Source organism: Diceros bicornis, chromosome 5 (genome assembly GCF_020826845.1).
Source record: "Diceros bicornis minor isolate mBicDic1 chromosome 5, mDicBic1.mat.cur, whole genome shotgun sequence".
Classification (NCBI taxonomy): Eukaryota; Metazoa; Chordata; class Mammalia; order Perissodactyla; family Rhinocerotidae; genus Diceros; species Diceros bicornis.
Genome location: NC_080744.1, coordinates 71,347,901 through 71,492,079, shown reverse-complemented (window position 1 = coordinate 71,492,079; position 144,179 = coordinate 71,347,901). Strand labels below are relative to the sequence as shown.

At 46.0% G+C, this 144,179-nt stretch overlaps 1 protein-coding gene across 5 annotated transcripts in view; it reads left to right on the top strand.

Annotated features, from left to right (window-relative positions):
* Positions 1 to 138,285: 138,285 nt before the first annotated feature.
* The window catches only part of RASGRF1 (Ras protein specific guanine nucleotide releasing factor 1), a 110,615-nt gene continuing 104,721 nt past the window's right edge, over positions 138,286 to 144,179 (top strand). For all 5 annotated transcript variants that reach the window (XM_058542206.1, XM_058542202.1, XM_058542205.1 and 2 more), the window contains exon 1: positions 138,286 to 138,917. In XM_058542206.1, the coding sequence (XP_058398189.1) occupies positions 138,642 to 138,917 (276 nt within the window). In that variant the 5' untranslated portion in view covers positions 138,286 to 138,641. The remainder of the gene's footprint in view (positions 138,918 to 144,179) is intronic.

The window sequence follows — 144,179 nt, the reverse complement described above, 5'->3', positions numbered from 1 at the left end:
CACCCCCACCCCCACCCCCACTGCAGAGGCTGCAGCCTCATATCTTTTCACTCCCATCCTCCATAGTAACTCGCCCATATCGATCACCTTGGACTCGGAAGGGGAATGATAGCCAAATATTTATCTCCATGCCGTGTTTCTCTCCTAAGTTGCAGACGCTTATATCCCTCTGCCTAGGGGATGTCTCCACTTGGTGGTCCCAGGACCCAAACAACACTTCCAAAACCAAACCCAGCATCTTCCCCTGAAGCTACTTTCTTCCTTAAATCCCTGTCTTGGTGGTTGTCATTGCCACATACCCAGATCCCAAGTGAGTCACCTCCCACCATCACACATCCACTCTCAAACCACTGAGTCCTGTCCCCTTCTCCCACTAAACAGCCTCCTTCTCTCCGTCTCTATATAATGCACCTGCGTACTTACAGCAGCGCCCAGAATGGTCTTCCACTCTGATCTTGGCGTCTACAACCCACACCCTAATCAATTCTCCAAAACTCCCTCCACATGAACTTACCTGTGCAACATCTTTTCTGTCTCCCCAAGGCTATGAGATAGAATCCTCGGCCTGGCCCCCGGAGCCCTGTGACCTCTGCCCACCCCTCCAGCCTCACCTCCACAACCGTTCCTGCACAAGGGAGTATCCCCTATGCCTTGGATATTCTCATTCCTCCCAGGCCCCAAAAGGCACCAGGCTGTCTCTCACCTCTGTGTTTTCCACATTGTCCGCCCACTACCAGAGCCTCTTGAAGCCTGAGGTGCTCATTATGTTTAAAATATAAAGAAATCCCCACACAGGGTTTCAAAAATGGCAGTGTTTTTTAACGTTTGCAACTAACTCACTTTATCACAAAAATATTACAGTGCAATGTAATTGTGCTGGTCAGACGATAATGAAAGGGTTTATGGAATCTAATAATGCAGGCTGCCCTTCCAGCCTTGAGATCTAAGTAGAGTGCCCATCTCTCCAGGTCTGCCAGAACTGGAGGCTTTCCCAGGAAGGGGGACCGTCAGTGCTAAAATCAGGAAAGTCCTGGGTGAACCAGGACAACCTGGTCACTCTAAGTATGGAACAGCAGTTCCCAGGCATATGATGACTTCTTTCAGAACTGTCCGTGTACCTCTGTGGCTGTCTGCCTAACATGTGTAGATAAAAGACCATGTGAGGCACGTGGGGAGTGGGGATCTTGAGGTCTCCAGCCCTACTTCCTGTTGCTTGCCCTTCCTGTGCCAGCCCACTGGCTCTTCCTCCTCATCCTTCTGGGCTCAGCTCATCCCAGCACTGGTCTGCTGACTGCTCCTTCCCACGCTCCCTCAGCACCCTCTACATACCTCCTTTCTAGCAGAGGTCGTACTATATTGTGATTTTCTGCGTGCATGTCAGTTTCCTCCTTTAGGTGGTAAGCAACTCCAAGGCCGGGCTGACCCACGGAGGACACTCAGTGGTTGAGGAATGAATGAGGCTGTCTGCATGGCTCACCCCACAGTTCCATCTGAAATATTGGTGGGCCCAGACAATTAACAGGCTTCCTGGGCACCTCCTCTGGCCAAGCACCAGGAGTAGAGAAATGGCTTGAGCACAGTGCCGGTCCCAAGGAGCTTAGAACCACCTGAGAGGACAAGGCACATGTCTAAAGAGGGGACGAAGGAAGCTGGCAGTGTGGTTTCATGCCTGCTGTATGTTGAAACACCACCTAATTTCTATGGCACAAGGGATCAGAGAGGGTTCAAGTGCCCAGGGAGGGCTGCCTGAAATGTGTGTAGGTGGCACAGAAGGCACCTGTACCAGACATAAGTAGCAAGAAGGCAGATTTCTTATTGTCTAAAGAAACGTTTTGGAAGAAGCAGAATGCCAAGTCATGGGCGAGGCTGCTCCCTAAAGCAAGACATGAAAGCAAAGTTCAGACAGCCTCTTCTCTGGACGGAGGGCTGAGCAAGATGACCTCTACAGCTCCTTCCAGAGTCTATTATTTAACCCTTGGCATTGCCAGCCGGGAGGGTGCCACAGATGCAGAAATCGAGAGGGGTATTCTGGGCATTGTGATAGTACTTACCAAGCAGTTCAGAGCATGTGCTAGATGAGCCTGGAGAGGTGGGTGGAGCTTGAATCCTGGACCATCAGACGCCCCTGGATGTATTGGGTAAAACAACGAGGGGTTTTGGAGCAGGGCAGTGAGCAGCACAGTATCTCAGGCGGCAGGAACTATTGCAGAATGTGGATGTATGCCTGATGCCACCTCTGGTTCCTTCTCGCCTCTCCCACATTTCCCATGTTGAAATCTCAGGGCTTATCATTACCACAGAGATGAAAATCAATCCAGCCCCTTTTTCCCATGGGCCCCAGCAAAATGACAAAGGAGTCCTCAAAGACCCCGTCTACAGCTAGTAAAACTCAGCAGGGAAGAGCACCTTGAATCTGCAGCCACAGTCTGGCTTCCCAATACTTTTCTCTGAATTGGGCTTACCCAGTGCAAACTACAGGCATGTCCCAGCCGGGGCAGAGCCTACCATGTCAGCAGCAGGGCGGGAGGGGACCAGGAGGAAAACATATGCTCACATGCAGGAGGGCCAAAAGGAGGGGCTGATAGGCACAATCTTTTTGTGCCTATTTTCCACTCTCATGAGTTGTATCAGACTCTCCCCTCTGCCCCAGGGGACAAGAGTGAGTGGCAGGCCGGGAGAGGATGGCAGCCTTCAGGGAGCAAGGACACCATGCATCCTGTCTCTGGAGGTAGCAGGTGCTGGGTCCCATGTGGAGTCCCCAAGGGGGTCTTTATGGCGGCTCATGCTCCAGGCTCCAGCCTCGTTCTCCCTGTTGAGCTCCCTTCCTGCACATGTGCAGGATGCAGGAGGGAGGCCCTGGCCTATCTGTGCAGGGTCTCTATAGGAACTCAATTGTTGAGTAGAATTTAGTTATTGGATCCAAACAGAGCATTACACCTAACTCCTGCCTTGCCAGTGGCAGTCACAATCAAAGGCTGTGACTCGTCTCTCTCCTGAAAGCATAGAGGACACCAGAGTTCAACTTGTCAGGGGCCTTGATGAGAAAGGCATGGGGTCATAGTAAACAGAACAGGATTTCAATCTTAGACAACTACCACCTTTGAGATTCTGTAGAAGATGTCCCTCTCCAAGTTTTTGTTCCATCATCAGTATAAAGGGAATAATAGTAATAGGATCACAAGATGCTGTGGGGATTATTGACAATGTATAGACATGGCACATAGTAGGTGATCAAGAAATAACAGGTTCTTCCTCACGTGTGTAACATCCCATCACTCCAGGTAAACATCATCACCCCTAACCCTGGGCTGGACTTGACCCAAGTTCTCTGGCCAGGTTTCCACAGCTCCAGAGTAGATTATAGCATCCTGGCTGTGCTGCCAGGTCCTGGGATGCAATGATACTGTGGACGTAGTTCCTATGGCCACACAAGTCTACAGGATTGAGGCTGCTGCACTCCTTCTGTCCCCTTCCAAAATGGCTCTGGAATGGGGATGGGGTGCAATCTACAGATAGGATCCTCAGAACCCCACCTGAGGACCTAAGGGGAGACAGATGCAGACGGAACCAGGCAGGACCCTCCATGACTTCATCCTTTAAGTCTGTAACAAGGTAAGCAAGCACGTATGGTAGCAACAATGTTTGTGCACATCCCACGGATTCCAGTTCCAGCCCTGCCACCAACCACTGGGCATGACCTGAGCAAGTCCCTTCACCTCTTGGAGCTTTAATTTCCTCATCCACAAAAATGGGATAACATGACCTTCCTTGAAGGCAGGTTATATAATCACGGGTGTCAGCAGTTCTTTGTGATCTGCCAAGATCCACGCAACTGGAAGGGGTGGCAGTGATGGAAACTGTCGTCTGAGACATGTTTGTTGCTGCGGGAAACTGCAGGTGCTGGACCATTTTCTCATCTTTCCACAGGTTGCTGGAATCACAACTTATAATTAATGCACAGTGATATGGCTTGACCCAGTTTCCCAAACTGGAATGTTTAGACTACAACTGACAAAAAAATGTGAAGTTCTTATCTTCCTAGCAGAACTAGCTAGATAAACCTCCTTTCCCTGGGCTTCAAGCTTTCTTCAGAGCTAATGAGTAAATACCTTGAGCAAATATATATATTCACTTATTCAACAGATATTGATTGAGCACCTACTCTGCACCATTTATTATGCTTGATACTTTACCTGCTTTGTCTCATTTAATCCCACGTGAATTCTGTGAGGTGAGCACTGTCCTCTTGATGTACAAGTTAGGATACTAAGGCTCAGAGGGGTTAGGTTACTGGATCAAGGCCATACACCTAGCAAGTGGCAGAAGCACAATTAGACCCAAGCTTACTTGACCCCAAAGCACCTGCTCTTCTATGATACCACGTGGCTTCTCCAGGTCCCTTAGGAAGGGAGTTAAAGTTATGTTTGGTAGAAGGAGCTTGGAGGGATGGACCACAAATTATGGCTCTTATGTGCCCCAATGTCTCCATCAACTTTCCCCACCTTCCCTGGGACCCGGTTTCTCATCCTTCTCCTCCACTCCCGGCAGGTGGCCCCTGGAATGCACTTGCTGCCCCTCTCCTCCCGACCAGACTCATCAATTCTGTACCACTGGGCTGCTGCCTCATCCTTGACCTTGGTTCTAACTTGTTCCATTTCCACCATCCCTGGCCAGTCTCGCAGTGGACTGGCACTGGGCTCCCTCTTCTGAACTGAGCAGCCTTGTCTCCCCTGCAGCCTGGGCTGCTGGGCAGTAGTTGGGCAGCACAGGATGTGAAGTCAGACAGATTGACATGCTTCTGATTGCTCCCCATTTGACTTTGAGAAAGTACCTGGATTTCTCCATGCCTCGGTTTCCCTATCTGAAAGTTGAAGGTAACACCTGTCTCACAGTGTTGTTGTAGTACTAACAAGATAAGGTAACACACTTGTGGCATACAGTAGGCACTCAGCAAGTGCTTGCTCCTTCACCTCTCTAATCTTGAAGAAGTATGGCGAATGGTAAGTTCTGACTATGCCAATTTTTCCTCTATGGTTTCTTATTTTTAAATATTTCACTTTAATTTTGGTGAGTAGAATAAGGTGTGAATCTAATTCCTTCTTAAATTCAATCATCAGTATTCCCACATGGTTTATTAAATAACCTTTTCCTTCTATATTGCTCACTGAGGTTGGGCTCATCATACATTACAGGCTTTCATATAATTTGATCTAATTCCTGGCCCTCTTTGGCATGATTTATATACTTTTTTCTCTTTGTAGCTGCACTCCAGCTATTTTTATTACTACTGCTTTAAAATAGGTTTTTATACCAGGCACATAACTCTTCCCTACTCCTGCTCTCTCACTCCCACCAGAATTGTTTATTATTCTTTGCCATGTACTCCTTCAGCTATACTCTTTTGTCAAGTTCCAAGAGAAGTTTTGGAGCTTTAGATTAGGATTTGCTGGGCTACACAGAGGAGGTGAGGACTAGCTCTGACTTTCAGGAACTTGTGTCTAAATCCCATGAGCCTTGAAATCTTGAGTGCTCAGCAGCTCTCTCTCTCTCACACACACACACACAAACACACACACACACACACACACACACAGCCAACACTACTGCCTACTTGCCCCCCCAGCACTTCTCCACTGATAACATACAGGAAGAAGACGGTAAAGAATGACAACCATTTCGTGTCCAAATACAATCCCTTGCCAGGTGTGCCTCCTATAGATAGTCTTGGGGACTAAGCTGGAAACTTGTCCGGTGATGGGCAAGTTCAAGGGAACTCCTAAGAGCCTCAGAGTCTAGAACTGCTTTACCAGCATCCCATTACATTGGCCTCTAAACCATTTGACTAATTCGGTGGTTCTCAAAGTGGAGTCCCCGGACCAGCAGCAGCAGCCCCTGGGAACTTGTTAGAAATGCAAATTCTTGGGCCCTACCCCAGGTCTACAGAATCAGAAACTCTGGGTTTGGGGCCCAGCAATCTGTTTTATAACAAGCCTCCAGGTAATTCTGGTACATGCTTGAATTTGAGAGCCACTGGACCTCCGCTTATTTCAGAATTTCAGACACTCTGGTAGCCTGGTCAGCTGCGTAGAAGCAACTTGAAAGGGACAGCAGCTACAAAACCAGATACGCTGTAATTGGAGCACATGCAACCTAGACATTGATGGGAGGAGAATTAATATCTTCACAATATTACTCCTGCTTGCCAGGAAAATGCAATTCTCTATTCCGGTCTCCTTTAGTATTCAAAGGTATTATGGCTTTCTCTACCCGGTCACAAACATCCTGCATTGGGTTTATTTCATAGTAGTTACTATATTTTGTTATTGTGAATGGAATCTCTTTAGCTGTAGATTTTCCAACTGATCATGCCTGGTGTTCATCTAGTATCCAGAGCGTTCATCGGTAATCGGTCACTTTTCTAATCTCTTATTTCTATTTGTTTCTGACAGTTGATTTGTTTGTCTTTTTTAAGGTGTCTTTTGAATGCTAATACTGTCAACTTTTTTGGTCTAATATTTATTATTTGCATTTCTGCTTCAGGAGCCAGCTGGAGGAGTGGACCTTGACAAAGGATGATGGAGGGAAGGGCTTTTTGGGGGTGAGACTTGCCCTGGAACACACTTCCCACCTGCCCACCTACCTGACCTCAACTCTGCCTTCACGGTCACTTGGCAGGAGGTCATCTTTTGACCCCACAGTTCCCTGGGATGACCTGTCTCCTAGTGCTTTTCACCACACAATTAAAAGGTGCTTTGCTTTTAAGACTGTAAAAATTCACCTTTGTTTTAATCTAAGTTTTTAAATTTATTTGCAGGGAGTTATGCAGACTATTCTGTAATCATTCTTTTAATTTAGCTTTTATGGTTTTATTTTTATGGTTAACTCTTGGACACATATGGAATTTATTTGCACATGAAGAATAAGGTAAGAAATTCAATTTTTTTTCCTTCAAATAATTAACCAGTTTTCCCAACACAATTTATTAAATAACCCATGCTTGCAGATAGTGATGCCATTTTAATCAAATACCGAATTCTCATATGTACTTGAATTCATATTGGGACTCTCTATTCTTTTACATTGATCTCTTGGTCTATTTTTGCACTAAAATTATATTGTATTGAATATCTGTGGCTTTAAACAATGTTTTAATTCCTGGTAGTTTCATAGTCATATTCATTATTCTTCTTTTTCAGATATTTTTATGCTTCCAAAGATGTGTTTATTCTACCAGATAAAAGTTAGTTTTAATTTATCAAATTCTAAACAAAATTCTATTGGTAATTGGATTGGGAACACACAGAATTTAGAGATTAAATTCAGAAATTGAAACTACCTTACTGAATAGTCTTGCCAAAAAAAAAGAGAGATTTTTCACTTACTAAAATAATTTTTATGGCTTCTAATAGGAATTTTAAGTTTTTAGCATAGGGCCATAACATTTATTATTGCGTTCATCCCTAAGTATTTTTCTGTTTTTATTGTAAAGGACATCTTTTCTCCCATTAAATTCTCTACCGGTTGTAATTTGTAATATAGTAACTATTTGATTTTCTGCATAAATTTACAACAAATGCCTCTTCTTTTCCAAGTTTTTTATCTCTTATGTCTCTCTCACATGTGATAGTGGGAGTTCTTATTTCTGACTTTAATGGGAGTACTTCTGGATTTTACATTAAGTTGTGCTAGGTTTTGGGTGGAGAATTATAGTATTTTATTTTATTTTGTTGTTGTTGTTGAGGAAGATTCACTCTGAGCTAACATCTGTGCCAGTCTTCCTCTATCTTGCATGTGGGTTGCCACCACAGCATGGTTGATGAGTGATATAGGTCTGTTCCTGGGATCTGAACCTGCTTACCTGGGCTGCCACAGTGGAGCACGCCAAACTTAACAACTACACTACAGGGCTGGCCCGTATAATATTTTATAATGTTAGGGAAGTATCCATTAGTATCTATTTTATTAATTTTTCAAAAACTGAAATGAAGGTTGAATGATAGCAAATGCATCTTTAGCCTAAGATTTTCTAATATTGACCCATCCTTACACTCTTGGGATTTATTTCTCTTCGTATATCTTTCTTTTAATGTCTTCTGCATTCTCTTTGCTGATATTTTAAGATTTTTGCATTGGTTTTCGTAAATGAAATTGATCTGTAAAGGTTACTCTTTCTTTTTTGTTTCTCCTTTTTATATCAGGTTTTGGTAAAGTGTTGGGTAAGATTCTCCCGTCTCTGTAAAAGTTTAAGTTCCGCTGTAATTACCTGTTTCTGAAAGGTTTGAATGAAGTTACCTGTGAAATTTAGGGACTTAGTACTTTTAGAGAGAGTAGTTTTATTATAATTTTTTCAATTGATTTCTATACCTTAAAATCTTTAAAAAGTCATCAAAGCTCTCTATATTTTCCATACAGATGGAATTCACCTGTGAAACTGTCTGGCCTCGTTTTTGGGGGGTAGGGAGGGGCAAAGTGGTAGGTTTTAGATACCTTTCTCAATTTCTTCTGTGGTCTGGCTCTTCTTTATTAAATTTTGATGGTTTATATTATTTTAGGAAATTATGCATTTTATCCAAACTTTCTAATATTTAACCACAGAAGTTGTGCAAAGCATTGCATAATCATTCTGTAAATCTTAAGTCCTTCTCCTTTTCTCAATTCAAATTTTGTTTGAGTTTTCTCCATTAAGAAAAAAATAGACTAGGCAGTGATTTACCATGTTTTAATAATTTTTCAGAAAATTTTGAATTTGTGTTCTTGAATCTCTGTATCAATTTTTATGTTTTTCTGTCCTCTACTTAATTGCTTTCTGCTTTTCTCTTCATTAATGTCTTCCCTCTGCTTTCCTTGGGTTTGTTTTATTATATTTCTTCTAAATTCTTGAATTAATTGCTTAATTTTATTTCATTTCATTCTTTCTCATTTAGTAGTGTAAATATTTAAGTTAATAATTTTTTCTTCCAAACACTGCTTTTGCCACATTCTATAGTGTTTGATATGTAGTGTTTTTTATCATCATATTTTATTTTTATAGATATTCTAGAGCAGTGCTACTAATAAAAATATAACGTGACAACATCTGTCATTTCAAAGTGTATGGTATCCACATAAAAAAAGTAAAAAGAAGAGACAGATGAAATTAATTTTAATAATATATTGTATTTAATCTAATATATCTTAAATATTATCATTTAAACTGTAATTAATAAAAAATACATTGATGAGATATTTTACATTCTTTCTTCATGTTAAGTCTTGGAAATCCAGCGTGTTCACACTCACAGCAATCTCACTTCAGACGGGCCACATTCCAAGTGCCGCATGTGGCTAATGGCTGCCATATTGGGCAGCACAGCTTTAGAATTTCAGTTTGGGTTTCCTCTTTGACACAGAATTGTCTAAGGGAGAGACTAAATTGTAAGCAGAGTGAGACTTTTTATGTTTTGTCTTTAATTGATAGTTTGATTGCATTGGGATCAGGGAATATGATCTGTACTATTTCCATTTTTTTTGAAATTGGCTAATTTTTCTATAATATCATATTAATATTAACCATATTTTTAAAATGTGATTTTTAAATAAAAGTTCCATAGGTCCTTGAAAAAAAGATAAATTGTCTGTTTTTAGGATGTAGAGTTCATTCCATTATTCATAATATCCATATCTATTTTGTGGCAGGAGGTCTACCAAATCTACCAAACCTCCTCTTATTATTTTGTTTTTACTCATTTCCCCCTCCCTTTTTTTTTTGCAATTTTTAAAAATTTATGTTGATATTATTTTATTTAGTATTTAAGGATTTAGAAGAGCTATATATTCATTAGAAATTATAAATTTTATCATTATAAAGTTTCCCCTTTTGTCTTTCTCTTTTTGTCTTAAACTTTTATTGCTATTAATATACAACTTCTGCCTTATTTGCACTTTCCTGGTATTGATTTACCAGGTTTTTTTTAGATGAGTTTTTTGTAAACAGCATATAGCTAGGTTTTCACTGAACAGATATCTACTGTTCAAACAACCAGTTAAACCCAGAGAATATGGTCAGAGAAAAACAAAACAGTCCCTCCACTCCTAGTGAATACAATTTATCTGTGGAAAGAAGACAAGGGCTTCTACCTCTTAGCAGGGTCTCAACCTGAGCACTATTGACAATTGGGGCTGGATAATTCTTTGTCGTGGAAGCTGTCCTGTGCACTGCAGGATGTTTCGTGCTCTACCACAAAATGCCAGTAGCACCCCCACCCCTCACCCCTGGTTGTGACAACCAAGAATATCTCCAGACATTGCCAGACATTGTGTGCTGGAGGACAAAATCTCCCCCGTTTAGAATCACTGATCTAGAAGGGCTATTCCACACCTTTCTCCTGGGCTTACCACCCACCTAGCCCCATCTGTTCCCTCCAAATAGAGGTTTCAGAGTGAGCTGTGTGGCAGACATGCTGCTTCTCAGCAGTGAAGAAAGCCCTTGCTTTGAATTCTAGAAACTTCCATCTCTGATGACCCCTTTCAAATTTATGGTCAGAGGTTGCAATCTGTCATTTATTTGAACATTACCACTTTATTCTTCGCTGGTGTGTCTTCTTTTTCTGTTTCCTATTAAGTTTGTGGAGAAAGAGGTTATGTGTTCCTCTGTACGCCACCATCTTTCATGGCTGTCTCCTCTCTCAGTCCCCACTCTGAGTTCTTTTCATGACATGTCTGACAGAGAGATGTCAGGTTTCAGTAAAATTATAATTAAATCTATAGTCAGCTCTTATCAAATGGCATTAAACAGAGGAACCTGGAACAAGGAACGATGTTCTCTAAAGGGAGAAATATTTTTACATGAATATTTTGGTATTTGTTAACGTACTAGAGTTAATAGAGAGGTGTAGGAGGTGCTGAATAGACATCCAATTTGTAGTGATTATTTCCAAATTAAGATTAGCACAGAAACCTGTCTGGAGTAGGAGGCAAAGTCTGCTGTTCCAAAGAAGAGGTTTTAAAGGTGTAGGTGGGGAGAGTGAGAATAACTAAATGTAAATGTTCTTGTGACAGAAATGAGGAAAGAGCCCACAGGCCCCCTGACAGTCAGGGGCACTTGGAAGGAGGCTCAGCAATCAGCCCAGAGATGACCAGCAGGGGACAGTCCCTAATTCTGACCCTGCCAGCATCTCTTAAATGCATCTGGTAGCTTACAGTTTGCAAAGAGCTTTTGTATATTTAGTATTTTAAGTAACATGAATAAATACATTTGATAGCGTAATAAAGGGATTTATTATGGGATTCCTAAATAGATGGAGAGCCAGCCCTGGTGGTCCAGTGGTTAAAATTCAGGGCTCTCAGCGCCGCGACCCAAATTCATTTCTCAGTCAGGGAACTACACCACCTGTCTGTCATACTGTGGCAGCTGCATGTTGCTGTGATGCTGAAAGCTGTGCCACTGCTATTTCAAATACCAACAGGGTGACCCATGGTGGACAGATTTCAGCGGAGCTTCCAGACTCAGACAGACCAGGAAGAAAGACCTAGCCACCCACTTCCAAAAACATTGGCCATGAAAAACCTATGAATAGCAGCAGGGCATTGTCTGATGTAGCACTGGAAGGTGAGAGGATGGTGCAGAAAGACTGGGCAGGGTTCTGCTCTGCTGTACACAGGGTCACTAGGAGTTGAAATCAACTCGAGGGCATTAACAACAACAACAACAAATAGATGAAGGGATTTAAATAAGCTGTATAAGTTGCAATGAACTATTACTTCATTCCATAAATATTTGAGATCAGCTGTTGGGTTTCATATACTACCTATGATGTAAAGATAAGATTGTCCTACACTGTCTGCCATCAAGAGTTTCACCATCTACTGTGGAAGATGGGAGTAAAGTGCCAAGTACACAGCAATGTTATCAGTCCTATGGTAGAGATGTGACTGCTGTCCAAAGGAGGGGCACCTAATACTGTATGGAAGATGGGGAAGGTAGCGGGAGAGAGGTCAAGGAAGGCTTCTTGGAGGAATTAAAACAGAGATGAGTATGAATGCATGAGTAGAAGTTAGCCTAGTGGAGGTGGCAAAGGCACTCCTGGCAGAGGAGTCCACATGAGCAAAGAAACAGCATGGTAGGTGCTGAACAGGAAAAAAGCAGTTTGGTGTTATGGGAGCATCAAGTCTAGGGCACGCAGTGACCATAAAGGGCCTTGGGTGACTTCTTACAAGTCTTGGTATTTCATCAAGTTAGTGATGGGGACCCACTGACCAAACTGTCTCTGCTGAATCACTTTCTTCCCTTCACTTCTTTTTTTTGTGAGGAAGATCAGCCTGAGCTAACATCCATGCTAATCCTCCTCTTTTTGCTGAGGAAGACCGGCTCTGAGCTAACATCTATTGCCAATCCTCCTCCTTTTTTTCCCCAAAGCCCCAGTACATAGTTGTATGTCATAGTTGCACATCCTTCTAGTTGCTGTATGTGGGATGTGGCCTCAGCATGGCCGGAGAAGTGGTGTGTCGGTGCGCACCTGGGATCCGAACCCGGGCTGCCAATAGAGGAGCGCGCGCACTTACCCACTAAGCCACGGGGCTGGTCCCTTCCCTTCACTTCTGACGCTGGACACTCTCCTGGTTTTCCTCCTCAGTGGCTGCTCCAACATGGTCTCCTTGTCTGGATCTTTCTCTTCCACCCTCTAAATGTTAGCATGTCACACACAGTCAGTCTTTGGCCTGTTCCTCTTCTCTGTGTATACACACTCCCATGGCTTTCAGGACCATCTCTCTGCTGATAAACCCTATCAATAGCTTTACACCACCACCTCCCAGAACCAGATGCATATATTCAATTGCCTACTCTCCATCTCTACTTGGGTATCCGTATCAGAATTAATATTTGGTTGCATGTAACGAAGATCCAAAATAACAGTGACTTAAAAGGATAGAAACTCAGACATAAGCCATTTGTGGCCAGTATAGTAGCTCCACAGTCCTCTAGGACCCAGGCTTTACTAGATTTCTACTCCAACAAACTTAGAGTGTAGCCCTCATCCTCATGGCACAAGATGGAACCACATCCATAATAACAAAGTTCTAAGCACTAGGTTGAAGGAAGAGGTGATAAAGGAGCTATTGCAGGTCAAGTTCCCCAGGAGGCAGTCTTGGAGACAGATATTTGCATACAGGAAATGGGATGGGATATATACTTGAGGTCAACACCTGTGGGTGAGTGAAGGAAGTAGGACTGGGCAGAAGGAAAAGTCAAACTGCGATGGGTCAAAACAAGACCTCAGCCAATCCTATAGGAAGTTTATCTTTTTATCTCCACTTCTCCCAGTCACCAGATGTAGGCTGCACCAGGAAGGGGCACAACTTTGGGTGAGGTGGCTCTCTTTAGCCAGGGACAGTCACAGAGATGATGGACTCATCTGACAACTGTCAACATTCACCATTCCCTGTAGCTGGAAGAATAAGTGCTTTAGTCCTAAAGGTGGGAGAAATCTGGGTGGCAAGTGACAGAATACACTACAGTTCACCCTTTGTGGCATTCGGATCCACTTGCTTTGTATAAGTCCTGAGAGCAGCTCCTTCAGGATTCTTGTGGGCCTCTTTTCCAGAGGGAAATTTACAAAAAGAAGGTAATGGGGTGAACTATGGCTTTACCTTACAGCTTGTCTCAGGGTCACAACTGGTATTCATCTTCTCCTTCCTCTACTATCCATTTGAGATTCCTTTCACTTGTAGTGAGCACCTCTTCTGATCTAGGAGGTTTCCTTTTGTGGGTCACCTTACGATCTGAGCCCCTGGTCATTATGCCCTTCTCAGGCTGCAGCTGCAACACTTGACCATTTACCATCAAAATTGGACAGGGGAGTACTAAGAGATGCCCCGGTGGATTGCTTTGGTGCCAAACACATTCTTCTCTGCTCTCTTTGGATGACAGCAGCCCTGTTTTCACCTGATGATCAGAGTCAGTTACCACTGCCAGAATGGTGGCTTCTTTATTTCCCTATTAGCACAAAGAGCCCAAAGGGACCAGGCAGCAGCTGTAATTTGAAATTTAATGGAACTCTTGTCATAGCCCTTGGTGGAATCATTACCCCTACACAAAGGTCAAGACCTCTAAACCCGCAGAGTCCAAAGTTGTGAGAATAGGATGCAGACATACCCAAGTGGGTCACTGGGAGTAATGTTAGCAGGGCTACTCTTTCCTCCATCTCTTAGTTCCCAGAACCATATAATAGGAAACCATTGAAGTCTTTTGAGTAGAGAAATGGCAATTCCAAAGTGGCAATGTTGAGGAGAGGCCATAAAGGAAGTATTTGAAGCAGAAAGACCAGTGATGAGGCTGTTAGAATTGTCCAGGCAGGAAATTATGTGTGTCTAATAATGGAATATTATTAGAACCTGACATTTCCTTCAGCAGGAAAGCGAGCACTTGGCATCCAATTAGTGTCTCTGGGTACGTCAGGAGGCATACTGTAGGTTAGGAAAGACATTTGTTAAGCTTTCCCTGCCTTCATAGAGGCGAAACTATTACAGAACCATTCCAAAAATAACCCAGCCGAACTGGTGAGCTACAGCTTGGCTGTACATCAGCTTGATTGGCAAAGACACAGAAATATTGCCACTCCAAGGAGACAGCCAGGCAGATGGACTCTCTGTATCAGCCCCATACAGAGTGGGGCCAGGGCTTCTTCCCCCAGCCCTTGATCTCTGCTTACTCCTCTGTTCCGGAACATTTACCACCATCTGCCTGGAATTCAAGATATTTACATGAATGGTTGCCCCTGCTCTTGACTGCAATCTCATAGAACAAGAAGCTTTTCCTGCCCTTTTTTGTACCCCTACAGTACCTATCGCAGCCCCTGACTCAGAGAACTAGCTCAGTAACTGCCAAGTGGAATTGAAAAAAAACTTTGCAAGTGAGATCACTGAACTACTATCAATGATCAACGATAATAACAATAATAATAATGATAGGTAACATTTATTGGGTCCTCCTTTGGGCCAGGCACACTGCTAAGGGATTTACATAGATTATCTCATTTAATTCTTCCAAAAACACTATAAAGTAGATATTATTATCCTCATCCCCATTTTACGTAGAAAGAAAATTTGGCATAGAGAGCTTAGTAAGTTACCCCAAACCACCCTACTGCTAAGTGGTGGTCACATCCTTTCAAAAAAAGACACAGGTGGATGCCACACGCTATGGCCAGCAAATGTAGCACCAATCTTTGGTAAGATTCCAAAGCTATCTGCGAGATTAATGGCTATAGCCACTGTCAGGTGATTACTAGGAACTAGCACATGTTCATTAAAAATAAGCCATGCTAGGTTAACTTCATTTCTTTTCTAATTATACATTCCACAAATACATATTAAGTCTTTTGTATGTGCCAGACATTGTGTTCAGCACAGCTCTTAAATGTTGAACAAGACACAACTTCTGCCCTGAAGAGACTATGGAGTAGTGGAGGAGAGGGAGAAATAAAGGCATTGCTATACATTAAGCAGTGATGTAAGTAAGTGAGTGAGTAAGGAGTAGGTGCTATGAGGAAAACATGGGGCTCCCTGGCAGACAAGGGAGTAGGAGTTGCTAAATGAATAGTGAGTTATGATTGGGATTCAAGTTAGGGTTAGGATTGTTTGGGTTTGGGATCAAAGAAGAGATGAGTATTTCAAACCGAGCAGTTGTTGTGTTCAACAGCCCAGATGTGATAAAGTATATGTCTTCATGGGACTGAAAATAGTTTGGTTTGGCTAGAGCAATAGTTCTTAACTATGGGTGCACATTAGAATTACCTGGGAAGGCTTAACAAAATGCCATTGCCTAGGCCTCACAGCAACAACTGAATCAGAATCTCTGTCTAGAGCACACAGTGAAGGGGAGACAGTGGACAGCAAAAGATGAGGCCGTGGTGGGACAAGAGAGAGACCGTGAAGGTCCTTGAATGGCATACTAAGGAATCTAGACTTTGTCCTGGGACAAAGGAGAGTCAATGGTATAGAGCTGTGTCTGCAAAGTGGAATAGGAATTGGGGAGGACGTGGCTGGAGGTGAAGCCCAGCAAGAAGGCTGTAGTCTCTTTAGGTAAAAGATGAAGAGGCCCTAACCCAGAAGTAGTAACCATATGTATTGGGAGAAGTGAACAGTAGGAGAGATATTATAGAAACAGATTGAATAGAACATGGTGATTGATTGGATATGGGTGGTTAAGAAGAGATGAAAGAAAATAATGATGGCCATGTTTCTGATTTGATCAACTAAGGCAATGGAGGTACCATTTACTGAGAAGAGAAAGCCTGGGGAAGATGCTACTTTCTTGGGCAAGGGGTGAGTAGGTAGGTAATGGGTTTAGTTTGAGATGTCTTGTGGTATTTGAAAGGCCTATGGGACATCTAGGAGGTGTCCAGAGGCCTTTCTAGCAATACGGAAGAGGCAAGGAAGTGGAGGCAGCTTAGAAACAGCCCAGGGACAGTAGTGGGAAGGCAAACCACCAGGTTGTTGCAGTTGAACAAGGCTTTAGCAGGGTGGATATAGAGTAGAAGAACCAGTTTACCATGAATTCAGTCAGTATAAACCAGGTTATGCTGCTGTCACAAACAATCCCAACAGGGCTTAGGGCTTTAAGAACACCAATGATTATTAATTTTTGCTCATGTTACATGGCTACCCCAAGTCAGCAGAGCGATCACTCCTCATAGTCCTTAAGGAACCCAGGTTCCAGGTGACAGAGGAGCCACCATCTTGTACACTGCCTGTCATCCATATAGAGGGGAAAGAGAACTCTAGAGAGTCTTGCATTGGCAATTTACAGCTCCAGCCTGGAAATGGCACACGTCATTTCCATTCACAATTCATTGGCCAAAACTAATCACATAGTACCAATTAACCCCAGGGAAGCCAGGAAGTGCAGTCTCGAAAATGGTCATCCAAGAAATAGCTGGAGACACGCACTAATGACAACTGCACTATGGAAATGGGGTTTCCAAGGGCCCTAGGAGAAAGTTCTAGGAGGGAGGAAGGCAGTAGTTATTGATGCTGGACTCGGATGCAAGTTTATCTGATTCCAGACCCCATGCACTTACCCCAAATCTAGAAGGATACACACCAAAAGGTCCACAACAATTATCTCTGGGATGTAATATATAGGTTATTTTTATTTTCTTCTTTATACTTTTCTGTCTTTTCCAGTATTTCTACAATGAATCTGTATTTACTTTTATAATCAGAATATACATGTTATAGGGAAAATAATATCTGCATAATTATCTTCCCTTGACAGGGTGTTCCACTACCCACCAGCCCTCTTCAGGTGATATCTCTTCCTCCGTCCTTTTTTCAAAATCTATCCTCAGAAAAGTTCTGATCAGGTCCAAAAGAAGTCCCTACTGGTACTCAGGTTTTACCCTTTCTGAGATGTTAGCCTTATGTCAAAAGACTTACTAGATAGTAACATTTCAGGTGTACAGCACCACGCGGCTGAATGGAGAAGGGAACCACCCCAGCGTCCCTGAAAACACCCTGTGGCAATGGCCGTGTGTTCCAATTCCAGCCTCACGCCCCCAACCCTGCGGCCCAACCTCCAGCTGACTACTCCTCTGAGGATCTCACACATTCCTCTTACGTAGGCATTTATTTTCAAAGAATTGAAAGTGTCATTGCAGTTTCTCTGCCATCCCTCCTCCACAGCTGTTGCCCTCTTCCCACAAAGCTCCCAGCATCTCAGCACCAGCTAAAGTGCACCTGCCCCTAGAAATACAAAACCCGCCACCTCTGTTCGTGGACACAGCACTGTTGACTGGAGCCCCAGGATCGGAACAGGCTTGTTGCGCCTGCCTCACCCTGTGACTGGCCTCTGGGTTTCTTGACTTGCTCACGAGATGGATGGGTTTGCTCATACTGCCCGGGGCTTCAATGAGAAAGAGCCATAGCCCCACCCCCTGCTGCTGGTCATGTGACTTCACCATCCACTCCTTCTCTCACTTCCCTCAGGGGCTGAAAATGATGCTTCAGGGAGGCAGCAATAAAGTACAAACACAAATATAAGGAAGTCCTATGATTCAATAGCAAATAATAATAATAAGTCAACTAAAAAATGGGCAAAGGACTCAGACATTTTTTCAAGGAAGACATACAAATGGCCAACATGTATATGAAAAGGTGCCCAACATCGCTAAGTATCAGGGAAATGCAAATCAAAACCACAATGAGGTATCACCTTACATCCATCAAGATGGCTATTATCAAAAAAAGCAGAAAGTAACAAGTGTTGATGAGGATATGGGGAAAGTGAAACCCATGTGCTTTGTTGGTGGAAGTGTAAAATGGTGCAGCCGCTATGGTAAACAGTATGGAGCTTCCTCAGAAGAGATAGCTGCACTCCCATGTTCATTGTAGCATTATTCACAGTAGCCAAGAGGCAGAAACAACCTAGGTGTCCGTGAACAGATGAATGGATAAAGAAAATGTGGTACACACACACACGCACACACACACACACAATGGACTATTATTCAGCCTTTAAAAAGAAGAAGATCCTGTCGTATGCTACAACATGGATGAAACTTGTAGACATTATGCTGAGTGAAATAAGCAGAGCTTAGAAGAGCAAATACTGCAGGATTCCACTTATATGAGGTATCTGAAGTAGTCAAACTCATAGAAGCAGAGAGCAGAATGGGGTTGCCGGGGGCTGGGAAAAAGGAAATGAGAAGTGGCTGTTCAATGGGTATAGAGTCAGTCATGCAAGATGAAAGAGTTTTAAAGATCTTCCGTACATATAATAAGGGTATAGTTAACAATGCCGTACTCTACGCTTCAAAACTGGTTGAGTGTAGCTCTCATGTTATATGTCTTTTACCACAATTTTAAAAAATAATAAAAGTACAAATACGAAACTAATCCAGAATTGTCTGTGAGGATCGCTTGTTCTTAGCCACTTCACTTTTAGACCTAATTGACAAGCAATGGAGCAGGGTGGTGGGGTGCAGGGAGGAAGCACATAATCCAGAGCCCGTTCCACTCTGCTACCTCCCTCAAAATTTATCTTGGCTGGGGTGGCAGCTACGTGGGCATAGAGATGTGTAAGAATTTAGGTTCATTAAGCTGTGCACTTAATATTAGTGCACTTTAATACTTTAATGTATGCATAAATATTATACTTCAACAAAAACATAAATTAAAGGAAATTCACAGCCCAATGCTTGGAGAGCCTTGATTGACAAGCTGAGGAGTTTAGATAATCTCCTGTGATCAGTAGATGTCGCTGAATATTCTGAGCAGGAGAGGGTCCCAATGGGAGCTGTGCTTCTCTGGAAGCTTCGTCAAGTATTTGGCCTTATGTGCAGGCCATCAAGTACATGCCTTCGTTCTTCCACCACCCTGAGCCCCTTAAGGGTGGAATTCCCACCTGCTTCATCACAGCCCCTGCTTTAGTGCCTGGCGTGGTTGCCAGCACCTAGCTGGCTGACTAGTAAGGATGGGGGCCACTCCAGTGCAGGGGGGGGCACCCCAATCACTTATGGGAAATCAATAGGCAGGCTGGTGTTCAAGGCCAGCCTACTCAAGTCAACCGGCATCAATAGAGCACCTGCTGCAAGTGGAGTCATAAAATGGGGCCTGGAGAAGCTGCTGGGAGAACAAAAATGTTCCCAGATTTCCCTCTTCAAAAGGAAAAAAAGGCCAAGCCCTCTGTCTGGACGGCTTTCCTCAGAAGCTCTGAGAATAGTTTTCAATTTGGAGTCTCACCCAGAGAGACTCTTTGATACTATAGGACTTGCCTAAAGATGCAGCTTGCAGACTCCAGCTCGAGATGCTTCCAAGAGGAGCTTAATGAAGACACTACCTTAACGGTTAAAACAATCTCTCATTGCCATGGCAATCCTGCAGGTCATTAAAGAGAGGCACTCATGGCAGGCAGGGCCTACAGGCCCTGGGGGAGGGGGAAGGAGGGCAGACAGAAGACCCAGGGTGGCAGAGGTTGCCAAAGTGCCCCGTCCTCCTTCCAAGAAATGACTGGAAGTGACTGATACATGCAACAGCCTCGCATGAAATCATAAAACTCTCCAGGATCAGTAATGTTTGCAGAAGGGGTCAAGAAAAATACTCCTTCTGCAGGGCTGATTCGGGAGGCTCCCACATCTGGACACTGCAGAACATCTGGAACTGCAACCACAGAATAGAGAACAAGAAACTGGAAGATGCACTCTCTCGGGTAGGTACACCATCCCGGAGGGGGCTATGGCAGGAGGGAGAAAAGAAGTGGTAGAGAAGAGGAAGGGGTGAGGAAGGCTAGCCATCTCTGCCTGGAGTCCCCAGGTAAGTGCAGGGAAGTCAGAAGCCAGTCTAGCTCCCGGATCCCTAAGACTTTCCGGACCTCAAGACAGTCACCAGCCTCATGAGCAGAGACAAAGTGAGATTTTTCAACCCGGCTCAGAGGCAAAAGCTTTCCCAAGGTACTTCAGCATCATTCACAATTCCTTCCCAATTCAGGGCCTTTCCCATCACCATAACAACCCACATCCCGTAACAATCAGCAAGACTCTTTATCAGGAAGGATAAGCAAAGTGCGCCTGCAAAGGTAATTTGCCCCCAGTTTAGAAAGATTTGTCTTTTTGGGTCTCCTGGATGATCAGGAGAGCTGCTGAGCCTCCCAATCCTGATTAATCCATCTGATAATCAGAACCGATGGCTCCTGAACTTGACACAAGGGACTTTGCTAGAGCATAGATGCCCATCCAGCAAATACATCAATAGGTAAGGTGAACCCCAGCGTTCTGCAGCCCCTACATGGCACAAACGGGGAGGCTGCAGAATTCCTAGTCTAACTGCGGCCAATCACAAAAGAGGACTACAGAACGTTCTGCAATAACAGGTGCCATAGGATGTCATCGAGAAGGTGAGCTCAAACAGAATGGCAAAAGTACAGTCCCATGACATCGAAGGGCGGAGGAATGCAGGCCAAGCTGTTAGACAGGTTTGAAATAACCTTGAGCTGAGCACCCAGTACGGCTCACCCTGATTCTGTGCGGGCCCCTGCCCCTATGACGAGCTTCTGCAACAGGGCGGGGGCTAGGACCATGGACAGGGGCCTGGGGGTTGGATGGCCACACTTCACCAGAGGACATCAGCTCCTGGTGCCACAATGAGTCAGGCTTGGACATGGAGCATACGAAGAGAAAGAAGGGGCAAGTCCTCTAAGCCTGGTCCCAGCGGGCATCTGAGCAGCCCTAGGCAGAGTGTCTTGGGGGCGAGGGTACAGACAGGAGGGAAGCCAGGCCGTGGGCACAGTGGTGCAGCGGGTTCTGTAGGGAATGGAGAGACAAAGCAGCTGAAAGGGAGGGGACCAAGGTCTGGGGCAGGGTCCAGGGCCCAGCCAAGGGGGCTGTAGATGAGGGCAGGGAAACTGAGAGAAGGCCAGAGTTCAGGAGCCTCGAGGCTTTGGCTGCAGGTTTTCTGGAATCCCCCCGGCTCCACAACGTGTTGTCTAGATGGGAAACAGAGGCCCTGAGATCACACAGAGAGCCCCTGGCAGTGCTCGAACAGGCCCAAAGGCCAAGGCTTCAGATGGACAGACGCCTTCAGAACTTCCATGTGGTCCTCATGAGGGTCGGGATGGGCTGCCTTGCTATCTTGTAGGTAGCAGCAGAATTGTACCCCAGGCCTCTCGGGGCCCTGGGAGTGTTAAAATAGCAATAGATTGCCCTCCAAGGACAGAGGTCCTTACCCGCAGGGCTATATTTTGCTCGTGGGGCATAGGCGGATTTGAATCCTGGATGAAGGAGAGGTGAGGCCTCACCCCCTGACCATCCTCCTTCTCTGCCCTTCCCCATTAGAACGCAGCCCCTCCTCTTTTGAGCAAATTATCTTAACGCTAGTGTTTTAAAGGGGCCCAAATTATCAGCTTGACACCCACATGCCCATCCAGCCCTGTTTGTACACCCTGTTCCAGCTGCCCCTGTGCCAAGGGTGGGTGAACTGAGCCTCAGAGAGATGGGTGGAGTGGAAAAAGAGCACCGTGCCTGAACTGAGAAGGCCTGGAGCCTCCCTTCCTCCATTACAAATGACCCCTGAGGACCCAGGGCAGTGTCCCAGCATGATATGGTGCCTAGCCAGATTTTTCTTATTGCTCTGAAATGACCGCTAAAGTCCACAGCCAAGAACCAGAGGTGGCAACTTCCCCACTTTTGAAGTCCAGAGAACTACTGACATGGGGTCAGTCACCTGGCAGCAGGACCAGCTGAGGGATGCCAGTTTGGAGACCCAGCCTACAACCACCCCCCCAGCCCCTGGGACAGAGGGAGGACAGGAAGTGAGGAGAGGAGCTGTTCAGGAAATGCCCTATTTAAGAAGAGAGAGAATTCTGTGCTCCTCTTCCCTGTGGGAGTGGGAAATGGAGTGCTTCTCCTCCCCAAGGAAAGGGAGGGGGTCCCAAGAGAACACTTAAATTTGGGGAGGTGCTTTCAAAATGAGAAGACTAGATTTGGTTCCCTGGTTAGACACCTGCTTGGTCTCCAGACTCCCACCCGCCCTGTGTGAGCAGAGCTGGGAGGGACTCTCTGTATGCAGAGGGTGTAATGGGGGCCACAGGAAGACAGGAGGCCAGGGTCATCCCCTCTGACCACTAAGAGAGTGGAAAATGGATCCCACCTGGTTGTAGCTGGTGGCTTGGCAGTGCTGGCCAGGCAGAAGGACAACTGCTTTGTGGATGTGAAGAAAACCTCTGCCTTCCCCTCTTTCCTCGCACATTCACTTCAAGGGGCGGACCAGGATGACAAGAGCAGGGGCCAGTGAGAGCAGACCGTGCCCTGTCCCTCCCCCCAACCCAGCCCCCGGCCTCCATCCCAAACCCTTAGTGCTCCTCGTCTCACCTGCTCTGGGGGGAAAGAGGAGAAGAGCTTTAAATAGATGTGAGATCAGCATTTTAAAATGAACAGAGTTGAGTTCTTCCTAATTGCAAGCAACTGAACTTTCTGGATGTAGGCTGACCCATCACCAGGCTTGCTGCTACCCAGAGGAAGAGGCTTCACCACAACACAGCTGGGGCAGTTACCAGGAAAGCAGAACAAGTCATTTCGTGTTCATATCCTGATGAGTTGCAACTGTTTAATAAACTAGTTATGCTAATAAAAAACTGATTGGCTGGAAGCGTTCTAACACCTGGAGGCAGGAGGGTGAGGTGCACGCTCAGGGACCATAGATGTGACCAGGGATGTGCCTGCATGGCAGAGCCCAAAGAGGTCCTGCTGCTGAGGCCAGCTGGGCTCGCCCTGGGAAGGGACAGGAATGCCAAGCTGGGGCCTGGATTTGAGTTGGCAGTGAAGAGGGAGGAGGAGGGGCTGAGTGCCCGGATGTGGCATTCTGCTTGTGGAAGTTCATTCCACAGAAGTTGCTGACCACTTGCTATGTGCCCTAGTGATTGGGCCCCACTGTGCAGAACCTGTGGGGAAAGGTCTGGAGGTTGAAGGACATCACGCCTCATGGTGCCTTTGGTTCAGCACCAGTCTGTGGCCTGTGCCCTCCTCTGAACTCACATGGTCCCAAGGCTTCTCTCTTCCACAGCAGTGATCACATTGGGTGGTCACTGGCTACTCATGACACCATCTCTCTCCCCAGACGAAGAGTCTCAACGGCAGGGAGGGCTCTTATTCATTTCTGTCTCCCTAGCACCCAGCAAGGACCCCCACAGTAGGCACTCAGTGTTTCTTGAATGAATGGCTGGATGAGTAACAGAATGACTGACTGACTGGATGGATAGATGAACACAGGAACGAACCCACTGGAAAACAAGCATCATTTTTCCCGTATGGCGTTCCCACTATACAAAGGTGCCCAGGCTCCAGACTGAGGCCTCAGATAATAGGAGATGACTCTGCTATGAAATATCTGTGACCTTCGGTATGACTAACCTAATGACAGGCCTAACTAAAGCAAACTGTGCCTTCCAGAATGATCACAAAACAAAGCTTCAAGTGTCCACCCTCTAGCGTCCAATTGTAAGACTGCACCGCTGCTTGTTTTCTTTTGCAAACTCAACTCTTCTCAAGAACAGATAGGGCAGGGCTCTCTGAATTAGGGACACTCCAATTACAGTCATTCCACTTTTCTGCCCCTGGAGGGAAAGACCTTGACTTTGCACACCCTATATCCCCAGCAGGGAGCTTCTCGCCAGGACCCAAGTAAGTATCCAGCAAATGTTTGTTGAGTGCATGTTGTGGAGGGAATTTGTGCATTGAATGAAAGCAATGCTTCCCGACCAGTGTGCTGGGGCCTTTGCAAGATATTGGATAGGCAGGGCTGGGGGGCCGGAGTCCCAGAGCAGTGTCCCCAGGCTGTAAGCCCTGAGTGCTGCCAAGAGGCACCCTCCTACCTGAGCATCGACTGTGCAGACAGCTGCTGAGCATGCCCTGTCCTTCACAGACAAGGTGGGGCTGAATGGTGGGAGTGGGGAGCCATCCTGAATGTTTGCTCATTTGCGGCCAACGCACCCTTTTGTGGCATCCCTGGTCTCTGCAGGTGACTGCTCTAATAATGAGTACACTTAGGCAAAAATAGAACTTCACTGATAATGCTCAAAAATTCAAATAGAAAAGTTTGACTGGATTCAAAATCCATTCACATTAGCCAAAAAAATTTCAACATAAAGAAAAGAAAGGACTGTTCGATTCTTTAAAAATAATTATTTTTAATTTTTATCATTTACTCGATTGGGCAAATTTCTAGTCAGTGTATTGAGTTTAAAAATCTTGATCAGAAATTTCATGTAGTCCTTTCATGTATAAAACCTGATTATTAAAAAAAATATATGCAAACTCAAGTTTCTCATTAAGAAACTTAAATTAGGGGTGGGCCAGGTGGCTAGCAGTTAAATTCGCACTCCACTTCAGCGGCCCGGGGTTTGCAGGTTCAGATCCCAAGTGCAGACCAATGCACCGCTTGTCAAGCCACGCTGTGGCAGTGTCCCGTATAAAGTAGAGGAAGATGGGCACGGATGTTAGCCCAGGGCCAGTCTTCTTCAGCAAAAAGAGGAGGATTGGCAATGGATGTTAGCTCAGTGCTAATCTTCCTCACAAAAAAAAAAAGAAAAGAAAAAGAATCTTAAATTTTATTTATAAGTTTCATACGAATCCAATATTTAGTATTTTCTCTAACATTTTTGTCATTTTACTCATCTTAATTATATACTATAAAGAAAATACAATGAATTTTTTCACCTAGCCCCATAGAGGCCCCCAAATCCCCTCAGTTGACCCCCATGTGCAAGGCAAATGTTGTTTTCTATGTGTGCTAGGACACGAAAGAATGTTGGAAAGACGTGAATAGAGGGCTGCCTATTCCAACTGCGAAGTGCTAACATTCTTAAAATCCTTGTTAAAAGTATGAAATTCTGGCACAGGCTTGGATTTTAATAACTCAAAGCTCTTTTAACTGAAAAAATAATGTCAGAGGTCAGGCTCTAAAAAAGTTGTAAAACTTGGCTGTCAAAATTAGTACACAGCGGATTATATTTTCCAAGGATGACTCCAACGGCATCTTCCCTCCCACATGATCTTCTTACAATGCCGTAGGGCTTTGGCATTCCTCTCATAGTGAAATGGGGTCTGTATTTCCTCCTAAGTCTGGATTTGTGACTACAATGGAAGCCGTGTTGTGTGACTTCCAAAGCCAGGTGATAGAAAGTGATACATATTCTTCCTGGCATTTTTGATACACTGGTTTTTGGAACTCAGCCACCATGCTGTGAGGAAGCCCAAGCAGCCCCATGAGGAGGTCATGCGCAAGTGTTCCAGGTGAGCTCCCAGCCCTAACAGCACCAGCTTGCCTGCCACGTGAGTGAGACATCTCGAAAGTGGATCCTTCAGCCCCAGGCGGAGGCACCCCAGCCAACACTGCCTGGAATATAGACAAGCTACATCCACCTAGCCCTGCCTCAATGGCAGCTCTGTGAACAAAATAAATGATGGCTGTCATTGAAGCCACCCAATTTTACAATGATTAGTTACATAGAAATAGATATTTGGCACAATGAAGAAACAAAATAATCAGCTAAAACAGGTCAGAAGAGGATAAATTAGCAATACTTATAAAAAGGCTTTCAAAAATGTATGTGCCCTTAAATCCAACGATTCCAATTTGGGGAATTTAATGCTAATGAACAAATTAAAGATGTGCTCTAAGATTTCACTACAAAAATATTCTTCAAAACAGGAAAAAGCTGAAAACAACCTAAATGTTCAATAGAGAATTGGGTAACTCAATTACGGTATATATAATTCTGTTGGTTCCAAACCTGGTCATTAGAATCACCTGTGGCTCTTTCTAAAGAAAAACAAAAAGTGAATAGTCCCTCCCCTGGTTCCCTTATTGATGAATACTAAGGTTGTTTCCAGTTTGGGGCTGTCACAAAGAGTGACATAATCTGTTTCTTTAGACATCAATCCTAAGTTATTGTCACTTTTATCCTCATAAGATACGTTCCCAGAACTGAGTTGTCTGCATCAAGGGTAGGCACAATTTCAATTGCAATAGATAATCTTCCCCCCAAACCTATAGCAATTTACAGTCCTATCAATAATATATGACTTCCCATTTCTCCATGCCCTTGACCACCCTGGGTGCTACTGATTTCTTAAGTTTCATCAACGTCATGTACAAACATTGATATTTCATTTTATCTTAATTTGCACTTCCCTGATGACTACTGAACTTGAGCAAATGTCTACTTTCCATTTACATTTCCTTTCCTAGGAATTTCCTCTTTAAGTCCTTCATTTTTTTTCCCCTTCTGAGCTGTTCATCTTTTTCTTATCATTTTGTAGGTGTTTATTGGAGGTATTGCCGTTTGTGTACCACATAAGTTTTAGGTATTTTCTCTCAGGCCTGCACTGGCCATCATGGCAGTCACCAACCACTTGTGGCTATATAGATCTAAACTAATTTAAGTTAAATAAAATTTAAAATTCATTTCCTCAGTCACACTAGCTTCATTTCAAGTGCACAACCACTGCATATGGCTAATGGCTACCATATTGGACAGCCCAGGATGAACATTTCCATCACCACAGAAAGTTCTGCCGGACAGCACCGAGTCCGACTACCATTTGTCTTTCATCTTGGTTTATGTTGTCTTTGGCCATACCTAATTTGAAATTTTTATATAGTTAAATCTAACCATCTTTTCACTTCTAATAGTTTTACACATTTTTCGTTTTCATTTCTCTTCTAATAGTTTTAGACTTTCTTCAACCCATAAAGAATTTACTTTTGCATATGGTGAGGTTGTACATCTAGTTTTATTTTCCTCCAGATGTGTAGCAATACAATTTGTTAAATAATCCATTCTCTTACGTATGTAAGAGTTTGTTTGTCAATGTTAGGTTGCACGATGTCCGTGTAATCAAACTGTGTTCTTTGTTTTCCTTTATGAATTGTGTTTTGCCCTTATCCTTAGGCAGTTCTACCCCACAATTGGACAGGCGAACACTCAACTGCATTTTCCTTTAGGCCTCTAGTGCCAATGCTCCCTCCCCCATTAAAGATGGGGAAACTGAGTTCTCAGAATGGTAAGTAAGCAGCTTAAGGTGATAAGAGCAAAGATAAAGGGACAAGGCTGTGGCAGTGAAATGCATTCTGAGTGCAGCCAACTTGCAGCTGGAGGATGTCACAGTGTCCACAGTTCCACGGCCGTTTCCTGCACATCTGCTACACAGTGCTTCCACCACCGGTTCCTGGGCTTGGCTGCAGGGACACAAAGATGACTTAGACCTGAAGCCCAGTTCCCTCACCACCTTCTGTCCTCACAGGCTCCAAAACCTCCTCCCTGGCTGATGTCCAGGCATTCTCAGTGACCACCCTCTGGGCTCAGTCTCTGCCAAATGCAGCCAACCCAGGTGCAAAATTGTGCTTGGCACCAGGAAACTGCACATCTGAGTCAGAGGAATGATCCAGTGAAAAGGCCTCCCTCAGAGGGATGACTGGCTACATAATTTGTGGGGCCTAGTGAAAAATGAAAATTTTTTGACAAGGGGCCCCTTGTCAAAAATTAATAATTTCAAGTAGGCAACAGCAGAGAGTTTAACCAAGCACGGGGCCCTTTGAAGCATGGGGTTGTAGGGGAGGAAGAAATTTTCCTCTACTCTTGTAGATTCTTCTTGCTGGTCTAAGAATTATATTGACATGAGACAGAATAACAGGAGGAAATCAAACAAAGTTTAACAACATGTACACATGGGAGAAACCCAGGAAAACTGAGCAACTCACCAAAATGGCCAAAGCCACCACCTTAAATACCACCTTCAGCTAAAGACAAAGGAGGATGTGGGGGGTAGTGGTTTGGGACTTCAAACGGGAGGAAGGCAATTCACATAGAGATGGAAAAGCAGGTGTTTGGTAAACAAATGTTTGCCATGCCATGCAAAGACAAGGAGACATGGAGAGGACTTTGATCAAATGGGCCTTGCTGGGTTCCTCTCTGTCTATCCCACCTAGTTCATATTATACTATAGTTATCTGTAGTGATAGCTCCTTCCTGGGACAGACCGTCCATCTTAAATTCTTTCAGGCAGTTACAGGGAAAGGTGAAAGTTTCTTCCTGAGTCTTTCGTTCTTAAAAATAATCGAACCAAAGAGACACATTTTAAGGTGGCAAATTCTGCTCCCCTATAGGGCCATGAAGCCAGCTCTGCTCCTAGGGGTTACAGGCCCAGGGGACTGGGCTGTGCCCCACACACCCCACCCCTACCCCATGCAAGCTCCCTCCTCACTCAAACTGAGGTGCCCTTCTCCTCACGGCACCAGAGCCCGGAGCCCTGACTGCAGGGTTCGGTGGTGCCCCATCCTCCACTGCTCCCAAAGCCCCAGACTGTGCCCATAAATTAGGGGCTCAGCTTTAATTCTCCTAATTTAGAAACTTCAGCTCTGCAGAGACTCCAGTGCCCAAACTCCTCTTCACCCCAGCACATCTGAATCACAGTTAAGGGTGTGACTCGTGGCTATGAACACGCCTCTTAGACCACTGCAAACAAGCAGGAAGCCAGCTCAGGGCCGCAGGAAGGACAGGTCCCTTGCTCTGGCATCAGACAGACCTGGGTTCAAATTCAGCTCCACCACGCACCATCTACATCATTGAGTCTCGGTTAGGGATGCTACAATCTGCTTCCGGAGCTGCCATGAGGATTAAATGAAGTAAGAACCAGTGCCTGGCACATAGCAAGAGATATCTGAGTATTTGTTTATTGATTAGATAAAATAAAGAACGTTATAAGAGCGCGTGGGATTTGGAATGGGAGGAGTTGGGTTGGCGGTTTTGCTCCATGTTTTTCGCCAAGGGGCTTTGAGAAGTTCTGGGGCTTACCTGAGCTTCAGTCTCCTGGCCCACTTCATGGAGGTAATGGTCAAAGCCTTTGGGTTTTTGTAAGAATCAAACATGCCTCTGGTGCTAAAGTGCTGATAAGCAAGATGTAAACGTTGGCTGTTGTCACTGTGATTATTTTTCTGGTCATCAGGATCCCTGGCCTTATGGGGCCCTGGAAAGAGTACAGGATCCGTTCAGTGACATTAACTGTCAACCTACTCCGTGGCCAGCATTGTACTGAAAGCTAAGTATCTGGAGGTAGGGTGGAGCCCCTGCCCTCCAGAAGCTCACTGTCTCCTATTTGAAAGACAAACAAACACCTGATTTATACTGGAGAGAGATAAGTGTAGCAGCAGATGTAGCACACAGCCCAGAGATGGGCACGGTCACCGGGGGCAGGGAAGGCTTCCTAGCGTGGGCATATTAACTAGGGGCCCGGCTGGACCTCTCACCAGCTGTGTGGTCTGGGCCGGGGACAGAGACCTCTGTGAGCTTTCGTTTCCTCATCTGTAAAGTGGTTACAGATTGAATAAAGCAAAATATGTGCAAGGAGTCTATGAATGAAAAAGTAACAGATGTTGCTTCCTACTGCATTCTCTCCTAACCATGAATATCAAAGATTACGGAAATGGGAGGGGGTCCTTCACCCAAATTCACATCAAGCAAGTTCACCTAGAGGTTGCCTGGGGTGAGGGGTGGGAGGCAGGAGGGGCCTCAGATGTGAGCCGTTTTGATCTCCATCCAGGATGGAGGGAATTTCCTGAAGCTGGCTTTGAGGTCCCCCGTTCCTCTTATGAAACACTGGACTCTTCCTGCATCCATAAAGATGAAGACATTCTTTTGCAGGGATTTAATTTCAGGGCTGCGTGCCTGGCCTGAGAAAGCCCAGGCTTCCTCCTCCTTTTGAATCTAACCCGGGCAACTTTGTGCGCTCCAGACAGGCCTGCATTCCCCTTAATGCCCTTGGAATTGCTTACTTACACCAAAATCCGCTGCCTCAGGGGTTTCCAGCCAAAAGTAAGCCTTCTTTTCATGGGCAATCAGGCAGTAGCTTGGAGCAGATAGGGGAAGGGGGGGCTCTGCATGCCCCACTGGGTCTCTGTAGACAGTGGATCATAGAGGCCTCCCCTCTCCCTGACCCCAGGCAATGAACCCTGGGGGAGGCACCCCAGCCTGGGGAGGAGGCATGCAGGGACAGAAAGGGCATCTACATTTCCACTATGCAAATGGGGAAACTGAGGCTGGGCACAGCACCGGATCTGCTTGTGTCAACATGTGGGTTTAAACCAGATCTGAATCACCACCCGGAGCCCTCACTAGCTTATGCTGAGGTCACCTTTGATACTTGCCAGGGGACATGTATTGTGCTGTCGCTGATTGAGAGTCTGGGTGTAGAGGTGAATGGGACACATTCACAAAAGGGCCTCTGCGCCTCTTCTTGGGGAGGTGATTCACAAACTTGAATCTCTAAAGGCTGCGTTTGGTCGAGGGTGGGGGCCGTAGGGGTTGACCCTGCGTCTGTGCATGTCAGGTCTGCGGGGGCTTTTATTCAGCAAACATTTATTATGAGCCCCCCATGTGCCAGGTGTCAGGCCAGGTGCTTGGGACTCAGGTGAATAGAGTCGACAGAGGCCACGGTGCCTGCCAATCCTTGCAGCGAGAGTGGTAGATGGAGCCTAGGCTGTGGATCTGGAAAAGGTCGCCTCGGTCCTGACCCTCCCACTTACCAGTCGTGTGTCATTGGGCAGGTGACCTGCTCCGGCAGATCACGGTGTCCTCATCGGCAAACTGTGTGTGACCTTAAAACCTGCCTCTCACGCCTGTTTGCGGGGGATCAACTGATGTTTTGTAAGTGAAAAGGTCCATCCCCTTTTTGGGCCTGTCACTACATCTATAAACTGAGGTCCAACTCTACCTTATTCCCGACGTCCGCTCTGGGGAGTACAGTGCAATGGTTAGGCACATTGCCTTCAGGGCCTGACAGTCTTGGGTTCAAATTCTGACTTTGCCACCTACTGTGTGACCTGGGGCATGTTGCTTACCCTCTCTGGACCCCAGGATTCCCAACCATAAACTGGACATGATAATAGTGTTACCTAGCTCAGACTGTGGGTGTGATAATTAAATGATGTCATTCAAAAATAAATTAAAAAGTAATTAAAATTTAGAAGTAAAAGGGCTTTGCACAGAGATGTTCTCAGTAAGCCTTAAATAAATGTGAGCTATACTTTTAATCATTAATATTCTTATATTAATAATATATTATATAATAAAATAATAATCCAAGGGATAATACAAGGTATTTTTCTATCTTTCCACATACATGTCTTTGGACCGATCCAAAAAAAAAAACAATTGGAAACACACTCACACTGCACAAAGACAGAGTTAGGAGGAACTGGGAGACGCAAACAAAACCTTTGGAGGATCAACTTCAAAGATACATGCTCTGATGCTCTGTTTTATTGTCGTTCTGAGCCCAACAGTGCCTCGCCAGGTGACCACCAGGTACTTCCAGCATCATATGCCACACGGGAGGACAGGGAGCAATCAGCACCCTTTTTGCACGGCCCCTTTACTGTCCCGCAAGCCCCTAACTGGCCTCTTTCTGTCCAAAGGAGGCAGCTGGGTCTCTGAGCTGTGACACTCTGCTCCTCCTAGCCGCCTCTGGCTGTCCAACCCCTGGCCCTCCTGAGCCGCTCGCCACACTCTTGCCCTCGGAGCAGAGACGGCCAGGGGTTGAGTTGCCTTCCATAACTGCAGCCTGGTGAAGACACGAGGGTCCTCAGCCACCTCTCAGAGCAGGAAGCGCTCTGAGGGAACATTCACTCACCCATTGCCCCCAGGTTCCTGTTTACTTAAAAAGAAACTAAGGCGTAAAAAGTTAAAGACTTATTTAGAGTCACAACAGGAATTGAGGACCCAGCCAGGGCTAGAAACCGTGCTCTTGGACTCCCAGACTTGTCAGGGGACGTTGCAGCTGTGCACTGAAGTCACTTGGGCACAGCTGCAACGCCCCACCAGGGACCAATTAAACTAGAATCTCTAGGGGTGGGACTCAGGCATCAATATCCGGTAGCCAAGGCTGTACACCAATGCATTAGAGCAAGGAGACACCCCGCCTCGAGCATGAAAGGCCTTAGTTCACATTCTTTTTGCACTGTTCACAGCCTAACTCACGCCCAAGCCATATGCCAGAGATTCCGATGTAATTGGCTGCGCATCAGGATCATTCAAAACTCCCAGATGATTCCAACATGCAGCTAAGATTGAGAGCCACTGTTTTAATGTAGCTTCTTAATTTAACTTTAAAACTCTGTTTACTCTTTACGGAAAATCATAATACTTAATTGTAGCAAAAAAAAAAAGTACCTGTTCAGTAGAGATGCAGTCTATTGTGAATCATCTGTATTCACATTCCAGGAAGTAGAAGCATTTGCAGTTATGGGAATATTAATCTGTGGTTTTATCTTTACACATCGGTGTAGTTAGACTTACTTCTGAGTCGCTCAACTACTGCCATTTGCCAATTCAACAGAAATTTATTGAGTTTGCTTTAGTATAAGCAATTATGAGTTTAAAGGATCATTCTGAATCAACAGCATAATAAATAACTGTCTTTAATATAACAGAAAAAATATAAGTTTAGTTAGTGCCACGAAATGTTCTGTCTTAACGTATAGTACCTATAAACTCAGTTTAGTGAGTATCTGTCATTCGCTGAGGAAAATGTCTGGGGTAGGACTTGCACTCAAATCAAACAGAAATTCCGGGTTTTTTTTTTTAAAGTAAGATTGCCTAAAATTCCAAAGCCTTTTAGCTTCTTTATTCACCTCCCAACTATTATAAGGAAGCCTCAGCAGTAAGCCCCCCAGCCACCCAACCGCTGTTTTCATGGGGAGACCCTAAGCCCAGTCGCAGAAAGCACCTTTTGAATAGGCAAAGTGAAGACCCCACTGAGCACAAAACCAAAAGCTGCCCCAGCATCCTCCGGTAGGGAGCACAGACCAGGGCCCCCGCTGCCTGCGGGGTCCTCCTCAAATCCCCTGCTGTCTTGGGCATCAGAGCAGGAGCACCAAGTTTTCCCAACACACAGGTGACCCTTGGGGTTTCCAGAGGCTGTGTCAATCACCTACCCTTATCAGTTCTCCGTCCAACACTTAGAGTCACAAAGCTGGCTGGAAAAGTGATAAGGGGATGTGAGTGGCTGGCGAAGAAGCTTTAGATGAAGCTTTGCAGGACAAGATGAAAACTGACATTTGATTTCCTGGCCACGACGTCCTCTTGACCTTCTCTCCAACTCCTCCCCTCACCCCCAAAGCTTCTCTGTGCCCTTCTTCTTTGCACCAGCCTCTCCCTGAGTCTCTCCTTTTGACATTTGGTGAGGCATTTCTGTTTCCGCAGACAGAAATTGAGACATGCAGCATTGGGTAGCTATGGAAAGTAGTGGATTCTTTGCATTTTTTAAAAAATCAATTAAAAATTTAAATTAATTTAAATTTTAAAATTAATAAATAAACCAAAGTTAGCAAAGTCTTTACCCAACAGCTCCTGGAGGTCTGAGGCAGGGGGCCTGGCACGTTCTGCTCCTCCCGGGCTCTGCTTCTAAGCCCACACCCACATGCCATTCATAAAGTCCCTACTTTGAGTCTCCTCCTCCAACCAGGATTGGTCCTCCAGAGGTGCTGGCTCCAGGCCAGGCCCCATCAGCTGCAAATATGCTTGAGCTGGACGAGTCCACTGTGCTGTGTGGCCTTGACGGGATTAGGCTGGGTGGAGTTTGAGTCTAACGGTAAGTGAGTTCTCATGCATCCAAGCTTACTGCCCCATCATGTCAGATTCTTCCCTCTTGACTCTTGACTTTCCACAGTGATCCATGCACAGAGTCTTTGAGAACCAAAACTATTGACACGGCTTCAATTGTGGAGACCTAAACATGATTCTCTAGATAAGGATGAAACCAAAGAATAATCACTCAGAGTTTAGGAATAGGATTTCTATACAGCACTGCATTGTGTGAAGAACATGAACTTTGGATCCCACCTGCCTGCCACTCACTTCCTGGTTGTGTGACCTTGAGCAAATTACTGAACATCTCTGAGCCTTGGTACCTGATCTATAAAACAGAGATAGTACCAACTCCTCCCAGGATTGCTGTGAGAATTAAATGAGAAAAGGGATGGAAAGTGCTTCTGTTATATCTAGATTCAAATTCCACATCAGTTACTTCCTGGTTACACAGCCTTCAGCAGGTCTCTTAAACTCTAAATTTTAGATTCTTCTTCTGCAAAATGGGGATTATAATAGCTACCTCAAAAGGTTGTTCTAAGGGTTAAAACATATACGATATAAAAAATATACGATATAAGGTAAAAGCATGGCCTTTGTGGTTAATTGGCCTGGATTTAAATCCTACTTTGTCATTTACCGGCTCGATGTAAGCCACTCTATGTCTCAGAGCCTCACTTTCCACATCTGCAGAATGGCTGTGACAATCCTACCTCACAGGGTTGTGGTAAAAGTTAAGTGAGGTAAGCTATCAAAGGCCCAGAGCACACAGAATTCAACGGATGTGTAGCTGATATCATTAACAAGATAATACAGGCACAGACAGTGACCTTGACAGAGGAGATGCCCACCAGGTGGCAGCTATTTCAGCTAAGGTTCCAAAAGGTACATTGCTTGGGCCACTTGGATGGTTTCCCAGGGTGGGGCCAGTGAAGTCCTCCATCTGATCCTATAGAGAAGGCACCAGTTACCCACAGGACTTTGGAAACTTTATTCTGGACAAGAGATTATACAGCTCCAGCCCTCTGACTCATGAAGGTGAAGTATCAAGGGTCCAGGGCTCAGAAAAACAAATGGAATCAGGGACTCTGGCCAGTGGAATAATCAAGCCAGTCCCAGGACTCAAGGAGGTGAGCACTTTGAATGTCAAGGAGTCCAGATGTCTGGGAGGAAGGAAGACCCTGACTTGACATGGTGTGAGCTCACTCTGGGGTTCCTAAGGTCAGCCTCTTGGGGAAGCTGGGACTGTACAGAGACAACACATTTGTTCCCTTTTCGTCCAACCCTATTGGGTCCACACGGGAAATGCGAGCCCAGGGTGAAACTCAGCCAAAATCCCAAGGATACAGCTCTGTTGTCTTTGACCCTAGATCAGAACATGCTTAGGATGCAGATCAGAAAGCAGGTGTTTTCAGAGAGGAGATAAGAGTCCTGAGCAGTGGGAGGAGGGGGAAAGTGGTAACTGACCAACCACTGGACCTGCAGGGCCCAGTCAGCACTTCTCAAGGACCCATGTTGTGAGAGGAGAAAATGCAATGATTCATTTGTTTTTCCATGAAAGCAATTGTCCTATTTCAGGGCTCTTACAATCCTTGTCTTCACAACATAGGCCTCAGTGTCTGTAAACACTAACAGGAGCTTGGAAACTAGAAAGGTACTCTGGAACGTTCAAATCTGGAGAGTGCCTAAATATAGGACTCCTTACTCTCCTCCACGCCCTGTCCAAAAGCTAATGCTTTGGCGGGAGAAGGAGTTAAATTTCAAAGATCCCTCTCCTCTCATCGTGCTTCCCTAGTCCAAATGATGTTCACATTTGGGTGTTTAAATAAGATAGATTGCTTAAAAAGTGTATTTCTTGTAACCTTTCCATTGAATTCATTTGCATGGGGCTTTTTCATTATAATTCAATTCATCCAACAGGCGTTGACAAGACCATTTATTGCCAGGGACTGTTCTAGACGTTGGGGATAGAGGGATGACTTCAGTCTCTGCGATCAAGGAAATGAGAAGCTTGTGGTTGATACTGACCCACGTGTGGAAGGGGGCCATTCACTCTGCTTTGGGGAGACTAGAGAAGATGACATTTGACCTCTGCCTAGAAGCAGAGAAGAGGGAAGGGATTGAAAGGAGAGGGAGCAGCTTATGCAAAGGTATGAAGGTGTGAGGCAGGGGCCTGGTTGGGGAACAGCGAACAGCCCAGTGTGAGGTGACGGTGTGAAATGATGCTGGAGATACAAGGTCTGGGCCAATCGCAAGACCTTGGACGTCAGGTTAATTAGTTGGCGTCCTACCTGGCAGGCAACGGGAAGCTCTGGGGTCTGAGGAAGGTCACATCTGATTCAATGTACCCAGGAGCAAAAGGTTTGGAAAGAGACCAGCAGTAGAGGAGCCAACTGGGCAGCCGCTGTTCAGCGCAGGTGAGAGGTGGTAAGAGTTTGCATGCCGTGGCAGTGGGGATGGCGTCCTTTTCTTTAATTTAACTTTAAACTTAACACGTTCTTTAAATAACTAAATAATGCAAGTAATGGTACTTATATTTGGGTAACATCTGCAGGCCAGATGCGGGGCTCAGTTCATCTTTCTACATTATTCCATTTAATCCTTTCAACAACACTGAGCAGTGTGTATTTGGGGTGGGCTCACCCCTTCCTGGGGGCAGCAGGGTCATGGAGAGCAATCAAGGTTACAGAACGTCAACTCATAAAACTCTCCAGGGAACAAGCTCTATCATTCTCCATTCTGAGGTTCCTTCCGGACAGCACGGCCACCAAGTGGATAGGGGAGACAATCACATGGCAACCCTTGGTTTATTGACACTGGTCACAGCTATGCCAGGCATATGCCATGCCCAGGACACCCACGGGCTACAAGCTCAGAACAGCCTTTTGATTTCGCACTCAAGCCTTTCCCCATTGATCTTGACCCCCACACTCCAAAACTCACTCCAATCCATCTTCCCTGGCTATTGTCATTAAGACAAGGTACTGCTACACCCCAGTTAAGACTTACTTCGTTGGTATATGGCTTTTGTTACTAAAATGCATCAACACGAAGAGGGGGCCGCCTAGCCAGGAAGTCTGGAGGGGCTGCCTGCACAGTTTCATCTTAACTGGACCCTCTGCCCCATGTGGTCAAACACAGGTTGTCCCTTTGGCTCACTCACTCCATGGCCCAAGAACTGAAACACTCTCCAGCCTCCCTCTCTTCCTGCTGTTGTGTCTTCATAGCTTTTTACAGAAACATGTTCTAAAAGCACTAATGTGCATATCATTGAAGCTCCTAATACATATCCTCTAAAACATACTTTCACGTATTTGACTTGAGTTTTCCCACTTCCAACACAATAAATCTTCATAGGGACCAAATCTAGTCAAAGTATCACCATCTTCTTTTTATAGAATAGAAAACAGATTCAGGGAAGTTAAGCAACTTGTCCAAGGCTGCAGAGCTCGTCAGAATTGGATCCTAGACATTTCTGTCTCCATTTCTCCCACATCACCTTCCCTTTCTAAGTGCACAAACAAGTGAGTGGGCATAACCTTCAACACCTCTCACGAAAACTCCAAGTCATGCATGCCTTTTAAACCAATTTACTGTTCATTAGCCCAGAAACCAAGGGACAATCATGGTCAAGGAGGCAGATTTAAAGGTGAAGCAAAATAATTGCTGAGATGTAGAACCACGCCCTGCCCATCTTTCAGGGGAACCCTGTCCAAACAGGTCCACTGAGGATCCCACTGGTGCTTTCTGTGACTCCTTTGGCCTTGATTGACTCTCATGGGTTACAAAATCCCCACCCTTCCAGTTCTCCGGCCGGGCGGTCTGTCACATTAGCTTTGCATCTCACATAATCCTTTCCTGCTGACTGACTGGTTCCACCACAGCCTGTCTGCCCGCGTGTTAGTAAGTCCCTTATGGGCAGCACTGATGGCAACCCTCAACCAGCCAGCCCCCTTCCCCCAAAGCTGGCACAGATGTACCTGCCCCATGGTTGGGGGATAAAACAGCCTGTGGAAGAGACTGAATCAGGACAGGTAGACAGAAGGAAGAAGACCAAGTGCCAAGACCCTTTCCAGAGCATGTTGCCCTACCCGGCTGTGTTCAGGGGCTACGACCTCTGCCTCCTCCCTGGTCTCCATCCGGTTGGGCTCACTTCGCCCAGTTTAATGAGCTCAGGAATGTGCTCAGTTGAGACACCCAGTGTTTGCTTTGGCCCCTTTGAGCAGAAACGTGCCCCAGGCTCTGCTCATCTGCTTGCAGGATTGCTCAATTCAGTCCTCAGAGAACATTCAGTGACAACAGGCAAGATACACCCAGAACGGGGCTCAGCACCTGCATTTAATATATTATAAGGCATAATAAACATCTACCAGGCCTGGCCTGCAGAGATGCTGCAGACCCTGGACTGGAAGCCAGGCAAGGCACATTTCTTTGAAGTCGGCCTGCCTTAGAGCTGGAGGTGAGAGGTCAAGAACCTGCTACTTTCCTCTCAATAATTCTTGGTTCTGAGGGTCATGGACAGCATCTGCCTCTTTCTGAAGCCCCCACACCAGTCTGATCGCTTGTCCAGGAAGCACTATCTGAGCACCAGCTGTGTGCTGGGCTCTGAGCTGGGGCCCTGGGACACAGAGCTGACCTGGAGCTCCCAGGCAGTGGGGGAAGTGGGCTCACTAAGCAAACAGTCACCACTAAATGTGACATGAGAGATAAATAGGAGCACGGAAATGGGGCCGTAAGTCCCAACCAAACTTGGGATCTTGTTATGACTTTGTCCTAACTCAGGTCTTAAGTATATAAGAAAAGACAGGAAAAAAATTTTTTTTTGATATTGGAATGGTCTCAGAAAACCTGGGTTGTAAGCATAAAGTGGAACAAAAGCTCAGAGCCAGGGCAGTAAACTGTGTCCAGATGGAAGCGAGTGGACAGAGCATTTGAGCTGGATCTCGGAGAGTGGGCAGAAGCAGCTGGAGAGGTGGACGGCACAGATTGGGGAGGGTCTTGAAGGCCAAGCAAAGGAGAGCAGCCCCTCACCTGGAAGACATGAGGAGCTGTGGGAAGAGGCGAAATAGCGTCTCACACAGCTATCTGTCCTTTGTTTATTCTCTGGCTCCCCCACTGGAACGTAAACTGTGAGAGGACAGGAAATTTGTCTGCTTTGTCCATCGCTGCTTCTAAAGTGCCTAGAACAGAGACTGGCAGATAGTCGATGCTCAATAAATATTTGGTGAATGAATGAATACACAGGGAAATGATTTCTTGGGAGAAGGACTGTTTAGGAATTTAAGTTTTTGTTAATACTGGTACTGGTGCCAATACCCTTAAGAAAAAAAAAAAAACTCAAAATCAAGTTTCCCATCCTTTTCTTCCATCACATGCTCTCACTTTCCCCACATGACCCAGTCATCCTGGAGAAACCTGACTCTACCCTCTGCCTCTGATAACTCCCTACCCTGGGGATTTCCATTCTTGGAGCATCCTTTACCCAACCCACTCTGCAGACCTGGATCACCTGCTCCTTAATGGAAACTGGACAGAACCAGTCCAGAAAGGCAGCCTGTCCCACCAGAGAAGATAGCTCCAATTCAATGGATGGAGGCAGTTACTGGAGGTTAAAGACCGGGGTTCAAGTCCCAGATCTGTGCCTTGCTCTCCAGAAGAAAGAAAGAAAACCAAAGGTAGAGGCTGCTTCTCAGAAACCTCCGTGCACAATATGCCACCTCACTGCCAGCATACCCGATGCTCTCACCAAGCTTCCACACACCTGTTTCTAAACTGGGGCTTCTGAGTCATGAGTAACTCTCAGAGACATATTCTGGAAGGACCCCACCCCTACCCTGCCTTGTTCTGGAAGCTTCAGTGGGTCCCATTGCCCCCACAACCCAATCCTGTTCCCTCTGCCCAACGTTCGGGGCTCTATACACTCTGGCCCCTCCTACCTTTTCCACCATGTGGTCCATGATATTCTTGCATGAAGCCTATATCTCAGCCACATTAGACCAGCCAATGAAATGCAAACGTGCCCTCAATGTTCCCTTTCCATACCTTCATCCATTGTGGTTCTCTTCACTCCGGTTACCTATTCTATCCAAATTCAAAGCCCAGCTCAGTTGCCTCTGAGATACCTGCCTGGATCCTGACGGTCAGAGGAGTGACCTGCTCTGTTCTGCCCCAGCAGTGCATTTGTGTGTCTCTCCTGGTCTTGATTTCCCCACCCACTGTAGCTATTTTTCACTCTGTCTTCTCTTGAGGGACAGAGGCTGTCCCACTCTTCAAGTACCCTGAATGCTGAGTGTTCTGTCTGCTGTAGTGGGTGCTCACAAATACTTATCAAAGTGGGTGGTATTGACTCCTCTTCATTGCATCTCTAAGATTTCTTTCTCTGAAACAATAGTGCGGACAGAATGAGAAAAAGGTAAATTTATGAACCCTTGGCTAATTCTCACTGGCTGGGAGCAAGTCAGTGGGAAAACCATCAGGCCATCTTCATTTACACAATGCTCTTGGGTATCTAAGTTCCGTGCACGTCCTTATTTCCACACTTGAACTTCTTCCTCACAGAGTCTTAGTCACTGTTCTCTCCACAAACTCCTCCCACACTCCATAAGTTCATCCAACATCATGTGACTGCAACATAGTCAGACCTGCACATATCATTCCCATGTCTCCAGCATCTTGCCGAAAGAGACATTTCCTTCTAATTCAATATAATCTCTGTCTACCAGACAAAAGGAACATCAAAATACTCCAAAACTTGCATAAGTACACATAGAACCTCTCACAAGATATATTTCTTATGCACTCTAATACAATGAACAACCAAGAAAATCAGAAACACGTTCCGTGCAGCGCTAGCAGTGTCAGACGTTGCCAATGCCCCCACCTGTATCCTCTTGGCTTCACCTTTCCTATACATGCCTGCTGCTGCAAACATCTGCAGTGCTCCACCCAAGGGATTTTTCTTGCATTGTGCAGGGGGCAAGCTGGACGTGCTGAAGAGTTAACACCCCTGGGGAAAAACACCCAAGCTATCTCACCCTCCAGTGGACATCTCTGAGATATGTACTCCCTGAGGTCTCCAGAAAGACTGAGCCCCAGTTGCCCACAGTAGTAGCCTGCTCACACATTCTGTGTTGGTCTCCTTCTCTTCCCTGGCTCACTTCCCCACTCAGCCTCCTAAATGAACCACTTGTACTCAAGTCCTTGTGCAAGGGTGTGCTTCTGGAAGATCCCAGCGTAAGACAATGTCCATGCCATTTTAAGCCCCTTTGCCAAGAACATAGTATGTGCTTCTCCTCCATGCCCAAGCCCTCATTTCTATCTGGAACCAGCAGGAGGTAAGGAAATCTAAAACAAAGAGATCTTGGAGTGAGACCATCAGGGATGGCTGTCAAACATCATCAAATTTTAGAGCTGTGATGTCTGTAAAGGTTGGCCAAGTCCAGCTCCATATTTCTCAAGTGGGGCGTCTAAAGACATCAAAAGAGAAGCAATTTGCCCAAAGTCATCTACCAGGTTAATGACAGAGCTGGAACTAAGACTCTAGTCTCTTGACTGTCAAGTTCAGGCCTGGATCCTCTATGCCAAGTTGCTGTGAAAAGGTTTAACCAAGTGGCAAGTCCCTCCTAAGGTCACTGGCTAAGTTCACAGCCAAAGAAAAACAAGTTTTAACATTCCAACTTTCTCCCTTGAACCTTGCAAAAACTTAAGAGAGAAATACCTAGCTCTTTCAAAGCCCATGGCAAAGAGAAGTCAATTCCGGAAGCAGTTATCTACACAATTTAGGCCCAGGGGAGGTTTGCTCTAACGATACCCATTCAAGTAATAGCCACATCTCCACACCTCTTCTTGGTCTTGGTCAAGACCCAGGACTTATTAGCAGAGAGCAGAGATTCTCAACCTCCAGTTGAGCAGTCCAGTCCTTAGAAAGGGAAAGACGTAGCTCAAGAAAAATCTTCTTCAAATGCCTAAATATTTTCCGTAATATACTACACAAAATAGTGTGGCTGCTAGGACCTTGAGAAGATAGAATGAGAAAGCCTGGGAAAGGACATGGGCTTACGTTTCTTTTTTGTGTGTGTGTGAGGAAGATCAGCCCTGAGCCAACATCCATGCTAATCCTCCTCTTTTTGCTGAGGAAGACCAGCTCTGAGCCAACATCCACTGCCAACCCTCCTCCTTTTTTTCCCCAAAGCCCCAGTAGATAGTTGTATGTCATAGTTGCACATCCTTCTGGTTGCTGTATGTGGGACGTGGCCTCAGCATGGCCAGAGAAGCAGTGCGTCGGTGCGCGCCCGGGATCCAAACCCAGGCCGCCAGTAGCGGAGCACGCGCACTCAACCACTAAGCCACGGGGACGGCCCCTGGGCTTACATTTCTAAAAGGCTGAGAAACGGTACTCAGAGTGAGTGTGGCCTGTAACTCAGGCAATTCTGTGCATAACCAGGTCCCCTTCTCTCCTCTCTTCTTTGCCCTGGCCCCAACTGGTGAGGACACATCAGAATTTCACAAAAGGATAACCTTCCCCTGCAGAACCCAGGAGCTGTTTTTAGAGCTGTGAACCTATCCACATCTCAGCAAAGGCATTTTGATTATGCATCGTGAAGGTGAAAAATAAGCAAGCAAAAATAACATTCAGTCCAGGCCCCAAAATACCCACACAGCCCATGTACACACACAACCAAGGTGTGCAAAATGTGATTCAGCCTGGGACTCTCCTCAGCATGCCTTCAAATATATTAAAAAACAATATATTTTATTAAAGTAATATATTTTTGTTTTTCTTGCTGCCTTCTCAGGATGTCTTCAAATATATTAAAGACAATATATTTTATTTTTTTATTATAATATTTCTATAAAAAATATTTTTTTTAATAAAAACTGAAGAGTGGATTAAAATATCCCTACCCTTTGATCCTGCAATCTCTGTTCTTGGCACCCCCTCCCAGGGAAGTAGCAGAAAATAGAAAGGGAAGACTATGCACAAAGATGTTCCCTTCAGCATTATGTATAATGGCCACAAAACTGGGATAACCGAAATGGCCACTAGGAAAAATTCAGTTAAATAAACTGTGGGGCATCCATTCTATACGAAGTTGTATTATTAATCCAATTATTGGATAGTGTCATAGTTTTAAAACATATCCACAAAATCTTCAACTCTCACCCCATCAAGAGGTAGAGTCCTTGGCCCCTCCCCTTGAATCTAGGTGGGCCTTTGTGGCCGCCTCAAGGAATAAAACGAGATGGAAGTGATGCTGTGTGACTTCCCAGGCTGGGTTAGAAAGGGCCATGCAGCTTCTGCTGGTCTCTCTTGGGACACTCGCTCTATGACCCTTGAGCTGCCATATAAGGAGGCAGCCGCCATGATGCCCCAAAGTGAGAGCACAGCGCTGAGGAGCCCCGGCTGTTCTGGCCCCAGCTGTGAGTCTTCCCAGCCCAGGCGCCGACCTATGAGCGAAGGAAACTCAAGAAGACCTCGGCCCCAACCACCTGAGAGGCCCTGAGTGAGAACTGCTTGGCTGAATGCAGTCACTGCCTCACTGAGCAAAATAAAGTATTGTGATTGGTTTAAGACATGGTTTGGGAATGGGTTGTTACACCGCCATGAATAACTGAAACAGAAACAGCGAAGCAAAGAGGTTTCAACTTTTACTCGAGGTCCCGTAACTACTAAGAGGGGAAGCCTGAGCTGGAATCTGAACTTAGGTCTTCAGGATGGGGACTGGGACGAGAGTGTAGTCTCCTCTGCTACAACACAACATAGTTCACATAATTGGTAGACAGAGGAAAGCTGCCAATCTATTACAGAACTCTCATTGGCTCCTACCCATTTTTCCCAGCATATTAATATTTGGGGCCAGCAAGTACGCAAAGCACAGAAACACGGCTGAACGCTGCAAGCCGCAGGGGAGGTAGGACCATGTGTGATGCCTGGTGTGCCCCTCTTTTCCTCTGGGCTCCATTTGCCACGTGTGCTCCTTTGGAAATGTTTACTGCCCGGGTCTCCTGGTATTCGTGTGTCTTGCCCTTGTCTCCTTACCTCAGCCACCTCAACCCCTCCCTACATTGAGTCAGAAATGCCTGTTCTGTGGTGACTGACTCCATAGACAGTCTACCCTCTCCACTGTCCCACAGTCCCCACTCATCTCCCTTTCCTGCCCAGCCCACGCAGACATTTCAGTTTGCAACCCTTGGCTTAAGATACCAAGAAGTTCTTCAGTACGGAAATGCATCCATCTCTACTTAACCCAGCAGGTCCTTCACTGGTTTACCCGCAGAACTAACTTTTCTCCCAGCCCCCCTCCTATTGAATGCCGACAGTAGGCGGTAGGCATTATTGTTCCTTGGGAGGCACAATTTAGGAAAAGCTGGACTATGTGACGGCTTCCTGTCTTCTGATTCTACTTGTCAGCACTGGTTATTAACAGACTTTAGCCATGGTGAGCTTACTTGCTCCTAGAGACGCCTCAAGACATTTGCAGAACCTCTGCCCTCTCTCTGCCAGCTCTGACTCAGCTGCTTTTACAACATAGGGGTTAACGACCTCTGTGAGTGCACTGCCTCTCTTCCATGAGCAGTTAGTGCCTTGTGCTCTGCAGTTTATGATGTGTGCTTCCCTCCTAATGGTCAGAGCACCACTGTCTACTCAATTCATTCTGCAAGTAGCTCCGAGTTGCCCTTTTAAAGTTCGTATATAACAAGGATGGATACTGGACTAGTGTGTTCCATGTAATTTAATTGTCTGTGGAGATCAAAGAGCAAGACCACACTTGGAGAAGGTATGGAATTAATGGTCCTTCATCCTGGAAAGTGCCCATCCTGAAACAGGAAAAAAGAACTCTGGGTTGAATTATGACCTCAAAAAAAGATACGTCCAAGTCCTAACCCTCGGTACCTGTGAATGTGACCTTATTTGGAAACGAGGTCTTTGCAGATGTGACTAAGTTAAGGATCTTGAGATGAATCATCCTAGATTTAGGGTAGGCCCTATATCCAATGACTGGTGTCCTTAGAAGAGCAAGGAGAGGGAGGTTTGACATTCACATGGGAAAAGAGAACACAGGGAGATAGGCCACATGAAGACAGGCAGAGATTAGAGTATTGCATCACAAGCCCATGGGATGCCGAGGATTTCCAGCAGCTCCCAGAAGCTAGGAGAGAAGCAAGGACTGTAGTCTCCCTCAGAATCTCCAGAAGACACCAATCCTGCTGACTCCTTGATATCAAACTTCTGGCCTCTAGAGCTGTGAGAATAAATTGCTGTTTTAAGCCGCCTGGTTGGTGGGCATCTGTTACAGCAGCCAAGCGAGACTAATGCAGACTCCAAAGGCGGGTCTGGGAGGAGGTAAAATTGCCTCATCTCGGGGGCCACATGGCCATGGAGAATGGGGTAGGGAGGTGAGGGGGCCCCTGCAGAGTGCCTGCAGGATGGGGGCCAGGCTGGGAGATCCCTTGAAAAGGACCTTAAAGATAGACATCTTTGTAAGCTACCCTCTGAGCTGTGCTTCTCATTCACTCTCTCTCAACTCTCAATAAAGCTTTACTAAAGATTAGGGCCCAGGGTCTGCTATGCAGTAGAAAATTGAGGGAAGGGCCTGAGGAGCAAACGGGAAACAGAGTCCCTCTCCCCTGAGACCAAGGTGGTAGGAGCAGGAGAATTGCTGGAATGGCTGAGCCCCATCGGATTGGGCCCACCCAAGGGCCATGGGCATCAGAGGCAGCAAAGAGCAGAGGAAACAGAGGGGCCGTGGTGCAAGGCCTTGACCAAGGCTGCCATCTGAACAAATGTGAGACTGCACCCTGAGCACCCTCAGAGATAGGGCTGCAGGACTCCTGAAGGGGAGCTGTTTCTAACATCAAAGGCAGTGCAGCTTTCTCCTATTTTAATTTGAGTAGTTAAGAGGAATGTGACCTTATTCTGCGATCACAGGCTGGTGAGGCCCGAGATATTCGTGATGGGTGAATATGCCTGCAAAGTTTCCCCAAATAGCCAAGAAATTAGCACCCCCCAAAATAGCTGCATGAGAGCAAGAGAGGAGCACAGCCTCATTCTGCGGCAGCCTCTGCCTCCTTTTCCTCCTCCTCTGTTTCTCCCTCCATCCCTCCCTTTCTCCCCAGTCTGCCACCTTCCTCCTCTTTCTTTCCTCCCTCCGTTCCTCTCTTTTGTCCTTTCTGTTCCCCTCTGTCCCTTCCTCCTACCTTCCATACCCTTTCCTCTCCTCTTTCCCTCCTCATCCTTCCACAGGCCCCAAGCCCATGGCTTGCATTTCCCAATGGCCCTGAGGCAGCAAGCTCTCTGCAGGATTCCCTTCCAGGGTCCCGTCTCACTTCTCTGCGGGCATGTGGCTACTTCTGCTAGCTGGCCGAGCAGCATGGCTAGTGCTGCCCATCAGAAAAGCCTCAGAGGGCATATACTGTGAGGAGGGAGGTACTCTAGAAGGAAAGCTCCTCTTATTTAAAAAAAAAATGTGATGGGGCTGGCCCCGTGGCCTAGTGGTTAAGTCCAGTGTGCCCCACTTCAGTGGCCCGGGTTCATAGGTTCTGATCCCGGGCACAGACCTACACCACTTGTCAGCCATGCTGTCACAGCATCCTACATACAAAAAATAGAGGAAGATCAGCACAGATATTAGCTCAGGGCTAATCTTCCTCAAGCGAAAAATGAGGAAGATTGGAAACAGATGTTAGCTTAGGGTGAACCTTCCTCACCAAAAAAAAAAAAAAAAGAAAATATGATGAATATGATGGAAAAAATATCCTATACACATTCCATATAAATATGAATATATATACACATATATTTACATGTACATATATGTATATTTGAAAATAAACTTAATGAGAAATATAAGCTCTATAAGACAAAAATTCTAACGTTCATTGAGAAACCAAAACAACTTCAATAATTAGAAATATAAAGATAAAAGTTAATATTGTAAAGATGTCCAATCCCAATGAAAATCATCACATAATTTTATAACATTTGTTTTCTTTCTTTAAAAATTTTCTGGAACAATAAATGCATGGCAAAAACCAAGACAATTCTGAAATAGAAAAGCATTGAGAAGGAATTGGCTCTACAAAATATTAATATCCCCTGCAAAGCTGTGATACTTAAAACAGTGCACTACAGGTGCAAGAAATGACAAATGAATGGAAAGTTCTGAAATGGCTTACAGTACATGTAAATGACCAGAGTAAAAATACCTATTTTCTGTTAAATTTTGCTGGGACTTGTGGAAGCTATAAAATTACGAAAATGGCACGTAGCTCTCTGCCTCTAAGTGATGGAGACTTGAACTTGACCACTGTTTTAGAGCTGCCTGCTTATTTCCTTCAGGTAAAACTTCCTGAAGTGACCCTTCAACAAAGCAAGAACTAAGTCAGTGCCCGGGGGCAGGGGGATAATACAACCGCTGACCCCTCCTTCAGCTTCCTGGCTCCTGGACAGGGCCATGTGACCAGCTCTGGCCAATGGGCTGTGGGAGGAAGTGATGTATGCTACTTCCAGCCCAAAACATAGAAGAGCCTGGTGTGACCTTCCAACTGTCTTTCCCTGCCGTAGCAACCAAGGAAACCAACAGTTTAAGATGATGCCCCTCACAAAATAGCTCCACAAAATAGCCCTCCATTAGCTCACCCCCTGTGTGGGTCAGGGTCTCCCACTAACCCTTACTGGACGTGCAGTGTGATTGAAAAACCAACCTTTGCTGTGCTAAACCACTGAGATACTGGGATTAATTAGTTACTGTAGGATAACGCAGCCTCTCCTCACTAACAAAACCAGTCATCTTGAAGTCAGCATTTCAAAGCGGTGGTTCTCAACTCAGGCCGCACATTAGAATCACCCAGGAGCTTTGAAAAAATGCCAGTTCCCAGGCCACCTCCCGAGAGCTTCTGACTTGATTGCTCCAGGGTGAGGCTCGGGAAACGAGTTCCCCACATGAGTGTACTGTGCAGCCCCAGTTGAAACCCACTGCTTTCAGTTAGGAAGTGAAGTATTCTGTAAGATAAGGTCACATGAGGTTCATGGTGGGGTGAGCATCTGCTCTGCGGACTGTTGTCTCCATGAGCCTGTTTCTACTACGGATTTACACTGCCCTGAGCTTGTGTACAGTTGCTGATTCTTTTTTTTTTTTTTCTTTTTTTTTCAGGAAGATCAGCCCTGAGCTAACATCCATGCCAATCCTCATCTTTTTGCTGAGGAAGACCAGCCCTGAGCAACATCTATTGCCAATCCTCCTCCTTTTTTTTTTTTTTCCTTTATCTCCCCAGTAGATAGTTATGTTATAGTTGCACATCCTGCTAGTTGCCGTTTATGTGGGACACCGCCTCAGCATGGCCAGACAAGCGGTGCGTCAGTGTGCGCCCGGGATCCGAACCCGGGCCTCCAGTAGCAGAGCGCACGCACTTAACCACTAAGCCACCGGGCGGACCCCGCAGTTGCTGATTCTTGAGAAGCTATATGTGTGCTTCGGAAGATTTGGTGACCGGCGTTCTGAGGCTGAGATCCAGGGGCAGACACCGTCTTTGCCCTGTGTTAGAGGCACCTCTATAAACAGGCTAGTAGGGCCTGATATGGGGAAACTCATCCCGGAATGTTCCGCCAGTGTTCTGCACAGAAAGCTATTCAGAACCAAGACCCTCTTGGCTTTTGGAAGCATACTGCTCCTGCAATGCTGTGCTCTGACATCATTTCCCTTTTGAGGCCAGGAGAGAAGCCGCAGCTGTGGGTGGGGTATCCAATGCAGGAGTGAGCACTTCTGCTGTCATCAGCCTGGGACCAGGTCTCAGGCCTGGAGCCTGGACTCCAGGGGGTGCAGACGGGCCCACGATGCTCCCACTGAGGTGAGCAGAAGCAGGCCCTACCGCATGGGGCAGGCTAAGAGACGGGCAGGGAGTTCATCTTACGAAATTACGACTTTCTGTAGTGTAACTTTACCCCAAATCTTTTGTAAAGTCTCACCAGAATGTACAGACCGGTTTCTGTACCACTTTGGGAAGTTAGGGGGCCTTGGCACACTTGTGACAAATTAATAAATATGTTCCCTCTCCTGCTTCCCACCCCAGCAGCTGAGAAGCAGCTGTGGCCTGAGAGAGATCAGTGGACACAGAGGCCATGGAGAGGGACAGAGGCCAGCAGGAAACAGCAGAAGCTAAGGCCGAAGCTGAACCGATACACCTGCCTGTGAACATCCAGAAAGGAACAAAATTGGGAAGCAACTTCTAAAGGAGGGCTGAAGCCTGCAAATCTGGCAGATGAGAGCTCCAAGCCATGGTCATTTGGAGCACTGCTATAAATAGGACTCCTTGTGTTTTCCCATCAATATGATGCAGGCCGCATCTGACCAGAAAGGACCAGAGTTAAGGTCTGGGAAGCTGTGGGGCTGGCCCCAGGACAGACAGCTGATGGTCAAAATCAGAATGTCAAAGTGGCCTGTGGAGCCCCAACCCTCAAGGGGCTCTCACCCAGGGTGGGCTGAGTTCCTGGGCAGCGATGATGCCCATTTGACAGTGGAAGCACATGGAAATGGTGGGGTCAGAAAGGGGTAGTGAGGAGCACGTGGCTCTGGGTAGGACCGTGTGGAATGAAGTGGAAACCTGGCCAGAAGCTGGCAGACGAGGGCTAAGAGAAAGGGGGCAAGGAGCCATGTCCAGCCAATTTCAGGGAAGATTCTATTCCCAGAGAGCAAACCAGGAGACAAAGGTAGGCCCATCCTTGTAGCCACAGACAAAATGCAGAGCTAGGGGCAAAGGCTCCACCCAGCTCTGTGTACCAAAGCGCCCTGGGCTGCTCCTCACCACAGCAGAGCAGCAACCAGACACTGGGCGTGGAAACTAACCCCAGTCAACATCCCACCTTCTGATGCCCTGATGTGCTTCTCACAGTTGTTAGGATTCTCTACATGACTCCTCGCCCAGCGGATACTACAGAGGAGGCATTCCATACGTATTCATTGGGTCTGGGAGAGCCACAGGGTGTAAATGGTAGCGTTGGACCCGGAAGTGACTTTCCGCTCTCCTAAGTGCTGCCTTTACCTCTGGAGACTCACTGTCCACAGCCCTGCAGCCTGTGTTCACTATAGTGAGTCCCCTTCCTGGGCCAGTGGCAGACGCCACTAAACAATCCCGTAGCCCTTCCCACCAAGCCTCCTTATCACCATGGTCTAGGCAGCCACCGCCTGCTGGTCAGCACGGGTTACGGCCACGTGACATGCACTTTTATTCCAAGAGACTGGTGGTGCCAACTAGATGCACGGGAGATGGCCAACTATGGCCCTCAGGCCCGTTAGTGCAGGTATCAGCGAGGGCTGCTTTCACACTGCAAAGGTGGAGTTCACAGTTGTAAAAAACAGTATGGCCCACAGAGCCTAAAATACCTACTATCGGGCCCTTTGCAGAAAAAGTTTGTCGACCTCAGTGAGAGGCAAAGCACACTCAAATTTGTTTTTTCTCCCAGAACAGTAAAATTACCATTAAACTTCTAAATAGAGTACATGTCCCTATTCACAGAAAGAAATGTAAATAGCCAGAGAGTTGCTATTTGAAATAAAAAATCAGACAATGGAAATACGGTGGGACTCAAATGTGGACTAACTTCGGGGGTACTGTACCTAGTACTTACTTGACTCAACCTGGGTTTGAAAACCAGCTTTAACTCTCTTCCTAGAGCCAGGGCCTTCCCAGCTGTGTTTCTCTGGTCTCCGGTCTTCAAGGCTACAGGGAGTGGATGCTCGCCCTCCACCAGACTAGAGCTTGAGGATGCCAGGACAGGGGTCGCTAAGAGCCCTTCCAGCCTGGGCTCTCTATGACGCCACTCCTCACATCCCCCTCCCTGGGCTCAGGGTGGGAAAGGTGGAGAAAGATCCCACAACTTCACCTTCTTCTCCAACTGCGTGAGAACGCATGACACTCTCCTCCAGTTAGGATGCGGTTACCAGCGTCACTCAGTCACCAGTCTCCTTGGCTCCTGGCTCCTCCAGGTCATCCCTCTGTCCTAATGAAGAGCTAATTAACATCAACAGCATTGATTTAACTCACCGCTGCTTCCTACAGTCATGACTCGTTCTCAGCAGCAGCTTCAAAGCTGCCTCCCAGAACACATTGTTTATGAAGCACTGACGGAAGCCTCCCATGTTCTTAACCAGTGATCTCCTCAAACTTCTGAAAAGAAAATCACCAGCTTTGTAAGTCAACCACACAGGCACCCCCTCTCGCCACCTTCAAGGGGGAACTCAAGTGCATTTGGTAGATATTAGTCCTCACCTGTGTGATCAAGAGACTGGGTTAGGAGTCAGGGTCCCATCTTCCCTCCTGGTTCACAAATGTATGTGTTGCCAAGAACCGTTAGGAGACCATGGCTGGCTCTCATCATCTCATCAGAGAAGTAGCTCAGAGCCTCACAGTAAGAAGGGGATGTCATGCCTTGAAGGAGGAGACCCCCTCTCCAGCCCCGTGGCATGAGGAGTCTGGAAAAGAAGGTCCACATGGATTTGTTTGAATTCCTCATCATGCCCCTGATCATCGTGTGGGAACAGTTGGAGCCAGATCTCAAACGACTCCAAAGCAAGACCACGACATGTGGGCTTTGTCTCTGCAGGTTCCTGGGGTTGAGTGGTGAGTTAACCATGCTCTTAATTTCTGTAAATTGATCTTGAATATCTATGAATGGCCACTAGCTGTTCCCAAGTAAACCCTGGTTCACCCAAAAACATCTGGAGACCTTAGATAGGCCCAAACTATGTGCTTAACAGTCAAGGTGGACACAAATTTCGTGGGGGTGCCACTTTCAAACATAGCTAGCCAATCCTAAGCTTGCTCACATAGCCTGGCCCCTCCTTCCCAAGGAAACCACAGTAAAGGCACTTGCCCACGGTTCCCCTCTCTCCCTCTGCCTTGTGACTGACCCTGTGCTTCCCGTGAAGCCCTACTTGGCGTGCTGTGTTCTCCCCAGGGAACTGTGAGTATAATAAAACAGTAAACCTCCTTTTGGTTTCTCTCTCTTGATCTGCAGCTGGCCTCACCATACCTCACCCAAAGGCACATGGGTAGAATAAATGGAGACCAAGATTCTAAAATTGTGACAGCTAAAGGGTCATTCATGGAGGGAGATGACTGAAGAAAGTGAATTGGAAGCCAAGAGAAAATTCTAAGGAAGAAAAGGGTCTTACTGAAAAGAGATCATTACAGACTCAATTTCTTCCCTTTATTTAACAGGCTTAATAGTTTAGTTGGGAATTTGCTGGAGATAGGTTTCATCTAGATTTCAGGGAAGCACATAATATGATAGCCTATGAACACATTGGAGCGATGTATGATTATACTTCCAGGTGGACTGGAAACCAATCCAATAACTCTAACCAAAGACTACTGATGACAGACAACTGTCACCTGGAAGGAAGTCAGAGCCACTAACTAGACTTCATCCGTGACTTGGATGGAGATGTAGAAGGCAGGCTTATCTAATTTGCAAATGCCATGAAGTTGGGCACAGTAGTGAACACGTTGGGCGATAAAGTCAGGATCCCTGAGATTCTTATCTGGATAGGAGCAAAGTATTGTGGTTAAGTGCATAGGCTCTGAATTGAGTCTACCTGGGATCAAATCCCAGCTCCACCACTAACTAGCTAGTTATCTTTGGCAAATCGCATGGGTCAAATGAGTATCTCCCTCATTAAATCAATGGGTGAGAGAGGGGAAGCAGGGGGCAGGGACAGGTAGTATCTGACCTGGTCGTGGTGTCTGTTGAAGTGATGGAAAGTGGATAAGGAGGCCCTATTCTAGACAGGACTGTAGGGCGTCCACGTGACTCTGGGTCCCTCAGGCCTCATCTACAAAGGAAAGCATGACGTCTGAAAGTTTGACAGTTTCCCAAATGTCCAGGAAACCCCCCGGTGCAGAAGGCTGGCTGAGAAGAGTGAGCCGGGTGAGTGGTGGCAGCTGTCACTGCCCATGGGCTCAGGGCACAGGTAGGGCAGAGGTCGGGTATGGGCCGAGGCCTGCTCTCAGGCAGGTGTGGCCTGTTGCATTGCGCAGGGAGGGGCAGTCTGAAGGCCCTGGAGGGAGACAGAAGAGGTGTGGACTTCTGCATGGGTGGACTCCCACACCCAGCAATGGAGCAGAGCAGGGTGTGGTCTGGGAGTATTCGGGTCAGATCCTCGGTCATCACCCCAGGAAATGAGAAATCCGCATAGCAGAGTCAGCGGGCAATTTTAGGCTAATGGGTTGGCAAGAAGGCCAGCCTGGGAGCTGGGGCCAGTGCTTAAATCTCACTGCTCAGCAGCATCTTCAGCATTCTCAGCAGAGCTGACATGCTACCAGCCCAGGTCTAAGTGAGGCCTGAGCCACCTTTGAGAACCTCCCCTCCCATCAGTCCTAAAAGCCCAGCATGTACTGGCTGCAAGATGTGTTTAAGATCCCAGCCCAGCCATCTACTAGTTTTATGATTTGGGGCAAGTAACTTAACATTTCTGAGACTCAAAGTCTGCAACTATGTAACTTCCCAGGGCCATTGTGAGGATCAGATGAATTATACAGTCATGCATCACTTAACAATGGGGATACGTTCTGAGAAATGTCATTAGGCGATTTGGCCGTTGTGCAAACATCATAGAGTATATTTACACAAACCTAGATGGTATAGCCCACTACACCCCTAGGCTATATGGTACCAATCTTATGGGACCACCGTCGCATATGCAATCTGTCGTTGACCGAAACATCATCATGCAGCGCGTAACTGTAGTAAAATACTTAGCACAGTACCTGCCACAGAGCAGAGAGTCCGAGGTTAATGCCTGCCTCTTCCTCCTCCATCCCTCACTTGACACTTTGCAGGAGCCAGAGCGGGGCACTTAGTGGGGAGCAGTTCTGAAAGCAATTGGCGCCTTGGAGGTGAGGGGAGTACGGTAAAGCCTGGGGCAAGAGCCCATCACCACGGCCTAGAAGGGGCTGGACCTCAGGGCCTAGTGTCCTCCAGTTCTGCCAGTTGTCAATCCCCATCTCTGAAGCTGCCCAGGGACCATGGCAGTCCCATCGGGGGCGGGAAGGCCCAGACAGCGCCCCTAGCTGGTGGAGGTTTGCAGAGCTCTGGAGCTCAGCTACCAACCTCGGGCCACTGGGGACTCGGCCGCATTTCCTTGGTCACTGGCACTTATGGGGGACTTTTGCTTTTCATTTTTCTTTGGCTTCCTTAGTATTTCTCTACATCACTAGTAAACTGGACACCTTTGCCAAATGTGAACCATCTGAGTTGTTTGAATGTGTGCACAGTCTAAACAGGAAGCTCCTCGTATTCCTGAGCCCTGGGTGTCCTTGGAGTTCGTCTAGACCAGGGGCTCCTAAGAGATATCTTTAAGACAGCAATTAAAGTTGTAGACCCTCACCGCAGCAAACTGCTTATCCACACAAAATTTTCTTAAAATTTCAGGGATTTCACAAAAGTCCCCCCTACACACAGAGATCCGTAGATCCCACATTAAGAACGGTGAGTTTATCCTATCCCCTCAGGCTGCAGATGGGGGAGCTGAGATCCAGAGAGGGTGAGGGACTTAGCCAAGATGACACGGGGGTTAGTGGCAGAGCTGGGGGGATATTTCTCACCACGCCTCTTACTACCTATATCCAGAGAGGCATCACCCTGGCCAGAAGGTGGGGTCACCTGCATAGAGCCTTGCCTTTGCCTACATCTGGGTATAGCTGGGCTTCTCTCCAGCTGCCAGAATCCTTTCTCACCACTAGGTGGCGCTTGCACCGTGTGTTAGACTGGAGTTACAGACGGAAACACTGGAAAAATTAGGGGTAATCCAACTACCTACCTCTCCTGATTACAGATGGGGAAACAGGTCAAGAGAAAGCAAAGGACTCCCTGAGTTATCCTGAGCAATGATCTTCCTCCTCTATGATCTTCAGTCTTCCTCTTCTAATCCCAGATAAGGCGTTTAGGCTAGAATCAGTTTCCACAATGGAAAGTTGGGTTTCATGGAAGTTCCTTGGGGAACAGGACTGCGTGACACAGCTGTCATCAGACCTCCAGACTAAGTGAGCAGGGCATGGGCCTCTGAGCCCCTCACCTTGTGCTGCCACCAGACCTGCCCCATTTTACCTCCTTTACATGATGGGCTTCTACGTAATATTTCATTTGAACAAAGGGTTCTGTGGCTAAAAACAGCTTGAAAACCCCCGGACTAGGTGGACTCTGAGGGCGCCCATGGCCCAGGAATTCCACAACTCCACTCCAAGAATCTGTGTGGCTTCAAACACTTAGAAGTTTCCAAACTGGCAAAGGATGTGACCCTCTCCCACCTGGAGAAGCTCTGGGGAGGCGCCCAGCCAGCAGGAGCAGAGCTGGGATTCAAACCCTGGCAGGCCTCCTGACTTCAGGTTAGCGCTCCGTCAACAGCATCAGCAACTCACGTTAATTAATTGAGCACCAACTAATGCACCAGGCATTGTCACCACGCTTGCTCAGTGTAGTCACATCTGTTGCTTAATCTGCTTCTCCCAACATTCAACACTGTGCAAGGATTATCTCTCCATTTTACAGATAAGAAAACTAAGGCTTCAACTATGTGTTTAAGAGAGAAAAATGAGCCAGATATTCTCAGAGATGAAATTATTTTGGGCTCCGAGGCTCTCTAGAAGTAAAAGGCAGAACGGCAAGTACTCCCAAAGCACCCACCCCAGGCTTATCCCTATGGTCCAGTAATTGCCCCTGCCCCTTGGGGACATCTCTCCTGCCCTCCACACATGCTCAGTTCTTCCCCCTCTCCCTCCCACTGTGGCCTCCTGCCCATCTCCAGCCCTGCTCTTCTTAACATCAGTCAACCTCCCACAGACATGGACCCCAGAAGCCTGATGCCTGGATTGAGCAGAAAGCTGCCTGAGCCCCAAACCCCTCCCCAACTCACACGCCTGCAAGTCCACCGCTAAGAGTGTCAATTTTGGGCCTGAAGACTTTTCCCATGGTAAAACCAAAATCCCCAGGAAAGCACAAATTTTCACCTAAAGTCAGACATTTGAAACCCAGAGTGAATGAGTATCCAGTCTTTTCCAGGGAGCCAGAAGAGAAGAGATAAATTCTATGAAAGTTCCTGGAAAGACAGAGGGATCACTGCTGAAGGGGGAAGTGTGCACGGTGCAGATGCTCTGAGCACCAAGGACTAGCGCCTTTACTCACAGGCTCTCTCACCCCCAAACTCTCACATTTCTAAGTGCCTGTTCAGGGCCAGGCCCTGTGCTGGGTGTGGCTAGAGAGACCCGTAGGATGCAGCTCTTCCCTTGGGGAAAGCAGAAACACATCAGTGCAACACCATGGGAGGGGCAGGAATAGAGGTGCCTCCGAGGTCCTGCAGGAACCCAGAGCGGAGGGCACTTTCCTCTACTGGGGTGTCAGGGAAGGCTCTTGGAAGAGGCAAGATTGGCCTAGAATCAGGATGGATAAGCTCGGACAGTCCCAGTTTTCATGAGACCTGAAGCTCATATGGTTGTGTGCGTGTGTGTGTGTGTGTGTGTGTGTGTGTGTGTGTGTGTGTGTTTTCTTGGCAGGGGGACGTGGGAAGCCTCTTTAACTAGAAGAATACAAAACCAAAACTGAGTACAAAATCTAATATTGATTTAGAATAAGAAAAGAAATCACAGCAAATTACAGTTTTTTAAAGATGGGAAATATTAGCAAATTCACAAAAATCGGAAAAAGCACATGATGTTTTTATTAACAGAATGCCTGACTTACCTCTAAAATACTTTTCTCCTGTATTTTTGTCTGCATAATCTTTGATAGCCTCTGCATATGACAATAAAATGCTCATATCAATTTTTTTTTTGTAAAGATAAGTCAGTCTTTCCTCCAGCACGGTGGATTAGAAAAAAAATTTTTTGTTTTGATAGTGTCACAAATTATTATTTATAAAGTCAAATAAGTTTTTAGGATTGTTACCAATTTGGGAAAACCTCTATCAAGGATCTTTCATACATGAACTGTGAAATTTCAAGTTTTCTTTTGCCAGAATTTATCTTAAATTCTCTTTGAATTGATAGGCCCCATTAACCATTTTGTTACTGATATATTTGTGGTGGCAGCATATTGTAGGTTTCAGGTTATCTTTGTCAATGTCAGTGTTGATATGATTGCTCCTCTTCATTGACTGGATAATCAAACCATCCAAGAACCAATTCATTACCTGCATTGAAAATTTCTCTCTTCTTCTTAATGAATTATATAATGCATTCCTCAATGCCAGAATAATTTCTGTCAATTTTGTTGCTCATCTTTAAAGCTTTTGTTCCCTATTCCATTTATTTTTATTTGAATATTCTCTCAGCTCCTGAATTAATAAATTGAAAGATGTCAAAAGAAAGACACCTCCATATATGTCCAAATTGGGAGTCTGTGATTTTTCTTTTTCAATTTAAGAAAAGAGTCTTTTTTCCTCTCATTTTTTTTTTTTTTTGGATTTTCTGTTTGTTTATTGCAGTAACATTGTTTTATATCATTGTATAAATTTCAGATGTACATCATTATACTTCTCTTTCTGCATGGATTACATCATGTTCTCATGTTCACCACCCAAATACTAATTACAATCCATCACCACACACATGTGCCGAATTATCCCTTTTGCCCTCCTCCCCCCCTTCCCCTCTGGTAACCACCAATCCAATCTCTGTCTCTATGTGTTTGTTTGTTTGTTGTTGTTATTATCTACTACTTAATAAGTGAGATCACACGGTATTTGACCTTCTCCCTCTGACTTATTTCACTTTGCATAATACCCTCAGTGTCTATCCATGTTGTCACAAATCACTGGATTTCATCATTTCTTATGGCTGAGTAGTATTCCATTGTGTATATATACCACATCTTCTTTATCCATTTGTCCCTTGATGGGCACTTAGGTTGCTTCCAAGTCTTGGCTATTGCGAATAACGCTGCAATGAACACAGGGGTGTATGTATCTTTATGCACTGGTGTTTTCACGATCTTTGGATAAATACCCAGCAGTGGAATAGCTGGATCGTATGGTAGTTCTATCCTTGATTTTTTGAGGAATCTCTATACCGCCTTCCATAGTGGCTGCACCAGTTTGCACTCCCACCAGCAGTGTATGAGAGTTCCCTCCTCTCCACATCCTCTCCAACACTCGTTCTTTCCTGTCTTGTCAATTATAGCCATTCTGACGGGCATGAGTTGATATCTCATTGTAGTTTTGATTTGCATTTCCCTGATAGTTAATGATGTTGAACATCTTTTCATGTGTCTGTTGACCATCTGTATATCTTCTTTGGAGAAATGTCTGTTCAGGACTTTTGCCCATTTTTTAATTGGGTTGTTAGTTTTTTTGTTGTTGAGAGGCATGAGTCCTTTATATATTTTGGTGATTAACCCCTTATCAGATGTATGGTTAGCAAATATCTTCTCCCAATTGTTAGGTTATCTTTTCATTTTGTTGACGGTTTCCTTTGCTGTGCAGACGCTTTTTAGTTTGGTGTAGTCCCATTTGTTTATTTTTTCTATTGTTTCTCTTGCCGGGTCAGACATGGTGCTTGAAAATATGTTGCTGAGACAGATGTCAAAGAGCGTACTGCTGGGGCCAGCCCAGTGGCGCAAACTGTTAAGTGTGCGCGCTCCACTGCGGCGGCCCGGGGTTCGCCGGTTCGGATCCTGGGTGCACACCAACGCACTGCTTGTCAGGCCATGCTGTGGCGGTGTCCCATATAAAGTGGAGGAAGATGGGCACAGATGTTGGCCCAGGGCCAGTCTTCCTCAGGAAAAAAGAGGAGCATTGGCAGATGTTAGCACAGGGCTGATCTCCTCACAAAAAAAAAAAAAAAAAAAAAAGCGTACTGCCTATGTTTTCCTCTAGAAGTTTCACGGTTTCAGGTCTTACATTCAAGTCTTTTAATCCATTTTGAGTTAATTTTTGTGTATGGTGTAAGGTAAGGGTCTACTTTCATTTTTTTGCATATGGCTATCCAGTTTTCCCAACACCATTTGTTGAAGAGACTTTCTTTTCTCCATTGTATGTTCTCGGCTCCTTTGTCGAAGATTAGCTGTCCATAGATGTGTGGGTTTATTTCTGGGCTTTCGATTCTATTCCATTGATCTGTGTGTCTGTTTTTGTGCCAGTACCGTGCTGTTTTGGTTACTATAGCTTTGTAATATATTTTGAAATCAGGGAGTGTGATACCTCCAGCTTTGTTCTTTTTTCTCAGGATTCCTTTAGCTATTCGGGGTCTTTTGTTTTTCCATATAAATTTTAGGATTCTTTGTTCTATTTCTGTGAAAAATGGTGTTGGAACTTTGATAGGGATTGCATTGAATCTGTAGATTGCTTTAGGAAGTATGGACATCTTAGCTATGTTAATTCTTCCAATCCAAGCGCACGGAATATCTTTCCATTTCTTTGTGTCTTCTTCAATTTCTTTCAGCAATATTTTATAGTTTTCAGTGTACATATCTTTCACCTCTTTGGTTAAGTTTATTCGTAGGTATTTTATTCTTCTTGTTTCAATTGTAAATGGGATTATATTCTTTTTGTTTTGTTTTTTGTGAGGAAGATCGGCCCTGAGCTAACATCTGCCAATCCTCCTCTTTTTTTTTGCTGAGGAAGACTGGCCCTGGGCTAACATCCATGCCCATATTCCTCTACTTTATATGGGACACCGCCACAGCACGGCTTGACAAGCAGTGTGTCGGTGCGTGCCCGGGATCCCAACCGGCGAACCCCGGGCCGCCACAGCAGAGCTCGCACACTTAACCACTTGCGCCACCAGGCCAGCCCCAAGGGATTATATTCTTAATTTCTCTTTCTGCTACTTCGTTGTTAGTGTATAGAAATGCAACTGATTTTTGTATGTTGATTTTGTATCCTGCAACTTTACCATATTCGTTTATTAATTCTAAAAGTTTTTTGGTGGATTCCTTAAGGGTTTTCTACTGTGCTTTTCATTTGTTTTACAGAATCATTCCAAAATGTCTTTCCAAGCTCCAATTAAAATGGTGTATCTGAGCTTTACTAACTTTTTTTTTTTTTTTTTTTTTTTTTTTTTTTTTTTTTGTGAGGAGATCAGCCCTGAGCTAACATCCGCCAATCCTCCTCTTTTTTTGCTGAGGAAGATGGCCCTGGGCTAACATCCGTGCCTATCTTCCTCCACTTTATATGGGACGCCGCCACAGCATGGCTTACCAAGCAGTACTTCGGTGCGCGCCCGGGATCCGAACCAGCGAACCCCGGGCCGCCGCAGCGGAGCGCGCGCACTTAACCGCTTGCGCCACCGGGCCGGCCCCAGCTTTACTAACTTTTTAAATAAACTTTTGCATCTTGTATCAGTGTTTGAGTTTTTCTTCCAACTCTTAAAAAATATGTCTAGAGTTTTTTAAACACCCCCAGCCCACATTGCAAGGCGTGGACCATGCATGTTGGGGTTCTAGCCAAGGAAAACTTGAGTTGGGGGTACAGTTAGTTTGTGCTAGTGAGGTTCACTGTCAATTTGATGCAGAGTTAAGTCATCACAAGCTGTCTCGGCATAGGAAGGGCTTCCAGGAATATTCCCACTGCCCCCTGCACCAGCCCACTCAATGTCATGACCCCAAAGTGCAGGGCCAGAGATTGTATCACCATAGGAATGTGTCGGGTGGCTCCTCCAATGCCATGGACATGAGAGTAGAAAGAGCCAGTGGGCTTAGCCAAGTGCAGTCAAAATATCTTTGCAAATTTTTAAAAAATTCAACGTCATATGAACACATTGCTAGGGCCCCTTGCTGGGCCTTGACAGGGGCTGTGCACTGAGGGACCCAAAGGCTGAAGTTTTTTAGCTTCCTGTAAATCCACCTCTGAGGATGAGAAGGAATAAGTCAGACAGAGAGGAAAGAGAATTCCAGGCAAATGTAACAGCATGAGCAAAGACATAGTAGACAACCATTCAAAAATATGTAACCAGTAACAAGCCCAGTGCATCTAAGGAGACTGGAGTCTGGTGAGACAGGCCCAGCCCAGATGACAAGAGGCCTGTGTTCCCACCTGAGGAGGTTAGACCACGGCTGGGTCAAGGGGCCAGCGCAGGGACCCATGTTATAGACACTTCCCTTCCATTCCTGAGGGGTTTTTTTCCCTGTCTTTTCTTTCCTTTGTAACTACAGACATTTTTTTTTTAAGTTCTGGTCAAACATCCAAGGAGGGAAGGATGAAGGACTTGAAGTTCATTACTGCTCTTTGATAGAATTTTCAGAGTGTGCAAGTCCACCACCATCCTGAGTGGTTTCAGCTCTCCCGCTCTGTGGGCACTGTATGCTCCCCCACTTGGGCAGTTTTGTTCTCCAGGGCGATGCCTCAGCAAACAGGAGGCAGAGAACGTGTGTGCGGCACAGAGCCACACCATGTGGCCCAGGGTGGGTGCTTTACGGTTCACCAGACGCTTTCGCCACCTTTGGCTCATTTTGATTCAGACCGCACATCCCAGTGAGGCAGCCGGGCAGTTACTACTATTCCTATTTTACTGTTGAGGGAACCGAGGCCCGTGGGGGCTCTGATGACTCACTGTAAGCAGGTTAACAAGACCCAGCTGTCCTGACTCATCCTCCAGCTCCAGCGCCGTCTAGACCGTCCCATCAGTTGCCATAGGACACCCTGCCTTGGGAGTCAGTCAGAGGTGGCCTGAACCACCGGCCCTTGGAGGGCCGCCATTGACCTCGGGGCTTGGAGCCGCCGTCCTTCCCACCCACTCCCACTCCCCACCAGTGTTCTCAACCTTCAGGCTTCAGAACATTGTGCAAGATCAGTCTACAAAAATATCCTGACCTCCAATTCCCTGCTAAACCCGAGAGAACCTCACCCACTAGAAATCACTGGAGTCACACAGTGAGTAAGTCAGCGGCATTAAAGAAATTGAGTGGTGATAAAATACTTCAAATCATTCCCATTCAGACCACTCGGCCCATGTACTCAAGATTATCTGAGGCTCGAGGACAGCGCAGCATAATTCATCTCTAGAGAGATGCTCTTGGACGTCTCCCAGCTTGAGAGCCACTACTTTCCAGAGTGCTGGGCTGGACAAAGAGCAGGGGACAGGGCTGGTATTTCCTTGGGAAAGTGCACATCTAAAGCTCTGTAAGCTGTGAACTCTGATGTGCATGGCCTCACACAAGCTCAGCTGTCCAGGGACCTCATCCTCGAGGCTCTACCTCTTCCCCACGGGAAGATATAGGAAGAGTGATATTGACGACTAATTTCCTGATAATTGACAATTAATTTCCTGGGGTGAGGGGATCACCATTTGGTGCTCAGCCAGGAGGGGTGTCTCCAGCTCCAGTGTCTGGGGTGGGGAATTGATTGGGTCAGACCACAGGGCAGGTGGGGTCAAAGATGGCCTTGAATGAGGCCGTCTGGTCTGGGGCCCCTGTGTGGAGTCCCAGCTCCCCTGATGCTTAACCTATCTGAATCAAGAAAGCATGGAATTCACCCCAAGTTGAGGGCTTCTCACACTGTACTGTGCACACAAATCCCCTGGGATCTTGTTAGGCAGATTTTGATACAGTAGATCTGGGGCAGCCTGAGGTGCTGCATTTCTAACCGGCTCCCAGAGGATGCTGACACTGTCCTGGTCCGAAGACCACAGCCTGGGTCTCGAGCCCTGATATCACTCCTTGCCCTCATTCGGGTTTCCTTCTGAGGCCAAGCAGGCAAGGGAGAGGAGCAGGACAGTCAGATGATATGTGCAGCTGAGGCATCGATGTCAGTAACAAATGGGGCCACTTCTCTTCAGACAGCATCCCAACCCAGAAGTCAAAAATGGCCCGTGGTCCCCTTAAATAGTTTGATCTTTACAGCATCCCCTGTAGGCATTTAATCAGCAATTGTTTTCCTGCTTCCTTGGCTCACCTGGTACCCACACTGTCAGAACTATGTAACTGAAGCCTCCTGAAAATGGCCCCAATCATCCTGCAGGAGACGCTGGCCCACCAGCGTCATCACTTTGGAGGGAGCAAGTACAGTGGTCAAAAAACAGCTTCTGATACCAGGCTCCCTGAGGTTTATCCAGATTTCGCCTCTTGCAAGCAGTGAAGTCGTAGGGAAACTCTCTGAGCCTCAGTTTCTTCATCAGTAAATGGGGGTGATGATAGTGTTGTAGCAAAGAGTAAATGAGATATATATGAAGTGCGAGCAAATAAGTACCCAACGCGTTAATTATCATAAACAATATTATAATTTATTATTAGAATCAGAAGCTCTACCAAAACTCAATCTGCCACAAAACTGTCCTCCAGCTACTAGAAGCTGCTTTGAACCCCAAGGCTCACTGCACCCCTATATCCCCCTCTCCTCCCCTCTAGGAGTTTACCAATTGGCAAGTGATAGAAGACAATCTGAGAGAGACACTGAGTCCTCCAACTTCCAATCTTCCTTGGCCGCCCAAACAATAAACTTCAGGAAGCTTGACAAGCAAGTTTGGCATTAAATATTTGTGTCAGTGTAGATACATTAAGCTTTTAAACATAGGGGACTGTATTCGTTCCCTAGGGCTGCCATAACAAAGTACCACGAACCGGGTGGCTTAAAACAACAGGAACTTATTCTCTCACAGTTCTGGAGCCCAGAAGTCTGAAATCAAGTTGTCAGCAAGGCCATGCTCCCTCCGAAGGCTCTAGGGAAGGATCCTTCCTGTCCTCTTGCAGCTTCTGGTGGCGCCAGGCATCCCATGGCTTGTAGGCAGCATCATTCCAGTCTCTGCCTCTGCCTTCACGTGGACTTCTTTCCTATGTGTCTCTCTGCCTTCTTATTTAGAGTCCATCCTTAATCTAGGATGATTTCACCTCAAGATCTTTAACTAATAACATCTGCAAAAACTCTATTTCCAAATCAGGTCATGTTCTGAGGTTCTGGCTGGACATGAATTTTGGGAGGACACTATTCAACCCCCTACAAGGACAGTCTTCAAAGTTGACGGCATTGTTCTCCCACTCCATCACCAAAAATGTCCCAAGCTCAGCCTTCAGCCACCTTACGGTGTACACCCTCTGTGCATGCATGTGGGGTGGGTGGCATAGAGGGGCATTTGGGAGTGAAAAGCATGCCTCCCTGCCCATCCTTCCTTCCCATGGCCAAAGGGCCACATCCAGAAGAGGATGGCCTGGACCGTGAGGAGTCTGGAAGACATCTCTTACAAACAATTCAAGGGACTGAGACATCTAGCCTTGAGGGGTAAAGTCTGAGGTGTTGGGAAGCAAAGATATGTAATTAATGTCTGCAAATGCGTGAAGATGCAGGATGGATTGGGACATTATGGATGCTACAGAAGCAGGGGCTGTAGGGAGACAGCACTTGTCTCCATACAAAGAACTTTCCAAAGATGTGGCGTCCTCCTTGTCTGCCTGTCCCTGGAGTGTGACTGCTCCCTAAGGCTCTACCCTCAGCCCTGATTCTCAGCACCCTCCACAGGGGTCTGGGGCAGCCACTGGGTGGTCTGGATACAGAGGTGGGTTTCATCAGCAGGAGCTGTGGCTGGAGACTCCCAATTGCTTGTCTCCACCCTACTCCTCTTTCCTGAGCTCCAGATCTGACAGTCACTGTCTACTGGAGAGCTCCACCAACTACTCTCCCAAGAATTGAAAGTTCAGTTCATTCAACTCTTTCTCCATTTTCTTGACTGTGCCATCTAGAGTAGCCTTCCTCCTCTATCCAGAGAGCGGGATTTCTCAACCTTGGCACTGTTAATATTTCAGGCTAGATAACTCTTCATTGTGGAGGTCTGTCCTATGAATTGTGGGATGTTTACCAGCCTCTGCTTCATCCCTGGCCTCTACCCATGAGATGTCAGTGGCACCCCACAGTCTCCCAGTCATGATCATCACAAATGTCTCTAGATATGGCCAATGTCCCCGGGGGGGCAAAATCATCCTGGTTGAGAACCACTGCCTTAGAGGCACCTCCAGGCAACTGACCCAACATGAAACTTACCCACCTAAACTTACCCTCCTTCCTCACCCGCTATCCAATGGTCTTGCCTGCTTTATACTGCAGATTTTTCTCACCCTTCTCAAATGGAGCCCAACCTCTCCAGCTCCAGTGTTGGGGCTCTAGTTCAGTGTTTCCTCTTTCACCTGGACTATCAAAACAGTCCCCTAATTATTCCCTCCAAGGTTAGTTAGTCTTTCTAGTATCAGATTCATTGAATCCATTTTCTATACTGCCCCTAAAACTTCTTTCTCAAGCAAATACCTGGCCATGTTGCTCTCCTGCTTATCCTTAAGGGGCTTCTCATTCCAACCAGATAAAGTACATCAATCCTGTCCACTAGAACTTTCTGAGATGATGGGAACGCTGAATGCTCTGTGTCTGTGCTGTCCATTATGGCAGCCACTAACCACATGTGGTCACTGAACATTTGACATGTGGCCAGTGGGACTGAGGAACTGAATTTTTAATTTTACTTAAGGTTGATTTATTGGACAGTGCAAAACTATATACTTAATATGGCTTACATTTCCTTGCATGATCTTTCACATCGTCAGATGTCAATCTGGTATTAGAATCAACCGGGAAGCTTTTAAAAATCCCATTATGCGGCCAGTCAGAATCTCTAGGGTGGGACCCCGGCCTTGGCATTTTTAAAGCTCCTCAGATGATTCCACACACGTGCAAGGTTGGGAACTGCTGCTGTAGACGCTGCTTACCTCCTCGGCCCTCACCTCCAGGCTCCCCAACATAGCTCCTGTCAACTCCAAACAACTCAGCCGTGCGCCATCATTTGCATTCTCCCAAGAATTCCACGCCATTTCATGCCTCTGTGCCCTTATTCACATTCTGTTCTCTCTGCCCAGGATGCTCTCAGCCACCCCATATGAGATGACACCCAAATTTGGGGGTGAGAGGCCTGGATGGTGGTATCATTAAGCAATTTATGGGATGAGGGAAAAGAGCAGGTTTAGATGGGGAGTGTTCCTGGACTGGGAAGGACTGAGTCCTCCAGAAGAGCCAGGTGGGAGCGCTGAGCCTTTGTCCCCCCAGACAGTATGGGACACCTTATGTAGCCACCACTCAAGTCAGAACATGCTGAGGAGCAGTTCATGCTGGGGTGACTGGGCTTAACCAGATGTGCCGCCTGCATTGGTTAGTTTTCCAGATAATTTCTCAAAGTTTTGCTTCACTCGGTCACAAAACTCTAAACCCCAGTCTCCTCATCTGTAAAATAGGGATAATCATATCATCTACTTCTATAGGTTTTTAAATGAATTAACACATATAAAGCACTTAGAATAGCACCCAGCACATGATAAGCACTCAATAAATGTTACTATTATTAATAATAATTTTATTATGGACAGACCTTAGACCTTATGAACGTTTCATAGTAGAGTGTTGTTACAGGTAACTTATATTGAATGTGCAATGTCCGATAGGCTGTGCATGCTTAGCACTTTATATCTATTATCTCATTTAATCCTCACAACAACCTTTGATATGGGTACTATTATTATCATCCCCATTTTACAGATGAGGGCATTGAGGCTCAGAGTGGTTGGTGACTATCCCCAAGGTCACACAGCCAACAGGTGATGGTGCCAGAACTGAACTGTTTCCAAAGCCCTTCTCCCTCTCACGTACATCACCTTGTTGACTTTTCAAAAACTCTGTGAGTTGGGATTTGCTCTCCCCATTGTATAGATGGAGAAACAGGCTCAGAGAAGTACAATGAATTGCCCAAGATGAGACAGCAAGAGAGAGGTATGTAGAATGGGGCTCAGAATTAAGGCCGACTCCAAAGCTGGTGTTTTTCTCCTCAAAGTGGGGTCTCAGACCCGCGAGCCCTTACGTCTTCGCAAAGCTAGTGCAAGTTGTTTACGAAGACATGGAGCCTTTTGGAGCGCAACCTACCAAAGGAAATCAGATTTCTGCCTTTGCCATCCAACCGTTGTTGCTATGGTCTCTGCATGCTCTTAGCAATTAATTACCACAATTAATTCCCACTATTACCCGGCTCATTGGATTTCTTCTTTTAATCTATTGCTGGCCCTGGGGCCAGGCTGTAGTTTACAGAAGGGACAGCTGACCCACTGCAAAGGTGCGTCCCAGCACGGTACCTGCCAGGCCAGCACAGCATCAGAGGACAAGGCCGGCCACTGGGACAGCTCGGTGAGTTTAATCTCCCAGCAGCCATGCCCGGGGTGGACTTAATGAAGATTCGCCAGAGAGAGCCAGCTACTGGCCACTTCAAAACATTTGAAGTCTCCCACAGTGTGGGAGAGCCCCGGACAGGGGTCAGGAGACCTCGGTCCAGTCTCCGCTGCTGACGATACTGTGTCCTCACCCCTGACTCCCTGTGGACTTGAGCTCCTGTCCATGCCCCTGCCCGAGGACAGGCCAGGCACGGCCACCAGGCTGTGTGTCTCTGTGTGGGCTCAGCAGCTCCTCTTGGCGGCTGCAGACCCCAGGAGGAGATGCGGCCTCCATGCCACCCCCACTTCCTGCCAACCTCCTGCTGTGTCCGGGTGAGCTGGTGTGACAGGGCGCTGGCAGGGCCGGCAGTTTGAAGTGCGTTCCTGACTCCAGAGCTGGGCCTGTCTGGTGGCTCCCAAATCCTGACGAGCTAAAGGCAGGAGCATGAAGGAACAAAGCTGTGCTGCCTAAGGCTGGCCTGGAGAGAAGGGAGGAAACCCAAAGCCAAAGACAGCTGCTGGGAGAGGGGCTGGCCGCTGCTTGTGACCGGGGCTCTGAGGTCACTCTGACTCACGTCTGAGTAGCCAGGAGCCCAGCAGGGAGACAGTGGAGAGTGGAGAGAGCGGGCTGAGTGGTCCCTTGTGCCGGGTTGGCTCAGAAATCTGGAGCACACAGGCTGCCTCCTCTAGGAGCTGGGGAGAGAGAGGCGGGGGCTGCCCCCTTGACTTTTCCCTGACACAATGGCCCTCCTCACAAGGAAAGAAGGATCAGCAAGGATGGGCCCAGAGAGAAACACTTCAAAACACCGTGGACGTGGGCACCTTGCATGGAGATGGTCAGCTCAGCTCTGGTACCCAGAGAGAGAAAGAGACCCACCCAAGGTCACCCAGCAGGTAAATGACAGAGTTAGGGTCCGATCCCGTGATACGTGGTCCCCCTCCCTGTAATAACATGGGATGGAGAATGCCGCTCTTACTCTCACACAGGCAGCTGCGTTTATAAGTGCCCACCTTTACCCTGCCTGCCTGCACAGAACCTTGTTCTATCACAGTGCTCGTCACTTGTCTTCTGATCGTCATTATTAATATTCGCTACTTGAGGCACCCGACATACTGGATCTCATGTAATGGAGTCCTCTTTCAATTCTGTGAGGTAGTTTGAATCCCTCTTTTACAGATAAGGAAACTGAGGCTCAGAGAGGTAAAGTAATTTACTCAAGGTCACATAGCTAATTAGTAGCAGAACCGGGATTCAAATTCTTCGCTGACACTCCACGGAAGCAAGTGAGCCAGTCCACACACCTTCCCCGATCAATCAAAGCCCGTGACTGTCTGTCCTTCGCTGCTCCTTTCCTGGCAGTGCAGACAAGCAGAATGCAGGCTTTCGAGCTCTACTTTTAAAAATTGCTAACCTCAGTGTTAAAGGGCAAATGCCCTGATGCCGGCCCAGGGGACTCCGAACATCCGGGGCGGGGAGAGGCCGGGGATGAATCAACACCAGCTAGACCTCCCTCAGGTCCAAGGTGAGATAGACCCCTGGAAAAGAAAGCACTACCTCCCACCAGAATATTCTCTGGAGTGGGGATGGGGGTGGCCAGCCCCTGGGTCTGCATTTCCCAGCATTTTTCCCCAAAGGGGCTACATAGATGGCAGGTACTTAAGGCTCCGCAAAGCCTGCGTTCAGCCTGGCCTTGGCAAGGAAACAGGTGTGCAGAAGGCCCTGACGTGAGACAGCAAAAGAAATGCCCCCTCGTAGAACTGAAACAGGCATGAACTAGATCATGTGTGCAAAGGACCCGGGACAGGCTGCACCTTCTCATTCGTGAACTGAGAAGAATAATGAGAATATTCACCTCCAGGGGGAGTTTGAAGATTAACCTGATCCAAACAGTCAAGACACATGACAGCGCTCCTCCTTCTGAAAAGTGCTGCCAAAATTTGTCTTCTTAAATTTTGAACATTTGTTTCCAATTCCAAAGCAACCTATCTTTATTATTTTTTTTAATTTTTAAACATTAAATACACAGAGGAAAACTGACTCAAACGGAAATTAAACATCTTTGCTAATCGCACCATTTCCTTTGGTCTCTAAAGAAGGGAGTGCCTCAGCCCACCCCCGTCACCGCCCAGAGGAGTCGACTGTTAAGCTTCTGGTGGAATCCTTCCAGACCTTCATCTCCATTTAAATAAACACATGTTGACATGTGCAGTCGATCAATAATGGTCAAAGGCATCCTAAGTATGTTCTTTATGTTAGAATAATGAAAATAAGCATGTTAAATAAGAAAAAATTATGAAGTTTTAAAATACAAATACAGAGACAGAGCACCCTCTCAGTCGCCTGACTGCACAGCTGCCCCCCGCCCTGCACCCCAGGGCAGTGGGCAGCCAGGGCTGCAGGGAGTGGCTGTGACTGTCTGCCCACTGACCCAGGCAGGCTGGGGAAGGCAGGAAATGTCAGGGACACGTCAGGGGATGTGGCTCATCGATGTGTCTTCAGCACTTGCCTCTGGGGAGCTCCAAGGAGTGATCTGAATCGGGCTGACAGGTCCAGGAGTTGCCGGCTCTGGCCACATCTTATGGACAGTCGACCCCGCCCACAGCCAGCTGGAGAACACACCCAGATCTACACAGGATGGTATCTTTGATGACAGTCACAATAAATACCAATTGCTAAGAACCAAGTCAACACCAGGCATGTTTTGGCAATATCTCATTTAATCCCCACAACACCCCTGTAAGATACCTATTATTGACCCCATTTAGAGACAGGAAAACTGAGGCTCCGAGGAGTGACGGCAACAGCCTAAGATCACATGAGTAGGGAGAAAGCCCACATTCTAATTGCACTCCCTGTGGTCAGAAGCGCAGTGTGTCGTCTTTTCACATCATTCTTTTCTCCCTACTTGACCGATGAGAAAACTGAGGCCCAGAGAGCTCAAAATCCACACCCACCCATTCTGAAAAGCCCCATTCCTCCCCGCTGAATCCCAGCATGGGGGTGGCGCTGGGGAAATTCAGAGAAGGGCAGGTTACATAACATCCCTCGTTCTCCGCCAAAAGCTGCAAACACCCACTTTCCCCATTCACGAATCTGGGCAGTGAGTGGTGGGAGTCAGGGAAGGATATTTTGAAAAAATCGTCTTCAGTCAGGGAATTTCACAGTATAATTATATAGTGAGGACACCAAATTAGCAGAAAGAGGGGACCGCCAGCTGCAGCAGCACACACCACTGCCTACTTCGCCACGTTCGCAGCCAGCTCACAGCCTCCCCGGTGGGCCGGGAGCTCTCCCTCTAGATCCTAAATACACAGGGCTCTTCCACTCATAGACACTGCCGGAAGAGTCCTCAGAGGCCACTGACCCCAACCCCCACACCTCACAGTGAGGGAAACTGAGGCCAGAGGAGAAGTGCCATGCTTGAAGTCATGCAATGATAGGCTCAGGACTAAGGGCGGGTCCCCCAGCTCCAGCCCCGTGCCTGCAGATCCACCCAGCCTCTCCAAAGTCAAGAGACAGAAATAGACCATGCTTGGGTTTCTAGAGTCCCAAATAAATGCATGTACAGCTCTTTGCATTGTTACCATGGTTATAGATAACAAGGGCTGTGGCAGAGCGCAGCAAATTAGTTAATGACGAGAGAGAAACTTCCAGCAGTGGCATGTTCTGCATGAACAAATCCTTTCCTAATTCGGTGGCAAGCCAGACCCCAGTGGCATGGCAAGTGTCGGTAGCAGGCAAGAGAGTAATTATGGTCGAGGTGAGAGCAGGCATAGCATGTCACTCACAGCCTGTCCCCACCTCTCCCCACTCTCTCTGTCACCCAAACAGGATATGAAAAATGGAAAGCTCACATGATCTATTTCAGCCTGGCTTCCCAGGCCAGCAGGGAAGGTGGTGGCCGTGTTCTCTCTGAGACCCACAGGGTGGCGGCAGCTAGCCCTTGGCAGAATGGGTGGTCAGCTCTAAGAGATCTGAGTAAGAATTGGATGAGGCTAAAGACTTAAGCTTCCCATGAGGCCTTGGTTGATCACTCGGGGAATTTCCTCTGTGTCCTCAAGTTCCTGTGTCATCTGGTTCCTGTCCTTCCTGTGGTAGTTGTTTGCAAAACTGGCTGCAATTATTCTCCTCCCTGTATCCAGGCCTCTTTGCAATGTGACTTTGCAGCTCTTCCCAACAAGAGGAGTTCATTTTCCCTCCCCTTGAATCTGTACTGTCCTCTTCACTGGTTTTGACCAAAAGATTGTGTTGCTGGGCCATGAGTACTGAAGTCCTTTGTCTCTGACCCAAGAGTCTCATGTCTTCTGCCAGCATCCACGAAACAGTAACAGGCTAACTTATTAGCATGTAAATAGAGTGAAATCAAATCCCAGCTCTAACACAAGCCAGGCATGCTTTTGCCTTAGAACCACTGCAGTCTCTGTTCCCTCAGCAATCCACATGGCTTACTCTCTAACTTCCCTCAAATTTGCACTACCCCTGGTCCTCTGAGAAGCAGATGCCAAGACGGGATTAATCATGCAGGGCTTTTATTAGGAGAAATGTCTTTGTGAAAGGAAATAGAGTCTGAGCTGGAGAAGGCAGAGTTGCAGCTGGATGGCAACGCAAATTTGACCCCAAGGGAAGGAGAGAAGAGAGAAGGCAGAGTGGAAGCGCCCTAGAGTTCTGTGCAGTTTGAGGAGGTTTTGGCAAAATCCCTAAGCTAATGTTTGCTGACAAGGGGGTCCAAGCCTCCCAGGAAAGGTTAGTCATTGGCAGGAAGCAGTTTGTGAGAGATATAACCTTCACACAAAAGCAGCAACGGTTTTCAAAGCGTAGTAACTCTGACCCTCCATCAATATACTCCCTGTAGTAGGAAATCTGCAAGATGCGTTCTCACGACCACATAAAACCTCTGCTCAAATGCCCCTTTCCATCAGGCCTTCCCTGCACACTCCACATAAAAGAGAAGTCTCCCTCCAGAATCATCATTCTCCCCTGCTCTATGCTTTGTTGATTGTGCTTTTCACCCACTGATTATACAATTACTTGCTTACTTGTTAATTTTCCCATCTTTCGCCACTAAAAGGTAAGGTTCACGGCAACAGGAATTTTTGTCTGTTTTGCTCACTGCTCTGTCCCCAGGACATTTAAGAGTGCCTGGCACTCAAAAAAATTGTTGAATGAATGAATTAACAGACAAATGAATGAATAAATGTTTCCTGATAGGTACTGAAGGGCCACTTTTAAATTGTGTAAGCCCCATGTTATGGACTGAATGTATCCCCTCAAAATTCATTGAAGCCCCAAATACGATGGTATTCGGAGATGCGGCAACTGGGAGGTAATTAAGGTTAGATGAGGTCATGAGGGTGAGACCCTCGTGATGGGAATAGAGCAGTCATAAGAAGAGACACCAGAGAGCTTGCTCACTCTTTCTGTCTCCACACAGAGGAAAGGCCATGTGAGCACACAGAGAAGGCAGCCCTCCACAAGCCAGGAAGAGAGTCCTCACTAGAAAATGAATCTGCCAGCACCTTGATCTTCCAGCCTCCAGAACTGTGAGAAATAAATGTTTATTGTTTAAGACATCCGGTCTACAGTATTCTGCTAGGGCAGCCAAGATGTTGGACCCAAGTCCAACATTAGGTCATGTGGTGGAGCGTCAGGAAATTTTTCAGGCTTCTCTGAATAATGCTCCGGAATAAACATATCTTATTCTCCACAACTCCTTGTGTCAACAGGAAGTGGGATTGCCTTTCTGGTGGCTGCTGCTAGTTGACAAGCAGACAGGAAATTGCATGTTTGTGGCTGGTGTTGGCAGGTAGATATGAAGGAGACAAGGGGGATGATATTCTTTGGTCAAACCTCTAAAATCCCATCCACTTAAATTTCCTCTCAGAAAATTCCTGTCTCATCCTGGACACTCTCACAGCACAGTGCCCCAGAAGACATGATGATGGAGGAAGGCAGGCTGGCCCTGTGGTCTAGTCAGCTCCTGAGCTCTGGGGCAGTTTTCCTTACCTTGTTGCTATGGCAATAGAATCCAGCTGCAGGTGCCCACCTGTCACCAACACCAGGGCCAGACTCCCATTGCATCTGAACACGCTTGCCACAGTGGGGAAGGAGGAAGCACACATGAGAGGCCTTGTGCAGCCTCAGGACATTCCAGGTGGCAGTTAGGAAGCAAGTCCGGGCTGCACATCTGTTGACTTTCCCTGCCAGATGCTCTGGGCCCTGGGTGTGTGCACAAAACCCCAAGGCTGCCCTCTTCTGGTGGCAGGGACAGCTGTGAATGCAAGAAGTACCATGACTCCTCTACTGGCGAGCACTGGTGGGTTCAAAATTCAAGCAAGACACTTCCTGTAGATTCTCCTTCATCCCACCGTAGTCACCATCACCCCTGCTTTCACCAGAAAGTCATGACCTGCCTTAGACCTGAGGCCCGTCTCCCAGACCTGTTACTTGTTCCCATGTTCACCTCAAAACTAAGGGTGGGAGTCAGGGCTCTGTCCTGCTCCCCTGTCTGCATGCAACCCCCTCCCCCCATGACCCACTCTGCCCCCAGCACTGATGGCAGCTCCAAGGAGACAAAGGGTATGCCAGGATGCGTCATCCCAGATTGCCAGGCATGGGCTCCAGGCTCTGTTGTCACTCTCACCGCCGAGGCCCTGGATGGGCTCTTTTCTCCTCCTCCCTCCCCGCAGGGAGAGCTATCCAGCTCCCCTCACCCCCACCACTGCCACAGTCCTGGGCCAGGCACTTTCTCCTCTCCATTTGGACTATTACAGTAGCTTCCTAAACCATGCCTCTGCTGCCCTTTTTCCCTACCTGCTGGGTCCTGAAGTGGCTTGGGCTCAAGGTCTCCCAACATCTCTCATGAACATGACTCTTCCAACTCCTGGCCCAACCTCTCTCCAACAAGGCTCACAGCTGGTTCCTTAGAGCAGACCAAGGGTGGGGGTGGTGGGAGGGAGAAAGAGGAGACTCACTATGACGTGCCCCCATTCTCCTCCTTTCCCCATCTCTGCCACCACTGCTTGTACTCCAAACCTTCCGTCCTCCTCAAGGCCAAATAACAAGGCCCACACATATTAACACCAACAAAAATCCTTAGAGAATAAGGTGTCCCCAGTGCCAGGTGTATCCCCGTGGCAGCTATGCTCCAGCCAGGGCACCTGTCATGTCAGTAGACATAGCCATAGTATTTTTAGCACTAAGACTGCTTATGGCTACAAGTAATAGAACACAACCCAGAACATTCTACACATTTATTATCTCATGTAAGAAGACCACAGGTAGGGCAATCCCAGGTATAATTATTTCACCATTTCAACATTATTATGGACCCAGGTTCGTTCCCTTTTTCTTTTCTGCCATCAACAGCTCAGGGTGGCTCAACTCCCCTCCTGGTCTCTCAACACCTGCCACAGTTCCAGGCATCACACACAGACCAATAACGAGCAGCAGCAGAACATGACTTCTTCTCTCTTGCCTTTTCAGAGTAAGACAGTCTTTCCCAGAATTCCCCTGGCAGTCTTCCTGTCACATCTTTTGGCCAGAATTGTGACTCATGCCCATTCCTAGGCCAATCACTGACAAAGGGCATGGAATTACCATGGTTGGCTTAAACTAATAAGGAGTCACACCCCGGGGCTAGAGCAGGGCCCTGTCCACCTGCTACTGCACTGAACTGGGGTCTGTAAGCAGGGAAGAAGGGGGTGGCTGCTGGGGAGGCAATTGCCCTGTCTGCCTCAGTATTCCAGGTGTGGCCGGTCCCCTTCCAAGGACAGGCCAGGGCCCGCATCTGGGAGCAGGAGACTGGGGGAAGAAAAGGACCAGTGGCAAGCTGACAATGAGGACATGGTTGCAATGGTTGAATCAAGAAATGATGAACACAGAACGATGGCAGTGGTGGTGACAGTAGAAAAGAGAGGACAGATGCAAGAGAAATTTTAGCATTAGAACTAGCGAGTCCTGGCAACTCCTTGGATGTGGAGGATGTGGGAAAAGGAGGTGAAAGATGACTTGGAGTTTCTCAGCCAGGGTGCTTTTGAGGATGGTGGAGCCATTGGTGTTGATCGGGCTGGACATATTTATTCCGGATAACTGAGAAGGACAATGTGCATGCATACAGGACTTGACAGTTTTCAAGGCCTTTTCGTGCCCGTCAGTCTCATCTGTTCCTCACAGCAACCCAGCAAAGCAGGCTAGGTGGGACAGGGAATGGCATTCCCATTTTACAGATGAAGATGCTGGCACTTGTTGGCCTCATGGGCCTCTGGTTCTCAGGGTGACAGAGCCTGGAAATGGAACAAAATCTGGGCTCCTGAACTAGGGAGTCAGGGTGATCTGGGCTGGGATCTCCTTGAGTGCTGCCTTCAGCCTTTGCCCAGACTGCACCTGCCTCCACTTTCTGGCTTCAAAAGTTGAAATTACTCCTGTCTCTGTGGTTCATACCAGAGATCCTTTTATTGGTCAATTTCAAAGAAACTGACTTCCTTTTGCCATATTTACCTGATAGTTTTGAAGCATAACAATAGGAAATTTCTATTATCATCTTAGAGTGGGGAAGGATTTTCTAAATATGACAAACTTCTACTCCGTAGAAGTAAACATTGCAAAAACCACCATAAACAAAATCAAAATGCAATCTAGGAAAAATACAGTATTTGCAATTCATAATGCAAAGGGCGAATTATCCTAATAGATAAAGAGTTCTACAAATCAATCTGAAAAAACAAAGACCAACAAACAAATAAGAAAGTGGGCAAAGAATATGAACAAACATTTTTCAGAATAGAAAATACAAATGTTTCTTGAACCCATGAAAATATGCTCAACCTCAAATTAAACACACTGATAAACCATGATTCACCAGATGGTTTGTCAAGAAACGAAAAGATTCATACTGTCTTGGTGAGGGTAAGAGAAACAGGGACTCATATATTATTGGCAGAAGAATGAACTGTTATGAATTCTCTGGAAGGGAGGCAATATCTATCACTATTATAAAGATATATGGCCTTTTGCCCTGAAATTTCACTTCTAGAAATTTCTCCTGCAGAAATAGTTATACTTGTGACAAACTACAAATGTACAAAGTCACGTTACAATATTGTTTGTAAGAACAAAATATTGAACACTACCTAGAAGTCCATCAATTGGAGACTGATTAATAAATGACGATACATCCATCTGAAAAAAGAAAGAACTTTGTATTGATGCAGAATTGTATCCAAAATGTATTAACTGAAGAACAAGGTGCAAAACAATATATACAGTAGAATGCCATTAATGCAAAATACAAATGTTTATGTAGTGTTATTTGCACATGGATGTGTAGAACTTCCCTGGAAGGATAAACCAGAAACTGGTAACAGGTTGTCCCTATGAAGGGAAACTGAGTAACTGAGAACAGGGAAGCAAGAGAAGACTTTTGACTATAAAGTCTTTCACAGTTTTAAAACTGAATACCTTATGAATTTATTATCTATTAATAAATTGGATATAAAACAAAATTGGAATGAAAAGGTGCACTGAAAGGATGAAAACTTTAATTAGCATAGACTGGTTTAAGAGTGTTGGGGGGGCCGGCCCCGTGGCATAGCGGTTAACTGTGCATGCTCCACTGCTGGTGGCCCGCGTTCTGATCCCAGGCGTGCACTGATGCACCTCTTGTCAGGCCATGCTGTGGCAGTGTCCCATATAAAGTGGAAGAAGATGGGCACAAATATTAGCCTAGGGCCAGTCTTCCTCAGCAAAAAGAGGAGGATTGGCATGGATGTTAGCTCAGGGCTGATCTTCCTCACAAAAACAAAAAAGAGTGTTGGGAATGGATATTGCATTAGTTTTCTATGCTGTATAACAAATGGTCACAAACTTAGCAGTTAAAAACAACACACTGTATCATCTCACAATTTTCATGGTCAGGAGTCCAGGCATGGCTTAGCTGGGTCTTTTGCTCAGGGTCTCACAAGGCTGCAGTCAAAGTGTGGGCTGGGCTGCATTCTCATCTGGAGGCTTGGCTGGGGAAGAATCCAATTCCAAGTTCATTCAAGTGGTTGGCAGAATTCATTTCCTTGCACCTGTATGACTGAGGGCCCTGGCTCTTGGCTGGCTGCTCATGGGAGGACACTCTTAGATTCTAGAGGAGACAGGTTTAATAACCAATCGTGGAAAAAAGCATCACAGAATGAGGAGCTAAACCTCAAGGCAAAGAGGATCACATCCCTCCCCTGGATGGGCCCCTGGGCCCCAGGATGGTGTTCAAACTCCCCAGTGTGATTCCAGGGCCTTCACTCTCAAAGGGCCCTGCATCATTATCTGGACTCATGTCCTGCCACACTCCTTCTCCATGTCTACACTCCAGTCAGTCGAACAACTCTCACTGCTCCCCAGAAAGACCCTTTTGGGCCCCCACCTTGAGAGATGATGGGTCCCCTCCCAGGTGCCCTTTCTTCTCCACTTTCCTTCACATGTTCTTATTCATCTTCTAAGCCTCAGTTCAGTTGTCAGCTCTTCTGTAACACCTCTACCACCCACCTAGGCATTAGTCCCTCCCTCCTCTCCGTGTCTCTCAGCACCCAAAACCACGTAAATAGCTTCCATCATTTACTGAGCACCTAATATTGTGCCAAGCACTGCACTAGGCCGTGTGCATGCATCAGCTCTAGCTTTCATTAAAATCCTTCCTAGAAAACGTTATTATCCATTTCTTTCAAAAGAGAAATAGAGACTTAGAGACACTGCCTAGACAGCTGAGGACAGATCCAGGATACAAATCCAGAACTCTTCTCTTCCAGAACTCTTCTGTAAGCTGCAATCTCATTATATGGAAATTCCTCCCCATCTAGGCCAGTGCTTCTTAAACTCTTCTAGACTTTGGCCCCCAGTAAGCAACACCTTTTATATTACAATCGAGTACTCACCTACACATACAAAAGTTTCAGAAAACAACATCTACCCTTTCTACTTTCAGTACCCACTGATCTTTTCTATTTTATTTCATTTTCTTAAATGCTGATCATGATTCACCAAATTGACTTCATGATCCACTAATGGGTGACAATTCCCAGTTTTAAAGCACTTCTTGAATTGGTAGCTCCTGCATGCATGGGCCTAGCACAGAGCCTAGCGCACAGTAGGTGCTCAATAAATCCCCAGCCTGACTTCCACTGAGTCAGTGCTCTGCCCTGGCCTTGGGAAATAACTGATCCCCTGAAGCCAGTAGGACTCTGGGGCCAACAGCCACAATGGTGAATCCAATCCTCCTGTGTTAAACTCAGAGAGCAGCAGAAGTTTCCAGATGAAAAGTTGGGAAGTGATCCTGCCCCAGAGAACACTGTCAGTCAGTAGGTCCAAGGCAGCAGCACTGTGCTAGGCTCTCTGGTCCCACAGCCAGGGTCAGGGACCTGCGATGGTGGTCTCACAGCCATGGCCTGGGGACAGAGAGGGAGTGGACAGGGACAAGGGGCATAGACACGTCACTGTCAGCGTTCTGTGCCACCCCCGTAGGCGGTGGCATTCGCCAGCCAGACAGTGACAGGCAGGTGAGTTTCATCAGCCCTGAATTTCACCTCTGACTACACAGACTGAGCTCACTAAGAAGTTGGGTTTTAAATTTAGCACCAAACTCTAGGAAACTGGTGCATTGCCTGGACCCCCACCCGCCCATGGCACAGTGGGCTGTGAGGTTGCTGCTCCATTTCTCCCACTCCACCTGGACTGTCCTCATGCCCAGGAGGCCCACTGCTGACTCAACCAGGGCCACCATGCTGGCAGGAATGGTGCCTTAAAGACCCTCCTCTGAAAGGCTGCTGTTCCGCTGGGAGAGGTAGAGGGGGGCAGGTGAAACCCTCCAAGGAGTTTAGTTTCCAAGGCCTGATAGGTGCCCCCATTGGCCCCATCACTGCCCAGACTCTGCTGCCCCACTGATGCCCCCACCCCAGGCCTAGTGAGCCTAGTCCTGACTGGCCCTATGTGGGGAGTCTTGGGCCCCCACCCCACTCCATCTTGGTACACTTGGGCTGAGGGGAGGTCCTGGGGCTGGGCAGTGATGATTCCTCCCCCATCATCCAGCCCTAAAAGCTTTTCCTCCAAGGGTGAGCACTGCGTGTCTGCACAGCTCATGAATCACAGATTATAAGTGGCCTCCCTTAATCCTCACAAAAACCCTGGGAGGTGAGTACTATGATGAACCTATTCTGCATATTGGAAAACTGAGGCTTGCAGAGGTTAACTAACCTGACTGACGTTACACAGCTGGATCAGCACAATACCAACCCCGGTTCTTAAAGGCTCCCCTCTGTGCCACATGCCTCTCTGCTTAGAGACCTCCCCCAAACCCAGCCACTGGATCTGGAGCCAGATCTTTGCCCAGCTGCTGCTGCCCCTGACCTCCCACAGCCTGTGTGATAGAGCCCGGGTTAGGAGGAGGCTCTAGAGTCAGACTGTCAGAGTAAGAGTCTGCCAGAGACGCTTGCTAGCTGTGTGGACCTGGGCATGTTAATTAGCCTCTCTGAGGCTCAGTTTCCCCATCTGTAAAAGAGGAGTGTCTTTGTAATGTGTCAACTTGGCTAGGCTGAACTACATCTCCCAGAATTCTCTTCCCTGTGCATTTCTGGTTAGGGTGGGCCACAGGAGACATTCTAGTGAGAGCTTTGGAGAGTGAAAATACAGCTGGCAGCCATTTTGTAGCTCACACAGGTTGTCGCCCATCTGCGGGCTCCCCTCTTCGGTGTGGGGCCTGCAGCTGTTCCACCTCCCTCTGGACCCCCCTTCAGCCTCTTTGAGTTCTAGGCCAGGTCTATGTGTCCAGCTCGAGAAGAGTGTGCCAGCGTCTCCTTTAGGACACCCATACCATCAAGGCCGGAAGCAGAAAGAATTGACATAGCTTTCAGTCTGTCCTCATGGCTTCCAGCTAGAGTGACCACCTCTTCCTAGCTTACCTGAGACCTTCCCAATTTTAAAAGTGAAAGTCTTGCATTTTGGGAACCCCCTCAGTCCCGGGAAAACAGGATACTTGGTCACCTTGTTCCAGTTGGTGCTTATGGGTTCCAGATGCTTCTTGCTCTCCTCTACTTTCCATCCAGCTCCATTCCCAACTGCCTGCTCTGTGGAGTTCAAGGCCTAGCCTCAGATGCAAATCAACAGCCTTACAGAGACTACTTAATTAGCCCCCACATTGTGAAGGTCAAACCCCTGTAACATGATAGATAGATAGATAGATAGATAGATAGATAGATAGATAGATACATGGTTAGATAGACAGACAGATGGATAGATAGATAGATAGGTAGGTAGACAGACAGATAGATGGATAGGTAGATATAGATACATAGATAGATAGATAGATAGATACATGGATAGATAGACAGACGGATGGATAGATAGATAGATGGATAGATAGATAGATAGATAGATAGATGGTTGATAGATAGACAGATGAATGGCGGATAGAAGATTAAAGGGATAAGTAGGTGGATGGGTGGATGGGTGGATAAATGAGTGGATGCGTGGGTAGATGGATAGATAAATAGATAGATAGATGTCAATAGACCCCGGGTGGTAACAGTGTTTCCCTCATATCTGTGAGCATTAAATGAGATATGCATATGCACAGTGCCTGGCACAGAGGAAGCAGTCAATACATATTAAATATTATTGTTGCTACTTAACAAGGGTCACGAATTGCCCATGTGCAAACTGGTGGTGGCAATAGCTACTCCTCTGATCCTCAGAACCACAAATTGTAAGCAAAATGAATCTAGGGTGAGAGCGGTTATCTTTGGTGGGGGTGTTGATTGGGAGGGAGGAGGAGGGAGCCTGCTGGGGTCCTGGCCGTGTTCTACGTCTTGATGCATGCTGTGGTCACACGGGTGTATACATTTGTGAAGTTTCATTGGGCTGTAGACATAAGATGTGTGCACTTTACTGCAGTATGTTATAATCTGATAAAACATTAAAAATTTTTTAATGTGATAGGAGAACCAGAAAAGCTATCTAATGCCCCTCTGCCATCAGTTTGGTGTATGACCTCACGTAACTTCTCTGGACCACAGTTACCATGTCCATAAAATGGGTAAGCCTCGCCAGAGGTCAGGGAACTGGTCCATCTGACCCCCTCGTCCCCAAATTTTATAGATCTTTGTATCAAAATAAACAAGAAAAAGGAGGCAGCTACAGAGAAGGCGTGTTAAGAATTGAGGAATGATCCAGTCTGAAGGATTGATGCTCCCTTTATGGGGTGCCTCGTGCTTGCATTTCCACGCTGTGCTTTGGACAAGGACAATCGTGGGCTTGTGTCAACAAGAAATACATACGAAATACATACGAAAGCACTTCAGAAAGGCTGTGATGCTGGAGATGAATAGAAGCCATTAGAACAGCAAGGAAAGGTGTGCCCACAACCTGGGAGAAGGAGGACGAGAAAGCCTGTGATTTGTGGACCTACTACGTGCAGGCTGAGCACCAAGCGCTTCATGTGCACCACCTCATTCTACCCAACAATGGAGTAATGCGCCATCACTAAAAATGACATACATATATGAACTTGGAGAGAGAGTGTATTTTTTATTCGTTTGCATTTTAAACTATTTCACTATATACAGCAAAAACATACTATAGAAATTAAAAAATAAAAAATGCATGATTGTCAAAGAAGCTATTTTTCTCACTGAGGGAAGGGGCACCTATGCTCTCAATCCAAGAATCAGTTGAGCATAATGCTAAACAGTCCTAAATTAGTGCCAAGTTAGGCAGTCAGTGCACCTGCTGTGTCACGCAGGGACTGTGATTGTCCCTATTGCCACGTGTTTGATTTCAACTTTGATGAACAGAAAACAGGCTTGGTTGGAGGCAGAGAGACTAGTCGGGAGGCTACTGCACTAGGAAAAAGTACAAGCGCTATGAGACCCTGTTGCCATGGCAACAGCACTGCAAAGCTATTTTGTTGTTAACCCCTGAGAGAAAAGGCAGGACCAAAATTAGCGTGAAGTTATAGTACAATTTGGACTGCAGGCATTTAACCTCTTTGGCCCCCACTCCTATGAGTGTACTCAGCATGTTGCCGGCTAGCTGTCGCTATACTCTCTCTCCTCTAGTGAGAAACCACGTCTGAACTAGAGAGAGTGCAGGATATGGGGATGATCCCTTGAACAGCGCTTTCAAACCATAGTGTAAGAATACCCCCGGACTGTGTTAAAATGCAGAGTCTAGGGGCGGGCCAGATGGCATAGTGGTTAAGTGCACGACCTCGCTTCGGCGGCCCAGGGTTCGAGGGTTCAGATCCCGGGGGAGCACCAACACACTGCTTGTCAAGCCATGCTGTGGCAGAGTCCCATATAAAGTAGAGGAGGATGGGCATAGATGTTAGCCCAGGACCAGTCTTCCTCGGCAAAAAGAAGAGGATTGGCATCAAATGTTAGCTCAGGGCTGATCTTCCTCACAAAAAAAAAAAAGAGCAGAGTCTACTCAAATGCAGGTCTTGAGTGAGGTCCAAGATGCTTCATTTCTAACAAGATCCCAGGTGATATTGATGCTGCTGGTCCACGGACCACACCTTGAGTAGCAAAACCCTAGTTTAGACCGTTAAACCTTTATGAAGGAGAGAAACAGAATGTGCATGTCTTGTTCTCTGCTGTCTCCTCCAGGCCTAGCATGGTACCTGATCCAGAGATACGGAGGAGGAGGGGGAGGAGGCTCAATACATGCTATATGAATGAATGAACAAACGGATGGATATTGGATTCATTCACATGTTTTACTGGTCATCTTAATGGAAAAGTAATACATAGCCATGGTAAAAATTAAAACACCATGAAAAAGCAAGGCTTCTTCTCATCTGAGATTTTGGTCACCTGCTAATAAGGTTTTACTTATATTATTTTATCCTTCCAGAAAATATTGTTAACATATATCTTTTTTCCTGGCATAAATAGGAGCATACTATGGGCATTGCCCAAGGTCTTGTGGTTTTTTCCTTTTAATATATATATTGGAGATTGTTCCATATCTGCACATGCAGAGCTATACCATTCCTTTACACAGCTGTATAGTATTCTATACAAAATATATTTAATCATTCCTCCTTTGCTGCACATTTCTGACTTCACAGGTTTTTTGCTATTTGAAACCAGGCTACAATAAACACCCTTGTCTATATGTTTGTGCATGTGAAGGCTACCTGTTGGATAAATTCCTAGATGTGAAATAACTGAGTCTAAGGGTGTGTATTTTTTTATGATGCTAGATAGTGTAATTGCCCACCAAAAGACTTGCACCAATTTTACACCCTCGCTAACATTTTATAAGAATGTCTATTTCCCTACACTTTTAAATACTATCCATTTTTTTAACCGTATCAATCTGAAAAATGAGAAAGAGTCCTTGTTTTCATTTGATTTCATTAAAAATGAATGAGATTGTGCATCTTTTCACATGTTTCTATGGCCATTACATTAACTAGTAAAGTGTTATTTTATTCAGGAAAGTTATCAATTTTTGTACATTGATTTGGGAACCAGCAGCCTCACTGAATTTTCGTACTGTTTCTAGCAGCTTTTTCAGTTGATTCCTTGGGTTTTCCAGTTACATAATCATAGCATTTAGAAATAATAATTTTGTCTCTTCCTTTACAATTTTTATGCCCTTATTTCTTTTCTTATTGGTTAGTATTCCAGAAAAACTGTCAGATAACAATGCTGCGTGTGGGTGTCCCTATCTTATTCCTGACTTTAATCCTGTAAATACTTTTCCATCACTAAGAATAACACTGACTTTTGGCCTGAGATATATTTTTGTTTTATTAAGGAAATGTCTGTATTGTTAAGAGTTTCCTCAATTCCTATTTTATTAAAACTTTTTAAATTCAAGAATGATAATATATGAAATATAAGAAAACATTACCTAATACTGAACCATCTTTAACTTGTGGAATGAGCCCCATTTGGTTATAGTTCTGTCTTTCTTTTAATGTGCTATTAAAGGAAATGTCTTTCTTCTAATAGTTTTCATTTGCTATTATTTTATTAGGATTTTGTACTGATCTTCATAAGTGAAGTTCATCTCTATTATTCTTTTTTATACTTTGTCGGATTTGAAATCCCTGTCATTCTGGTTTAAAGCAAAATGTGTAACGCTTCTTTTGTAGTCCTCTAATACATTTTAAGGAGTTTGGGGATTCTCTTTTCCTTCAAGTTTTATAGAACTCAAACTTTGCTTGAAAAAGACTTATAAATTCATAAATGCCCAGCAATGGGGAATGATTAAATATCTTTGGAATAGAATGCTTTGAGGCTGTTTAACTGTGTGAGCTGGGCAAACTAGGGAAGGAGCGGGTAGCTCTTTGGCAAGTTTCTCACTTCGTTCCAAGACATTCCATCAGGCTGCTTTAGGTTTTCTACCTATAATACAATCAATTTTGGAAATTTACATTTTCCTAGAAAGTAATCCAATTTTTTTAATATTTATTTGCATAAAGATAAGTAAAGCATTTTCTTAAAACTTTTTTAATTTCCTCTGTATCAATGATTATTTTTCCTTTCTCATTTCAAATTTTGCATACTTGTGCTTTCTCCCTTCTTGTCTTGTGTAGGTTAGCTAGTGATTTACCTATGTGTATATTTTTATTTTAGTTTACCTAGCTCTTAGATTTATGTTCTAGTGTCCTATTTTCTGAGCCTGTCATTTCTGTTTTCATTTTATAAATCTTTCCGTTTATTTTCCTTATGTTTGCTTTCTATTATTTTTCTAATTCCTTGGGTTGTAATAATTAATTAATTTTCACCCCGTCATATTTAGTAATGTAAGGCTCTGAAAACAGCTTTAGCTCTACCCTCCAGATCTGTGCTGTCCAATACAGTACCTACCAGCTATTTAAATTTAAATTTTTAATTAAAATGAGATAAAACTAAAAATTCAGTTCCCTAGTGCATTAGGCACATTTTAATGATTCAATAGCCATATGTGGCTAGTGGCTACAGTATTGAACATCCCAGATGTAGAATATTTCCTTCTATTAGACACCGATGCCATTGATAGTTGTACTAGTTCAAACCCCTCCCGTTACAAGTGACAAACCCAGTTCAAGCTCATTGAAAGCCCTAAAGGGAGAACATTAGTTCAGTGCCTGCAAAGCCGTGCAGGACAGCCAGCTTCAGCACTGCTGGCTTTAGTGCTTCATCTCTCACCATCTTTGATGCTCTTTGTCTCGGCTTCCTCAAATCATATCATCAAGATTCTTTTGCCCTTTCTCTCTCCCGGTTCTCCTTCTTTCTATTTGGCTTTTCTCTGCTCAGCTTAGCAATGTAGCACAGCAGTTAAAACCCCAAGCTACAAAGTCAGACTTCCTAAGTATGAATCCTTGTTCCACCGTGAGTGTAAGTGATTTATTACTTAACTTCTCTACGTCTTAATTTCCTCGTTTGGAAAATAGGGATATAATAAAACCTATCTCATAGGCTTGTTGCATAGATTAAGTGAGATAAAGAACATACAGCAGTTAGAACAGTGCCTGGCACATCGTGAGTGCTCAACAAATACCAGCTGTTGTGTTAGTGAGGCAGGTTCCCTCCATGGGGCAGGCTACTGGGCCACTGGCAGCTGCAGGCTTCCATCATCCAAGCCTAGTAGAAAAGAGACAGTCTTCTCCATTAGCTGAAAAACCTCAGCTAGGATTCTGATAGCCCAAATTGGGTCAAATGCTCACCTTTAAAACAATCACTGTGGTCCAGGGCATGGTTACTCTTGACTGTACAGGCCTGGGTCCTGTGCCCCAAATTTGTGGCCAAAATAATATTGGTCACCAGGACTAACAACCCATCAAAACAACAGAGTATGAAGCAGAGATAGTTTTCCAAAGAAAAAGTGGACTACTTTTATCAGAGGAAGGACATGGAAAACTGTGCTGAATAGTCAGAAGCTAAAGCAGACAGAGTCTACTACCTTCCACCCCTTGAATACCCAACACGTGCACACGTACCTGCACATACAAACACACCTTTTACCATGCATATAATTTTTTTAAATGCCCACCTAACACAACGCAACTATCCTACATACATCAAATATATATATAAACTCCTGTGCATTTCTCTCAATCAGATCTGGATGTGGCTCCTAATGGTCATGCAGCCAAGACTAAATGATACATTTAACCACCCCCAAACACAGTCAGTATACAACGGCAGAGGGATAATGGTATAAACACACACTCACACACACACACACACACAGCCCTGTTGAGAAAATGGAAAAGGGGAAAACAGTAAGCAGAGTCTCTGATCAACAGTGTAAGCAACATCCTGCTACACAAAGATTACAAAGATCCACTATCTGGCCAGGGGGTGAATTTCTTGGTTTGTCACTATGAATGCCCCAAATTTAGTACACTGAGAAAATCTCCCTTGACCATTGTTCTCCATGACCATGTATTACAGGGGCTTGGGGAAGATTCCCTTCTGAAAAATACACTGCCCTAGAAGCCTATTTCCTGTTGGTATAACTGAGGAGTCCTGGTGGTTTCCTTTGGTTTGAGCAATCACAGACCCACTTTGCCCACAGTTTAGGTGTATTAGATCACACAAACGCCTTTAAAATTCTGATCTTCTGCCAGAAAAAATTGTTTTCTGGTGTCTCTTTTGAGCTGGAATTCCCATAATAGAAATCCTGCCAAGTTATGGTCTTTGAATCTGAACCCCTCTGTTGTCATTTCTGTCACTTAAAAATGCTCCTTCTAGAAAATTTGGACTGAACTGACTTTTGCTAAATAGACATTTGGTGCATTCTCATATTGAATTTGAATTTCTCCTGAAATTTTTAAAGAACAACTTGATTTAAGTACACTTGAAAATAACACAATGAAAGCACTTTCTAAGATATCCAAACTTTAGTTCCTTCATAATCACATGCAAGCAGAACAACCCACTCACTCTCCAGAAGTTCAATGAAGAATAAAGATCTACTTTTTGTACAATATAAGGTGACTGAGAGGCAACAATCATAATTATATTGTCAGCCATTTCTGCCTTCAGAGTCAAAGTTAGCTAGCACTCTGTTTGAAAACCAAATAAAATGTCAATGTATTAAACTACGGGGTGCTGTGTCTAAAACCAGGGTTGAAATTTCATTGATGTCTTTAAGAGACCAGTTTCCCCCATCCTTAATCATATATGGTTGTCTGTATAGAACAAATAAATAAATTCGTAAGTACATAAATTAACCATATGGCTGACAGGGTTCCTGGCACAAGCAACAGAGACTGTGTCTAGCTGCATAAGCAGCAAAGGAGTTTATTAAAGGATGGTACATCGCTCTCTGAATGGTTGAGAAAGCTGAGACTAAGACTCCTAGATCGATGACCAAAGCCAACCACAGAACTGCCCTGTTGATGAACCCTCCTTCACTGCTGCCACCTCCACTGTCCCACCAGTGACACTCCACCTTGCAGTCACTCCACCCCTAAAAGTCAGATGTCTCAGCAGCACCTGCATCAGCAAAATGGGTTCCACCCAGAGCCTTTTCCTCGCCTTTCTCTCTTTCAAATTAAAGCCTCAAGTAGAAGAGTCTGATTAGTAGAGATGAGGTCATGTGCCTGCGTATTAGATGCCAAACAAGCTAGGGAAATAAGTTTCCAAGGTTCTCCCTTAGGGAAGAAGATGGGACTTCTAAGGCTGGAAATTCTCTGAACATAGCAACAGGGCTCAAAAGATAGTAAGCATCTATAAAGTGTGGTCAACGCCCACTACAATCATCAAACTACATTTTTCAGCCAAGAAATCCACATCTGGACATTTAAATTGGATAACTGCTAATATTCCATATCTTTAGGAGTTATAGAGATCAATTTCCAGAAGCCTACAGACTATCTCATGGATAAATGCCCTTGGGACCAAGAAATCTCTCTCTACCTTTTTCCTCAAATTTTATTCAATTGGCTCTAAATAACCGTTGTTGAATGAACTTCATGATGAACAAGTTTGTCTTAGGATTCTCTGCTCTGTACAAGATGATAACAAGACATCTCTTCCAGGCAGAGAATGTGAGACTTTTCTTGGCATTCTGGGCCTCCTTGTTACGTCTGGTACACCAGGTTGGTTATTCTCATCGTGATTGGTCACCTGACTTAGGATCTGCCCTTTTGGTTAGATGGGTCTCTTAGAGGTTGCTTTCTTTGTGCCTTCTTCCCCCTTCTGAATACCAGGAGCTGCAGTTAAATCTCAGTTTCGATTCTTGTGCTTGATTTGATGAACTGAGTTTTCTTTAGCATCTGGACTGATCTTCCAATGCATTCACCACGATGGTGGCAGATGACAGATCAAGACTTTTTCAGGAGTCTCTCCTTGGTAGTCATGGTCACCACTGAAGCTGCTGTAAGAGGGAACTTTGTCTTCTATGCCATTCCAGCCCTGACTACCGGCACCCTCCACAGCCCTCCACTGAAAGTGCATTAAGTTGTGGTTGATAATAGGGAACATTTGTCAATCCTCCTACAGAGATAGAATTCAATATGAAAGAATGATGTTATTTGAAAAAGAGTGGGTCTTCATTTGCATACCATGATCCCTGAAGGCTCTTCTGGAGCATTCTGATCCAAATTTCATATGTAGGTTGAAAGAGAACAGACCAGATTCTGATCCTATCTCCCCCTACTTCAATATCACAAACACAAGAGAAGGATGAAGTCAATTTGATCACGTATATGGGTGGCCTGGACCACAAAAATCTGTTTATTTTTGTATGTTCTTAAATTAATTTTAAAACACACAGTTAATAAAAGCAGCAACTCTCGCCTTTTCCTCTTCCCACCTCCATATTTTTAGCTGGTCAGGCATTTACCTCCATATCACGAAATAATAGGCTTCCACTGCTATTTCTTGATTTATCAGGTTATTGCATGGTTGAGTTTTTGCTATTTTAGATGAAGATGTGGCTGTCTAAAACCTCTCCCTTTTCTCCACCCTTCTCCAACGTCCTGATAGAGTGATTGCACTAGTTAGAGCTCCTCTTTTGTATATGTGAGCAATAAACTAATGCTGTATTTCCTGTTCCATCAAATACTTTCCCCCTTTTCAAGATGAGAAGCTCGGTAAGCCTTGCTTCCCTTCAGCTATGTCCCCTTCCTTCTATATCTCTGTTTCTGTCAGCTGTACTTCTGCCTTTGCACTTTAACACCGAGAGCATGAGCATTCTGTTCTGTAACAACAATTAAGTTGTCTTTGCTTTGTCTGTAGGATGCAACTAAAGGCTCAGCTTCAAAAAGCAGTGTTTGTGTTCTTGTGATTCGGGGATGACCATTCACTGCAGAGCCGTGCAGTAGAGCATTACTACTCAGTCTTCTCTCACAGCTATTTGCTTACCCTGAAGTTTATAATTATGCTCTATTTTCTATTATCAATAGTTCCATTTTTTTTTTTCACACACTCCATAATATCACCTATTCCCTCAAGTCCCTTTTTCCCAGGACCTCTTTCACAGGGCACTCTGCACAACATCCCTCTGGCTTTCTCTTCACTGGTTTCCCAGGTTGATACTTCAGTTTCCCGAATGCCAGGTCTCCATTTTCCTTCATTTATTCCTTTGCTTTGCTGCAGCACATTCTCAAATACCTTCCTTTAAAAAAAAGTTACCTTTGTAGAAGGTAACATTTCAGAGTCCTTGCATGTCTGAAAATGTCTTATTCCTACCTTCTAATATCAGTTTGGCTGAGTATAGAATTCTAGGTTAGTATTTTGTCTCTCAACCAAAACAAGAAATCACAGCAGACTGGATACAGAAGCAGATAGGAGACTCCAGCTGTCTTCTGTTAAGCTAGACATTAGAAAGATTTCCAGGGGCTGGCCCAGTGGCACAAGCAGTTAAGTGTGCGTGCTCCGCTGTGGCAGCCTGGGGTTCACCGGTTCGCATCCCGGGCATGCACCGATGCACTGCTGGGCAAGCCATGCTATGGCGGCGTCCCATATAAACTGGAGGAAGATGGGCACAGATGTTAGCCCAGGGCCAGTCTTCACCAGCAAAAAAAGGGGAGGATTGGCAGATGTTAGCACGGGGCTGATCTCACAAAAAAAAAAAAAGAAAAAGATTTCCAAAAATGTTATTTTTCATTAAAATATCATTTATGTTAACACGTAATGAGTTTGCTATTTTTTAATGGATTAATACATTTAAAAATTTTTTTCTAGGGCCCGGCCCCATGGCCAAGTGGTTAAATTTCCCCATGCTCCACTTCAGTGGCTTGGGTTCACAGATTGGGATCCCGGGTGCAGACCTACTCCACTGACCAACCATGCTATGGCAGTGTCCTGCATATAAAATAGAGGAAGATAGGCAGCTGATGGCTTAAGGCTAATCTTCCTCAAGCAAAAAAAGAGGAGGATTGGCAATGGATGTTAGCTTAGGGCAAATCTTCCTCAGCAAAAAAAAAAAAAAAATTCTAAATAATAATAATTTTCCCTCAAAATTTAGAAGGCATTGCTCTACTGCTGTCCAGAATCCAGTGCTGCAGATGAGAAAGCCACTGCTACTCTAACTCTATTCTTCTCGAGATTACTTGTGTTATTTCTGGAGTCTTTTAGCCTCTTCTTGGCAGCCTGACAAGTTACAGCAGTATGTCTGGGTGGTGGTCTTATTTCTTTGTTCTTGGCACTCAATGTGCCCTCTATTCAAAAGATTCATGCCCTCAGCTCACGAAAATAATCTTGTGTTTTTGGGGGGTTTTTTTAATCATTTCCTTCCCTCTGTTTCCCTGTTCCAGCTTTCTGGAACTCCAATTATTCAGATGTTGCCCCTCTTCAATGGATACTCTTGTCTTCTCCTTCTATTTGTCATCTTATTCAACTTCCTAAAGTATGTCTTCAAATTTGTCTTCCAGCTCATCTTTGAACTTTCTTTTGGCCATGTCATTCTTAATTTCTCAGTGCTTTCTTCTTCCCTAATCATTAGTTTTTCATGGCATCCTGTTCTTGGTTAATGAATATATCTTCCAGAATCTTTGTGGATACTAATTCAAGGTGTGGTTTTTTTAAAGTCCCCTTTTGTTCCCCCAAATAATCTATTTTTCAGGGTCATTTTTTCTGTTTATTTGGTCTGTCTCTTTTATGTTGGAGGGCTTCCTCAAATATTTGATGATCCTTGACTTCCCTTCATACGTGAAAAAGAAAAAAAAGGTGAGAGAGAATTCTGTGTATGCAGGTAGCCTTGTTAGCTTAGAGTGAGAAGCAAGGAACCAGTGGGTGATCTACAAGGGTGACTCCTACATACCAGATGGGATGTTCTTGGCTCAGGGCCACTCAGTTTCTTTAGAGAGAATCCTCCAGAGTATTGCTTTTTCCCCTGAAGGACAGAATCCCGCATGTGTGTATGCAGTCTAGGGGGCTGGGAAATGGAGGATCAATTCCTATAATTCCTATATTCACCCACTGAAGCCTAGCCCCTCCATAATGGCCCTGCCCCTCCCTGCCTCTGTTCTTTATGAGCTTGGTGTTTGCACCTCCAGCTCCAAAAGGAGATTAGTGGCACTCCAGCAGATGACCATCTCTTCACGCAGATCACCTCTGCTCCATTAACAACCAAAGTCTCTACTTATTGTAGCTTCTGTTGACAGTAGAATGACTTTTATCAAAAGAAAAAATAGATTCTATTCTACTCCTTCTCTATATTATTTTCTTCTCTTTATCCTATTCCTCCTCCCTCTCGCCCTCCTCCTCTTTCCTTCTTTCTTCTCCAAGCCATAAGCTGGCCAAGAGCACCTGTTGACATTTGCTTCAATCTTTCTCGGGCCTTCAGAGATAGCTTAAAATAATGAACTCCCAGCTATTGCTGATTGTGGCCCTTGCATGGTCACAATCTATCAGGTGGCATCATTTAACACTCTAACAGCTTCATCACAATTACCAAAACCAAGGATTTGATTATACATTGAGTGTGCTCCTGCCATATGGTTTTGAAAGACAAGTCATTTCTCAGAAGAAAGACTAGTTTAGGAAATGTGAATGTTTAAAATTCCCCCACAATATTATAGCTTTTTGAAGTTCTTTTGCTTCCTAATATGAGCTTCTGGCAACTTACTTCTCCTGCTTGGGGACGAATTTGAATGTGATCCTTTATGTTCAAAACATCTCAACCCCCCTCTCTCCAGTCTTTGGGCAGGCCTGTAACTTGAGGTCTGGGCCCTGCTCTGCCATCAGCCCACGGGCTTATTTCTACTGATAAACCTTTTGCACTGAGGAGATCTCAAAGGCCTGTGGTTCTAGCTGGAATTACTCTTTTACATTCAATTTGATCCTTACTCTCACAGTTGAATTTAAATTCTAGCAGAATGGATTAGGATCCCTGCTTCTGGAATCCCCTTGCAGTCCCTTGTCTACTTTTGTCTGAATGCCAATAGCTAGGGCCAGCCCCGGTCTCAACAGTCCCTTGGGTAAAGGCCTTGTCGGCTTGAGTTCCTGGTTTCATCCGGAGGTCTCAGCCCTTGTGGGAAATCCCTCTAATGTCACAGGTTATCAGGTTTCCCAAAGATTGAGAAAAGATGCTCCCACCAGGAGACATTTGAAAAGTGGGAGATTTAGGAAACCTGAAACATGAGAGTCTATTAGATAAGATTGTTTTTTCAGAGATTTAAGATAATTCTGTTCACTGATTATAAAAGTCAGAATGGACCAACAGCTCATTGTGAACAGCCTCCATCTGAAATATCTGAGGGGCTTGGAGGCCAGGCAGGAAGCCGGGCTTGCAGATACAAGAGTCTCTTTCAAAGCTTCGAGAAGCTAGTGCTAAATGCTAGCTAAAGAAAGAAGCAAGCACGTGTGCCAGCCGCCTACCGAGGGCCTACTAAGTGCTGAGCACTGTTTCACACTGAGAGATCAGGAGTCAGCAGGCAGACGAGGTTACTGCTCTTATGGATTGTGTATTCTAATAGAGAGAAATTAAGAAAAGAAGGAACGAAGGAAGGGAAGAAAAATGACAGCTGATAATAAAAACTATGTGATGAATTAAAATAGGGCGACCGAACAGCAATGGCTGGGGGCTTCTTCATGCTGCATGGTCCGGGAAGGCCTCTCTGAGAGGGTGAGATTTGAGTGACAAGGAGACAGCCATGCCAAGTCCACATCTTCCAGACACGCATGGGCAATGGCAGGCGATCCTGTGATGTGTGTGCTGTCACCATTTTCCAGATGAAGAGATGAGGACATAGAAAGTTTAAAATAACTTACTCGTGGTCACCCAACTAGCAGAGAACAAAATCAACCCAGTGCTTCTTCTACCCTCCATAGCTAGTTCTGTATTCACAATAGACAGGAAGAAGCAGAAACAATTCACGGGAGATTCGAGAGTTTTCTGTCTGGATTTATCCCCCGATCTTCCTCAGGCAGTAGCAGTAGGTAGTTATAGGTAAATCAAACATGGGTTTTCTGAAAGAAACCCTTTAAGGGACACAGACCTACAGCGATGATATAAGAGCTGCAGGCTGGCCCTGCACAACTCTAGGAGTGTAATCCGCACGGGCGACAGTGTGAATAGCAGCCCCTGGAGTTGTGACAGACTCTTAGATGCTTCCTAACCCATGTGATGTATGACAGAATTAGCATCTCAGGTCTAGGCTGAGTCTGAAATATCAGGTGATTTTTCATTTTTCTGAAAAGGCGAAGGAGAAGATCCTACACTGTCTCCCGAGGCTGATGTCAGAGGACCACGTCCAGGGCTGATTCTGAACAGCTCACCTTCTTTGGTGCACAGTAAATGAAGGAAGAGCTGGATGTATTTTTCTCCTTCTATAATTCCCCAGTGCACCTTCCTCCGGAGCTTTTAACCAAACCTCATAATGATATCCTCCATGAGTGTTGTTTTAAAATGTTTGGTTCTGGTGGGCGGAGGGGAAATACAATTAAAAACAAATCTCCTCCCAACCCAGAAAACCTCTCCACAAAGGTAGAAGAGAAAGAAAACAATTTTATTATTGAGTAAGTATTAAACCAGAATACGATGAGCGTCTCAGGCAATTCGCTAAGAGATCGCAAAGACAGAAAGGAATCTCACCCTTTTACAGAGCCAAGCAGATACAACCCATTACACACGTGTTCTCAAGATAAACAATAACTAGTCCTCAAGTAACAAGACTTGACAGCACCATTTGTCACGCAGAGTTCATCTTGAATTCACTTGGTAGTTGGCGTGAACATCTGTGTTAGCTAATTGGCTTTATCCAAAGGAAAGATAAACTTCTCATATCTTTATGACAGGAGGTACTTTCACAACTTGGAGGCTCCCACCTTTCCACCGGAACGGGGAGGTACAGGCATCATCTTCCTCAATGATCACATTTCAAAGAGATGGTTCCCTGGTCCTTGAGAAAGACATTGCGGGTCTTAAAGCTGTCAAGAGGTTTATTTGGCTTTAAAAAAAGATTTGCATACATTTCAAAGAGACAAGAAACAGCTTACAATTACAAGTTTTCTAAAGTAAATGTTCTAAGAAAAGGCAAGGGAGAAGTCTCCTCTTATTTCAACAGAAGAAATAAGCCTCTTATTTTTAATTTGTATTTGCCCTTACATGGGCATGAAGAAACTACTGGCTAAACTTTGTTTTAAAATGGTTCTTTTAAAAAGCAAATTATGAAGTGCTTCTAAGGGGAGGAAAAGTACAATTTCTTAAGGAAGAATCTTGAGGGGAAATGAAAACCACTACTCTTAGTGATGTAAAGCCACTTTATGCAAAATGGTTGGCACATTCTTAAGTAGCTTCAAAAGTCAGCAATTGTGTAACCAACAGCAGTTGCTATGGTAGCAGAAGTTAGTGTTGTTCTAATCTATTTGGTGATGAATAGTCTGGAGCTGCTGCTGGGTGCAGGAAGCCATATTCTTCGTGTGGAGTTGTTCGTTTTTGCACCATATTAAGGGCAGGAATAGGCTGAGCGGACTGTGTGGAAATCAGGGTGTGAAAGTAGGGCAGACACAACATGAGGTCTGAGCAGCCATGAGTCAGAAATCAGAGAAATGTTGAAAATTAAAAGCGCTTGTGTCCCTCCTTTCCAGTCAATCCTGAGGACTGGGCTAGGGCTGGAACGGGAGAGAGCAACTGAGTGGTCACTGTGTGCTGCACAGAAATTTCATGATTTTATACGCATGATCTCCTCCAATCCCTCCAATAACTCAGCAGGATACACACCATTGCACCCGTTTTACAGATGAGGAAGTGAAGGCTTGTGAAAGTGAAAGTGACATGTCCAAGGTCATGGAGTTGGTGGCAGAGACAAGAACAGAATCTAGGCTCTTAGTCTCAAAGTGGGAGGAATTGGCAGTATTGATCTGCAAGGAAATTCAGAGAAGAAATCTATTTTACTGGAGGAGGGAGTGGTTGGTTTCAAAGTTAGAGGAGGGAATAGAATTAGTATCATTGGTGAATTTCAGTTCGGGTTATTTAGAAAGAGAGAGGGACAAAAGAAGGAGAGAAAGCTGATGGCACAGATGAGTGTTTCACTAGAATATAAGTCACAAGAAGGCCGGGACTGGGTCTGCTTAGTTTACTATTGTATCTCTAAGCCTTGGAATGGCGCTGGGCACGCAGAAGGTCCTCAATGAAAAGTTGTTGAGGGGGCCGGCCTGGTGGTGTAGTGGTTGAGTTCACGTGCTCCACTTTGGCGGCCTGGGGTTTGCGGGTTCAGATCCTGTGCACGGACCTACACACCACTCATCAAGCCATGCTGTAGTGGCATCCCATAGACAAAGTAGAGGAAGATGGGCACGGATGCTAGCTCTGGGACAATCTCCCTCAAGCAAAAAAGGAAGATTGGCAACAGATGTTAGCTCAGGGCCAATCTTCCTCACCAAAAAAAAAAAAAAAAAAAGTTGTTGAATGATTGTTGTATGAATTCTTGCAACACAAAGCTGAGAGAAGAGCATGGGGAAGTTTAACCAAGTAGATTCAGGGTCTGAGTAAAGATGAAAATGACACATTATCAAGAACTGTGACAGGCCTAAGATTTTATCCTACTTACAAGCTACCAAGTTAGCCTGTCATGGTTTCATGGATGCTGGCAGAAGACACAAGATTCCTGGGTCAGAGACAAGGGACTTTGTGACTCTTAGTGACAGCAATAGCCAGAATATCAGCAATATTTTTTTGTCCCACAGAGTGACATAAAGAGGTGTAGGTGACACAAGGAGTACCAGGTGACACTTGCATTTCAGGAGAGGAACCCTGAATTGGGGAACCTGAATCTTTTTTAATTGGCAGTAAGCATGTCTGCCCTTTGCTCCAGAGAGAGACACTCTGTCTTCCAGGGCCGTTCACTATGTAGACATCATGGAAAATAACAGTGTGGAACAAAGGCCTCTGCCTATAAGACATGCAGAAATGTCAAAGTCTCACAGAGAATTATCTCCCAACAATAAACTAGTACTATTCTCCCTGGCCGGAGGATCACCACTCTATCTATGTAATGATATTGAGAATGCCCATATGCAGATGAAGTTAAGGGTGAACAATGACGGAACCTCAAAGCCGACAGCAGCACCTTGCCTGGGGTGTGGGGAGGAATTTGGGAAGGTCTTGAGTTTTGATATTGTAACAGTTCATTAATTAGATTCATAAGGAATAAAAGGAAGTGACACAGATGTGATTTATAATGGACTTAATTAACTTAAATGCATGGGACCTTAAGTATCTGACTTCCCCCAAAGCTTGCATGAAGTTGGTCTATTTGGGAATTAATCCCAAGAAGCAGAAGTGAGGGGGAGGGGAAGTAAAACAGGGAAGAAAGGAAAGCTGATCCGAGGATGTGTTATCAAGCTGGCCGCCTCTGTGGGCAACAATGCTTCTGAGGAGCCAAATGAAATGCATCCAGAACCATCTTCCCCGGAGATAAAAGAAGAAGCAGGTATCCATTGGCTCTATCCCCCACTGGTCAGGAGAGTCAATTTGATCATCCAGGTTGCACATGTATGAGTTCCAAGCAGGGTCCTGGGGTTTCCCACACCTGGGGCAGGAAGCAAGAAGTACAGGGCACAGCCCACAGGAAAGGAGCCACCAGGCTGTACCTTCAGGAAGTTGGGCAAAGGCTGTGTGGAACCGGCCACCACAGAAAGGATGGCGTAAGAGGCAAGGCGAGAGGAGATAATGTGGTACACAACGGGCGTTGCATACAGGCTACCCCTTGCACCACTCAGATGGACACGTCCTCCAGTAAGGTCGGTTCATCATAGAGACCCCTTCAAGGTGGTGGCCAGCCACAGTCTCTTCCAAGACATCATGCAGCTGGTCCTGAAGCCATAATTGACCCTCTTCCTCCTCCTCCTCCTCTACCACTCCTTCCAGATTTCCCTGACCCTCACCAGCATGCTGATCTATATTGCCCACCAGGTGGGGTGACCCAGCTCTTCACTGAAGGGTCTGAGCCCTTGACCGCCTTGCCCTTGTGGGATTCCGGTTGCTGAAACTCCCTGCTCACCATTACCACCAGGCATGGAAACACCATGAAACTCCAGTGAATCCTCTGGGCTCCAGACCTGCTCCTCCCCGTCCCCACTATACAGCAGCTCGTGGTCATTAGGGCAAATTACACACATTCCCAGGTTGGACACTGTCAGTGCCCCATTCATATCTCCTTGATAATCACTGTCCCATGCACAGAGCAGCTTCTTACCTCAAGCCCTGGGGAGGCCCCACCCAAAGGCTTCCTCTGGCTCTGGGAACTTGCTCAGCTCGCTTTCAGAGCGGGTCAGAAGGCTGAGGAGCGGGCACCCTGGGGATAGTCTCGATCAGTGATGATGAATACCCCAGCTATGTGGCCCCTCTGGCGAGATTGGGACAATTCCAAGCCATGTTCCACACCATCTCCCATTGCCTACAGTGGTGACCTGTGGTGGTTACACACACTGTATGGACTCCCTTCCCTTTCCTGTCTCTCCTTCTCACTCCCTTGCTGATGTTTCCTGGAATCACTCCCATGTTAACTATGCATCCTCAAAGTCTAGTCTCAGAGTCTGCTTTGTGAGGAAGCCGAACTAGGACAATTGGTACCGGATGTGCCCCTAGGGAGCAGACACTCAGCCTGGGATTCTGGAACTGGATCTCTCGCTCACCTGCTGGCAAAAAGGATCTGAATTCTGGTGGTGAGGGTGGCTGTGGGCACCCCTGCCATGCTCAGCATCCCAGTTACTACACAGGAGGAAGGGGATGCACCCCAAGGGAGGGGGCTCTGGTGCTTGAAAAGTAAGGAGATGGTGGGAATTATAAGGATAACGGCAATGACTGTTATTAACAGCTGTAGAAGCCACGAAGAAAGAAAATAACAGCCTCAAGCCAGCCAGGTATCAACTCTGGGCCTGGTGTAAAAGCCAGAAGGTTTCCATGAAATGTTCGAAAAGGCCCTTATCTCCAAAAGCTAGGAGGCCAAAGGTCGTCCTGAGAATCAAGCTCAAACACAGAGCCCAGACCACCGCTGTCATGCACTCAGTATCACCTTACATCCAGCACCAGTGCCCCCTCCCTCGGGGTTCCCCTGCCCTTAAGAGCTTGCTCAGCTCCCATTCAGTGTGGGACATGTTGCTGAAGCCCCCGGAAACAAGCCCCTGGGAGATATACCTTACTCCTCTGGAGAGACAACTCTAAGGCATGTTCCACCCTCCCCCTAGAGGTCCCCAGCAGGAATGAGGCCCAGTTCCCCACAGCGGCAACCTGCTCATTAACACCCTATGTTGGCTTCCTCCCTCCATCTGTCTTACTTCCCCGCTTCCCTTTGGTGTTTCCTGGAATCATCTCCCAAATAAACTACCTGCACTCAAATCCTGGTTTCAGGGCCTACTGCTGGGAGAATCCACTCTAAGACACCAGTGTAATAAGTTTCTATGCCTCCTGGTCCATGGGCATGAAGATAGTCACAGTTTCCAGTTCAGAGGAACTCTCACTGCGTGCCCCGACGGAAGCATTCCACACTCGAGAAACAGGACCTCTAATCTAGCAGAATCTGAGTTTACAGGGAAGGAAGCACAGCTTTCTTCAGTGTGTCACTGGAGAGGTAGTGAGTGGGGCTAACGCTCCTTCCCCTCTCCTTTGCTCCCCAGACCTGTGCATTTTAGCTACTGAACAGAGTATCAGTGGCTCCGTCAATTGCCCATCCGCTCGGTGTGCATGTTGCATCCTGGAGCTCAGCACTCCAAGCCTGCAGGTCATTCCGCTGTCACCTTAGGCTGGCTCCTTCCGGCTGACGCGGTGTATGGGAAGGCCAGCGGAACCCATCGTACGTGCCTTTGTCAGCCCTCCTTTTTCCATAAAGTGGGTCCCTCACGCTGAGGCCACTTTATTCAGAATACCACGTCATTTCTGTCAGTCCACAGACGGGCGTGCTGGCAGACACACTGTAGACAGAGAAGGCAAACCCATATCTGCAGTAGATAAAAATCTAAGAAGAACAAATTGCTGCCCCTTTAGGAGAGGAAGGGGTCTGATGTAATCACCCTGTTACCGAGTGGCTGGCAGCCTTCCTCAGACACTGGTGCCTTACCTAAGGCTCAACATCGGTCCCAACTGTATTCTCACTCATCTGTGACAATTCTTAATATACCAGTGATATTAATAATTTGCCATATACGCTATACATATTTTCCCCAGTTTTATTTTGCCTTTAAGTTTTGTTTTTGATGGGTTTGCAGATAAAGAAGTGTCTGATTTTGGGTTTTGGTGAAATCTATCAATACTTTTAGGTTTTTGCCTTTGTTGCTAAGCTTAGAAAGCTGTCTTCATTCTGAGGTTATAAAAACATTCACCAGGGGGCCGGCCCGGTGGCGCAAGCGGTTAAGTGCGCGCGCTCCGCTGCGGCGGCCCGGGGTTCGCTGGTTCGGATCCCGGGCGCGCACCGACCCACTGCTTGGTAAGCCATGCTGTGGCGGCGTCCCATATAAAGTGGAGGAAGATAGGCACCGATGTTAGCCCAGGGCCGTCTTCCTCAGCAAAAAAGGAGGAGGATTGGCGGATGTTAGCTCAGGGCTGATCTCCTCACAAAAAAAAAAAAAAAAAAAACATTCACCAGTATTCTCTAGTTTGCTGATGGCTTCTTTTTTTTCTTTCGTCCTTTTTGAACATTTAAATGTTTCATCTACGTGGTGTGAGATAGGGATCTAATTTTCTTTCCCCCAAATGAGTAACCAGCACTCCTAACATTGTAAATTGTATCATCCAATCTTGCATCACTAGTTTGAGATGCCGTCATTTCCACATGCTAAATTCTTCTAGGTTCTTGGTCTGTGTTGAGATTTTCTCTTCCATTCCACTCATCTACCAATTCATGCACCAGTACTAAACTGTTTCAGTTGTCATAGCTTAATGCACTTTAGTATCTGGTTGGGAAAGCTCCCCTTCTTTATTAACCATCCCTAAAATTTTCCTGGCTATTTTTGCATATCTTTTTAAAAGGAAACTTCAATAAGAATTGGTGAGAGCTACTCTGAAGCATCAGGGATAGAGGGAAGAGGGAGAGGTTTCAAAGATTAGTGGGAAGGTTTTGAGGGGTAAGGCCTGAGGAAATTGTGATCCAAGCCACACATGGCTCACCTCAATCCAAAACAGAAGACGGCCCTACTGTGGTGGGGGGTTAACCACCCATCAGGTGAACTGCCCTCTGACGGAGAGTGAAGGTCTTCACTTGCAATTGAGGGGCAGGAGGGCTGACCAAACCATAGCTCAGATCATTCACTCTCCCAGCAATTGTGGAAGGCTCAGGAACCTCCAGAAAAACTACTTTTGCCTAAGTCTTTAACTGCAGGAGTCAGAAAGGCATCATGTCAAAATGGAAGCTGCAGAAGGGTTTGTTTGGAGAGAAGGATTCAAAATATGAAAATTTTTCATATATTCCCCATTGGAATCCTTTGAGAGAGCTGGAGCTAGGTCGCAGAGGAAACAGAGACCCACTAGACTTAAGGGAAAAGATTGCCCACCCACTTAGGTGACCAGGGAATGCCCACCAACTCACAAGCAAGCAGGTCTCCAGCTCGGGCTGTGTGGGAACTGCCACTAAATGGGGAGCTGCCAGATCCAAACAGGAATATGGACCAAGAATGTCAGGGCTTGGAAAAGAATGGCAGAGCACATTGAAAAATCTGTCTTTTGAGTTTGTTGGACATTTTGACAGGTAAGAGATACGCTTTAAGAGTTGTAACTTCCTACAGCGAAAGAGGGCAGGTTGAGTGCCATCCTGTGTCTATAGATATGTCTGACTTTCCCTTTCAAGTGAGAGTTAAAACCGAAAAGAGAACGAAGAATGCTGTTGTTGCAGAAGCAGCCTGTGCAAGATCATTCTGTGCCGGCAAATGAGGGCCTGTCTGATCCACTTGCTCAGCGATTTACTAGTCCCTCCAAAAAATGGTAATATTGCTCAACTGGGAAAATGCACTCGTTGTACAAACCTTGGGAGACTTGACTGTGAGCGTGTGTTTGTTTTAAATGAATACAACAGATTTGATTTTTTTAATGTTTTTTTTCCTCATGGGGTATGTACTAATTAGGAAATAATTTGTTTCTAAAATAATTCTATATGTTTTCAAAGTCACAATGTTAACGGAACTTTTTGAACATTTTCATTATGAAAATAAAGAGAGAATTTAAGAAATCTAAATTCAGCTTTATAAATCTGTGTGTTTACTGGATTTTTTTGTTGTTGTTGCATCAAATTTAAAGGCATTTGGATATGCACTGCCGTTTGTGAATAAAATGCATGAACATTTGTTTTATCAGGTCTGTAAGGTGACATGAACAAGGATGTTTAGTACTGTGTTGTTTAAAGTAGCAGGAGTTGGAGGCCATCTGGGTGTTCATCCTGGCAGAATTAATAGGTGAAGTTGGAGGATGCACATCATGGAATGTTCTACAGCAGTTAAAAGCAACAGGTTGGATGTTCATGTAGCTTCATAGGTAGATCTTAGAGACAGTCCTGAGTGAAAAAAAGCAAGAAACATTTGGATTTGTAACATAACACCAATAACAACACTTAAAAATACATATCCACAAAACGACAATGCACATTTACAAGAACACATACATACAAAACAATGCACATTAAATATGTTAGAATGGCCTCCTACAGGGAGGAGGGTAATGAAAGTGGGGAATGGGGACAAAAAGAGAATAAAAGGAGAAAGACTAGTTTACAACACTTTTTCAATTTCTTTTCCTTTTATGTGTACTTCATCTTTAAATTATGGGTTTTTTCCTCTTCTAAATCAGGAAAAAAGCCTCCCACCCACAATATTCTAGGAAGAGAGATGAATATTCACCATCTAACTTTTGTAATTGACATTTATTTTGTGATTCAAGAAGAAAAGGTGGTGGGAATAAATAACAACTGGGGAATTTAATCCGTAAAATTTGGAAAACAAATTAGTTTTTATTAATAAAATTTGAACTGGGTACATTCATCAGCTTGGGGGATTTATTTACTTGGTGATCTTAATTTGGATGGGGAGAAATTTTAATTAGTGACTTTGCTTGTTTTTACGGGAATTAAACGTTTGTCCCTGTAGTTTGGGTATGCAGTGACCACTGGATGCAAAACCCTTCGCTCAGATATGACATTTTCATTCCGTAATGATTTTTGCACACAAATTGCAATGGAACTCCCTGAGACATCCTACAGGACGATCAGCCTCTAACACTGTTTTCTGCCTCTGTTGTTACGTGGCCCTGGGATTTCAGCTGCATCTGTGTCTTTTCTGAGCCGATTCCCAGCTGCCTCGACAAGACTGTCAGCAGCACCTGGGGCCCACGGAGCCCCCTGACGAAGTGGGGCTTCCGGCTCAGACGGGCTGGGGGAGGGATCTTGAGCTAGCCTATTACTCAGGGCTCCCCGTGGCCTGCCCAGGCCGGGCCTGCAGAGCTGGGCGTTCCACTCTTGCTCTTGGGTGAGAAGTTGGAACGCCACAGGGAGACAAGGCACTCACCATCCTCCTTGCGGAGGCGTCCAGTGACATTGGTGGGCAGTCCTGCTGAGCAGCACCTTCAGACCCGTGGGGCCTTTCAGCAGGGAATGCCCTTCCAGAGGAGAGGCACTTACCCCTCTGCCACTACTATCAAGCCCAGAACCAGAGAGGTAGCGCTCATTGTCCTAATTCCCCACTTCCTCCAACTGATTGGTGAGTGGCTTTTGGTAAGCACCCTCTCAACTTACAGAGGAAGGGGGTGCAGTGCCAGTAAATTTAGGGAGCAGTAACTGCAAAGATGCTCATGACACGAGGGCATGCAAGGCCTGGAGTGCTGTTTCAGTTATCTATTGCTGTGTAACTGCCCAAAACTTAGTAGCTTAAAACAATAACCAGTTGCTCCAGAGGGTCAGGAATTCAGACATGGCGTAGAAGGGTGGTTCTTCTGCTCATGTACTGTCCCTCCACTGCACTCAGCTGGTGACTGGGCTGAGTCAGAAGGTCCAAGTAGGCTTCACTCACCCGTCCCGATGGCTCGGTGCTCCTCCATGTGGCTTACCTCTCTCTCCATGTGTGGTTTTCTTCATATGATCTCTCTCTCCAGCAAGATGGCTTGGACTTCCTTATAGCATAGTGGCTGGGCTGCAGGAGGAAAAGCCCCGATGTACGACCACTAAAAGCCTCTGCTTGTATCATGTTTGCTAATGTCCCATTGGCTAAAGCAAGTCACATAGCTAAGCTCACAGTCTACGTGGGAGGGCTCTACACTAGGATATGAACACTGGGAGGCATGGTTCTCTGGGAGCCACCAAAGTAACAGTCCACCACAAGGTCTAATTACAGTTATTGCAGCCAGAAGACACTGCCGGGTTGGGACAGGCAGGGACAGCCCAGGGATCCAAGCAGAGGGACCCATTGTTGCCTTGGAAAAGTTGGGAGTTTTACTGCTGCTAAAGAGTATGGACAGGTTGTTGCATGTAACTCCAAGGTAACCAGCAGTGGGGTTTCTCCAGCCCAGGGACCATGACAGAAAGAAGACTGCAGAACTGGGAGTGAAGGAAGGTGTCCTGAATAAGCCCAAAAAGGAAAGTCAGATCGAGGGCGAGTTCCATGAGTCTGGGATGGGATCTATGCACCGGCATGGGAAGTGGGAGGATGAACACCTCAGCTTCCTAGCCCCTCAGCAGTGTTCCACAGCACCTCCCAGAACTCTCCAGCAAGACTGAGCTCCACAAGGTACTCTGCTCATTTAATAGTTTCCATCCCCTCCCTGTCACTCTTCTCCCCTCCCCTCTCAGGGCTTCTTGGGATCACCTCCCAAATAAGCCACTGACACTCAAATTGGGTCTCATGGCCTGCTTCTGAGGAAACCCAGGTTAAGACACTGAGAGGTGTAGACCACTAGATGATCTCGAGTCATTCCCAGCTTAAAAAATCCATGATCTGATCAGTGATGCTGAGGTGTGACCTTGGCATCAGACAGGCGTAGTGTGGAGCCCCAGCTCTGCTGCTCACCAATTCTGTATGGAGACATTTGTTTCCCAAGATGGCCCCAAAGATCCTTTCACCCCTGTGTGTATGTCCCGCTCCTCTCATCAAGAAATGGAGTCTATTTCTCCTCCCCTTGATTCTGGGCTGGCCTTATGCCTTGCTTTGATCAGGAGAAAAAAAGTGGTATTTTAGGTCTTCTGAGCCCAGACCTTAAAAAGCTTGTAGCTTCCATTTCTTTGCCCTCTTGGAAGCCAGCCACCATGTAAAAAGCCCTGCCACCCTATTGGAGAGACCAGCGTGGAGAAAGAAGGGCCCAGCCAGTCCCCAGCTGTTCCAGCAACCCTGGCTGAGGGTGGGTGGGCACTGGGGACTTTCGAGATATCCAGGTGGAGATGTCAAGAGGGCAGTAACAGACAGCTAACTCGTCTGTATTTCTCTGAGTAAGAAGCAGGGCCTTTCTTTTGCTGCTTGGGCGAAGAGCCGCGTTGTGCCATCTGAGGAGTTTACAATCGTAAATGGCAAGGCTGTGCGTGGTATGGGTTTGCGCGTGTGTGGTGTGTGGGCGGAGTGTTTGAAACAGGCTGTGCAGTCTCCCGCGCCCTCACAGCCTCCCTCCTACAGACCAGGCCTCAGCCACATCTGCCTCCTCGGTGCCCAGAATGCTAAGTCATCAAGCCTCCAGCGTGGCCGGGGCCTCACTCTGTCAGCATCTAGTGTAACACTTGAGGCCAGCCAGCACAGCCTTTCCTCCTGCGCCCTTCGGAACCATCTAGAGTGCTAGCCTCTTCTCTAACACTCTCTGGCTTTCCTGAAGGATGCCCTTCCCCGGCACCCCCTGGAGAGGTCGCTGCTCATCCTTGCACACACACACCCCATCTCAAGGTTTAGAAGTCTGGTCACTGTCCTCTGTGGCTAGGCATCACCCCTATGCCACACAGCCAGGGGAAGGGCAAGGTAACTCCACCCCTTGCTTCGGAGGACTCCAGTCTCTTGCCAGTGATTGGTGTAAGAATTAGCATGTGACCCAATTCTGGCCAATGAGATGTGAGGAAAGGTCTGCTGGGGGACTTCTGGGAAAGGATTCCTTGCTTTTAGGAAGGAGACACCAGCAGGAGTGGCTGTTTTTTACTCCAGAGCGCTGATGGGCCTGAGTGATTCGTGGAACTGCCCCCACCATCTTGCAATTGTGATGTTTTCCATGAAGTGTTTCCATTAAGCTGAGGCAGAGAGATGGAAGGAACCTCGGTAATGTTATTGTATTATTGAGCCCTATTAACCTGAAAACTCTCCTACCTCTGGACTTCCAACCAAGTGAAATAATAGGAGGCATTATTGTTGTTATCTATAGTCAAGATACCCTAGCTGAGACAGCCCTGGGCTTCTCCCACCTCCTGGGGCCACTTCTCCTGTGTCAGGCTCCTGTGTGGATCCAGAGGGTCAGAGCCCACCTGGGTGTCCTACCGCCAGAAACTGGCAGCCAGATTTAATACTCTGGTACCCCACAGAACAGGTGTGACCTTGACCCTGACATCACCCTCCACCTGGAGCTGGTGACGGCTGCTAGTGCCTGTACTCCAGAACCCCTTGCATGGCATTACCCAGCATTTCTCTCCAGTTTCACTTCAAACCAGCTTCACTGGTCTTCCTCTGCTTCAGCTACACTGTTCATTCATTCACTTAACAGACTTTCCTCCAGCTCTTGAGGTCTGCCTGGTGCTGTGTGAGGAGACAGGACACACAGGTGCGGCAGGAGCGCTCCGTTCTCAGGAAGCTCAGGCTCTGGTGAGAGACCAGGGTGTAAATGACTGCAGGACGAGGTGCCAGGTGCTTCGAGAGATGTGTATGTGCACACTGGCGACTGAAGGGGACGGACTTGGAGAAGCAAAAGAAGGTGTCACAGAAAAAGTGACATTGGACCTCTTCGGATGGATGAGTTGGGTGAGCGGGAGAAGGACATGAGTACATCCTTGGCAGCCTCTGTTCCTCAACCCGACCGTGCAGTCCCAGATCTCTGTGCCTTTGCACTTTGTGTTCCTCCTGCCTGGAATGCCTTTCCCTTACTTGTTGGCCTGGAAACTCCTCCAAGTTCCCAAGTCATAGAGTATGTCCTGAGAAGCCCCACGACTCCCGAGTCAGGGTCATGTGCTGCCCTCTCTGCTCCCACATCTTTGCACTCGTTCCTTGTAAGAATTTGTTCTTACTTTATTTGCCTGTCTGTTCCCTTCATCAGACTGTGAGTAAAGAGCCAGGTCTTACTCATCTTTATATACCCAGCACCTGCCCAGTGACTGGTGCAGACTAGATACCTGATAAACGTTGCCTTCTCCCCAACCCACTGTCCCCTCCCAGCCATGTTTCCAAAGGGTTGAGCAGGCTCTGATATGGTTGAGGGAAGCAATGGCCGACAACAGGAAGTCCTGTCTGCTGGGCAGGCCCTATAGGATGGGGTCCAACTACCAAGGCAAGTGAGACAGTCCCCAGACTCAGAGACCTTTCCATTCAGGGCCACTTGTACAGTGGCGCAGGTTGTTTACTGCACAAAGACATTCAACTAAGGGGACAAGAGTGGAATGAAACCCAGCCAACTCTCCATTTGCAAAACCTTTTGCCTTTGCCTAGTGCTGCATCCACCCACAGGGGCACCTTTCCTTAATTTGTGTAAAAGCTCTATGCAGACCAGCCATAGCCCTTGTCCACTCACGGCAGAATGCTCACCTGTCACAGGGCTGCCCCAGCAGCCCCAAGCCCCAAGGGTACCAGGACCTCACCTGAGGGTTCTTGCAGAAGGCCAGTCCTGGTGAAGAGAAAGCATCACTTGCCGTAGCTCTGTTGCACTGTTTACACCGTTCTGGCTTCTGGAAATTACACAAAGACAATGTGTCTAGCCCGCAGTGTACATCATATTTGCTTTAAATCGTGAGAGAAAGTGTGATTCGTCCCGTAAATTTTAAGCATCAGTTACATGGGTCAATACAAACAGGGTCCACTGGGGAAGGTAGAGTCAGATGAAAAATCAACACACAGATATGCCCACCTGAAGGATCTCGGCCGTCACCACAGCTGCGCTACAGATCCAGCTCTCAATTTCCAGGCAGCCAAAGTTCAAATGGAATCTTGATCAGTCACATAATTCTTCATTCAATCCACCAAACATCCTGCCCAAATTGTCAGCTGTCTACTCCCTGCCAGGCACTGTGCTAGGTATGGGGGGGCAATGGTGACAAGACAGACATGACTCTTGTCCTAATGGACCTTACATTCCAGGGGGGAAATAAATTTTTTTAAAATACCAGTAAACAGACAAATAAGTAAAATGATTAAAAATTCTAATACATTAATGAAAGAAACAAATAAGGAGCGGAGAAAGAGAATAAAGGATTGGGGGACATCTATTTAAAAGAGATGATCAGAGAAGGCCCCTCTGAGGAATACAATTAAGCTGAGGCCAGTAGGACAAAAAGGAGCTAATCATCAAAGGAGGCTGGGGGGTGGGAATACCATGTGCAAAGTTCCTGTGGCAGGAAAGAGGTTGGATACAAAAACACACCATTTGCTCTAAGCCACGCATTCCATAGCACTGACCCACCTCATCACTGTCCTTACCATAAGTAAGTGTCTCCTACCCCTGCTGCCCACATTTTAAGGCATCCTGCCCTAATAGGATGTATATAAGAAGCCTCCTGTCAGTCTACTCACTCCAGTCCCCCTACTGCAGATTCAGCCAAGCACACACCTGGTGTTCAGATTTGAGGCAAGGGAGGCTCAATCAGCCCAGATCCCCACAGGATGAGTTAGATGTGCTGTCAGCATTCCCATCAATCTGAGTCAGGGTCCAATCTTTAACCTCCAGGGATCCCAAGAGACCTACTATAATAGCCCAGAGACCTGGGTTCTCTTCATTAGGATAATGGAACATCTGTAAATAACACATGATGCCTGGGGGCCCCTTGTAAGGTCTCTGCATTCTTGCCCCTCAAACCATGTATGTTTGAGCCAATAACACCCAAACCAGCCATGCAAAGAAACTCAGAGGAACAGAGAACCCTGGACAGAATTAGCTTGTGACTTTCCTTCCTTTGTCCCTTCCTTCCTTTCTTCCTTTAATCAATCAACCAGTCGTTATATGGCACCTACAACGTGTCAGGCCCTGTGCTTTCCATACTGAAAGGATATGTAAAGAGTGGCCACTCAGTGTGGGCTTTTATCCCACCCAGGCTCGTCTCCGCATCTGGCGTAGCCGCCACCCATCTCCTCTGGACCAATTCCGCTCCTCCTCCAAAGGGAAGCTGTCATCATCTGCTCAACATCTACTATGTGCCAGACATCATTCTAAGTACTAGGGTAAATCAGAGAGAGTGGTCTGCCGTCAGGGAGCTTCCAGTCCAGTTAGGAAGGCATTAAACACCTCACGCCACAAAGGATTAACTAATTCCCCCGGTGATGTGGGCTGCGAAAAAGAAGCACTGGAGCCTCTGAGAATATAACGCTCAAGCCATCTGGGTGGGGCAGGGAAGGCTGTGCAGAGTTTTCAACAGGATCCAGCACACGCTGGTTTACTATGCCCGTACTGGATCAATGAATAGAAAATATAACAAATAGAAACAAGAGAGAGAGGGAAAAATCCAGACCTGCATCATTAGCTCTGCTCCCCAAAGCTTGCACTTTGCAAAACACAGTCCTCGTGCTTTACAGCGTGTCGGTATAGAAATGACCCTGCCAAGAGCAGCAGGTTCCTGGGTTCTGGTCCTGGTGTCACCCCTTCGTCACTGTATTACCCTGGCTAGTCTATTGTCCTCAGTTTCTCTATCTATAGAACGAGGACAACATCTCCCTCATGGGGTTGTTAGGAGAATCAGATGAGAGATGCTTATTACACGGTGCAGTGTATGGGACTGTGGTTAATTCCTCCCACTACTTCCTATCGCTGTGACAGCCGCATGTTCCTCTCTTGTCATTAATGGCGCTCTCTTTCTGACACTTCCAGAGCTTGTCGGCCTGATCACCCCATGGACATGCTGGTGCGCACCAGTTTTTTATGTGCCCCTCACAAAGGTACGAGATTCCTACCTGAGCTTGGATCTCCTGTCCTCTCTGTCCAATTTGATTTGACATCATGTTCCAAGTACATGTTTGATACTGTCGACAACCGAAATAGAAATCTCACCTCCAGCTACCCTGGATACAGCTTGTTACTGTCTTTAGACGACAAACTTGGTGATGGGCTCACTTAGAATTCTTTCTAACAAAGGAAGGGGTCACAGAAGCTCGACGTCGAGTCCCTTCATCCAGATGTGCGGCAGAAGGAGGCATTTTGATAAACTGAGGGACAGCTGGGACCTCCTCTCACCACGCTGAAAGCTGTTTCCTATTCACACCTGTACTGCACTCCAGCACATTTTGCTCAGATTAGTAGAAGCCCTAAGAAAATCTACTCTGGGGCCGGCCCGGTGGCGTAGCGGTTAAGTGCACACGCTCCAATTTGGTGGCCCGAGGGTTCGCAGGTTCGGATCCCGGGCGCGCACCGATGCACCAGTTGTCAGGCCATGCTGTGGTGGCATCCCATATAAAGTAGAGGAAGATGGGCACGGATGTTAGCCCAGGGCCAATCTTCCTCAGCAAAAAGAGGAGGATTGGCATCACATGTTAGCTCAGGGCTAATCTTCTTCACACAAAAAAAAGAAAGAAAGAAAGAAAGAAAATCTACTCTGAGCTAGGCCCTGTGCTGGTGTCCACATCCAACACCACTAATGCTCACGACCACTTTTGCAAAGCAGAGATTATTGTGTTCATTTTATGATGAGGAAACTGAAACTTCAGAGAAAGTTAATAAGTTCTCCAAAGTCCCCCCACTACAGAATGCTGGGCTGGTGTCTGAGCTCAGGTGTCTGGCTGCCCCGCAGAGCTCTGCCCCCGGCCCCACACTTTCTCTGCCTCCGCTGTGGGCAGTTCCCGTCCCTACCTTCTGTTCTGGGCCTCCTTGGGTCCTGGCAGGTACAGCTCGTGTCCAACCCCTTTAAGACCCATTGTTGTTAAACAGACCCAGGGAAGGCTGTGCCAAGTGTCCCCCAGACCCCTGTGCCCATGCTGACCCAGTCCCTGCTTTGATGCCTACTTCTTGGTCTGGCCTTTGCCCTGCTGAAAAATCTGGAAGGAAGGGTCTGGAACTCACAGCGGGAGTCTGCCCCAGGCCGCCTGCTAATCTCCATATGCCAATCACCACCCCTTGGGCCTTCCATTGGCCTTACTTCCAATCACCCCACCACCAGAATGGTCTCCAGCACTGGGCATGACCTACTCTATCCTTTGGGCACTGGGGCTCAGGCAGCCCTTCTGTCCTGATTAAAGGCCTGGATTCGTGTTGCCTGAAGTCCCCCTTTAGAATGTTCTGCCTTTACTGACATTTCTCTCCGCTATATCCAGCCCCCAGGTGTAAAAGCAGGAGCCATTGCCTGATGTGCTCTCCAAGAATTCGCACTCACTTGGACTGTTGGACCCAGAAGGGTCTTTACACCCATCCTGCCCACCCCCACGCTGCAGTGAAGAGACTGAGGCCCAGGGAGGGGAAAAAGCACAGGGTCTCTCACTGACAGAGCAAAGTCTAGAACCCAGACCAGGAGGCTGCTGTGGATTATTAGGACATCCATTTGTGGTTAGTGTCTGGAATGGTTTACAGAAGATAGTGCTATAATGGCCTGGGGCTGGGGTCTGTGGCCAGACCAGGGCTCACCCATACAAGTTTTTCACCACTAGAAAAGGGTACCCTTTCTTTAGGCAGACCCAGCTCCTCACTAGGGCAAAGGCTCAGCAAGCAGACTAAGGGCTAGATTTCAAGTCCCACTTGCCCCTTCAGCTGAGCACCATTGTGCAGTGAGGCGCCTGAACAACTGTACGTATAACACTGGAATTGTTTGCTTAAGTGTCTGCTTCTTCCACTGGGACTCTTTGAGAGTGGGAGTCTTGTTTCATTAATCTTCGTATCTGCCCCCATCCTGGCAAAATGCCTGGCACATAGGGGCTCACTGAAGCCTATTGAATAAATGCATGAATGAACGAATGATTCACTCTCCCCAACTTCACTACTTCCCTTTGCGTATACTGACTTAAGTGACTCTTACTATGTACTCCATTTTCTTTAAGTTTTAATAATTGTCCTGCGTCTCAGTGTTCCCACCTGCAACATGAGAATACTCACTTCTGCTTGTTATCCTCCTCACAGGAGGCTGAGAAGGTGGTTGGAAGCAACAAATGTTTTCTTATCTCCTTGGAGAAAGATATAAGCTATTACTGGGATTTTATAGATGAGATCCCCACTGTTCTCCATAAATTCATGTGTCTGAGCTTCTGTCTCCCTGGTTATGCATTGCTGGCTGGCTGAAGTTATTCTGGGCATTTCTTCAAGTGTCACTGGTAACTTAGAACTCACCAGTGACAAGCTGGCGGATTCACTTACAGAATGCAGCTCCTGAAAACTACCAATGATGCCGTGAAGAGACAGGAGACAGAAACCAGCAGTATTTGGTCTTCGGTTTAAGGCATAAATATCTGAAAATGAGAAACTCCTTGGAGCCAGCCTTCCAGACAGAACATTTAGTGCTTCGTTACATAAAGAGCGACAGAAGCCAAGAGGTCAGGGCAGAGCTGCAGCAAGGGGTGCCTCCCCAGTGGGAGTGTACGTGGGGTGAGGAGACATCGAGAGTGGTGCTAATTTCCCTCCATCCTCTACCAGTTCACTCCACTGAGACCAAAGCACAGTGCTAGGCACTGCAGGGAGGGATTTCAATCTGGCAGGATTTCCCAGTGAGAAAACTGGTTGTGCTTTATGACACTGTAGACTCATCTGAAGGAGAAAGTTGCAGAAAACAAAATAAGAGAGCCTTTCTCCACTCAAGAGAGCCAGCAGGGCTGTGCATTCTGAGGTCTGCCCCAGAGGAACAATGAGAGGCCTTGAGTGTCTGAAGTTTAGGCTCTGGGCACAAAGAGCTGGCTTGTCCTGCATGGTCAGGGGCTCTGGGATGGGCAGGAAGAGGCTCAACCCACTGAGAGACCCAGGTTTCCCAGAGACAAGGAGACAAGATGTGGTGGGAGATGTGCTTGTAAGCTACTAAAAGCTCACAACCTGCTTTCAGGGCAGTGGGGATGGGTCCTCATCTGTAGTGTTTACCAATTTCTGTAGTGTAAGTATTTCCACCGTGGCCAATATCAGGCTACCAACTTTATGTCTCTGAATAGGAAGCCGGGAAGGGAGGTGCAAACAGTCGGCTCTCACAAGCCAGTACAAGCCAGCTCCAGCACACCAGTGCCGTAGAAATGTGCTCCCACCTGCACGCAGCACCTCAGGAGGGGGCAGGACCTTTCATGGGGTGATCCATGGGGGCCAGGGACTGAAACCCTAGTTCTAGGACCTTGTGAGGTGCTGCAAAAGATCTCAGAGCCTGGCTTGGCATGGAGGAAAAGGAGCCACCCTTCCTCGGAATAAACCATTTGGGCTTGAGCAAGAGGCTCCAGCAGTGACCAGACGGGACTGAAGAACATAAGCTTTGTTCAAGTTTCTGGACTTTGTAAACCATCCTCCTCACCCTCAGGAGGGGATGCTCCAGACAATGACTCAACCATGGTGACTGGGAGCTTATACCCATATTTATGAAAATAAAATACTGTGATAGTTCTTGCACATGACCGTTGGGATGCAAATTCATGACTGCCACAAAGAGATGGCTGCGTTCTTCTGAGTTGTGAGGGCTTATACCTTCAGGTTCCTCAGTCTAGGAGGGAAAATGAAACAAGTATTCAAATATGCCCAAAAGAATGTGGTATGGAATATCAATACAGTAAAGAAGACTGTCACACATTTAGATATTATCACGTTTGTAAAGAACTTTCACATACAAGATCTCCTTTCACCCTCCTCACGACTTTGCCAAGCTGACTATAGTCCCACTTCTCAGATTTGGATGCTGAGGGTCAGAGAGACCCAAGACCATACGGTCCATCAGTGCAGAACCAAAACGCTCCTTACTATCATCTGTCTGCCATGCCTAGTGTTCCACCCCCTACAGGGTGACAGACTCATCTGAGTTTGCCCAGAACTTTCCCAATTTTAGCACTGACAGTCCTGCACCTTGGGAACCCCCTCAGTCCTCCCTTGCATGATGGCCAGTAAGATATAAGTGGAGGTTGCTTAGGTGGATTTCCAGGATCAGGTTCCTTAAAAAGGATTAGCCATGTCCCTTTGCTTCTTCCTATTTTTCTTCTTGCTTGGAACTTGAATGTGATGACTAGAGTGCCAGCAGCCATCTTGTGGCCTTGAAGATGAAAGCAATATGCTAATGAAGTTGGAGGGGAAACACAGAAAGAGGCTGGGTCTTTTGTGACTATAAGCCACCATAGCCACCCTAGACCACCTAATTCCAGACTTCCTTTACATGAGAAAATAAACTCTTATGTATTTAGACCACTGGAGTAAATTCTCTATTGCTGGCAGCCAAATATAATTCCAGCCAGAGAATAGTTCAAGCAAAGGCACAGAGGCAAGAATGCACACAGCTTTTGAAATTGCATGGTTACTTCCCCAGGGCTTAGCGAGTTTTCTTAAGATTTTAGTTCTCTTTAAGATTTCTTCCCCTGCCCTCCCTCATGAGCCTTTCCCTGACAAGTCACAAGGGTGCATAATTGAGTCCTAAGACCCAGGATCTCATCTTTCTTTTTCCCCTTGGTACTTCCGTTGATCTCCTAGCCTTTCATGAATTCAGTCAATGGCATTAATAACCTCAGGGAATGAGTGTGCAGAAAAAGAGCAGAAAACAAAAGAGTCAATTCTTGGCTTTTGAGTTACAAAATAGGCTTTTGGAAGTCACAGCAAAGATATTAGTTGGAGAAAGCGTTTTTGAATTTCAAAAGCCTGGGTACTGTATATTATTGGGGAATTTCTGAATACCGGGGACAAAAGAAGACTCTACAAGCTTTCCAAAGAGCAAAAAAAACAGATGACAAAGGAAGAAGAACCAGAATGGCTTCAGAGTTCTCAACAGCAAGTTGCTAGAAAACAGTGGAGCAATGCCTTCAAAATTTTGTGAAAAAATCATTTTCAACCTAAAAGTCTATTTCCAGATAAATTATCCGTTGAGGGATAGCAGATTAAAGACACTTCAGACATCCAAATCCTCAAATATTATATCTCTTACATACCCTTTCTTTAGGTAGCAAATGTAAAACAAGAAAGAGACAGATACAGGATCCAGAAAGCAGGGGATCCAACTCAGGAGAGCAATAAAGGGAAGTCCCAGGAAAATGTATACCATTGGCCTAATGAGCAACCAGGAGATGGAGCACGTGGGAAAACCTGTAGCCACAGGTAGGGAGAAAAGCAGGTAAATGAAAAACAAGGCAATTGTTAACTCTAGGACAAACAAAGAGTTAAATAGGATGGAGGCATGGTGATACTGGACTCTTTGTTCAGCAGGGAACAATATTTGCATATTTCTGATGGTATATACACCAACTAACACATTAACCAAAATTGTGATGGAACTTGTCGAGCATGGATTAAAAGTGGGAGGGTTGTGGGAAAATTAAGAGCACAAAAGTTAAGTACCATAGCAAAACATGAACCAATAATGTCTATAATTGATAAATGATACAATATCCATATAAACATATTGTTTAGAGACATAGTGAATGCAGGAGAAAGAAGTCAGTGGAGTTGAGGGTAGTTGCCTCTGGGGAATGGAACTAAGGATATGGGGAGAAGTGAGATACAACTAACTTTTTAAACTATGTACCTTCATTGAATCCCTGAATGTAAATAACAGCTTTGAAAAACCTATAACAAAAGAGTAAAATGAAATTTTTAATATGTTATGCAACAGATTTTAACACACTGGAGAGCAGCAATATAATCTCTCTGTATCTGTAATCTGTAATAAGAAAATGTTGTAAATTTTAATTAAAAAATAAAATTTTAGAGCCAGCCTGGTGGCGTAGTGGTTAGGTTCACACGCTCCACTTTGGTGGCCCCCTAGGGTTCGCAAGTTCAGATCCCGGGTGTGGACCTAGCCACCACTCATCACGCCATGCTGTGGCAGCATCCCACATACAAAATAGAGGAAGATGGGCACAGATGCTAGTTCAGGGCCAATCTTACTCAGCAAAAAGAGGAAGATTGGCAACAGATGTGAGCTCAGGGCCAATCTTCCTCACCAAAAATAAATAAATAAATAAATTTTTTAAAAAATAAAATTTTAGGCCAGCCCAGTGGTGTAGTGGTTAAGTTCGCCCGCTCTGCTTCAGCAGCCTGGGGTTCACAGGTTTGGACCCCAGGCGCCAACCTGTGCACCGCTTAGCAAGCCATGCTGTGGTGGCATCTCGTATAAAGTAGAGGAAGATGAGCACAGATGTTAGCCCAGGGCCAATCTTCCTCAGCAAAAAAAGAGGATTGGCAACAGATGTTAGCTGAGGACTAATCTTCCTCACAAAATAAATAAATAGATAAAGAAATAAAAATAAAATTTTAATCAGTTTTTTAAAGCCAAGACCCTAAAGGCATAAACAATAGATTTAGAAACATTTATGGTGGGTCAGAGCCAGTTTTTTCTAGTACATATATATTTTTAGCTTTTTATTTTGAAATAATTGTAGACTCACAGGAAGTTGCAATAACATTATAGAGAGGTTTGATATATCCTTCACCCGGTTTTCCCCACTGGTTACATCTTGCAAAACTATCATACAATAACAAAACCGGGAAATTGGCATTGGTACAGTGTGTATAGTTCTATGCCATTTTATCACTTGTGTAGATTTGTGTAACCAGCACCATAATCAAGATACAGAAATATTTCACCACAACAAAGATCTCTCTCCTGCTACCTCCCGTTCATAAACTCTGGCAACCACTACTCTGCTTTCCATCTCTTTAGTTTTGTCACTTTGAGAGCGTTATATAATGGAATCATACAGCATGTGACCTTTGAGACTGGCTTTTTTCATTCAGCATAGTGCTCTTGAAATTCATCCAGGTTGTTGGGTGCATGGATAGTCTGATGCTTTTTATTGCTCAGTAGTTTTCCATGGTACAAATATATCACGGCTAGTTTGGCCATTTGCCTTCTGAAGGACATTCTGGTTATTTCCTGTTTGGGGCTATTGCAATAAAGCTGCTATAAGTATTTCTGTACAGAGTTGTATGTGAACATAAGTTATCATTTCTCTGGAATAAATGCCCAGGAGTGTGATTTCTGGATCATATGGTAACCATGTGTGTAGTTTTGTAAGGAACCACCAAACCCTTTTCCAGAGTGAATGTACCATTTTACATTCCCATTAGCAATGTATGAGAGATCCAGTTCTCCCCGTCCTTGCCAGCATTTGGTATTGTCAGCATCTTTTATTTTAGCTTTTCTAATGGGCGTGTAGTGATAGATCAGCATGGTCTTAATTTGCATTTCCCTAATGCTGGTGACTTTGGGTATCTTTTCCTGTACTTATTTGCCATCCATACGCCCTCTTCCGTGAACTGTCTCTTCATGGTTTCTGTCCATTTTCTAATTGTATTGTTTGTTGTTTTACTGTTGAGTTTTGAGAGTTTTTTTTAGATATATTCTAGATATGAATTGTTTGTCAGATATGTGGTTTGCAAGTATTTTCTCCCAGTCTGGAACTTATCCTTTTTTCCTTTTGAGTATTTTTTAATTTTGATGCAGCCCAATTTATTGATTTTTTTTTCCTTAATAGATCATCCTTTTGTTGTCATATCTAAGAACTCTTCATCAAGCCCTACGCCTTGACTATTTTCTCCTATGTTTTCTCCTAAAGATTTTATAGTTTTACATTTTATATTTATATTTATGATCCATTTTGAGTTAATTTTTTGTATACAGTGTGAGGTTTAAATTGAAGTTTGTATTTTTGCCTATGGAAATCCAATTGTTCCAGTACCTTTGTTGAACTCTCCCTCTTCCATTGAGTTACTTTTGCACCTTTCTCAAAAATCAGTTGATCGTACTCGTTTGGGTCTATCTCTGGATTCTTCTGTTCCACTAGTCTATGTGACTATCCCTCCACCAAGATCACACGGCTATATAATGTATTCAAATTGGATAGACTGATTTCTCCCACTTTATTCTTCTTTTTTTATTTTATTGAGGTCATAATAGTTTATAACATTGTGAAATTTCAGTTGTACATTATCATTTGTCAGTCACCCTATATATGTGCCCCTTTACCCCTTATACTCGCCCTTGTGTATATATATATATATATATATATATATATATATATATATATATATATACACATACACACCATATCTTCTTTATCCACTCATCAGTTGATGGGCACTTGGGTTGCTTCCATGTCTCGGCTATGTGAATAATGCTGCAATGAACATAGGGGTGCATAAGTCTCTTTGAATTGTTGACTTCAAGTTCTTTAGATAAATACCCAGTGGTGGAATAGTTGGGTTGTACGGTATTTAGATTTTTAATTTTTTGAGAAATCTCCATACTGTTTTCCATAGTGGCTGCACTAGTTTGCATTCCCACCAGCAATGTATGAGTCTTCCCTTTTCTCTACATCTTCTCCAAAATTTGTCATTTTTTGTCTTGGTAATTATAGCCATTCTAACAGGTGTAAGGTGATATCTCATTGTAGTTTTGATTTGCATTGCCCTGGTGATTAGTGATGTTGAACATCTTTTCATGTGCCTATTGGCCATCTGTATATCTTCATTGGAAAAATGTGTGTTCATATCCTGTGCCCATTTTTTGATCAGGTTGTTTGGTTTTTTGTTGTTGAATTGTATGAGTGCTTTATATATTTTGGAGATTAACCCCTTGTCAGATATATGATTTGCAAATATTTTCTCCTGGTTGGTGGATTGTCTTTTCATTTTGTTCATGGTTTCCTTTGCATTGCAGAAGCTCTTTAGTCTGATGAAGTCCCATTTGTTTATTTTTTCTTTTGTTTCCTTTGCCTGAGTAGACATGGTGTTCAAAAAGATCCTTCTAAGACCGATGTCAAAGAGCATACCACCTATATTTTCTTCTATGAGTTTTATGGTTTCACATCTTACTTTCAAGTCTTTAATCTGTTTTGAGTTAACTTTTGTATTTGGCGAAAGAAGATGGTCTTTCATTATTTGGCAAGCGGCTGTCCAGTTTTCCCAACACCATTTATTGAAGAGACTCTTTCTCCATTGTATGTTCTTAGCTCCTTTGTTGAAGATTAGCTGTCCATATATGCATGGTTTTATTTCTGGGCTTTCAGTTCTGTTCCATTGATCTATGTGTCAGGTTTTGTACCAGTACCCTGCTGTTTTGATTACTATAGCTTTGTAGTATATTTTGAACTCAAGGATTGTGATGACTTCAGCTTTGGTCTTTTTTCTCAGGATTGCTTTAGCTATTCGGAGTCTTTTGTTGCCCCATATGAATTTTACAATTCTTTGTTCTATTTCCATGAAGAATGTCATTGGGATTCTGATTGGGATTGCATTGAATCTGTAGATTGCTTTAGGTAGTATGGACATTTTAACTATGTTTATTCTTCCAATCCATGTGCATGGAATATCTTTCCATTGCTTTACGTCATCATTGATTTCTTTCGATAATGTCTTATAGTTTTCATTGTATAGGTCTTTCACTTCCTTGGTTAAATTTATTCCTCGATATTTTCTTCTTTTTGTTGTGATTGTAAATGGCATTGTATTCTTGAGTTCTCTTTCGGTTAGTTCATTATTACAGTATAGAAATGCAACTGATTTTTGTAAGTTGATTTTGTACCCTGCAACTTTGCTGTAGTTGTTGATTGTTTCTAATAGTTTTCCAATTCTTTAGAGTTTTCTATATATAGAATCATGTTGTCTGCAAAAAGCGAGAGTTTCACTTCTTCATTACCAATTTGGATACCTTTTATTTCTTTTTCTTGCCTAAAATTTGCTCTGGCCAAAACCTCCAGGACTATGCTGAATAAGAGTGGTGAGAGTGGGCACCCTTGTCTTGTTCCTGTTCTCAGAGGGATGGCTTTCAGTTTTTCCCTATTAAGTATTATGTTGGCTATGGGTTTGTCATATATGACTTTTATTATGTTGAGGTACTTTCCTTCTATGCTCAATTTATTGAGAATTTTTATCATAAATGGATGTTGGATCTTGTCAAATGCTTTCTCTGTGTCTATTGAGATGATCATGTGGGTTTTCTTTTTTTTTTTAGAGAGAGAGTAGCCCTGAGCTAACACCCATTGCCAATCTTCCTCTTTTTCCTTGAGGAAGAGTGGCCCTGAGCTAACATCTGTGCCCATCTTCCTCTATTTTGTAGGTGGGACGCCTCCACAGCATGTCTTGATGAGTGGTGTGGGTCCATGCCCAGGATCCGAACCTACTGACCACGGGCTGCTGAAGCAGAGCGCACCGTACTTAACCACTGTGCCACTGGGCTGGCCCCGATCATGTGGTTTTTATTCCTCATTTTGTTAGTGTGGTGTATCACATTGATTTGCAGATGTTGAACCATCCCTGCGTCCCTGGTATAAATCCCACTTGATCCTGGTGTATGATCTGGTTAATGTATTTCTGTATTCAGTTTGCCAATATTTTGTTGAGGATTTTTGCATCTATATTCATCAGCAATATTGGCCTATAATTTTCCTTCTTTGTGTTTGTCCTTGTCTGGCTTGGGATCAGGGTATTTTGGCCTCATAAAATGTGTTAGGAAGTGTTCCATCTTCTTCAATTTTTTGGAATAGTTTGAGAAGGATAGGTATCAAATCTTCTTTGAATGTTTGATAGAATTCTCCAGAGAAGCCATCTGGTCCTGGGCTTTTATTTTTGGGGAGGTTTTTGATTACTGTTTCAATCTCTTTACTTGTGATTGGTCTATTCAGGTTCTCTGTTTCTTCTTGATTCAGTTTTGGGAGATTGTATGAGTCTAAGAATTTATCCATTTCTTCTAGATTGTATGATTTGTTTGCATATAGTTTTTCATAATACTCTCTTACAATCCTTTGTATTTCTGTGGTATCTGTTGTAATTTCTCCTCTTTCATTTCTAATTTTATTTATTTGAGCCTTCTCTCTTTTTTTGTTAGTGAGTCTGGCTAAGGGTTTGTCAATTTTGTTTATCTTGTCAAAGAACTAGCTCTTAGTTTCATTGATCCTTTCTACTGTTTTTTGGGGGAGGTCAGTTTCATTTATTTCTGCTCTAATTTTTATTATTTCCCTGCTTCTGCTGACTTTGGGCTTTGTTCTTATTTTTCTAGTTCTGTTAGATATAGTTTAAGATTCCTTATTTGGGATTTATCTTGTTTGTTAAGGTGGGCCTGAATTGCTATGAATTTCCCTCTTAGGACCACTTGTGCTGCATCCCATATGAGTTGGTATGGTGTATTTTCATTTTCATTTGTCTCCAGATATTTTTTTGTTTCTCCTTTAATTTCTTCAATGATCCATTGGTTGTTCAGTAGCATGTCATTTATTCTCCACATATTTGTCACTTTCCCAGCTTTTTTCTTGTAGTTGACTTCTAGTTTCATAGCATTATGATCAAAAAAGATGCTTGATATGATTTCAGTCTTCTTAAATTTATTGAGGCTTGCCTTGTTTCCCAACATATGGTCTGTCTTTGAGAATGTTTTTTGTGCACTTGAGAAGAATGTGTATTCTGCTGTTTTTGGATGGAGTGTTCTATATGTATCTATTAAATCCATCTGGTCTAGTTTTTTGTTTAGTTCCACTATTTCCTTGTTGACTTTCTGTCTGGATGATCTATCTATTGATGTAAGTAGGGTGTTAAAGTCCCCTACCATTATTGTGTGGCTGTTAATATCTCCTTTTAGGTCAATTAATAGTTGCTTTATGTACCTTGGTGCTCTTGTGTTAGGTGCATATATATTTATAAGTGTTATGATCTCTTGGTGGAGTGTCCCTTTTATCATTATATACTGCCCCCCTTTGTCTCTCATTGCCATTTTTATCTTGAAGTCTACTTTGTCTGATGTAAGTATAGCAATGCCTGCTTTCTTTTGTTTGCCATTAGCTTGGAGTATCGTCCTTCATCCCTTCACTCTAGCCCCATGTTGTCTTTAGAGCTGAGATGTGCTTCCTGGAGGCAGCATATGGTTGGGTCTTGTTTTTCAATCCATCCAGCCACTCTGTGTCTTTTGATTGGAAAATTCAATCTATTTACATTTAGAGGGATTATTGATATATGAGGACTTAATGCTGCCATTTTATCACTTGTTTTCTGGTTTTCTGCATTTTGCTTGTTTCTTGTCCCATGTATTTCAGACTACTAATTCAGTTTGGTGACTCTCTATGACGGTTTTCTCTGTTTTCTCTTTATTTATCATTTGTGTCTCGATTCTGATTTTTTGTTTAGTGGTTACTGTGAGGTTTATACAAAAGATATCATAGATGAAGTAGTTCATTTTCTGATAGGCTTTTATTTCCTTAGTCTAAGCAGTTTCCATCCCTTTCCTTTTCCCCCTCCAAGTTATTGTTGTCACAACTTACTCCATTTTGTTTTGTTATTTGTAGTTAAAATGAAGTGATTATATTTATTCTTGATGTTTTCCTTCCCTTTATCTTCAAAGTTATAATTAAGTGTTTGCTAATCTGTTCTGATAGAGAGTTGCAATTTTCTGATTTTGTCTGCCTATTTATCTCCTTGCTCAAGGCTTTGTAAACCCTTTCTCTGTTTTTCAGGTATGAGGGCCTTCTTGATCATTTCTTGAGGGGGGGGGCGGGGGGGTCTTATGATGATGAACTCCCTCAGCTTTTGTTTATCTGGGAAAGTTTTTATTTCTCCATCATATATGAAGGATATTTTCACTGAATATAGTATTCTTGGCTGAAAGTTTTTGTCTTTCAGAATTTTGAATATATCATTCCACTCTCTCCTAGCCTGTAAAGTTTCTGCTGATAAATCTGCTAAAAGCCTGATAGGGGTTCCTTCGTAGGTTATTTTCTTCTGCCTTGCTGCCCTTAATATTTTTTCTTTGTCATTGATTTTTGCCTGTTTTACTAATATATGCCTTGGAGAAGGTCTTTTTACATTGATGTAATTAGGAGTTCTATTAGCTTCTTTTACTTATAATTCCAGCTCCTTCCCCAGGTTTGGGAAGTTCTCAGCTTTTATTTCTTTGAACAAGCTCTCTGCTCCTTTCTCCCTCTCTTGTCCCTTTGGAATACCTATAATCCTTATGTTGCCTTTCCTAATTGAGCCAGATATTTTTCAGAGAATTTATTCATTTCTTTTTAGTCTTAATTCTCTCTCCTCCTCCATCTGAAGCATTTCTGTATTTCTATCCTCTAAATTGCTAGTTCTGTCCTCTGTAATATCAGCTCTGTTACTCAAGGACTGCAGATTTTTCTTTATCTCATTTATTGTCTTTTTCATCTCCAACATTTCTGATTGGTTTTTCTTTATAGCTTCAATCTGTTTTGTGAAGAATTCCCTCTGTTCATTAATTTTATTCCCGATTTCATTGAACTGTCTTTCTGAATTTTCTTGTAACTTGTTGAGTTTTTTTATGATAGCTATTTTGAATTCTCTATCATTTAGATTGTAAATTTCTGTGCCTTCAGGATTGATTTTGGGATGCTTGTCTTTTTCCTTCTCATCTGGAGCATTAATATACCTCTTCATACTATTAGATAAGGTGGATTTGTGCCTTCACATAGTGATAGTATCTGGTCGCAGATTCCATCTGCCACCCCGGGGGCGGGCAGGAGCTGTGTATTCTGAGCCCACCATGATCCCTGTCAGCTGTGCCTGTCTAATCCTGGGCCACTCCTTGTGATTGCAGTGGGCCTGTGGGCTCTCCCACCTAATGGGACAGTGATCATGTGGGAGCTCAGGGCTGTCACTGCCTGCTCCCACAGTCCTTCTGAGGCTTGCTCCCATCTTCAGGGCCACAGTGGTACTATGACCATTCTTGGCAGCCAGGAAGTCACTCACCCAGGCACACAGATCCACTGCTGCCTCTTCCTGGGTCGCACTGGCTGTTGTGCTTGGTGGGCGGGGCCTCCCCACTGAGTCCAATCCTGGGCCACTCCCTGGGACTGCAGCAGCACTGTGGGCTCTCCCATCAGACGGGAAAGTGATCACACAGAGGCTCAGGGCTGCCGTCACCTGTTCCCACTGTCATGCCAAGGAGCACTCCCACTCTCTTGGCTGCAGCAGTGCTGTGGATGCTCCAGCCAGGAAAGCAGTTGCACATGTGCACTGGGCTGCCAGGGGGCTGGAGAGTGCTCACCTAACTCCACTACCTCCCTGGGGGTAGTCCATTCACCTTCAGAAATATAGCTGTGAGGGTCTCTCAGGTGTCCTGTTGCGCTGTGTGGGTATCCTCCATTGATCAATGAATGTCCATTTAGTTGTAGTACAGAGGGAGAGAGATAAAGGGAACAGCTCACTCCACCATGTTGCTGACATCACTCCTCTTCTTTTTTTAATTGTTTTAGCTATGCTAGGTCCTTTGTCTTTCTATATAAATTTTAGAATTGTCCTTGTCTATACTACAAAAAAATCTTGCTGGACGTCTGATAGGGATTGCATTAAACCCATATATCAATTTGGGGAGAACTAACATCTTAACAATGCTAAAACTTCCAACCCATGAACAAAATATGTCTACATTTATTAGGATATTCTTTGATTTCTTTCATTAGCTTCTACAGTTTTAAGTATACAAGTCCTATACATATTTTGGTAGACTTAAACCTAAGTGTGATGGTAAATTTTATGTGTCAACTTGACTGGGCTAAGGGAAGCCCAGATGGCTGGTAAAACATTATTTCTGGGTATGTCTGTAAGGCTGTTTCTGGAAGAGATTAGCATTTGAATCAGTAGACTGAGTAAAGATGATCGCCCTTACCAGTGTGTGTGGGTACCATCCAATCTGTTGAGAGCCTAAATAGAACAAAAAGGTGGAGGAAGGGCAAATTTGCTTTCTGCGTGAGCCAGGAAATCCATCTTCTCCTGTCCTCAGACATTGACTCTCCTGGTTCATGGGCCTTCTGAGTCAGACTTGGACTTACACCATCAGCACCCCTGGTTCTCAGGCCTTTGAATTCAGACTGAATTATACCACTGGATTTCCTGGTTCTCCAGGCTATTATATTAAGTATTTCTCTTTTTTGAGCAGTTGCAAATGGTATTATATTTTTAATTGTGGTTTCCATGTATTTAATGCTATTTTATATAAATACAATTGATTTTTTTATGTTGATCTTGTATCACACAGTCTTGCTGAACTCACTTATTAGTTCTAGGATTTTTCTTTTCTTTGTAGATTCCTTGGTATTTTCTATGTATATATAGACCATCATGTCATCTGCAAATAGGTAGAGTTTTATTTCTTCCTTTCTTATCTATATGACTTTTATTTCCTTTTCTTGCCTCATTGAGCTATAGGACTTCCAGTACTATGTTGAATTGTTTAAATAAGAATTAGCATCAGTTCTACACAATCTCTTCCAGAAAATATAAGAGAGAACACTTCCCAATTCATTATATAAGACCAATTTACCCTGATACCTAAATCAGACAAATACAGTTAAATAAATGAAAACTACAGACCAATTTCTTTCATGAATATAGACAGGAAAATCCTTAATAAAATATTAACAACTAGAATTCAGCAATATATAAAAAGAATTACACACCAAAACCAAATGGGGTTTCTTCCAGTGATGCAAGGTTGGTTCCATATTTGAAAGTCAATGAACCATATTAACAATCTACCATATTAATAGGCTAAGGAGAAAAGTCACATTTTAATATCAACTGATACAGAAAAAGCATTTGAAAAAATTATCAACACTTTAGCACTGCATAACAAAATCTCTCAGAAAACTAGGAATAAAGAAGAACTTCCTCATCTTGATAAAGAACATCTATTAAAAAAAACAACCCACAGCTAACATTAGATTTAATGGTGAAAGTCTGAATGCTTTCTCCCTAAGATCAAGAACATAGCAAGAACAAGTACTCTCACCACTATTACTCAAGCTATTAGAAATTTTTGAATATTTTTCCTATTATATAATCCCCGGGGTGGAAGACAGGAAGAAGTCAGACGGCAATCAGGAGAGTTAGAAAGTGGAGTGAGTCCCCAAGAAGGTGGGTGTGTGCCCACCACGCTCCTGGATTGAGCCCTCTGGAAAGAGGAAATGGCAGAAACCCTATATCTATTTAAGGGAACTCATACAGCAGAAGGAGTCATATGCCTCGTTTCCCAGGTGGAATTGGGGGAGATAGCTCATGTCCCAGAGTTTCTCCCCCACCTAGAACGGGGCTAGAGCAGTAGAGCAGAGATGACTTCATTGGGTTTCTAGGCAATGATCCCAGGAAGCTTCAGAGTTCTCCACTCTCCAGTCAGCAGGGCAGGGGAGGGGTAAGGGAGACACATGTTTCTTGTCCCAAGGTGGTACAGAAGCTGCTGAGAGGAAGAAGTACCTGGAAAGCTCTGCTGTCAGGGATGAGGAGGGCATAGCAATGACCATGTGTATTGGTGACCAAGGTCCAAACAGGACAAAGAGCATCTCAGTGGAGGCTCATGTGTCAATGTCAATGACCTCATATCAAAGGCCCCCCACCCTTGGGTGCTTGGTCTTCTATAATCCATCACCACCCAGAATTTAGACACAAAACTAAAGAAAAGGGAAGGGAAACCCTGAATAAATTGAAAACCTCAACCAACTCAATTTACCGTCTTCCTCCAGTCAGAATCAGTCTCAAAATAGAAATGAAGTTCAATTCTAGGAAAATACGTTGCTTGCATGGATAAGTTTACAGCTTGAATGTTGGACTGCTGCATTCATTGAATGCAGATTTGTCATTATCACTTGGCAACCTGATGTAGAATGACCAATAAAGAAACCTAGAGAGCTCAATTTTGAGATGTCAGAATCCTTGGACCCACTTAGATGACTCTGGGGATAGGTAGGAGTAGTAGGGAAGGGTAAACCTTCTGACTGAAGGAAAGATAGGATGGTGGGAAGACCGTTACATTCTGGACATAACAAGAACCCAGTGCCATTCAGGAGTTGAGTCCTAGGGGTCCATAAAGCTTGGAGGAAAATGTTGGTTCCTAGAAGGAGCACAAGGCTCCCCTCTGCCCACCCTTTCCTCACTCAGCACTCAGAAACACTGGGATCCAGCCCCGTAAAAGAGACAGTCCATGCTTTTACTTAAGAGACCATGCACCAGAATTCTTACCAGGAAACATCAATAGGATTTGAAGAGTTTGAACAGTCTGTAGCAAAAGCCTCTTATCTCCCACATCGACCTGTGACTGATTAAGTAACTGGTTAAAGATTGAGAGGTCCCAAGTCTCAGGCAAATATCAACTCACCACAGCTACTAAAAATCCCCTGGCAGATTCAGCCTTCTTCCTTGACAGACAGGGGATGGCATCCAGTGACCCAGAAAAAATAAAGACGTATCCAAAGCTCAGACTTTGTTTTGACACAGTTCTGGGTTCTGCCCTCAGGCTCCTGCACACCATGGCCCCTCAGATACCTCTGTCATATCTGTCATCAAAGGGCAGACAAAGCGTCCTACTGTGAGACTCTGAAATCCCTCCCCAGGGATCAAGAGCATTTTTTCCCACAATACGCCACACCCACTGGATGTGGAGAGGGATACAGCAGGGCAGCCATCAGCACCTGGACAAAGCTCTGTGGACTCCTTGAGGTTGCTGTGTTTGGACGTGACCTGCCACACATTAGCATGTGGGCGGTTCCAACAAGTCAATCCCCCTTCCTGAGCCTCCATTTCTTTATCTGTCAAATGGGGTTGGCAGGGAGAGGGAGATCCAAGGGAGCCTGTGACTTCAACACTTGATGGCTCCAGTTTGAGCAACACATGGCAAATCCAGAGGGCAAAGCCATTCCATTCACTTCCCTTTTAGCTGTACTAACCAGGGTTCTTTTGGATGCAAGTGCCAGAAAATCCAACTGGTTTAGACAAAAAAAAAAGGGAATTCCCTGGCTAATTTAACTGAAAAGTGGATTCTGATACAGCTGGATCCATGCAGTTAAACAACATCATCAAGACCCAGTCCCCTTCCTTCCACCCATCATCTCTGCTTTTCTCATGTTAGCTTCAATCTCACGGATGGTGGCAAGATCGGCTGCCAGCAGCTCTAGGCTCACATCACATGGTTTCAACATCCCCTGCAGAAAAATGAATGTATATTCCCTGATAGCTTCAGAGTAGCCCTAGAACTGAGTTTCTTTGGCTCTGATTGACCTGGCTTGGGTCACATGACCATCCCTAATCACTGATGTCAGAAGGAGGTAATGTTCTGATTGGTCAAGCCTGGAGCTGGGAGTGGTTCATCTGAACCATATGGAGTGAGAAGTGGGAAAGAGGATCCTCAAGGAAAACCAGGGTACTGTTACCAGAGGAGGGAACGGGTGCTAGATGGGAAAAAAAAAAGACACATCCATTCCATTGGCCTTGCTCTTCCCAAAGATGAAGCCCCCAACCTAGAATCCTGGCATCTTAGTCTTTTGAAGCCCTTTTGCCAACACTATATCCAGCCTGCCCTGGAAGGGTCCATTCCAGAGTGTGAGGTCCAAGGCAGAGCAGATGGCATGGTGAGCCCTGCTGTCCCTACCTACAACGAGAGCAAACGCTTCTGGCGAGCCCTCCCCATCAAGCAGCTGGTGAATACCCAGCTGCCTGCCTGCCCACCACGGTAACCACAAAGCAAGGCCAGAAAAGGTGACGATCCATGGAGTGAACACAAAGCAGCATCGGAGAAAGGAGGATTCTCAGCACCATTTCGAGCCCCTCTACAAATCAGGGGGCCTGGGTCCAGCAGCTTTGCCCCTGATCTCTGGCACCTTTGGCTCTGGCCAGAGGAACATCACCACTGTGGGCCTCCAAGAGGGTGCGTGGGATATAGAGTCACACAAATTCAACCCTGCCACCCTCAAGTTGTGTGACCATGGCAGTTTCTTTAATCTCTCTGAGACTCAGTTTCCATCCAAATCTGTCATCCTCTTCTTCCCAGGTGCATGGCAGTCTACATGTCCCAACTTCCCTTGCAGTTAGGAGCGGCCAAATGACATGACAATGGAATGTGAGCAGAAGTGGAATGTGCCACTTCTGGGATGGGAGCTTTAAGAAAAGGGGTGTGCCTCCTCCATACTCTTTTCCGTCCTATGGTTAGAATCTGGATGTGCAACGCTCTGTACCATGCGGACGAGAACAAGGCCTCTGGATAGCACAACTATAAGATGACAAAAGCCTGGATCCCTGCATCACTGTGTGAGACACTCACCCAAATACCCTTGCTGTGGTCTGACTGTGTCCCCCCTAAAATTGGTATGTTGAAATCCTAATGCTAAATTGATAGTATTAGGAAGTGGGGCCTTTGGAAGGTGATTAGGTCATAAGGGCAGAGCCCTCATGAATGAGATCAATGCCCTTATAAAAGAGACCTGAGAGAGCTCCCTTGCCCCTTCCACCATGAGAGGACACAGAGAGAAGTCAGCAGTCTGCAACCAGGAGAGGGCCTTCACCAGAACTCGACCATGCCGGCACCCTGAGCTTGGACTTCCAGCCTCCAGAACTGTGAGAAATAAATGCTCATTGTTTATAAGCCACCCAGCCTCAGGTATTTTGTTACAGCAGCCCAAATGGACTAAGATAACTCTGGATGGTTAGATGAGAGAGAACCAAACTTCTACCATGTTTCATCCATGATCTCTTGGATTCACCTGTTATAGAGTTCAGTCTATGCCAACTAAGACCCCGTCCTGGAGTTCAGTCTATGCCAGCTAAGACCCTGTTACAGAGTTCAGTCTATGCTGACTAAGACCCTGAAGATTCATTTTCAGTGCAGTTGGGCTGTAATAAAAGGCTCCTCCTCCTTCCCCACATGTTCAAGGAATTGTACAAAGTATAAGGTTTGGAAGGGTGGAGACATCCTGAAAAGTTGTTTATTAAGTGACTACCCACTTGGGTTGCCTCAATTATAACAACAAATTCCATCATTGATTTTTCTTTTTTTACTTAAAATTCTAAAATCAGCCTAATGATAATAGATTGATTTTAAAATGCCTCTGAATTTCATTTCTTAAAAGCCTCTCCTGGGGCTGGCCCCGCGGCGCAAGCAGTTAAGTGCGCGCGCTCTGCTTTGGCAGCCAGGGGTTCGGGGGTTTGGATACCAGGTGCGCACCAATGCACCGCTTGTCAAGCCACGCTGTGGTGGTGTCCCATATGAGGAAAACGGGCACGGATGTTAGCCCAGGGCCAATCTTCCTCAGCAAAAAGAGGAGGATTGGCAACGGATGTTAGCTCAGGGCTGATCTTCCTCACAAAAAAAAAAAAAGCCTCTCCTATTTTGGACTATGCAACAAACCCACCCCAAAGAATCAATATGGGGCCTGGGAACATATTCCTCATCTAGTAACTCAGTAAAATCTCTCCTCCAGAACACTCTAGCTCTCTCTAGAACTGTACATTATGGATACGTAAACTCTCTAAATAACTGAAGATTTGCCTACTCTTATAAGCACCAGAAGTTTTTGACTGAAAGCATTTTTCAAGAGTCTTTGCATGTCCTTGTCTTATTTCTTTAGTATAGTAACTTTTTATTACAAAAAGTAGAAAATACATTTAAGAAAAAAAAAGAATATTGATTCAAAATGAGAAGCAGAGCACATATGCCTACGTCCCATCCCACTCCCTTGAAATGATTCAAAAGATCAGATTAGCTGGGCCTGATTCCAATGAAGGGGGTGGTAAATCTTTGACTTATGTTTCATATTCTTCTATGTTTATAAGTCAGTTCTAGCCCTCTATATGTAACAAAATGTGATCCAAAGAGAGAATACTGGAGAGGCAAGAATGGCAAACTCAGACCCCAGAGACCTCGACTCTGTTTCTAGCCAGCCATGAGCTTTCTGTGTGACCTTGAGCACGTCATATTCCCAATCAAAAATGAGGAGGTTGGACTGAAGTATTCCTAAGTTTCCTACCTGCTCTGAATCAGTTGGGGCCCAGCAGGAAACAGAGAGAACATTCAATTGGATAATTTGAGAGAATAGTGTAACAAAGGGACTATTTCCAAGGGTTTGGGCTGGGAGTAGGGAAATCACCAGAGATATTGCTCTGTCCTGGACTGAGTAGCCCCCCCGTCCTGAAGAGCAAGGGGAGGGAACAGTCACTGGAACTTAGAGGCCGGGCCATGTGGAGAGCACCCCGACAGGAGGGAAGCAACAGCAACCTCATTCTCTCCCTCCAGGAAAATGTTTCTCTTGGGCCAACCCCAACCAGAAGCCCTTGATGGGGTTGAGACCAGGAACTGATACCAGCCTCCCGGGGCACGAAACAGGCAGGAGAAGAGTGGAGAGCCACGGTGAAGTGGCGAATGGAAGATGCCCAGCACAAACTCGTTACACTGGGGGTTGGACTATTGTACATCCTCTATGCTCTGTGCTCGTGGAGGACTGATATCTGCTTTTCTTAATCTATTGTGAACCATATGCTTGGTTCACTCATCTGAATCTTTTCCTCCTAGTCCTCGATGGACTAGGAAGCCCAATAACCAAGTTCGCTAGAAGGCAGTGTACAGTGTAAATGCAGAGGTGATGGACGAGGGCCTACGGAGCTTGACTCTGGAAAAACCAGAGCTTTGGAGCATGTGGACACTGTGGTTTTCCTCTTGGCTACTCAGATGCCCTTTATGTTTGCTTCCTGCTCTTCTACTGAGCTCCGGATTTTAGCAAGTCCCTGAGCCACAGGGACACTGGACTGTGTTAGAAGGGAACATCAGCTTTTCCCGGCCCTGGTGCTCACAACTGTACAAACATCTGCAGCTTCTGTGCACAGCTGCCAGCTGCCCTGAACAGAGATCAGAATTAGAGATTTGCTCCTGAAAAATATAATTTATTAAATTGAGCTGCTAGCTATTTGTCAAACTCTACACCCCGTGAACAGAGTATGTGTCTTCTTTCCCAGGGCCCATGGAACAATCACAAAATTGGCCATATATGGGGTACAACAAAGACAGCAATAAATTCCAAAATGTAGAAAATAATACCGCATTCTCGAAGCACTATGTAATTGGAACTTGAAATAAGCCAAAGCAAGCAAAAAATGTACTTAGAAATTCAGAAAACATTCAGTTCAAATTTGATAACTATTCACCACTTTAATATAGTGATAATCAGAAACTTAACAGCAATACTATTGGATCTGGAAAAAAATCTGCACTTAAAAGAAAAGGCATAGTCTTAAACAGCTACTGAATAAGAAATAATAAAAATAAAATTAAGCATTCAAGAAGTTGAGGAAAAACAACAAAAAAAATCTAAAGAAGGTAAGAGAAAGAATTTAATAAAGAGATAGTGTATATTAATATAAGCTAGAAAACGTAGAATTAGCAAATAAATTCAAAGTCTTAATAATGATATAATTCAAACGTTTGCAAGAAAAGAGGTAATATAAAAACACAAAATCAGCACCTAAAAAGGAGAATTAACACAGAATGGAGAAAATTAGAAAAATTGTAAGAGACTGTTTGGTTCAGGTCTGTGTAATAAATGGGAAAATGTGAATAAATGATCTTGGAAATTTAAATTACCAAGATTGACAAGAGTAGAGATAAACAAACTAAATAAACTGGTGATAAAGTAGAAATTTCCCATGGCTAAATGGTGTTTACCTAAGAAATCCATGAATGCCTACATATTGAGAAATGTATTCCAATTCTCGAATTGGCAAACACAAACAGATCAATTAAATTTTTAGAAACAAGAAAAGTTCAGGATAGTACAGCTTACAAAATAAATATATAAATAGCAATAGCTTTCTTATATATGTCTAGTTTTTTAAAAATAGAAAACATCATATTTCCATTAGCAATCACAAAAGGTAAAATGCTCTGAAATAAAGTAAACAAGAAATGTGCAAGACATATATAAACATATAAAATTCTATCAGAATATTTTAAAGGACAAAGAATTGGAATGAGGTACCTTCTTCTTGAATAAGGAGACAAAACATGGTCAAAGTATTTATTCTTTCTAAATTAATAAATATTTTCAATGTTATTCCAGTCAAAATCTCAGTGAGACTTTTCTGGAACTTGACAAAATAAGTAATGAATTAACATTGAAGAATAAATACAAAAGAATATTTAGGAGTACTGTAAAAAAGAAAAGTGGTGAGGGTGTTCCTGTACTGCCAGATTTCAAAATGGATGTTAAAGCAATAATAAAATCATGTGTCACTGGTATAAGGACAGACAGAACAATGGGACACAAAGTAGAAACTGGAAACAGTCCCAAATATAGACAAGAATTTGGTATATGATAAAGATGCTACTTCATATCAGTGGTAGAGTTTGGATTATTCAAACAAGTGGTGTTGGGACAACTTGCCAGCCATTTGGGAAAAATTAATAATAAGCCAGATCCCAGCCTCACTCTCAAAAATAAACTCCAAATGAATTAAAATTATGAAAGGAAAAAAATGGAACTATATAAATGGAGAAAATACGGGCAAATATGTTTCAATCTTGAAGGAGCTGGCACAAGGGGAGGGTGTCTAAAATCAGAAACCATAAAGAAAAAGATAGATTTGTCTATACCCAAATTTAAAAATTTCTTACAATCCGTACAAAGACACATAGAATATACAGATATAGATACACAGATTAAAGAGAAGCAGCAAACTGTGGAAATTATTTGCAACATATGTGATAGTCTATGGCTAATATCCCTCATATATAAAGCACTGTGATAAATCTACAAGAAAAATATAAGCACATCTAAAAAACGGTATTAACAGAAATTCACAAAAGAAGGGATGGGAATGATTATACATTAAAAAATGTCTAACCTCACAAGCAATAAAAGAAATAAAAATTAATACAGGAAAGGGATATTATTTTTGCCCTTTCAAAATGGGAAAATGTTTAAGAGATTGATAATATCAATATCCAGGATTGACAAGTGGAGGGAGAAATGGCATCTCATCCACTACTGATAGCCACGTAAACAGTAAAAGCTGTCTCTGGAAATCTATTAAAATGTGCCAGTGTTTCAAACGTACATTCCCTTAACCTAGAAACGCCACTTTCAGGAATTCAGCCTAAGGGAGGGAAATGCATATACAAAGATATTAATTGCAGCATTATTTCCAAAAACTATGAATTGAAAACAACCTAAATGCCCAATCATAAAGAATCTACTAATCAAATTTGCAGTAATATGAAACAATGTCCTCACACACTGTTAAGTAAAGAGAGAGTGAGAGAGAGATTGAGATTATAAAACAGCCTGCATTATAGAAGCCCATTTTGGTAAATATATTAGCATAGAAAAAAGTCAAGAAGATCAGATAGCAAAAAAATGAAAATCATTGGTGGAGTTATCTCTTTGTGTCCTACATTGTCTTAACATTTTACCAAGAGCCTGCGTTGCACTTATACTCAGATGGAATAACGTGGCTATCCTCATTGGCTAGAAGGTAAACGTGTAACTCCCTGGGGTCTGCATGTGGGTGCCTGGGCAAAGCTACCTGACTGAGCCCAAAGTGGGTGCAGTAAACCCTCACGGGCAAAGCCTCCATTTCCAAAAATGCTTCTAACTCCACACACTCAATTCTTCATTTTTTTAAGTGACATGGAAGCTAAATTTTTCTTTTGGATTATGTTACCAAAAAAGCAAAAGTTCTCTAAATATTCCACCCCCCACCCCCACACACCACACATAGACCTCTCGTGTATGCACCACACCACTCAGAAACTTTCATACACACAACAGACAGCACACACACACACACACACACACACACACACACACCACAGAAGTCCTCCCTTGGAGCCGGCCCCGTGGCTTAGCGGTTAAGTGCGTGCGCTCCGCTACTGGCGGCCCGGGTTCGGATCCCCGGCGCGCACCGACGCACCGCTTCCCCGGCCATGCTGAGGCCACGTCCCACATACAGCAACTAGAAGGATGTGCAACTATGACATACAACTATCTACTGGGGCTTTGGGGGGAAAAAAAAGGAGGAGGATAGGCAATAGATGTTAGCTCAGAGCCGGTCTTCCTCAGCAAAAAGAGGAGGATTCGCATGGATATTAGCTCAGGGCTGATCTTCCTCACAAAAAAAAGAAGTCCTCACTTACCAGGGCCTAAAAACGAGTCAGATCCACAGAACACCTGTCTCAAGAGATGCCCAAGTGGAGCTCTAGCCTGAAGCCCAATAGAAATCCTCCCATGAAGATTTAGCAGGATTTTGGACTGGGCGACGTCCCTGTCATCCGATAGCCATTTCTAAATGCAGAGTCAAACCCACCAAGATACTCCTTCATTCTCCTTCTTGCTTCCTTACCTACAAACACCTGAGCCCAGAGAGCTGAAGGTGGGAAGGTAGAAGATAAGCTCTGTGTGAGTAGTGGGGACACCCCATCTCAACTCCTCCCTGTAAGACTCTGACATGTTGCTTCCACTCTCTGGGCCTCAGTTTCTCCATCTGTGAAATGGGATTACTAACCCTTGTCCAAAAGCCTTATTGGGAGGATGGAATGAAACAAGGCAATGCCCAGATGCACTCATGATGCTCCTGTGGACATCCTCTCCACCTTTAGGGGAGAGTCAGCCTCAGGCCTGGCGGGCAGCACACATGACAGCTAAAAGTGCCCACCTCTGCCAGCTATGGCAAGGCATGCCTACCCACTCCCCGGAGCCAGCCTGGTAAACAAGGTCTCCTTAGCCAACTCTCCTGAGTGCCTTCCAAGGGCCCTGAACTCTGGCTGGAGATCAGGCGAACGCCAGAAGGCCCACTCACCGGCTTTGCTCAGGTTTCTGCCCACAGAGACTGGAGAGAAAATAATATGCACGCAGCTCAGAGGGGAGTAATCAAAGTGCCAGGGCTGCTGCCACCTTCTCTTTGACGTGGATACTTTGAGCCAAACCCAGCCTTCCAGTGTGGTCTGGCCCGCCAGGAATTCCTGGAGTTCCCACCAGGAACTTCAAGACCAGCAAGGGGGGGCCATTCAGCCTCCCCAGCGCCGGCTGCAGGGAGGGAGGAAGTTGAGAGGGCATTTTCTTAGCCCAAGCTTTGGACCAGTGGTTCTTAGTCCTGGCTGCGCACTGGAATCACCCAGGGGGCTTTCAAAAGTAGTGATGCCCACGCCCCACCCTCGGGGTGCCTGGGATGCAGCCTGAGCACAGAGATTTGAAAACCTTTCCAAGTAGTTCTAAAGCACTCCACGGTTAGGGCCCACTGAAGTGGTTCAGTTCTTTTCCTGGTTTATACCTCTCCTCAGAACCTTTTCCCCAGACCTGTAGGAACATGGTTTTCCTCCTGCTACACTAAAGGGCTCTGTTGAGAAGGGATCCATGGGCTGGTCTAAGCTCCACGAAGCAGGAACTGTGTTTTGCTTATTGCTGTGTCCCCAGCGGCCCAGCCCAAGGCCTGGCACAGGCTAGGGGCTCAGTGAACACTGGTGGGCTGAGGTATGTGTGAGTGAATGAATGAATGAATGAACAAACGAATCCCATCCCCTCCCACCTCCCGAGTGCCCTAAATCCTCCAAAGCGTGGTCTGCAGACTAGCAGTGTCACATTACCTGGGAGCTTATTAAAAATGCAGATTCTCAGACCCTGCCCCAGAATGAGAATCTGCATTTTAACACGGTCCCAGGTGATCCATGTGCCATATATTAGTGGTTCTGCCATATATTAGCGGTTCTCCAACTTTGCTGCACATTAAGATCACTCATGAAAGTGTACAACCCACTTACCGCCTTTTGTGGGTCCCTGTTAATCGTTCCCACGCGATTTCGACATGCAGTCCAGGTTCAGAATTCATGTACTATAGGGTTCCCCCTCACAGCCTCCATGCAGTTCCAATCTTGGCTCTGGCCCACCTGAGAGATCCTGCTCCCTTTTAGGATAAAAGCCAACCTCCCCTGCAACCCAGGACCCCCACTCAGCTCTACACAGACCATCAGACAGACTACCCAGTTCAAATCCTGCCTCTGCCACTTCCTAGCTGAGTGACTCTGAGCGAGTCACTCAACCCCTCCATGCCTCAGTTTCCCCCGTTTGTAAAATGGAGCTGATTGGGGTGGGGAGGACTTACTCCATATGGTTGTGTGAGGTTTAAATGACTTAATTGATCTAAAGCACTTAGAACAGTGTCCCTTCCCTGAAGTTTTCTTGGCCTCTATATCAGGCTTCCTAATTAAAGAGTTTAGCTGAAGAGAGCCCGGATGCAGAACCTCACTCCCGGAAACACTGCTTCCACAAAGTGGGCAAAAGAGAAGTAAAGGTGCTCACAGAGTGGGGTCCCTCTTGGGAAAATCAAGGCTGAATGAAAAGGCTTAGCTGTCTCCCCCTCTTTGTTTTCATTATTAGTAAACAAAGATCAGCCTCACCGGGTCCTTAGAAAGAGCCCCTGTGCCCAGAGTGTGAGTACCCAGAGGGAAGACTAAGGTTAACAGCGTCAGTCCCTCCGCCGGAATGTTCCCCACCCCAGGAACGCAGGCCTGCGCCTCTGAGCCCCGGTTAGGCTGAGTGAGGGCAGCTCCAATTCCTCCAGAGCGGGGTGTCTCTCCGTGGATTCCCCTGGGCCTACCCAGGGCTACCCGATTCTCAGGGTCCTTCCCTTGCGCCACCAGGGTGTGTGTGTGCGGGGGGAGGGGGGTGTGTGGGGGGGGTGCCCGCAGGTGGTGCTGAAAGATGGTGTCCTTCCTTCCTTCCTCTCCAGGGCTGCGCGGCCGCCCATCCCCGCTGCAAACGGGCCAGGCCGGGCTGAGGGCCCCTCCCGGTCCGAGTAAGGCCGCTGCCCTCTGCGGCAGACGGCGGGGCGCGCTCCCCGCTCCAGCGCCCCGGCTCGCCTGGCGGCCCGCGCGCCCTCCCGGTGCAGCATGCAGGCGCTGTGACGTTCTCGGATAAATGCCGTGTAACTGTGTAGGCGAATGGGAGCTAAAAATAAGAACGGAAAATCTATCATTAAGGTATCATTGCGCCAGCGCAGCTATTTGAAGGCTCCCATGGTCCCCGGCGCCTGCGTTTGAAGCCCGCCTTCAGGCTTTGGGGGGTATTTGCAGAAAACTCCCAGCAGCGGCTCGCCAGCCAGACCTCAGAGCGCAGGGGTGGCGCTGGTAATTATGGCAACACTCAAAATAAAATAAATGCTCACCTCTCCCCTCCCCATCTCACCCCCTGTATTGTCCTCAGGTCGCTGGGGAAGCCACCAGGAATGACCCGGCCGATTACGCAAAGATTAGGACTGAAAGCTCTTTCAGATCTATTTCGCCATCCACCTTCCTCCATCCACCCCAGATTAGAAAAATAAAGTACCAGGAGGAAGCCTTTGGAGAAGAAAATGACCAATGGGACTGACTTAACCCCAGGTCTACAGTGCGCCGCGGTGGGGCGCAAAGACGCAAACTCCCGGGATAGCGAGCCTCCGGGGCTCCACTGGGTTAAACGAAAATTGATTTGATTTGCTTTTTAACACCCGAAGGGGAGAAGGAGAAAACAGAGGAGGGAGGGCAGGATTTGTGTGTGTGCGTGTGCGTGTGTGTGTGTCCGGCAAGGAGGAGGAGGCGCCAAGGTGCAGCCTGCGCGCGGCTCTGCGCCTCGGCGGGCTGCGTGCGTGTGTCCCTGTCCGCGTTGCTGAAACGGGCTCTTCGAGGGATCGGCGTCACATGACTCCGCCTGCCCCTCGCCAGCGCGCAGCTCTCCAGTCCCTCAGTTTGTCCAGCGCCGGGGGAGGGTCGGGCGGCATCTCCCGGGTACCGGGGTTCTGCGGGGCGGAGAAGAGGTTCCGGCGGGGAATGGTACATCTGGATTCCAGAAGCCGCGGCTCGGCGCCAGATCCCGGAGTGTAGATATTTGGGGGGAGGGGAGAGCGAGAAGGAGAGAGCGAGCGAGCGCCAGAGAGAGGCAGCGCGCAGCGCGCACGGACGGGGGGCTGCCGGGTGCCGCGCGGAGAAGATGTAAGCGCGTCGGGTCTAGCTGGCCTCGGGCACCATGCAGAAGGGGATCCGGCTGAACGATGGCCACGTCGCGTCCCTAGGACTGCTAGCGCGCAAGGACGGCACGCGCAAAGGCTACCTGAGCAAGCGGAGTTCGGACAACACAAAATGGCAAACCAAGTGGTTCGCGCTGCTGCAGAACCTGCTCTTCTACTTCGAGAGCGACTCGAGCTCGCGGCCCTCGGGGCTCTACCTGCTGGAGGGCTGCGTCTGCGACCGCGCGCCCTCCCCCAAGCCTGCGCTCTCGGCCAAGGAGCCGCTGGAGAAACAGGTGAGGCAAGCGCCGTGTCTGACCTCCCAGCGCCCCGACCGCGGCTTTCGGGGCTCAGGGCCTTCCGCCGGCCGATGGCGCCCGAACTTTGGTCCCTCTACTCTTGGCATCCTCGGCGTCTTCGGCGAGAGGGGAGGGTTGGCCCGAGGGGGGAGGGTTGGCCCAAGCGGGCGGGTGACCTCGCGGTGGGCAGAGGGGGCAGGGACTGCGGACAGGGAGTTGGTGCGGGCTGCAGCTGCTCTTCACCGGTTAAGCTCCGTGGGAGACGGCGACAGAGGGGCCGAGACGCAGAAATGCGGAGGGAGATGGGGTCGGGAGGACTAGACAGAGCCAGTGAATGTGGACCCACATCCAGCCAAAAATGATGCTCCCAACCCCCACTCCCATCCCTCAGCGCCGGATAGCCGCGATCATCAGCCCCAGACCTGGGAGGTGTAATTCCCCGCGCCTAGGCATGGGAAGGGCGAGACGGAGGCGTCCGAGCGCCGCAGCCCCCTGCCTCACTGCAGCTGGGATCCTGCGCTAGCTCTGCCAAGTTCGGGGGCTTGCGGGACCGCACTGGTCGTTCGGTGCCATCCACCGGTGATGGGCTCCCAGCCGGCCCCAGGCCCAAGCAACAAGCCGAGGGATTCCAAGGACCGCTCTGACGCGCCGAGGCTGGGGCCAGGGCTGCTGCGGGGGCCGTGGGACAAGTGGGAGCTTCTCTCCTTCCCCGCCCTCTGCGCCTCCGCCACCGCCGCAGTCGCGGCTATAGCGCTGCCCTCGCTTTTCCGGAGCTGCAAGACTAAAGAGCCAGGCCCGGATCTGCCGGCGGCCTGGGCGGGTGGTGGTGCGCCCTTGGCGCGGAGGGAGGGAGCGGCACCTGCAGCCGCCCAGTGGGAACACCCTGGCAGCAAGAGAGTTTCATTTTTAAGCTTGATGCAGTCTTAAAAGGCATCTGGTCCGTCCCCCTGCCTCTGGAGAGGTCAAGTCAAGATAGTGGTTCCTAAAATGCCACCACTGGGAGGGACGTGAGATCCATGGGGCCCAACCAGCTGATTATTGTCTAGATCCTCATCTAGACAATAATCCTCATCTAGACACTGAGGCCCAGAGAGAGAAATGTACGTACCCAGTGTCTTAGCAGGTGTTGAGGCCACCTCAAGGTTCTGAGAGGACAGCTGAGATCTCAGAAGCCATTGCTGCATGCAGACTGGTGGTGATTGGATTGGCCGAAATAAAAGCATCACCTGAAGTTGCCCTCCTGATTGTCAAGACAGAGATCTGAGCTCAGGCTCTGCAGCACACCTCTTCCTGCCCCACCTTCAGCCTGTGGGTGTTGGGAGATGATTCCTGGAGGCTGGGAAGTGTGGACAGGAATGTTTGAGAGGGTCTCTGGGGATCACAAGCCACGTGGCAGGTAGGGGCTCCCAGGTGGCAAAGCAGAGCAAAGAGCAGGCAGCTCCTTAAGCTTAAGGTACAAATGGGGCCTAGCGAACTCACCTGGGAGAGCCAGATGCAGGTTGGGCCAGAGACACTGCTCTCAGCCCTTGATAACTTGCCCCTCGCCAGCCTTCCAGAACGTTGCCAACTCTCACCAGCCAAAGTCCACCTGTATCTACCAGTGGCCTATGACCCCAGCCAGAGCCCACCTCTATCCAGAGCCTAGAGCTGAGCTCCTGGGCAGGCAGGGAGAGAGGGATGGAGGAAGCTGAATTGCTATCAAGTTCACAGTGTCTGTTCTCAGCCCCTTGGACACGAAGCCAAAAACAGGCCTGAGACTGAATCTCAACTCTGCAACTTCCTGTCTGTGTGACCTCGGTCAACATGCTAAACTTCTCTGAGCCTCTGTTTTGTAATCTACAAAATGAGGATAATAACACCTACCTTTCTGGGGTTTTGAGAACACAAATAAATAATGTATATGAAAGTGTGTTCACAATACATTTTAGTTGGATCTAGATAAATCTTGGTTGAATCTAAATTACACACAGCTGGGCAGGGAATAAAGGCATAATACGAAATGCTAAAGCTGAAAAGAACCTCAGAAAGATTGTACAGCCCATCCTTCCCATTTTACACATAGAGAAACTAAGCCCAGAGAGGGAAGAGAGTTACCCAACCTCACGGAGTAAGTCAGTGGCAGCATCAGACCTAGACTTCATCCATTGTCTAAGAATTCCTGAAAATGAGATCCTACGTTGATTCCAGATCGTTAACTCTTGGCTCAGGTATTGGGCGGTGCTAGCAGTGGCTTATGGGAGGCACAGGAGTGCGACCAATTGATGACGTGCACACATGCTCAGAGCCGCTTCCCCGGAATAGCACCTGTCGGAGAGCCTCAACTGTGTCCACAAGAGTAGCCCCCCGGCACAAGAGAACCGAATAGGGTTAAGAGTAGCAGATGATGGTCTGGCGCTGCACCACTCATGCGCTAATTTCTGTTAAAGACGCATGCTTCATCTCATACCCTTACACAGATGCTCCGTTCAACTCCAGAGTGAGAGTTTGACTCGTGGAAAAGCAGAGCCTGCTCCTCTGGTCTGTACGTGTCTTGAAGCATTTATAAAGTTTTATTTTCTAAATCTTTGAGTAAAATTGATGGCCCCAGCAGCTGCTCCCTGTTTCTCCTTCCCTTGCATTTGGGCCCACAGGAAGCCTTGCTAGAAACTTGCTGGGCAAGTGGCAGAATGCCCATGTTAAGAGACTTCCAAGAGGCTCTGAGTTGGACCGGACTGGCTAGTATCTAGGAAAGACTTGGTTTTAACAGGAGGCAATTTTTGTCCAGGTCTAAGCAGGCCTTCTACATTGAAGGACTAGGGATGATTTCTGAAGGCGTAGAAACCAAATCTTGGCTGGGAACCACCACCACCCCTACCACCACCCCCACCCCCACCACCACCACCACCACCCCCGCCCATGGCAGGACTGAGTCAGGGAAGGAGTACATAGTAGGTGCACAGGAAACACTTATGGAGCTGAACTTGTTGGTATCATATGTTAATTCCACATTTCATGTCTTGAGGACTGACTGGGCACTGGTCCAGGCCCTGTGCTGTGTTGTAGGCTTAAGAAGGTGGATGTCACAGTACCCAGCCCGCAGGGAAAATAAACACAGATACAAATGGGCACCTCGCGCCGTGAAGATGCTCTCAGAGCAGGATATGCGGGATGCTCTGGGAGCCCCGGCACCAAGCACCAGGCCCGTCCTAACGCGAATCACTCTCGTCTGGCTGTGTCTACTTTGGTCTGACTGCATCTGGTGCAGCCCCAACATCCCGGATCTGGGATCCTAAGACCTCATGAAGTCAGACTGGCACATGCTCCTGTGCTCACTGGCAGCTGCAGGGCACCTCCCTGCTTGCTCAGTCCTGGCCTCCCCTCCTCCCGACCCTATAACCCACACAGTGAAGGCCCAGGTGCCTGGACTCAGAGTTTGGGTTCAGCTTCCCTAGAGGTTGACCCCTGGTCTTCCTTGCGCTGCTTTGGTGTGGAGTCAGCCCACACTGGCTCTTCCCACTCTTATTCTGAGCCCGCAGCTTCTCATTGGAGGACCTGACCAAACCAACCCCAGCACTCTCCTTACCCCCGAACCAGGAGGGCTCAAATGTGGACCCCAGGCTCTTCCTGATTCACTTAGGACAGAAGGGACACAGACAGATCCCTTCGGCCAGAACCTCGGCACTGATGTGGGTGGAGGCTCCGGAAGCTGGGGACCCGTAGTACCTGCTGTCCACCCCATGGGTGCCTTTGCCTGGAGACAAGCGAAAGCCCCACCCCTGGTCCCCATTCACAGGGCACACTGCAGATTGGCCTGGTGGATCAGATCAATAACAGCCCGAAGGCAGTGAGTGTGCCCGTTTTACAGACGTGGAAACAATCTCATTGGCGCCACTCAGCAAGACAGTGGCTGAAATGAGACTGGTTCCCTGGCTTTCTCCCACACCGCAAAGCACGCCCTCCTGTCGCTCTAGCACATTCAGCCTCTCGGCCAATCAGAAAAAAGCAAACTTGAACACTGGGGAATAAGGTTGGGCTAAACGCAACACCCCTTAGACGCAGAACCCTGGGACACCAGCGTGTGTGGGGTGCCAGCGACTCAGACTGGGAGTGCTTGCACTGTGGAAAGCCCAGCAAGGCTCCTTACCCACCAGACCAAGCCCAGCCCGGGCAGGCATGAGGCCCTAGACTTAACTGTGGGGGGTGCCCATCTCCCCACCCATCCCCCAAACAGGCGTGAGGCCCTAGGCTTAACTGTGGGGGGTGCCCATCTCCACCCCCATCCCCCAAACATTTCTAGAGCTGGAACGAAATTGAAGAGGCTCAGTAATTATACCTTAATTGGAAAAAGGAAGTACCAGGTCACTGCCCCTCTTCTTGGTGACGGGGGGTGAGGCCTGGGAACAGACTGTACATAGACAAGCCTAACTAAAATCTCACCACCATTTATTCGTGCAGTAAACATTTTGGCTCTCGGTGCCAGACGTGTCCTAGGTCCTGTGGATACAGAGAAAAATAAAACTTAATCCTTGTCCTCAAAGCACTCACAGTGGAGTGGAACTCTCCTTAGATTCGCTCCCAGTCTCACCAAGGGCTGGGAATTCTCCCTCCTAAGGAGTCCCGGACTCTCTCCTGCCCCTGCCTCTGGCAGGAGCTCCTCGTGTCTGCCTGATGGATTGAACGCCCTCACATTGTCCTGCCTCGCCCCTCTCTAGGTCCTCGTCAAAGCACCAAGCTGCTGGAGTGATCTTATAAAGTGCAAATCAGATCATGGACTGAGCCACTGAAAGCTCCATGGCTGCCATGTCTTTAGAAAAAATGCAGATTCCCAGGCATGCCCTGGAGGACCCAGCGGAATCCAGCCTCTGCCCAACCCTGAACCCTGCCTCACCCTCCCCTTCTCCTCCTTCCTCATTCTACACCAGCCTCCTCTTCCCTGCCTCGAGGCCTCTGCAGCCTCTGCTTCCTCTGCCTGGAATGACCTCCCACCCCCATGCCCTTCAGTGACCAACAGCTCTTCCTCCTGCCTGTCTTAGCCTCAAAGTCTCCCCTTAGGCCTCCCCTCACTGCAGGAGCTAGAATGGCCCTAGGTCCCCCATCACATCATTTGCAGGCCTCTCCCTCATCCACATCACTCATCACAGTCTGTGATTACTTGACGTGTCTGGCTGGTGGTTTGTGAATGTCGTCCTCCCCCTAGAGCGTAAGCTCTGGGAGCGCCGGAGGCCAGCTGTGGCCGGAGACTAACCAGGGGCCTGTGGTTACTAATAGTCCAGCAAGAGA